The sequence below is a fragment of the Puma concolor genome, chromosome D2 (genome assembly GCF_028749965.1).
Source record: "Puma concolor isolate L17-30 chromosome D2, mPumCon1.1.hap2, whole genome shotgun sequence".
Lineage (NCBI taxonomy): Eukaryota > Metazoa > Chordata > Mammalia > Carnivora > Felidae > Puma > Puma concolor.
Window position 1 is genome coordinate 78050965 of NC_141677.1, and position 143802 is coordinate 78194766.

Below are 143802 nucleotides of genomic sequence, written 5' to 3' on the forward strand. Positions count from 1 at the left end.
AAAGCAAGATAGTTCTGAACAAACACTTTTGGTACAGGTCTGAGTGCTGTGAGCCCCCTTGGTTTTCTGCTGTCATCTCCGCCTCTTGATTCAGCCTGTCCACACTCAAGCTTCATTACAGGGTAGATTTGAATTAGAAGTCGTTCATCTGCCCTGGGCAGAAACACAAGTATAACACTCAGAGATTCAAAGTTCACAGAAGAAAACTGGCATTTATTTTTAATTGCAACAATTAGTAGATTCTGTGAAAGACCAGACGACATCAAAAAGTCCTTAAACCTGTCAGAGCATCTCACACTCCACTTCCGCCAAAGTTCAAGCTCGTTAAGAGAAGAAATCAATAGAATCATTTTTCCCCCCAGAAATCATGGTCATATACCAGATACAATCTTGTTAGGTTAATCTAGTTTATGAAATGCTGTTCTATGACCACATTGTTAAAGGCACTGTTTACTTGGACTAATAAAATTGATGAAGAAATCAAATAAGAAAGCCCTCTCTAGTTTATTCTTCCTTTCAAAAAACAGCCAATAACTGGATGAACACACACTGACAGAACCCAAGCGGCCTCGGAATGAGATATGCTGGCAGGTCAATTACGGAGACCAGCTGGAAAGAGATAAAAGGCCAGAATGGGCCACTGAGAGGCAAAGGGCGACAAGGGTCCTCATCCTTAATAGCCAGGACAGCCATTATTGCATTGGAGAATCTTACATGCAGTATTTTTATGCCCTAAAATCACCCACAGTCACAGGGCTCAGGGTGGCAGGGCCAGACCAGAGCTCTCGCCTGCCTGACTGTCTAACTGTAAAGCACTCCTGATCTGAGCATCCAACCACCCCTCCTGTGCTGACCGTGTAAGAGAAGCACATCCCTCACATGACCTACCTGAAAGAAATCCATTTCATCAGGACTGCGCTTCTCAGAAACATCCTTTAGTCAGGTAAGCCTCAAATACACTGTCAGCGTGGAGCCCGGCGTGGGGCTTGAACTCAGGAACCATGAGATCATGACCTGAGCTGAAACCAAGAGTCAGAAGCTTAACCAACTGAGCCACCCAAGCTCCCCATACCTGTAGTATGTATACATGAAAGGAGATCAGTGAAGACAGTAGCCAAATAATCAGATTGATGATCCTTCTCAACAAAGTAAGGGGTGGGCAGAAGGTGTTTAAGGAAAAATCCGAGGAAAGTTGAATAGATACCAAGTCTAGGCTATCAGCCCGGAATTCCCTCCCATTTGGCCAGTCACCCACTCCCCTTCTGACTTTGCCCACATAACTGGGTGCCTTTCTTTTCAAATGTTTTGACTGTGCTAAGTGTGCACTCCCAGGCCTCATTCCATCCCCTGGAGAACTTCACAACCATCCCTACATTTGATGTGGAGCAGCTCTGTATCCTGGAAGATGCCAGGGTTTGGAGTGAGAAGACCTGGTGGAGGTTCCCCTATGCCACTGGCCGGAAGTGTGATCTTGGGTAAGTCACTGATCCTGTTTGAGGCCAAGTTCCTTCATCTAGAACATGGGGTTGGTGATACCCACCACTAACAAAACAGGTTTAGTTTGGAATTCAAGTGCTTTTGTTTAAATAATAGAAATGATCAAGTTAGAATATCAATGTTCTAGGGGCACCTGGGTGGCTCTGTTGGTTAAGCATCCAACTTTGGCTCAGGTAATGATCCCATGGTTCATGAGTTTGAGCCCCACATCGAGCTTCGTGTTGACAGTGTGGAACCTGCTTGGAATTCTCTCTCTCTCTCTCTCTCTCTCTCTCTCTCTCTCTCGCTTTCTCTCTCACTCTTGCTCTCTGCCCCTCCCCCAACTCTCTGTCTCTCAAAATAAATACACTTCAAAATACCAATGTTATAAGGAAAATAACAAGTGCAGTAAAAGTCATGGCACATATTGGTGCCATAGTTGGTGGGGGGCTGAGCAACCAATGTCCAGAGAAGGTTTTGAGTGAGGACACAGCCTGAGAACGGCACTCAAGGGATCTAGGCCTGGAAGAGACACTAGGTAACATCATTCTGAAAGGCATTCAGGCTGTAGACCCCCCTCATTTAGAAGCCAATCCCTGGTGGGGCGGGGGGCTGGGTGGTTCAGTGGGCTAAGTGTCTGACTCTTGATTTTGGCTCAGGTCATGATCTCACAGTTCATGGATCCAAGTCCTGCATCAGGCTCTGCACTGACAGCTCAGAGCCTGCTTGGGATTCTGTCTCCCTCTCTCTCTGCCCCTTCTCTGCTCTCTCTCTCTCTCTCTCTCTCTCTCTCTCTCTCAAAATAAGTAAATAGATGTTAAGAAAAAATAAATAATAAAGCCAATACCTGTGACCACCAGAGGTGAGACCCAAGCAGCATTTGGTGCAGTAGGCAGGATGTGGTTTACAGGACTGCTGTCCCTACCTATGGCTCCTGGTGGGGAGCACAGGTCGGGGCTTGCCTGACAGCTCCAACAGCCTATGTCTTTGGCTGTGTCAGGACACCCTCACCTTTTAGAAAGTGTTGATTTGGCCCCTTTAGCCAACTTCAGCATGGTCTGTCCAGAGCTGTGATTTCCAAACACTGTCTGATGTATTCACCGTGGGGACCCGGTAAGGCTTTGTTTAAAGCTGGCCACTGTGGTTTTGGTGTCCCGATGACTGACAGCAAATTCAACTCCACTTTCATCCAAATTCTTATTGCTACTTCTCTTGCCAGGTGCACCTTAAAGAGGGAAGAGCTTTCTACAAATGCAAGGTGTTACAGCTTCGATGGGCCAGTGCCGCCAATGAAAACAGGAGGCCTAGATTTATTCCCCAAACTCTGTGAGGTGCTTAGGAATCTAAGTGTTATGTTGGGCTTTTAAAATATGTTGTCTAAGGTAATGCTTTTAATCATCTAAGAACAGTTACTCCTCTCCCTGTAAATAACAGAAGAAGAAAAAAGGAGTTTAATGAGGTCAAGTAATCTGTCCAGGGTCACAACAAAGGCCCTTCTATTACTGATGATAACTGTCCATGACTCTCCCAGGAGAGGAGGGCCAGGAGAAGAAAATCCAGCATGAGAATTAAAGAATGGAAAAGGCTTAGCCAACGTGGAAAGTCCTTAGCTCACTATCTAACACATGGTTCAAACCTCAACAAATGGGACCCAGTATTAGTAATAGAAAGGCATTGGGGCGCCTGGGTGGCTCAGTCGGTTGAGCGGCCGACTTCGGCTCAGGTCACGATCTCGCGGTCTGTGAGTTCGAGCCCCGCGTCGGGCTCTGTGCTGACAGCTCAGAGCCTGGAGCCCGTTTCAGATTCTGTGTCTCCCTCTCTCTCTGACCCTCCCCCATTCATGCTCTGTCTCTCTCTGTCCCAAAAATAAATAAACGTTAAAAAAAAAATTAAAAGTAATAGAAAGGCATTAAAAAAGATCTGCAAAGGATTACATACAGGGCATGGTTTCCACAGACTTGTGCACACAGAAGTGCTAGAAGACATTTGGTCAAGTGTGAAGGTCAGGAATTGAGCAGGACTGCCAACAGTGTTCCTGAAGTTGTCCATTATCCTGCCATTTTGAGTGGAATAAGTAAAAACAAAAACACAAGTTAAAGCTGCACAAATGGTGAAATATAAAAGGGGAAAAAAAAGGAAATAAAAAACGATCCACAAATTTTCCCTTCAGTTAATTTCATTATTCCTGGAAGTGTATCGTGTTCTTATACACATTGTTTTAGCACCGGAATCATGTTCCTTTCCCTTTCCACAATTACGCCAGAACCAGGCCACCACTATCTTTCTTAGTTTTGGAAATAAGATCTTGGCGACAGTCCTTAAACTTATTGGCAATATTTGCTCAACCAAGTGGCTCAGAGTCTATGTTGTCACCTACAGAACAGGAGAATTTTTTTCAAGTCTAATAAGAGACTGTGTCTAGTGTGTATAAGAACTTTTATAACTCAGTAGTAAAAAGACAAATAACCAAATTTAAAACTGAGCAAAGGATAGGAATAGACATTTCTCCAAAGACCATGCATAAACAGCCAATAAGCACATAAAAAGATGCTCAACAGCATTAACCATTAGGGAAATACAAATCAAAACCACTTCACATCTACTAGAATGACTATAATAATTTAAAAAAAAAAGACAGAGATAACTAATGTTGGTAAAGATGATGAGAAATTGGAATTTTTATACTGCTGATGAGAATGTTTCCTCTTTGGGAAACAGTCATTCAGTTCCTCAAGAAGTTAAACATAGAGTTACGACATGAGTCAGCAACTCCACTCCTCAGTATACACACGAGAGAAATGAAGACACGTTCACACAAAAAAGCATACAGGAATGTTCCTAGCAGCTGGAAAGTGGAAACAACGCAACTGGTCACAACAGATGGATGGATAAATAAAAAGTGGTACATTGGAACTATGAAATGTTTTTCGACAACGCAAAGGACTAAAGTACTGACACGTGCTTCAACCCAAACAAATCCTGGAGACATGATGCCAAGAGGAAGAAGTCAGGTGCAAATGGCCACATGGTATATGAGCCCATTTATATGAAATGTCCAGAAGAGACATGTTTATGGAGACAGGTGGTGGCCTAGGGATGGGAAGGGGGGCAGGCAGGTTGGGGAAATATGGGGAGTGACTGTTAGCGGGTACAAGTTTCCTTTATGAGGCGATGAAAACATCCTGAAACTAATTGTGGTGATGGTTGCAAAGGTCTGGGAACATCGGCAAATTGTGCAAGTTAAAGAAATGAATTGTAGGGTATATGCATTCTATCTGTATAAATCTGTGTTGTTGTTGCTTAATCCGGTGCTTCCCAAGCAGCTAGAATTCGTTGCACCTGGGCTGTGGAGTGGGTTGTGGCATGGGGTGGGAGGGCAGCATGGTACCACCAGTAGTCAGAAGCATGAGTTTTGGAATCAGACTCACCTGGGCTCCAATGCTGGCTCTGCTTTCTGTTGGCCGTGTAACTTCAAATAACTCTGTGAGTCTTAATTTTGTCATCCATAGGACGCTGGTGATCATAATCTTGTGACTTTGAGATGATTAAGTGAGATGATACAGGTAAAAGGTAGATCATCGTATCTGACACGTTATGAGTGTCAGCAGTAAGGTATTGGCTTCAACTTCATCGTCAACATCTCCATCCGTGCTCAGATCTATTTACCCAGTGCTCTTTCTTTTTCTTTTTCTTTTTTTCAAAAAAGTTACTTTAAAAGTTTATTTATTTATTTTGAAAGGGGGGCAGAGGGAGGAGAGAGAGCGAGAATCCCAAGCAGGCCCCTCACTGTTAGCGCGGAGCCCGATGCGGGGCTTGAACTCGCGAACCGTGAGATCACGACCTGAGCCGAAGTCACAAGTTGGATGCTTACCTGACTGAGGCACCCAGGTGCCACCGCAGTGCTCTTTCTGATGTGACTTTGGCAAGTTTATGAGGTAAGTGTTCAGTTATCTATGATTTCCATCTTCATCACTTTTCTCTGCTTCCCCCGACCTGAGCGGAATAGCTATCAGAGATATCAGCAATATACACTTGACCCTTGAACAATGAGGGGCTTGGGGGCCAACCCCCTATGCAGCTGAAAAGCTGCATATAAGTTTTGGATCCCCCAGACTTCATTGCTAATTGCGCACTGTTGACCAGAAGCCTTACCAATAACATAAACAGTTGATTAATACAAATGTGTGTATTTGTATGAATTCTATACTGTATTCTTACAATAAAGTAAGCCAGAGAAAAGAAAATAATTTAAAAAATAATAGTTTATTATTATTATTATTATTATTATTATTATTATTATTTTGAGAGCAAGAGAGCATGAGCAGGGGAGAGGGGCAGAGGGAGAGAGAGGGAGACAATCTTTTTTTTATTTTTTTTTTTGACATTTCATGTATTTTTGAGAGAGAGTGAGAGAGACACAGAGCACAAGTGGGGGAGGGGAAGAAAAAGAGGGAGACACAGAATCGGAAGCAGGCTCCAGGCTCTGAGCGGTCAGCACAGAGCCCGATGCAGGGCTCGAACCCATGAACCATGAGATCATGACCTGAGCCAAAGTCAGTTGCTTAACCGACTGAGCCACTTAGGTGCCCTGAGAGAGACAATCCTAAGCAGGCTCCATGCTCAGCCTGGAGCCTGACATGGGGCTCGATCCCAGGACCCTCGGATCGTGACCTGAGCTGAAATCAAGAGTAGGACACTCAACTGACTGAACCACTCAGGCGCCCCAAGAAAAGAAAATATTAAGAAAATCATGAGGAAGAGAAAATACATTTATAGTACTATATCTGCTGGAAAAAAAAAATCTGCATCAAACTTGTGTTGTTCAAGGGTCATCTGTACTCTTATCTCCACCAGCTTTAAAAGAAAGAGAAAAATTGTTCTAGTTCAGGGATGCAGATGATATAGCAGTGGAAGGATGCTCTGGGCCCTATCACCACGCTTTGGAGCTGATGTCTTTTGGCAGGAGGTGAAATAATAGTTTTTCAGGCATGGGAGAGGAGCACAGGTTCTGTCCTATTGAAGAGATCAATAGTCCAGTGTGTCCAATATTCTGTCGCCACACTGGCCAAGACAGATGCTTCAGAGAAGGCCATAGAAACCCATTAACATATTTAATTCACACTTTGTACCATGGGAGACGTATTGCTATCCCAGCCCCGGCTGGTCATCCACCCTTGCCCTGAGTATTCAACATTCATGTCCTCAAGGTAGCTTACAGATTTAAACTAGTGAATCCCTCTTCCTCCAAGAGGGTCACTTGCTGCACCTCTCTGTCTGTGAGTGCCGTCACTGACCCCTCATTGTCACCTGAAACCTGATTGGCCTTATGCTTATGGCCATTTAAAGCTCCTGCTCCCTTAGTCATTTATTGAGGACCAACTGCATGCCTGAGAAGTGTTTGGCACTGGAGAGAAAGAAAGATTGGAATTTGGTCCCTTTCTCAAAAGGAGTTCTAAGTCTACGAGGACGAATTTATTCCCCTGTATTACAGTTGCCTAAAAACGTGTTACTTTCCCTGCTAGACAGAAGTGTACAGGGATAAAAATCACGTGGAGTATATATATTGAAATAACACAGAAGAGTGGTTTCTCAGAGGTCACTACACAATACGTCGACTTACATCACATTGGCCAGAATTTAGCCTCATGGCTGGATCCAGTTGTCAGGGAAGCTGGGATATATATTCATTGAATGGAGTGAAAATGTGCTCAGATGCAAATTGTGGTTCTGTTTCTATGAAAGAACAGGAGAATGAATTTTGGGAGCCAAGTAGCAATCTCTGTCATAGGAAACATCAAAGATGTGCAATAAGGGGGTGATAAATGTAGACCTATGGGTATTGGCACCTCTGGATGCCCCCAAAAGCATCAGTAGGGAAGGATGTGGGGCGGGAAGGGAAGCAGCAACACTTGCCAGAGAGCAACTAGAAGGAAAAAGGAGTTCATTGGCTTTAACAGCTGAGATTGTATTGGAGGTGATCTTTGAGAACATTGTTTTCTAAGAGCGATAAGATGGACACAAAAATTACCAATGGTTTTGTACCTTGTGTTGAATGCATTGGGGAAAAAAGAGACATCTACAAAAATTATTCCTGGAAAGAAATCATGTCGAATCTTACAGGAAAGGGCATGGCAAAGACTCAAAATAAAGTCAGGGCTGTTAAGAGAGTCGCTCTGAACAGAGTGGAAAAGGTCATGGAATGGAAGTGGGAAGACCTGGGCACCTCTCCTGTTTGAATCCTCAGAATACCAGGAACTTTTGACTTTTGTCAGTCGCAACTTCACCACCTCCGGGAATACATCCTTCTATTTTGAGCCAAAATAAAAAGAATGCAACACTTGTTAGCTACATAGCCGATCGTGTATCAGATGATCAGCGTAAACTCTGCCAGCACCAAGTTTAATTCTTTCAAAACAAGCTATGGAACCTTGCTGTTTTCCCCTTTATAAGAGTGCACTCCGGCTCCCTGGCAATTTAGAGCATATTTTTGATTTGAGTGGATCCTATGTCCATGGATTACAATCCCTAAAACTCCAAATAAATGCTTTAGTTGCTTTACAAACCTCTTCTTGCTGATCAACAGTGCAGATGATGTGCTGAGCACAGAGGAGAGAGAGAGAGATGGAGTTTGATTTAAAGGAGAGCTGCAGAGGAAAAACTGCACAATGAAAGCCACCCCAACAAGCCCGCAAATTGACAGGTGGCCTCAGGGGTAATGGACTGTTTCAAATATTTTCAAGACCAGACACGCAGTGTTCTCCATATTTAGAAATTGTGTATATTGGAGCCATTCATCTCATCCATGCTTTTTTTATTTTTATTAAAAAAAAAATTTTTTTTAACGTTTATTCATTTTCGAGAGACAGAGGGAGACAGAGCATGACTAGGGAAGGGGCAGAGAGAGAAGGAGACACAGAATCCGAAGCAGGCTCCAGGCTCTGTCAGCACAGAGCCGGACGCGGGGCTCGAACTCACAAACCGCGAGATCATGACCTGAGCCGACTGAGCCACCTAGGCGCCCCTCATCTCATCCATTCTGTCCATTTTATATTCCTATATCCCAGTCCTATTCCTATGTTTGTCCTATAAACTTCTTGAGAGCGGGGACGTTTCTTCTTGGCTACACTGCAGATGCCTAGGACAGGGCTTGGCATTTGGTAGCTGTCCTAAATCAACAGATCAAAGTCAGAAAGGCTAAGTGGGGCTTTCAGCCCTTGCTTTTCACGATTTCCAGCAGGGCACAGAGGCCAATGCTGCCCCCACGGCAAAGCAAACAGACGTCACGGAAAGCAGCCCCGCCCCCACAGGGATAGGCAGCCCGGACCTGGGCGGCCGGACCCTGAAGGAGGCTGAACCGCGGAATCCAAGGTGGTGGGACCTTGCATCCGACGGAACCAAACGGCGGCGCTAAAGGAGCCACCCGGACTCTGCCTGGAACGGAAGCGCAGCGGCCGCCGCTTCCGGGTTGCCGGTGGGCGCCGAGGGCCGGGGTTTCGCCGAGGCGATGTTGCCCTTCACGGTGAACTTCAAGGTGTCTGCGCGCACCCTCACCGGGGCCCTCAATGCTCACAACAAGGCGGCGGTGGACTGGTGAGGGCGCCGCGCTCCGAGGCGGCCGGGCTCGGCCAGGAGTGTGTAGGGGAAGGGGAAAGAACGAGAGATTTCACCCCCCTGGTTAATTTTGGCCTCGCCAAGCCGGGGGGGCTGCCTTCACGCTAGAGACTTCTTTTCATGCTGGGTTTTTGTTGTTCCTATAAAAGGAGTAAATGCCCCACGGGCGAACCCTCCCTGTGCAAACAGAGTTGCCCCGTTTCTCCCAAATTCTTGCTTTTTGCTCTTTCGCCCCGCACCTTCGCCCCCATCCCCTTCTCGTTTCTTTCCCTCGCCGCTGACCTCCAGCTTGTCTCCCTCCGCCATCAGTTCCCCTGCCCACTTTCTCTTCCCCAATTTGTGCCTTCCTTCTGTGTCTTATACCTGTTTCTTACCTGTAGCTATTCAACAGCTTTGCCAGACGAGGCGCCTGTTTCCTTACCTGTCATCTCACCTTTACCTTTTCACTGTAAACCAGCACCGCAACTCCGACCGTGAACCCTGAGGCATAAAGCAAAATTCTGTACGGCACGTTAGCCAGAGAACTGAAACCTCCTGTCTGTCCAGTGTTGCCTTATACGTGCTTACGGCTGTATACGCATGTCTCTTAGAAACTTTTTTTTTATCCAACTGAAAAACAAATGTCAACATTCTCAAGCTAGCTAGACGTTTTATTTAAATGAGATAAGGTAAAATACTGACCTTTATGCTTAAATATTAATTTTGTTAATGGTAGCATATATTAGATTTGCGATTTATTTTAGCATGTCTCTTGGCAAGAGAGAACTTAAGTCTTTGTTTTGTACTTAAGTTTTCATGTCACTGTTTTGTTAGGGGCTGGCAAGGTTTAATTGCTTATGGATGTCACTCGCTTGTAGTAGTGATCGATTCCAATACTGCGCAAACTCTTCAAGTTTTAGAAAAACATAAAGCTGATGTGGTCAAGGTAAGTCAAATTCCGCTTTCACCCTATAACGTATTGTCTATTCAGAAGTTTTATACCACTGGATTCTCATCAAGCCATATGTATAAATGTTGAATGGTTTTTAGATATGATAATTTATCGGGGTATTCTGGTGTAGGCTAGGGTATGTATGATTTAATGGCAATCCAAGATGAGCTTTTAGATACTAGCTCTTAGGTGATTTTGAAGCTAATAGTCAACACCAATTCTACCATTTACCAGAATACTTAGTATATGCCAAGATTTGAGCACTTAGCATATGCTAAGCATTTACAGATGAAAGCCCTCAAGCAATTCATTGTCTAATGAGGAACAATGAAAACACAAATACAGTTTGATAAGTGAACTCTGTGGAAAGACAAAGGAGCTACCTATCACCTAGTTTTGGGATTTGGGGAGAGTCACAGAAGTCTTTCCAGTTTAGGGACTGGTCAGCCGTGGTTAGCAAGTGAGGAATTGGGGAAGAGGCACCCCAGGAAAAAGGAAGGATAGGCACAAAGGTAAGTAGGGTGTAAAGATGGCTAAAAGTAGGGATATGCTTAAAGGGGTGATCGAAGAGGAGGCAGCCAGAGAAATTCATCCTTTCTGCAAGTGTTTCAAGGTTCTCAAAGAATTAGGATTTTTAAGTAGGCAGTTGATAAGGTCCTATTGGCATCTTGGGAAAACTTACTCTGGCAGCAGTGCGGGATTTCTTGGAGAAAAGGCAAGATGGGGCAGGGAGATCGTTTAGGAGAGTTTTGCCGTAATTTTAGCAGGAAATTCGAAGGGCCTAAAATTAAGCCAAGGCATGAAGGAGTCCTATTCAGGAGCTGCTTAAGAAGTAAACTTGATAGGGGTGCCTGGGTGGCTCAGTCGGTTTAAGTGTCTGACTCTTGATTTCAGCTCAGGTTATGATCTCAGGGTCGTGGGATTGAGCCCCGCGTGGGACTCTGCATGAACGTGGAGCCTGCTTGGGATTTTCTTTCTCAAAAAAAAAAAAAAAAAAAAACAAACAAAAAAAAAAACAACAACTTGATAGCCTTTATAGTAGTCAGTTTAAGGAGAGTCGAAGCTATAGAATGATTCCAAGTTCTCTCTGAATAAATGAATGATGTTGCTATGACAAGGTGAGTAGGTATGAAATCAGTGAGTTAAATTTTCAACATGCAAAGTCTCAGATGGCTGGTGCACTTGACTTTTGAATTCTAGTGACCTGAAATTTTGGGGGAGAGGATTAGAGCTAGAGGTTTGGGGTTTTGGTTTGTTTGTTTTTGGTAATAGCTTTATTGAGATACTCCTACCATAAAATTCACCCACTTATGGTGTACAATATCCATGGTCTTTAATATGTTCATAGAATTGTGTAGCCATCGCTGCAGTTTCATCACTGAATAGAAGCCCAGTACCTATTAGTAGCTGCCTCTAATCTTTCGTTTCCTCATCCCTAGGCATCCAGTAAAATAGTTTCTGTAGATTTGCCTATTCTAGACATTTCATATAAATGAAGTAATAACAATATGTGGACTTTTGTGCCTAGCTTCTTTCACCTCTCACTCAAGGTTCATCCATGTTTTAGCACGTTTCAGTACTCCGTTCCTTTTTATTGCTAAAGAATATTCCACTCTGAGTATACCACATGTATTGATGGACATATGGGTATTTCCCACTTTTTAGGTATTAGGAATAATGCTGCTATGAACATGTATGTACAAGTTTTCATGCAAACATGTGTTTTCATTTCTCTTGGGTGCATACTGGGGAGTGGAATTGCTGACTCATATGGTAGCTCTGTGTTTAACTTGTTTAGGAACTTCCAGACTATTTCCAAAGAGGCTGCACCATTTTACATTCCTATTAGCAGTATATGAGGATTCCAGTTTCTCTACATCCTCAGCGATGTTGGTTTTTCTCTGTCCTTTTGATTGTAGCCATCCTCCTGGGTATGAAGTGGTTCTCATTGTGGTTTTGGCGTGCATTTCCCTAGTGACTAATGATGTTGGACAACTTTTCATCTTTTTGTGTGTTAATTGGCCATTTGTATATCTTCTTTGAGAAGTGTCTATTTTAGTCCTTTGCCCATTTTAAAATTGTATTATCTTCTTATGGAGTTGTTAGAATTGTTTATATATTCTAGAGGTGTGTTCATCAACTGATGTCTCTTAGGAGACATATGGTTAGTAAATATTTTCTCTCGTTCTGTAAGTTGTCTTTCACTCTCTTGATGGTGTCCCATAAAACATGAAAGTTTTTTTTTATTATTATTATTTTAACGTTTATTCATTTTTGGAGATAGAGAATGAGCAGGGAAGGGGCAGAGAGAGAGAGACACGGAATCTGAAGCAGGCTCCAGGCTCTAAGCTGTCAGCACAGAGCCCAGTGCAGGGCTTGAACTCACGAACAAACTGGATCATGACCTGAACCGAAGTTGGACACTCAACCGATTGAGCCACCCAGGTGCCCCAAACATGAAAGTTTTTAATTTTGATGTCCAATATGTCCATTTTTTCTTGTTTTTTCTGTTATTAAAATTTACACCTTTGTTTTCCTCTAAGAAATTCTAAAGTTTTAGCTCTTAGATTTAGATTCATAATCCATTTTGAATTAATTTTTATATATAATGTGAAGTAGGGAAAATTCAGATGCCTTGTATCCTGCGATCTTGTTATTAAACTCATTAGACCTAGTAGCTCTGGGGACACTTTTTACATAGTCATGTTATCTGCAGATAACAGTTTAGTTTTTTCATTGATAATCTATTATGTCTTCTATTTTTTTTCTCGTCATATTCATATTGCATTGGCTAGGACCTCTACTATAATGAATAGGAATGGTGAGAAAATACTCGTGTTCCTGAGCCCAGGGGGAGGGCATTCAGTCTTTCACTGTTAAGTCTGAGGTTAGGTACAGGGTTTTATTTTGAGAAAAATAGGTTCTCTCTCTCACCTACTCCCCAATCTTTTTGGCATTTCTGGAGTTTTCACCTCTTTGTGTGGATCCGTGTTTCAGTCTGGTATTATACTCCCTTTGCTTGAAGAAATTCCTTCAAGTTCTTGAGGTATATGTCTAATATAGGATGATTCTCTTGGCTTTTATTTGGCTATAAAGGTATTTCATCAGTTTTTTTCTCTTATAATGCTTTAAAGATATTCCACTGTATGTGCAAACTCAAACACACAGCATTGCATAACTTCTGAGAGAAATTCTTATCTTTATTTCTCTACATGCAGTGTATGTTTTCTCATTTGGCTGCCTTCAAGATTTTCTCCTTATCCTTAGTTTTAGCAGTTAGATTAGGATATATCTAGGTGATTTTAAACACACACACACACACACACACACACACTGCTTGGCATTTACATAAATGGAATTCAAGCACTTAAATACATGCATACGGTCAGTTCTTATCTATGATAGTTTTATTCTGTAAAGTTGATGCAAACGCTGAAATTGGTGAATACTGAAATGTTGATTACTTCTAGAGGAAATACAGGTTAGGTTCCTGTGAGCCTCCTGTCATAACATTTTCATCAACTGATCAGTATATAACCTTGTTTCACATGTGGTTTTGTTGATTCATTAACATTGAGCTCACAGCCAGCAGCACTAAAGCTCATGCCTGAACAGAGCTTATCTCGTGTTTTTTCCAGAAGGCACATCACAGCTTCTTGGGCTTGGGACCACTGGATAGCACTTGGGCACTGTGCTTGGGGACCATTTTGAATTTGAACAATGAAATCCTCAAGAAAAAGCACAAAACGTAAAAGACTCTTAACTATAGAGAACAAACAGAGGGTTGAAGGAGGGGTGGTGGGTGGGAGGGGGGATGGGCTAAATGGATAAGGCGCATTAGGGAAGACACTTGTTGGGATGAGCACTGGGTGTTAAACAGAGGGGATGAATCCCTGGAATCTACTCCTGAAATCATTATATCACATATGCTAACTAACTTGGATGTAAATTAAAAAGTAAATAAATTAAAAAAACAAAAACAAAAACGCTTGTTTGCGTTATGAGAGCTGAAACAAGCACATTTTGTTTTATGTGGGAATTTTCACCCCTGTGCATGTGTCTGTGAATGACAGTGAAAGCCCTGCAAATACTGATTTTTTTTAAATAAAAGCATCAATTTCAGTGAGGAGGCAAACTCACAAAGCATCTGCAAATAATGAGTCCTGACTGTATACACACAAAAATATACACATAAATGCACATTCAAACATGTATGCTCGTACACATTTATACACATATGTTTTATTAAAAAGATTCTGGCCTGAGGAAAAGATGTATTACGATAGAATTTTAAGCCTTCTCAACACTAAAGTTCAGGAAATGTTTTATTGCTATCTTTTTTGTGAATGCTGTAGGAATTGGTTTCATACTTCCCTGCCTTAGCATTAGGCATAAACGTGTGTTTACGTATATATACGCACAAGTATCTATATGCATATGTTTATGTATGTATATATTGGAAGATTTTGTGGCATTTGGGTTCATTTATTAAACACATACTTGCTGAGCACTAGCTTTGGCACTGTGTTAAGGTCTGGGGATAGCAATATGACTGAGCCCTGTGTGATCCTGCCCGTGGAGCTTACAATTCATGGGTTGGTGATATAGGTCAGAACAGGGTAAATAAAGCAATTACCAATTGTTGTTTGGAAAATCCTTTGAAGAAAACAAGCTGGATGCTGAGCTAGGACAGTGGGGAGATCGTGGCCTTGGAAGGCCAAGGCTTCGGGCAAAATGAAGACCATATGTTTTATTCCTGTCTCTAACCATCGGTATTTAATGCTCAGGATTAACCTGATTTGTGCCAGAATTCTTGTGGTTTTTATTTTAAAAATTCCTCTCTTAAGATGTTGCTTGAGGTATGAAGCATTCCTTTTTTTTTTTTTTCAGAGAGGAAAAATTAACATTTTTTCCCCCAATTTTAGGAAAAGGACAGTTAGAGGTTTTTTGCTTGCTTTTATTTTTTCCTATTTTTTCCTCTGCAAGGCTTTGGTCTTTCTAAGTTTTCTCCTTTTAATTAGGAGAGGAGAATATGGAAAACCATTCTGCTTAGCAGTTTAGGATTTTAGATGTCTTGTCATGATTAGATCTTATGATTGCAATGCAACTTAAAAAACATCACAAATAATAAGTCTGATTTTTGAGACAGAAACCAGTTTCCTGTTTATTCTTTCTAAATATTTTTGTAACATAAGTGCAGACTGTATTTGGGGTTCTGGTTGATGTTCTATGAAAATTGTGTTTAGTTTCATCCAGTACAAGTATTTACTTGATTTGATTTCTTCTTGATACTAGGTTAAATGGGCCAGGGAAAATTATCACCATAACATTGGCTCACCATATTCCTTGCGCTTAGCTTCTGCTGATGTCAATGGAAAGATCATCGTTTGGGATGTAGCAGCGGGAGTAGCTCAGTGTGAGATCCAAGAGCATGCCAAACCTATTCAGGGTGAGGAAAGTCTGTGCTCTGCTAAGTGTTTGTGTTAATACACTTAACTCTTAGAATGGTTTTTCCCCCTTTAATTTCATCACTTCCCAGTTAACGCTTGATTGTGTTTAGCGTTCTGTCCTATTGACCTGAATCTAGCTTTCTTTTCCTTATCAGTGTATTTCTGTACGTTTCCTCAAATCTCAGCTGATCTGTGCTTCTGTAAATTGTGCTGATTTTAACATTGACTTCAGTCAAGCATGATGAGAAAAATGAAGCTGCTATAAACAATATTGTAATTTAAGCTATAACAGACGTAAACTTGGCTGAACTGCTATTTTGAATTAGCCCTCAGTGCTTACTTTCTGTTAATAGAGATGATCCACATTTTATTTTCATTTGCCTATAGATCATTTATTTGTTTATGTTACTGACTTAAAACCAATATGGTATTCTTTAGATTCCAGGCTTTGACTGAGTGGCTTTCCTGACTGAATGAATTTTTTAAAAATTCATTTAAAAATGTTTTGTCGAGTGTTTTGTACTAGGTGCTGAACTAGATGTTTATTGTTTATTATTGTGAGAATAAACCTGAAACTCTGCAAAGTTCTATTAAGTAATTCCACAAAAATGTTAGGAGAATATGACCTTGATCATGGCCAGCACAGTCTAAGGCACAAAGTTTTAAGTAATGACTAATGAAAACTGTCTTGTATTTTCTTTGAAGTAATTTGAAAATGTTGACCTTGAGGTTCTACTGTCCAGACAGCTCATTTTTATATAAAATTGTACTTTTTCTGTTCATTCTTCACATAAATACCCGTATATGCAACATAGGGAGAAGGGAAGTTGGGATTTTAAGGATTATGAAAAACAAAACAAAACAAAGTAAATGTCAAGAATACATTAGCCAAGAGTTCTGAAGTGATTTCTGAATTTTGCCTTTATCCGGTCTTTACAGATGTTCAGTGGTTGTGGAATCAAGATGCTTCCCGAGATTTACTACTTGCTATCCATCCACCAAATTATATTGTGCTTTGGAACGCAGATACCGGCACCAAACTGTGGAAGAAGAGCTACGCAGATAACATTCTTTCTTTTTCTTTTGACCCTTTTGATCCCTCACATTTAACTTGTGAGTAATAGTCTCTGGTGGAAAATGAGTTCTTCATAATATAGTTAATACTATATACATAAAATATGCACAACCCACATCGTACATCTATAAAGTGAAAACAACTGAGCAAAGCAGAGAAGTCCATATATCTGCAGCTCCTAATACAGACACTAAATCATAATCCCGTATCATTTGCAAGTATTTTGATGGTTAGAAATTTAAATCAGCAAGCTGTACCTTCACTGTGTTGAATTCGTAAATAGAATTAGATTAGCCAGGGAGAGGGAGTTGCTGGGCTATGCTAATTCAGGCTTAATTAAATTTGTTTTTCTAGGAACATTTAAAGAACCTGAGTCAAGAGTTTCATTTAGTATGTGGCCAAATTCAGTTCCTCTTTTAAAAAAACCGTTTAAATTCATGCCATGTGTCTTGAGTGCCATAAACAGACGCATGTGAGGAACAGAATAAGCCCAAGGGGATTTTTTTCTTGCAGAGGTTGTTTTTGCCAGTGCGCTTTTGATAATTCACTAAGCTGCTGATCTAAAAACTAGAGTTGTTGTCAGACATGTATTTTTGTAACTAAATGATTTAGGAGAGATTCCTTATTCAGTATGTGACAGGTATTTCTTGAGCTATCACTACATGCCAGGCATAAAGGAAATGAAGGGGAAGGGGGGGTGGGATGGGCAGGTTGTCAGATTAGACAAAGTGGTCAGAATAGACTTCATTTTGATATTTGATCAAAAACTGGAGAGGTAAGGGAATTAGCTGCGGTAAAGAATGTTTTCCCTGAATTTGAATGACTCGGAGTTCTGACTTTTATCTACCGGCGTGTGTTCTTACTGAGTGTATTATTTGTGTGTTGGAGAAGGAAGAGAAGGGTGTACAAACAGAAACTAAAATGGGCAGTGTGGCCATGGAGCTCCAGTAGTGTGTGGTTAGGCTTTGCGTGTTTCTATCTGTGTATACGATCATGTGCCTACATGAACTCTCTGCCTAGTTTGTGTGGTGCCGTGGGGACGCAGGGGAGGGCTGCGTTAGCTGGTCGACTCAGGGAGGGAGGGCATCATAAAAATGGGGAATGAATGAGACCTTGGAAAGTGAGTTCTGTCATCTGAAAAGGAGATAAGGCCTCAGGCTAACTTACTGCATCTCTGTAATTTGGTTGATAAAAGCACTGTATATTTCAAAGCTTCAGTTCACCCAACATCTTTGATTTACTCCTATTGAATGTGCTAAGGCTGTCATAACTCTTGAATACTTCTTTGCTCTCTGTGCTTAAGGCAGCCTCACTGTCTGCAGGAAGCCAGGGTAGACAAGATTTCTCTGTTCAGATATCCTTGTAACGGCCCCAGTTTTGGAGGGAGATTATTTTTCAGTCATAAAAAGGCATAATTTGTGTTGGTACATGTGGTGCTGCCTTCTTGAATACTTCTGTTTCCTGTACATTTCATTTAGTAAGCCATTGTTGGCACTCTATTTTTACTCTAGATATGAAGAGAAAAAGAATACTCTTTCATATTTCCTGAGGTTCAGTCCGATGCTCCAGAAGAAAAAGGAAATATATTTAGATTGAATAGCTCATGATAATCATAAAAAATTAATAACATCAAATATTTGAACTTAGCTACGTGTGATATGTAGAGTCTCTTACATATGGGATTTTTTTTTTTTCGTCTGTGAATTTTATATTCTGAAAAGTCTTTGGATTTTGAAGTTAACGGATATAATGAAGAAAGGTTTTTAATGAAAGTCCGTGCACTGAATTTATTTGGAAGAACAAACATTTGTTCTTTCTGCCGGCAACCGTCTGGTATCGTTTTAATATAAAACATTAATTTAAAACACTGAGCTTGGAGGCCTCCGATGAATTGTAATGGACCACCTGTTTGACTTCAACTTGGATAACATTCCAGTTATGTTATGACTACATTACACTGCCAGTTCTATATTACTAAAATTATCATTACCTTGCTTTCAGGCTTGTATTGGAATAAAACTCTGCGCTAAACTTGATTAAACTTTAATCAGAGTTTTGCTTCTCTCAATATAGTACTCACCAGCGAGGGTATTGTATTCATCTCAGACTTCTCTCCAGCCAAGCCTCCCTCGGGCCCTGGGAAAAAAGTTTACATATCCAGCCCACACTCCAGTCCAGCTCATAACAAGCTGGCTGCAGCCACAGGGGCCAAGAAGGCTCTTAATAAAGTAAAAATCTTAATTACTCAAGAGAAACCTAGGTAAGTTACAAGTGTAAAACTAATAACCTTCATCTATTCACCGTTTATCTGCCATCCATTCATGCAGCATCATTTTTGAAGATGTACTTATACTGGTTTTCTTCTTTACCTCCCCCTTTCTTATTTCTGGTTTTGAATTTACAGGAGGAGAATGTTCTGTCTCTTCCCCAAAGAGGAGATTCTGCATTAAACACAGTTCCTTCATTTCTATTCATTGTGCTAACCTCTCCCCCACTAATTTTTACAGATCACAGTTTTTGACTTCAGTTTTTTTTTTATCTCTGAAAGTATAAGATGAAGATTTTAAAGTTGGCTGTCGAGTACATTAAAAATTTGGGGGAAAAAGCTGGATTTTCATTTTAAATATATTTTCCTGACTTAAATGCCGTGCAGTCTCATTAGCTGCTAAAATATGTGTGTTTCTCTTACACATGTGAAGATGTTTCCTATACTGGTAAAGGGCCAGGATTCTAGGGAACAGTATAGCTGTGTGACTCAGAAAATTCTTTAATGTTGCTCAGATTTCAGTCTCCCAATCTCTAAAACAGTGTTCTAAAGGATTTTAGATGGTCGTTGTAAGGATTAATAGATACAGTAACTTAAGTACTTAATGTAGTGGCTGATACTTAGCAAGCATTTATTTGGTAAATGCTACCTGTTGTTTATCTCAGAAATTGGAACGGAATAAAATTTTATTTTAAGTAGCTAATTTTATGCATTAGAAATAGATTTTAGTCCTTTTTTTCCCTAGAGAGCTATGATTGTTGTTATATTTTTATTGCTTTGGCAGTTTTTTGGCATTCATTTTAAAAAGGCTCTTATTTTTAATGTGCTAAAATTATTCTCTCTAGATTTTATGGTTAATTACCTGAAAAATATATGCTAAAATACAAATAGCTCTACAAATATATTCTGAATTTATATATAAGTATCATTTTTATGTATTCAGCCATAGGCTGATTGCATTCACTAATTTATCCCCCACCCTGTGCCAAAATAATTTAAGATTGTTCCTTAAATGCCTTAAGAGAATTTTCTATTTTTTTTTTTTGTTTGTTTGATTCTGTGTTATAAATACATCTTTTGAAGTCTGAATTGTTTTATGTTATGATTTGGGGAAATGAATTCCTAGTCCCTTCGAATAGAACCACTCCAGGTGCATTCACATCCATCATTACATATCCAACTACAGTTCTGGGCAGCATTACGGTGCCTATTTTATAAGTGAGGAAATTGAGTTCCACATTGTTTGAAATATGTTCCTCAAGCTTGCCCAACTAGGAAATGGCAGAGCCAGGATTTTAATGCAAGCTGTGTCCCTCTTCTAGTCCTCTAGTCTAACTTTATTTTAATTTGAAACGTTTTAATCATTATAGAAAAGGAAAATAGCACATAATTATATGTTTATTCCTATTTAAATATGTTTAATATGAAAAGTTGTGATTAAATATATGCAAGTCACAAACGACTAAAATGATCCTTGAGTCTCTTGAACAGTCTTCTGCAATCGTTATATAGTTTTATTAATTTTATTTACACAGAAGAAAATGCTGTGATAAGTGAATATGATGCCCTACTTTGTTTCAAAAAAGATTTAAGACCACTTAAAAGTGAATGAAGGCAGAGGGGAAGTGACTTGCCCAAGGCCATACAGATAGTTCATTGACTCCTGATCCAGGGGCCCTAATTGGCCGAATTATTTTTGTTTTGATGCTGAGTCTTGATTTCAGCAGTCTGTCTGGTACCTTTTTTTTTTTTTTTTTTTTTTTTTTTTTTAATATTTGAGAGAGAGCACACGAGTTGGGGAGAGAGGAGAGAATCCCAAGCGGGCTTCACTCTCAGCACGGGGCCCGATGTGGGGCCCTAGCCCACGGACCGTGAGATCATGACCTGAGCCAAAGTCAAGAGTCGGATGCTTAACTGACTGAGCCACCCAGGTGCCCCTGTTTGGTGCTTCTAATTGCAAAATAAAAATAAAACTACTGGGGCGGCTGGGTGGCTCAGTCGGTTGAGCATCTGACTCGGTTTCGGCTCAGGTTATGATCCCAGAGTCGTGGGATCGAGCCCTGTGTGGTGCTCCGCACTGAGCATGGAGCCTGCTTGGGATTCTCTTCCCCTTCTCTGCCCCTCTCCCCTCACTCATGCTCTCTTTCTCTCTAAAGCAAACAAAATTTAAAACTTAAATAAGTGAATAAAACTCTCTTGTGAATGCCAGTACAGTTTTGTCACCTACCGTCTTACAGACTTCGTACTTTAAATTTCTCAGAAATTTAGAAATGTCTCTAATCTATGCAATATTGTTGTCATAAATTTGGATTTTGGCACGTAGTAGAGAAATAATTTTAGATGCTAGTCCCTGTTGGTCATTTCAGGAAACAATTGTACATTCACATTGACAGTTATGTGGAAAGGACAAAATTCAGTATTTTATTAGCTTTTTCTGATATGAATAAAGTCTTTGACTCATTTCTTGATGCCTAAAATACATTTACTTTTTTCAGTGCTGAATTTATAACTCTCAATGACTGCCTTCAGTTGGCATATCTGCCTTCCAAAAGAAATCACATGTTGTTACTCTATCCTCGAGAGATTTTAATCCTTGACCTTGAGGTGAATCAAACAGTGGGTGTGATTGCAATAGAACGAACGGGAGTTCCATTTCTGCAGGTATCTATGATTTATAAATTACATCCCCAAAAGTTGATTATGAATGTTATAGAAAGAAAAAACATAATCGTAGAAATGTCCTTAGTTCCACCTTCTCTTTTCTGTTTATTTAGAAATTAACAATGTTGTCGTATATTCCGATTTTTCTACACTTTCAATTGGTTTGATTTACCCTAGAAATTCTTTTGACTGGTCTGGAGATAAGTATTGAACTATTTAAGTTACCTAGACGAAGACAAATTTTTTATGTATATAAGTGGAGTTTTTGAATGTTCATTTAGTTTAAAGCTTGGAGATTATGTGTGTATTTTTGTTTTCCTTTTATTTTTCTTTTGCCCATATTCTCTAAATATGAGTTCTGAGCTTCCCAGTATATACTCTTTAATCTATTGTGTTTTTAAAAATGATTATATTATCTTTTTAAAGGTAATACCCTGCTTTCAACGAGATGGTTTATTTTGCCTACATGAAAATGGTTGCATAACTTTACGTGTTCGAAGATCTTATAACAGCATTTTTACCACTTCAAATGAGGAGCCAGGTGAGTTTATATCTCAGAATAATATTAATGTATTTTTCTTTAGAATTTCATAAACCTTCATGTGGCAGATACCAGCCAAAGCATAGAGTTAATGGTAATCCTGGCCTTGAGAAGGTAGTATATGGTTGTGCCCTGGATCGGGCTCCACACTGACAACACAGAACCTGCTTGGGATTCTCTGTCTGTCTCTGTCTCTGTCTCTCTGTCTCTCTCTCTCTCTTTCTCTCTCTCTGTGCCCCTCTCCCATTCATGCTGTCTCTGTCTCGAAATAAATAAACTTAAAAAAAAAAAAAGTAGGGGCGCCTGGGTGGCGCAGTCGGTTGAGTGTCCGACTTCAGCCAGGTCACGATCTCGCGGTCCGTGAGTTCGAGCCCCGCGTCAGGCTCTGGGCTGATGGCTCGGAGCCTGGAGCCTGTTTCCGATTCTGTGCCTCCCTCTCTCTCTGCCCCTTCCCCATTCATGCTCTGTCTCTCTCTGTCCCAAAAATAAATAAAAACATTGGAAAAAAAATTAAAAAAAAAAAAAAAAAAAGTAGAATATGGTCATAATATGGGGCATAAAAAAGCACAAGCCCAAGATTCATCTCTTGGTGTTACAATAGTGTTCGTCCTACACAGCAAAGAAAGTAATGATTTGTAATTCCTTCTCAGTTGTATCCATGAGCCAAGTAGGTATTATCTTTGTGAATTTTTCTTCACAAGTAGACCCAGTAAAATACCTTTGTTATTACCCTCCCTGACTTCACCTCTGCTTTAGGCATTTCCATTGTAAAATGACATGGGTTAATAAGTCACCAGGGTACTCGGTTGTCATTTTCAGTCTTCTCCTAGAGAATGAAAGCAGTGTTTTGTAAAGTGATGTACTACATAAAGGCAAAGGTGACTTTCACATCTTTTGTAGAGAGCTATTATTTTCGGGCTCATTATATAGACCACTGTAAATTATGATGCTCTATAGTGTACTGTACATTACTTAATCATATCACTGTTGATCCTTTTTCAAAGTTATTTTCTTTTTTAAAAATATTAAAAAACAAGCCATATTGATTATAGTTTTTATTTTGGAAATTAAACTTGGCATAGACCGTCGTTAGATGAATTATATTTGTATTCTGAAATTAGTAGTAATTGTAAAGAGAGAAGGCATGTGTGACAGACTCTGCACTAGTGAAGGAATGATGTTCTTTTTAGTTGAGGTTTGATTTGAACTAAATAGTAGTGATACTGCTGCGGTTGTTTTCTGCCATTTAAAAGAAAACAATACTGTGTTAAGATCCAGATCCTGTCCAGGAACTTACCTATGATTTACGAAGCCAATGCGATGCCATCAGGGTGACAAAAACCGTGCGTCCCTTCAGTATGGTGTGTTGTCCTATCAATGAGAATGCAGCTGCCCTCGTTGTGAGTGACGGCAGGGTCATGATATGGGAGCTGAAGTCTGCTGTTTGTAACCGAAGCTCACGGAACAGGTAAATGAATCAACGGGATCATTTTCTGGTTTGTTTCCTCTTTTTAAAAGATTACCAGAATCATATGAAAATAGCAGGGACTTTTATTCCTACAGAAAATATTTTTAAAGTGAGAATTCAGACTTTAGATTATCAGGGAATTGTGTAAATCTGCCAGGGAAATTTGCCTATGGGTAAGATTAGTAAGTACCGTAAAAGTGGGTAGAATGCCATGATCCGAAAATGGTAATTTGAGTTACTGAAATGTGACGTCGGTTTTAAATATGTGAAATCATGTAATTGTTATGTCTTTGCAGTAGTTCTGGTGTGTCACCTTTATATTCACCAGTGTCTTTCTGTGGAATTCCTGTAGGAGTGCTACAGAATAAACTCCCAGACCTCTCCTTAGACAACATGATTGGTAAGCTATTTTCTTTCCTCTAACGTTTAGGTTAGGTATTCTTCTTGAAGGGCAAAATTAATAGTCTCTGCTTTGCAATTATTATAAAGTCAAAGTTAATACTTGAGAAAACTAAAATGTGGAATCATTCTTCCCTCAATAAATCCGAGAGTATGAAATATTTAAGCATAAAAGCCTAGATGAGCATTACAGTTATTAGAATTAGAAAATGTTCATTCGTGAGAGATTCTGATTTAAATGAAGGGGATGACATTAGGCCTCCGAATGCCAGATGTAGTCTGTGCTGAGTCCTGCCCTACCTCCCCAGGGCCTTCATGCTGGCTGGTCCCTTCACTCTGAACACATACTTTCTTTCTCTCCCTTTCTGCTACTCCTAATTCAAGATTCAGCTCAAGTGTTGCTTTCTTTAGTCTCCCTAGCCTGACCTAAATGGTCTTCATTTGTGGTCCCTAACAGTGGTCTGTTGATTGTAGTGATTTTGTTTCCTCCAGTAAATTATAAACCCTGTAAGTTTGGGTCAGTGTTTGATTCCACTTTGTATCCTGAGCACTCAGCAAAGAGCCTTGTACATTCAAGATGTGCAGTATACATTTGTTGAAGGAACAAAGTGAGCAGTTTTAGTAAAAGGTTATTTTAAACATTTTGATGTACATTTTAAAATTTTCATGTTGGGGATTCTTTCAACAAATATTTAATTACAGATAAAATATTGTTTCAGAGTTATTTAAGTATTATAGGGTCAGTATATACTAGAGGAAGAATGAGGATTTATGATTTCAAATATTGTACAACTAGAAATTATAACTATGCCAGGGAGTTTTGATGTCTAATTCTTTGAAAATTGTGGCTCTGGCTCATAAAGGATTTTCTGTACCGTTATTTGTAAAATTGATATTATTTAGTAGGTTTTTTTTTTTTTAATGCTGATGATGATTATACTAGAAAGAACATTACCATATTGATCTTTAAAAAAAAATTTTTTTAACATTTATTTATTTTTGAGAGAGAGAGAGAGAGAGAGGGACAGAGCGCGAGCAGGGGAACCCACGGACCATCAGATCATGACCTGAGCTGGGTGTCAGATGCTTAACCAACTGAGCTACCCAGGCACTCCTCCTTTATTAATCTTTTTAATCAGAGATGACATTTGGGGCACCTGAGTGGCTCAGTTGGTTAAGCATCTGACACCCAGCTCAGGTCATGATCTCACGGTCTGTGGGTTCAAGCCCCACGTTGGGATCTGTGCTGACAGCTGGGAGCCTGGAGCCTGCTTCGGATTTTGTGTCTCACTCTCTCTCTGCCCCTCCCCCACTTGTGCTCTGTCTCTCAAAAATGAATAAAAGTTTAAAAAAAAAATTTTTTTTTTAAATCAGAGATGACATTTATTGGTGCTGTGCTAAATGCCCTGCATGTTACCGTAATAACCCTGCAAGGTGGGTAATACTATTCTTATTTCTATTTTATGTAAGTGGGAACTGAGACCCAGAGAGATTTAAAAAACTTGTCCCAAACCACACAGCCAGTAAGTGGAAGAGCCCCCATGTGAGCCCAGTCACCCGGTCTGGAATCTGCTCCTTGGCCATGACCTCCAGTCCTGGCTACTCTACTGTGATCTTAGGCAAAACCTGACTTCTCCAGGCCTTGCTTTTCTCACGATTCTTCCCACTTGCAAAATCCTTTTGCTCAATGACACTAACTTGTATATTTAAAATTCTTTCTCCTCATCTTCCAAACATAATCCATATGAGGAAGTTTAGACACGTACTTGTTTTGCAGAATTCATTTTGTCAGTAACAGTTTGCTGAGTTAATTGACCTTGTCTTCACTTAGCATAAAATATTAAAGTGAAAAGAATTATAAACACTCATGCATAGAACTAATCAGTAATATGAAGCCCACAGGAGGCTGAAATTTCACGCTGTTTAGGTATCTAACTGATATAAATTACATTTTTTTAAGAGACAAAAGGATATGGATTGTATACAATTCCTGACAATGTAGTTGATTTAAAAGCATTAAATAAATAAAGCTTTGTTACTTGAAAACATTTTAATTAAAACTTTTAATTAAACTTTTAATTTGAAATTCACTATGTCCTTAGTGATAATTGAAAGCAATTCATTTAAATACAGAGGCCTGATTTATATTCATTGGGTAAAGCCTGCTGCTTTTTAAGACCTAATCTGCCCTACCTTGTGAATTGCCTCTATGGGAGAAGTTTGAAGAAAAATATGGCCATTCTCAGAAGTCAACTCCAAGCTACAGAGGGTTGGTAAACATGGTACCTATATGTTGAACTTCACATTCCTTTAGACTCTGTTTTTTGTTACCAAAGGCTGATATCAATTGTATCACTGATCTTAAGGGATCATTTTATTTGGATTAAATTGATGGCCATTTTTCCTGTACATCTTATGAATTTTAAAGTGTCGTTTTATTAAAACGACTTTATAGCTTCAGAAAGTTATAGTCAACATTGAGTCCCATCATCCACTTACAGTAATTATTTACATTTTCCCCTTTCACAGTGTATGTGTGGTGTGTGCATACATATGTATATGTATGTGTCTACACACACCCACACTCATGTATCCTTTATTATGTGTTCTTGACGACTATGTCCCGGTATTCAGTAGTGGTTTATAGGAAGAAAATTTGTATATTATACTCTTTTTAGTGAGTGGTCTTGATTTTGTTGTACTCTTCATATTCACGTTTTGTTAAAATGGTTTTACCGAATCTATTTAGTTTGAGACTTAATAATCTAAGTATAAATGCTATCTCTGAAAATAATGCCCATCTAACTGTCAACCATGACAGTTTACACATTATTTATACCATATATTAACATATATTCTCATGTTTGTATGTAACATATATAACTTATTTATATGTTATTTTATATGTTTATATATGAAGTATTTAATTATAAGGCTTAAATTTTATAATTACATTGACACACTAAGATTTCCCATTAGAAATCTAGATGGGTTCTTTGAACCTGCAGTTGGCGATTACTATTTTATGTATACTTGAGCAAGTGCATCAGTTTGAAAAGCAACCCTTTAAAAAGGCAGGAGGTAAGGTGGGAATGTACTGCAATATCCCACTCCGTAGAAGCTGCTCTCGAACCCAGGTCCCCTCATTGGCTTTGTTTGGTGTCCTCGTACCCGGAACTCAGGCTGAAATCATGCTTCTTAGATGACAGGTCCCTGAAGTCCGGACAGCAGTACTCCGGAGTGGTCTGTCCTCTGAGATGGTAGACGGTGTGGTTTAAGTCCCATAGCCAAGTACAGAACCACTGTTCAGCTGTAGCCCCTCGGGTGCTGCGTGATACCCTGTAGGTCTGAAGAGTATTTCCACTGAAAAGTTTCTTTACCTTTCAGCATACGTTATAGTGAATATGTTTGTATTTTTGATTGCCGATCAGGACAAAGCGCCATCGCCGGGGAGGAGCATCCTAAAAGCCCCGTTCTGCAGGAAGTGCACCTCAGGTTCCTGCTGACGGGACTGCTTTCAGGGCTGCCCTCACCTCAGTTCGCCATCCGCATGTGCCCGCCGCTGACCACAAAAAACATCAAGGTGTATCAGCCACTGCTTGCTGTTGGTGCGTATTGGACCTGTTCTTTTTTTAGTCCTTCATGCCTCCTTTCGTTTATAAAACATTTAAGTTTGCTGGTTACTGGAAAATCCTTTCTTTGAGGATAAGGACGAAGAGGCCCAGTGAAATCACGTATATATACATCTTAAAGTATTTTGCTTCTTGGGGCGCCTGGGTGGCTTGGTCACTTAAGAGTCCAACTCTTGACTTTGACTCAGGTCATGATCTCTCACTGTGTGAGTCTGAGCCCCGCATCAGGCTCTGCTGACAGCGTGGGGTCTGCTTGGGATTCTGTTTCCCTCTCTCTGTGCCCCTTCCCTGCTTGCTCTCTATCTCTTCTCAAAATAAAAATAAACTTACATTTTTTTTCTTTTTTCTGTCCTTTTAAGCCACCCTTTTTAGTCATTTAATTTAATTTAAAAAATTTTTAAGTTTATTTATTTTGAGAGAGAGAGTGTGAGCACAAGGTAGGGGCAGAGAGAGAATCCCGAGAAGGCCCTGCGCTGTTAGTGTGGAGCCCAATGTAGGGCTAGAACTCATGAATTGTGAGATCATGACCTGAGCCCAAACCAAGAACCTACCAAGCCATCCAGGCGCCCCTATTCATTCATTTTGATCGCAGTGTTCACTCCTCCACCTGACCCTGGGTGATAGAGCCCCTGACACAATGGGTATCTTTCTGAAATGTTAAGAGGATAATCCCTGTGTGATGCTGAATCCAGATTCCTTGTCTTCTTTTGGACTACCCAAGGCTTATTCTGTGCATGTCGTTTTGTTTTGGGTTTTTGTTAATGAATAACACAATCACAGCTAGTATTTTAATGATAGCAGTGCTCTTCATCTGGTATGAATTGTGTATGAAATGTTGTTTAAAGTGACTGTGGTCTCTCTAAAATAAGATTTGCCTTTTGGGTTGAAATTGCAAAGTTTTGTAGTATAGATAGAAAATTGGTCTGGGTTTCAACTTGCTGTCACATTAACTTATAGTAATGTGAGTAACCTAACTTCCTTTATAGAGGAAAGCAAATTTTAATTTGCTATTAAGTATGTAAGGTTAAAGTCCATTTCTCTATAATTTCAAAAAGTATATTCATTTGAAATTGTCAACATTTTTTCTTAAGAGGCTGTTGGTTGGCTTCTGGCTTTCATTCTGGGCCTGTAACACGATTTGTGATTTTTTTTTTTTTTTTTTTTATCCTAAAATGAAAACCTGACCCACAGTTATTTTGTTGCTAGGATGTCACAGCGTCTCAGCTAACAGTTGACTTGTGAGTACTGAAGGCTCACTGGAGTAATTCTATTTGTCAGTGTTCTGATTTTCCCATTTTTCCTATCACTGTCTTCCAAAAGTGGTTTGCGTTTTAAGGTTTGGTAGTCTGTGTGTAACATGTGTCCACATTTATGTAAATCAAATATTTAGTTTTTGCTTCAGAAACTGTTAAGCCTCTTATAGAAATTTTAATTGGAATTTGTCAGTGTACATTATATGGACATGCATGTACAGTGTCAGTATACCTAATTTGTGAAATAGGATTTGGTCAATTTCTTGGAGAAAATTACTTCTTGGCACAGCTAAATAATAAGAGCTGAGTCGGGATCTGAGATTTCTCTCTTTTTAAAATTTTTTTTTTTACAACTTCTTTTAAGTTTATTTTTATTTATTTTGGGAGAGCGAGTGAGCAAGGGGGTGGGGGGGAGAGGGCGAGGGCAGAGAGAGGGAGACAGAATCTCAAGCAGACACTACACTGTCACCACAGAGCCTGATGTGGGGCTCAAACTCACAAACCCGTGAGATCATGACCTGGGCTGAAATCAAGATTTGGATGCTTAGCCTACTGAGACACCCAGGCGCCCCAGGATCTGAGATTTCTATTGTAGAAGAAGCTCTATTGTAGTGGTATGTCGTGACAGTCAAGTCATTTATTGAGTTTAATACAATCACAAAGTAAAAGGAAAAAACCTAAAGAAGTGCCTAAGCTTTTGTAGAGTCACTAGGGGAAAAGAGGCAGAGTTCCACTGTGGAATTCTTCCTCCTATAGCACTCCTAGAAGATTAGATCATAGGTTCAGCATCATCAAAACTTGCAGAATATAGAAATCATTTGATTATTATGAAGATCTGTTAATTGAAAGATTTTAGTAATTTTTTGGATATTGTCTCAGCGCTAGAAGTGACTAATTATTGTGGAATAGATGATAAATGCACCCAAGTATGATAGTGTATTTTCCTGAAATAGTTTTATAAAATATTTAATGAAGCTTTATTCAGCAGGTGAGCTAAAATTGGAGCTTACCTAGCATTTTTACTTCTTTTATTATTATTATTCTGTTATTTCTACATTCGATTACTTTGCATGAATCCATTCATTTTTTTAAGTCATGTGCAGTGAGAAAGTGATTGGCCAACAAGTTATACTGTTGACTTTTCTGGCTTCATTTATAAAAACATTTTAAGGACTGAAACTTTACTTTTTTAAGTATGGCCATGTCCCTTCAAATTAAATTTTAGACACACACACTACCTGAGACCATGAAAAGCATTAGGCATAATAATAACTATAAACCAAAATTACACTGATAACAGAAATAGTACTTAGTTTGTGCTAGGTACTATACTAAGTGTTTAAAATATGTCTTCTAATTTACTCTCCAGCACATAGATTTTTCTATGGGAATAAGAACACAGATTAGTATAGGTAGGTGATTTGTAAGACTGTAAGACAGAGCCAGAGCTTGACCTCAGGCTTGTAATCCACAGTGAACCGCCATACTTGACCATCTCTATGATTTATGTAATGTAAAAGACAAAACAAAAAAATCTTTGTAAAGAAGAATGCAAAAGTCCTGCTTAATGAGTTCTGCTAGGTCGCCTTTTTGAGGACCAGCTATATAGTAAACACTCCAAATCTCAGAAAGTATGAGTTCTCGTGTATAAAAAAGCTCAGCAAAATGCTTCTTCAAATCCTGTGTGTATTGAGTTAGAGTTTTGAAGTCCTTCTGTAAAAACCTATCCCTGGATTTAGGTAAGATTCAGACCACGTAAGATTTTTTAAGAAGAGAGAAGACAGAAAAATTAACTCTTTCTTCACTCATCGCTTGGGTTCCTTTTAGAAAAGGTAAATTTATAAAATGATGAAAATCTTGAGAAAAGTCTTGTTGGAAAGATCTGGAACTCCCATTAGATTAATACCCTTCTTTTACATCATTTCGATAGGTACAGGTAATGGTTCTGTCCTGGTGTACCATCTCACCAGTGGGCTGCTGCACAAAGAGTTAAGCGTCCACTCATGTGAAGTCAAGTGAGTATGTCGTTGTGACATTGACATCACAAATAATAAGAATACTGGAAAAAAGTTCTGGTAGAATTTTCTACATTGAATCCTCTGCAGAGGTGATTATTTGCCTGGAAACTTTGAACAGTGATTATTCAGGTTTAGAGTAATGGTTATGTTAATCAAGGCTGAGCACTAATTGTTTGCTTTGTGAAAGGGTATTATGCAGTGGGAAATTTTCTTTCTACCTTTTATGGCTGCATCTTATTTCTACAGTCTAGGATATCTTCTCACTAGATATCACTGCGTTTCCTTGTTCATATTTCTATTATTTGTTTTTCATGTCTGTAGAGATCCATCAGTAAGACTATTCCTGAAAAATTTGAATCAAGTTTTTTTAACTATTAACAAATCTGATTTGTTTTTTGTTTCAACACCATGAGGAAAGGACCAAACTGTATGGCATTTCTTCTTTCATTTTGAGAGGTGATGTGTTTTATGAGTTCTGTGCATTCAGAGATGTCTGAGGGAAGAAGGTTGCTTCCTGTTTTAATGTGTGCGCATTATCTGCTCCGTAGCTTTTTTTTTTAATTTTTTTGGAAATGTTTATTTCTGAGACAGAGACAGACAGAGCATGAGTGGGGGAGGGGCAGAGAGAGAGGAAGACACAGAATCTGAAGCAGGCTTCAGGCTCTGAGCTGTCAGCACAGACCCCGATGCAGGGCTCGAACTCACGAACCGTGAGATTGTCACTCAACCGACTGAGCCACCCAGGCGCCCAGATAGCTTCTTTTGTTGATGGCATGACTGCTTTTCTTTGCCCCAGCAAAGATGGATTGTGAAGTTATGCATGTATAATATAAATTTATCACATTTCTACCATTTTTGATCTTTTAACAAACATAAGAAAGGCTATTTTCTGTCCTTTATACTTTATATAATTATAGGTCTCATGCATATGTTAAAATTCATATGATCCCTTAGTGAACACGTTATTCTGACTAATTGTGTTTTCTGAATGGGGAAGGGTTAACCCTTTAAGTATCACAACTTCTGATTGTGATGGAAGTTCCAGAAAAGCTTACATTGCCTTCAAGTGTTGTTTGTGGTGCAGCCCAAATGACTGTTGGTTGCCACCTTATGCTGTGCCCTCCAGCAGCCCCTTAAATACCTTTCCGTGGAGTCGTAATGTCTTTAGAAATCACTAGGGTGTCGGGTGCAGTGACACAGGTTTGAGTTTGGCCCATTTCAGGCTCTTGTTCGTCTTTTCTTCTGGTAGACCTTTCTGCCTCTGCTAATACCTGCTCTCGCCCTTTCTTGTCTGCATTTCTTCTCTTGACATTCCCTTTCACCCTTGCCTTTGTGTAGTGTTTCCTTCTGTGGGTGACACCAGCCAGTCAGACTCTCCATTTAATCACAACATGTTCTGAGGATTGTGTTAAGTGCTAATATTTTGCATGACCATTTCATTGTATCCCCACTACAACTTTATGTGGTAGGCACTATTTTTATTCCCATTTTACAGAAAAAACTCAGTATTGTAATGTGTGAAACAGTAGATGGAATTTAACCTGGGCGTTTCAGGCTTCAGAACTGACCTTTATTTATAGTACATGGGCTACATCTCCAGCTAAATAAATGCATGTAGCACACATTTTGGCAACAAGATAAAAATGTTGACTGATCTGGGATTCATATACCTGCTTCTGGAAAATCAGGTCATTTTCATTTTTTTCTGAACACCGAAATCTTTAATAAAGATTCAATAGCTAGTTTATCAGCAAGCTATTAGTTTTTTTTTTTTTTTTATAAAGCCATGGCAAACTAATTTTATCTCATTTTATTTATTTATTTATTTATTTATTTATTTTAATATTTATTTATTTTCTTTTTTTTAATATGAAATTTATTGTCAAATTGGTTTCCATACAACACCCAGTGCTCATCCCAACAGGTGCCCTCCTCAATACCCATCACCCACCCTCCCCTCCCTCCCACCCCCCATCAACCCTCAGTTCATTCTCAGTTTTTAAGAGTCTCTTATGGTTTGGCTCCCTCCCTCTCTAACATTATTTTCCCTTCCCCGCCCCCATGGTCTTCTGTTAAGTTTCTCAGGATCCACATAAGAGTGAAAGCATATGGTATCATCTTTCTCTGTATGACTTATTTCACTGAGCATAACACTCTTCAGGTCCATCCGCGTTGCTACAAAAGGCCATATTTCATTCTTTCTCATTGCCACGTAGTATTCCATTGTGTATATAAACCACAATTTCTTTATCCATTCATCAGTTGATGGACATTTAGGCTCTTTTCATAATTTGGCTATTGTTGAGAGTGCTGCTATAAACATTGGAGTACAAGTGCCCCTATGCATCAGCACTCCTGTATCCCTTGGGTAAATTCCTAGCAGTGCTACTGCTGGGTCATAGAGCAGGTCTATTTTTAATTTTTTGAGGAACCTCCACACTGTTTTCCAGAGTGGCCACGCCAGTTTGCATTCCCACCAACAGTGCAAGAGGGTTCCCGTTTCTCCACATCCTTCCAGCATCTATAGTCTCCTGATTTGTTCATTTTAGCCAGTCTGACTGGCGTGAGGTGGTATTGCAGTCTGGTTTTGATTTGTATTTCCCTGATGAGGAGCGATGTTGAGCATCTTTTCATGTGCCTGTTGGCCATCCAGATGTCTTCTTTAGAGAAGTGTCTATTCATGTTTTCTGCCCGTTTCTTCACTGGATTATTTGTTTTTCAGGTGTGGAGTTTGGTGGGCTCTTTGTAGATTTTGGATACTAGCCCTTTGTCCTATAACTCATTTGCAAATATCTTTTCCCATTCCACTGGCTGCCTTTTAGTTTTGTTGATTGTTTCCTTTGCTGTGCAGAAGCTTTTTATCTTCATGAGGTCCCAATAGTTCATTTTTGCTTTTAATTCCCTTGCTTTTGGGGATGTGTCAAGTAAGAAATTGCTGTGGCTGAGGTCAGAGAGGTTTTTTCCTGCTTTCTCCTCTAGGGTTTTGATGGTTTCCTGTCTCACATTCAGGTCCTTTATCCATTTTGAGTTTGTTTTGTGAATGGTGTAAGAAAGTGGTCTCGTTTCATCCTTCTGCATGTTGCTGTCCATTTCTCCCAGCACGATTTGTTAAAGAGACTATCTTTTTTCCATTGGATATTCTTTCCTGCTTTGTCAAAGATTAGTTGGCCATACTTTTGTGGGTCTAGTTCTGGGGTTTCTATTCTATTCCATTGGTCTATGTGTCTGTTTTTTGTGCTAATACCGTGCTGTCTTGATGATTACAGCTTTGTAGTAGAGGCTAAAGTCTGGGATTGTGATGCCTCCTGCTTTGGTCTTCTTCAAAATTACTTTGGCTATTTGGGGCCTTTTGTGGTTCCATACAAATTTTAGGATTGCTTGTTCTAGCTTGGAGAAAAATGCTGGTGTAAGTTTGATTGGGATTGCATTGAATGTGTAGATAGCTTTGGGTAGTATTGACATTTTAGCAATATTTATTCTTCCAATCCATGAGCACGGAATGTTTTTCCATTTCTTTATATCTTCTTCAATTTCCTTCATGAGCTTTCTATAGCTTTCAGCATACAGATCTTTTACATCTTTGGTTAGGTTTATTCCTAGGTATTTTATGCTTCTTGGTGCAATTGTGAATGGGATCAGTTTCTTTATTTGTCTTTCTGTTGCTTCATTATTAGTGTATGAGAATGCAACTGATTTCTTTACATTGATTTTGTATCCTGCGACTTTGCTGAATTCATGTATCAGTTCTAGCAGACTTTTGGTGGAGTCTGTCGGATTTTCCATGTATGATATCATGTCATCTGCAAAAAGTGACAGCTTAACTTCATCTTTGCCAATTTTGATGCCTTTGATTTCCTTTTGTTGTCTGATTGCTGATGTTAGAACTTCCAACACTATGTTAAACAACAGCAGTGAGAGTGGACATCCCTGTCGTGTTCCTGATCTCAGGGAGAAAGCTCTGTTTTTCCCTATTGAGGATGATATTAGCTGTGGGCTTTTCTTAAATGACTTTTATGATGTTTAAGTATGTTCCTTCTACCCCGACTTTCTCGAGGGTTTTTATTAAGAAAGGATGCTGAATTTTGTCAAATGCTTTTTTCTGCATCGATTGACAGGATCATATGGTTCTTATCTTTTCTTTTATTAATGTGATGTATCGCACTGATTGATTTGCGAATGTTGAACCAGCCCTGCAGCGCAGGAATGAATCCCACTTGATCATGGTGAATAATTCTTTCTATATGCTGTTGAATTCGATTTGCTAGTATCTTGAGAATTTTTGCATCCATATTCATCAGGGATATTGGCCTGTAGTTCTCTTTTTTTGCTGGGTCTCTGTCTGGTTTAGGAATTAGAGTAATACTGGCTTCATAGAATGAGTCTGGAAGTTTTCCTTCCCTTTCTATTTTTTGGAACAGCTTGAGAAGGATAGGTATTATCTCTGCTTTAAATGTCTGGTAGAATTCCCCTGGGAAGCCATCTGGTCCTGGACTCGTACTTGTTGGGAGATTTTTGATAACTGATTCAATTTCTTCGCTGGTTATGGGTCTGTTTAAGCTTTCTATTTCGTCCTGTGTGAGTTTTGGAAGTGTGTGGGTGTTTAGGAATTTGTCCATTTCTTCCAGGTTGTCTAGTTTGTTGGCATATAGTTTTTCATAGTATTCCCAGATAATTGCTTGTATTTCTGAGGGATTGGTTGTAATAATTCCATTTTCATTCATGATTTTATCTTTTTGGGTCATCTCCCTTTTCTTTTTGAGAAGCCTGGCTAGAGGTTTATCAATTTTATTTTTTCAAAAAACCAACTCTTGGTTTCATTGATGTGTTCTACAGTTTTTTTAGATTCTATATTGTTTATTTCTGCTCTGATCTTTATTATTTCTCTTCTTCTGCTGGGTTTGGGGTGTCTCTGCTGTTCTGCTTCTATTTCCTTTAGGTGTGCTGTTAGATTTTGTATTTGGGATTTTTCTTGTTTCTTGAGATAGGCCTGGATTGCAATGTATTTTCCTCCCAGGATTGCCTTTGCTGCCTCCCAAAGTGTTTGGATTGTTGTATTTTCATTTTCATTTGTTTCCATATATTTTTTAATTTCTTCCCTAATTGCCTGGTTGACCCATTCATTCTTTAGTAGGGTGTTCTTTAACCTCCATGCTTTTGGAGGTTTTCCAGACTTTTTCCTGTGGTTGATTTCAAGCTTAATAGCATTGTGGTCTGAAAGTATGCATGGTATGATCTCAATTCTTGTATACTTATGAAGGGCTGTTTTGTGACCCAGTATGTGATGTATCTTGGAGAATGTTCCGTGTGCACTCGAGAATAAAGTATATTCTGTTGCTTTGGGATGCAGAGTTCTAAATAATCTGTCAAGTGCATCTGATCCAATGTATCATTCAGGGCCCTTGTTTCTTTATTGATCCTGTGTCTAGATGATCTATTCATTGTTGTAAGTGGAGTATTAAAGTCTCCTGCAATTACCACATTCTTATCAATAAGGTTGCTTATGTTTGTGATTAACTGTTTTATATATTTGGGGGCTCCCGTATTCGGCGCATAGACATTTGTAATTGTTAGCTCTTCCTGATGGATAGACCCTGTAATTATTATATAATGCCCTTCTTCATCTCTTGTTACAGCCTTTAATTGAAAGTCTAGTTTGTCTGATATAAGTATCTGATATAAGCTACTCCAGCTTTCTTTTGACTTCCAGTAGCATGATAGATAGTTCTCCATCCCCTCACTTTCAATCTTAAGGTGCCCTCAGGTCTAAAATGAGTCTCTTGTAGACAGCAAATAGATGGGTCTTGTTTTTTTATCCATTCTGATACCCTATGTCTTTTGGTTGGAGCATTTAGTCCGTTTACATTCAGTGTCATTATAGAAAGATACGGATTTAGAGTCATTGTGATGTCTGTAGGTTTCATGCTTGTAGTGATGTCTCTGGTACTTTGTCTCACAGGATCCCCCTTAGGATCTCTTATAGGGCTAGTTTAGTGGTGATGAATTCCTTCAGTTTTTATTTGTTTGGGAAGACCTTTATCTCTCCTTCTATTCTAAATGACAGACTTGCTGGATAAAGGATTCTTGGCTGCATATTTTTTCTGTTCATCACATTGAAGATCTCCTGCCATTCCTTTCTGGCCTGCCAAGTTTCAGTAGATAGATCCATCACTAGTCTCATTGGTCTCCCTTTATATGTTAGAGCCTGTTTATCCCTAGCTGCTTTCAGAATTTTCTCTTTATCCTTGTATTTTGCCATTTTCACTATGATATGTCGTGCAGAAGATCGATTCAAGCCACGTCTGAAGGGAGTTCTCTGTGCCTCTTGAATTTCAGTGCCGTTTTCCTTCCCAGATTAGGGAAGTTCTCAGCTATGATTTCTTCAAGTACACCTTCAGCACCTTTCTCTCTCTCTTCCTCCTCTGGAATCCCAATTATGTGTATAGTATTGCATTTTATCACATCATTTAGTTCTCTAATTCTCCCCTCATACTCCTGGATTTTTTTATCTCTCTTTTTCTCACCTTCGTCTTTTTCCATAATTTTATCTTCTAATTCACCTATTCTCTCCTCTGCCTCTTCAATCCGAGCTGTGGTCACCTCCATTTTATTTTACAGCTCATTTATAGCATTTTTAGCTCCTCCTTTCTGTTTCTTAGTCCCTTGATCTCTGTAGCAATAGATTCTCTGCTGTCCTCTATACTTTTTTCAAGCCCAGCGATTAATTTTATGACTGTTATTTTAAATTCATTTTCTGTTACATTGCTTAAATCGTTTTTGATCAGTTCGTTAGCTGTCGCTACTTCCTGGAGTTTCTTTTGAGGAGAATTCTTCTGTTTCGTCATTTTGGATAGTCCCTGGAGTGGCGCAGAACTGCAGGGCTCTTCCTCTATGCTGTCTGGAGTTACTTGCATTGGTGGGCGGGGCCACAATCAGACCTGATGTCTGTCCCCAGCCCACTGCTGGGGCCACAGTCTGACTGGTGTGTACCTTAGCTTCCCCTCTCCCAGAGACAGGACTCAATGTGGAGTGGTGTGGCCCCTGTCTGGGCTACTTGCACACTGCCAGGCTTGTGGTGCTGCTTGGATGGGATCTGGCGTATTAGCCGGGGTGGATCTGCAAGGTGCACAGGGGCAGGAGGGGCAGGCTCAGCTCACTTTGCCTATGGTGGTCCGCTGCGGGAGGGGCCCTGCGGCACCAGGAGGGAGGCAGACCCGTCGGAGGGATCAAGCTATTAGTTTTAAATGAGATTTGTTATCCTGGATTAGTCATGTGGTATATGTCACTAAGTACATGACTTACACATGCTGTGATAATGTTTGTTATTGAGTGATGCTGAATTATAAAGTGTTACTTGGAATACCAAATAATGGATGTGTTACTCAGGCTGATTTGTGAATGATCACACAAATGTGCTCCATTTTTTTTAAGTTTATTTATTTTGAGAGAGAGAGCTCGAGCATGGGAGGGGCAGAGAGAGAGGGAGAGAGAAAATCCCGAGTAGGCTCCATGCTGTCAGTGCAGAGCCCCCATGTGGGGCTCAGTCCCACAAACCGTAAGATCATAATCTCAGCCGAAATCAAGAGTCAGTCGCTTAACTGACTGAGCCACCCAGACACCCCTCCATTTTTTAATATGAATTTTCCTTTTTAATTGCCATTTTGAAAATAACTCACATTTTATATCCGGAGATCACGTGCAGGAGGATGCTAAAATCCTTCCATCTTTGTGTTTCTGTTAATGCAATTATAGTATTACAGTTAAAAACCATTATGAAAATTTCACATATGTGTTATAAAAATTGCTGAACTTATTAGCAATAAACCTAATAATTCTAGATATTCATATGCACATTTAGGCCAACTTTTAGAAAGTTGTTTTTACTTTGTACTAAATGTGTTTTAAAAACCACTTGCTCTTACAAAATTTGAATCTTATGCACACACACGGGCAGGGAGGGACTGCCAAACTGCAGGTAGTTGTTTGTGTGCTGTTTTAAAGCCATGATGTTTGGGGCGCCTGGGTGGCTCAGTCGGTTAAGCATCCAACTTCAGCTCAGGTCATGATCTCACGGTTCGTGAGTTCAAACCCCGCATCAGGCTCTGTGTCGACAGCTTGAAGCCTGGAGCCTGCTTCAGATTCTGTGTCCCCCTCTCTCTCTGCCCCACCCCTGCTTGTGTTCTCTCTCTGCCTTTCAAAAATGAATAAACATAAAAAAAAAATTAAAGCCATGATGTTTTAGCCAGTTATGCTTTACTGATAGGTACTGAGCATCTTCTGTATTCCTGTAAACAAAACCTTGATGCTTATGTCCAGGGGAGGAAACCTAGGAGTAAATAAGTAGTACATGCAGGTTTTTTTAGATTACTGGTTTGTGCCTTTGTCCTACATTTATAATAATAACATTTATAATAATAAAGCACAATACCATTTTCAGTGTCAAAACTTATTACAACAGCGGTTTATATGACTTTCAGAACGTTGACTGACTATTACTTTGAGCAAATTGAGTGATTTTTGGAAAGTAAAATAATAATCTCTGTTTTGTCTGTAATTTTGCACAAGTTAGTTTCTTGGCATTGTGGAAGTTCAAGGCCTTCCCGAGGTGGGTGTCCCCCACCCCCCGTGACTGCCAGTCACCTAAGTGTCAAGAAGTAGCCTCTGCAGCAGGCCCGGGAGAACCCCAGATACCTGGTGACAGAGTCTACGGTTACAGTTGTTCGCTGGTTAATCCTAGCAGAACCATCCTAGATTGAGTCAGAAAGTGAACTGCTCTTCTTAGGCGTTTTTAATAGAGCTCAGTGTGTAATTAAACCCAGACAGCAACTTTCTAATCCTGAGAGCAGTGTGGTGCTCGCTATTGTTTGACAAGAGTTTTCATTCTTTTCTGTTGAGAAATAATCCCGCCCTTATCTAGTTTTCTTTGAAGTCCAACTTGATTTTTATTTTCTTCAGTTGATCAGTAGGAATCAGATAGAAAAGCTGCTGCTGGACTCTGCTCAAAGGCAACAAGCTCACAGTGCTTGATTACGAGTAAGCAGCCACTCCGTGTTCTCTTCTACGCTCAGCACTGGGATGTCTTGTAAACAGTGGGGAAAACAGGCCGAATGCGTGTGGTACAGTCATAAGGAGGAACGCTGGCTTTCCTCGGATATCCTTCATTTAATCCGACAGAACGGACTGAGTGCCTGTCACATGGAGAGGCATGGTGTGGTGCCTCCCTTCAAAGAGTACAACCCAGGGCAGTGTCTCTCAGCCAGTGGCACCATTTCCTCAAGTTGTTTAGACTTTTAGGCAGCACCCTGTTTGCCCTCTGGGTCTCGGCAGGCCCCAGAGACCAGATTCTGTGTGATTCTTACAAGCTTCTGTGGAACTCCGTCCCACTGTCTTTTGTAATAAGGAATCGAGAACACACTTATGTAATGTCTTTTTTTCCGCTAGATCATAAGCTCCAGAAGGCCCGACTCATGTCACAGCGGTACTCTCAGCACCTAGCACAGTCATGGGTACACACTGGGTACTTCATAGGTACCTCTGTAAAAATAATGAATGAAGAAGGGGGACCGGGATTCTTGGTATTCAGAGGTCGTGGCATCACTGCGGGAGCATAGGTGTTCAGATAGCCAGCAACGAGCCTTGGAGAGTGTGTCTTAGGTTTGTCGGTGAACAGATCTGCTCAAAGCTGCCAGACTTACAAAGCACCGTAAGTCCAAGATGATTTCTCACTTCTTTTGTTCACTCTAAGTAGAAACTTAATGAGTACTGTGACATGTTAGAGAAGGGAAAGAGAAGCATGAGACAATGAGGCTTTTCAGTGAATGATTAACCAAATTTATATTGTATTCGGTATAGGTGTGGTTTGAGTTTAGTAAATGAGGAGGATTCACGAAGAAAATAGGGCTTGACTTAGATCTGGAAATAAGAATAGTAATGATAATAATGGTAATTGCTAATACATGCAGCGCTTACTGTGTGCCAGGCATTCTTTATGTACACAGTGTTATTATTCCTGCAGTAATAACAGGTAAGGTGTAGAGAGAGCACAGAGCTGGAAGTGCTGAAGCCAGGATTTGAACTCAAGTAGTATTTGAAGAGGGAAGGAGAGAGGTCTTTCAGGCCAAGCATGAACATTTTTTTAATTTTAATTTTAATTTTTTTTAACATTTACTTCTTTTTGAGAGACAGAAATAAGAGAGAGACAGAGCATGAATGGGGGAGGGTCAGAGAGAGGAAGACACAGAATCCAAAGCAGTCTCCAGTCTCCGAGCTGTCAGCACAGAGCCCGTTGTAGGGCTCGAATTCACGAACTGTGAGATCATGACCTGAGCCGAAATCGGACGCTTAACCGACTGAGCCACCCAGGTGCCCCATTTTTTTTTTTTTTTAATGTTTATTTTTGAGAGAGAGGGAGAAGCGTGTGCATGAGAGGGGGAGGAGCAGAGAGAGAAGGGGACAGAGGATCCAAAGCAGACTTTGTGCTGACAGCCTGACTGGGGCTCGAACTCAGAAATCATTGAAATCATGACCTGAGCCGAAGTTGGACTTTTAACTGACTGAGCCACCCAGGCGCCCTCAAGGCACGGAAGTTCTTAAGGGCACTCAGTTTTAAGCGCCTGATTTGAGTGTTTCAGCACAATTGTACACTTAAAGAGTTATAATCTTTGATAACTATGGCAGTTCCTTGGTTTAACAAATATTATTTTCAGCTCCTTTGGGACCATCTTTGTCCCTCTGAGGAGGGCAAATCGGTGGATACACAGGGGTCAGTGAGGAAAGTCACTGTAGTTAAAGTAGCAGACAAGATTCAGAGGATTGAGAGATAAATTTGGTGGGATGAGCAAATGGCTGGATGGCCTTGGAAATTACATAGGAGTTTGGATATGATGCAGGAAGCCATCATATCTTCATGCGCAAATGAGAGACCTGTTCGAAACAGCATGTAATGCTAAATCTAACAATAGCTTTCGAATTGGAGTAGATATGGATAAACTTGATCGGGGTTAGTATGCATTTTTTCTAAAGGACCAGATAGTAAATATTTTAGGCTTTGCAGGCCATAAAATTTCTATCACAGCTAGTCAATTCTGTCATATCAGGAAAGCAGTCATAGATGATATGTTGTTAAACAATTGTCCCATAAATGCTGATGAGCAGTTGCATATAGGACAAAGGTTAGACGTCCCTCCCAGCCAGCCTCTATGACCTTGTAACCAAGGTAGGGCAGTAGTGCAAAATTTCTCCTTCTCCTTCTTATGATTCTGACCGTGCGCTTGTCCTGTGGCTCCCCACCTGCCCCCACCTCCATTCTCTATAAGCCATGGTGGTAGCACTCTGCAGATGATGTCAGTGGGAGAAACTGTGGATTCACCTCCTGTCAGTCCCCATAAAGGAGACTTCCAGGCCTCTGGTTGACAGGTTGCTGTCTTCTCGTTTCTTTGAGATTTTTCTTTTGTGCTTTTCTCTAATTAATAAACCATTTGGAACTGCAAGCCGCTTCCAAATCTAACAGCTAAGTTCAAATTGTTTGCTTCAGGAATTTCTGCCTCCTAGCCAACTAGGAAATTTGATGAAATTCTTCAGTGTACTCAACTTTAAAAGCAGTCTGGCTCAGAATATTTGTTTTTTTTACAATTTTTTACAATTTTTTAAAATTTAAATCCAAGTTAGTTGACATATAGTGTAGTAATGATTGTAGGAATAGAATTTAGTGATTCATCACTTACATATAACACCCAGTGCTTGTCCCAACAAGTGTCCTCCTTAATGCCCCCTGCCCATTTAGCCCATCCCCCCACCCATCACCCCGCCAGCAACCTTCAGTTCTCTGTATTTAAGAGTGTCTTATGGTTTGTCTCCCTCTCTGTTTTTATATTATTTTTGCTTCCCTTTCCTTATGTTCATCTGTTTTGTATCTTAAACTCCACTTATGAGTGAAATCATAACGATCTTTTTATATCTTATCTTATCTTATCTTATCTTATCTTATCTTATCTTATCTTATTGTCTTATTTTATTTAGCATAATACACGCTGTTCCATCCACATAGTTGCAAATGGCAAGGTTTCATTCTCTTTGATCGCCGAGTAATATTCCATTGTTATATATACCACATCTTCTTTATCCATTCATCAGTTGATGGACATTTGGGCTCTTTCCATACTTTGGCTATTGTCGATAGTGCTGCTATAAACATGGGGGTGCATGTGCCCATTTGAATCAGCACACCTGTATCCTTTGGATAAATACCTAGTAGTGCAATTGCTGGGTCTTAGGGTAGTTCTATTTTTAATTTTTTAAGGAACCTCCATACTGTTTTCTAGAGTGGCTGCACCAGTTTGCATTCCCACCAGTAGTGCAAAAGGGTTCCTTTTTCTCTGCATCCTTGCCAACACCTGTTTTTTCCTGAATTGTTAATTTTAGCCATTCTGACGGGTGTGAGGTGGTATCTCATTGTGGTTTTGATTTGTATTTCCCTGATGGTGAGTGATGTTGAGCATTTTTTCATGTGTCTGTTAGCCATCTGGATGTCTTCTTTGGAAAACTGTCTATTCATGTGTTTTGCCCATTTCTTCACTGGATTATTTGTTTTTTAGGTATTGAGTTTGATAAGTTCTTTATAGATTTTTAGATACTAACCAATTTGCAAATATATTCTCCCCTTCTGTCAATTGCCTCTTAGCTTCGCTGATTGTTTCCTTTGCTGTGCAGAAGCTTTTTATCTTGGGGTCCCAGTAGTTCATTTTTGCTTTTATTTCTCTTACCTCTGGAGACATGCCAAGTAAGAAATTGCTGCAGCCGAGGTCAGAGAGGTTGTTGCCTGTTTTCTCCTCTAGGATGTTGATGGCTTCCTGTCTTATGTTTAGGTCTTTCATCCATTTTGAGTTTATTTTTGTGTATGGTGTAAAAAAGTGGTCCAGTTTCATTCTTCTGCATGTCACTGTCCAGTTTTCGCAACACCATTTACGGAAGACGCTGTCCTTTTTTCCAGTGGATATTCTTCCCTGCTTTGTCAGAGATTAGTTGGCCATATGTTTGTGGATCCATTTCTGGGTTCTCTGTTCTGTTCCACTGATCTATGTGTCTGTTTTTGTACCAGTACCATGCTGTCTTGATGATTACAGTGTTGTAATACAGCTTGAAGTCCGAAGTTGTGATGCCTTAGGCTTTGGTTTTCTTTTTCAGGATTGCTTTGGCTATTTGGGGTCTTTCTGATTCCATACAAATTTTAGGATTGTTTGTTCTAGCCCTGTGAAAGAATGCTGGTGTTAACTTTGATAGAGATTGCTCAGAATATTTCCGTACCACTCTTTCTTAAGCAGTGGAATTCTTGCAAATTACTGTGATAAGTGACTCTCTCCTTTGCCACATTTTAATAGTCATTTTAATGCTGCTATGAATCCTGGTAACTGAACTATCTTATCATTTCATTTGGAGATAAAGTTTTAATTGGAAATAATTTCACATATATTGGAAATGTATGGTAATTAGGCTCAAATGAAAGGTCATGTTAATATTATTCCTTTTTATTTTTTAACGTTTATTTATTTTTGAGAGAGAGAGCGAAAGCAGGGCAGGGGGCTGGGGGAACAGGCAGAGAGAGAGGGAGACACAAAATCCGAAGCAGGCTCCAGGCTCTGAGCTGTTAGCACAGACAGAGCCTGACCTGGGGCTCAGGCTCACAAACCGTGAGGTGAACCAACTGACCTGAGATGAACCAAGTGACCCACCCAGGCGCCCCTAATATTACTATTTTTTAATTAACTTGAAAATTTAGGTCTTAGGAACAAAAAAGGTTATTTCACTAAACTTTATTTAATTTCTCACTTTAGGGGTATCGAATGGACAAGTTTGACTGGTTTTCTTTCCTTTGCTACGTCAACACCGAACAATATGGGATTAGTGAGAAATGAACTTCAGCTGGTTGATCTTCCAACAGGTTTGTGTATTTAGTCTATTGAAAGATTGAAAATGGTTTTTCATACTGATCAAAGATGTTGCTATTTATAAAACATGTTCCAAAAAAGTTTGTTTCAACTTGGAGTTTTTTTCTTGTATTCTGTATTTGTATATTCATTTTGTTGTTGTTTTCTCTGTAGTAATTGCCCTAGAAAGACTTGTTTGTATGCAAATTATGTTAACATAAATGCATGGTAAATGGCATACCATTAGCCTGAACAGACAAATTCATAATTAAATACGGTATCAGTTATACTTTTAAGTACATTGTTATAGATAACCAGAAATACAGTTTTATTTTTTTTAATTTTTTTAATGTTTTATTTATTTTTGAAGGAGAGACAGAGTATGAGTGGGGGAGGGGCAGAGAGAGAGACAGAGAGACAGAGACAGAGATAGACAGACAGACAGAATCTGAAGCAGGCTCCAGGCTCTGAGCTGTCAGCACAGAGCCCGACGTGGGGCTTGAACTCACAGACTGCAAGATCGTGACCTGAGCCAAAGTCGGACGCTCAACCGACTGAGCCACCCACGTGCCCCCAGAAGTACAGTTTTAAAATAAATCTTTGTATTAGGCTTTATTAGATTCTCTTTTATAACTTTTGGCCTTCGTAGGAAAACCTTTATAAATTTGTAGGTAAGGATTGTTGTTAAGTGCTCATATTTAAAACTTTTGGTAGTCTCTGGCTGACTGAATAGGGAAATTTGGGAGTTTAAAGACTACAATAGGAAACATTCCAGTAAAGTAACTTGTTCAGAATTGTTTAAAAACCTACAACCCAGTGAATCTCAAAATGAAGAACTTGAAGAAAGAATAAGGTGAGAGTTTCAAATTATGTTATGGCACATGCATGATTTCAAATAGAATTCTTAACAAAATAGTCCTGAGTTTCTTTAAAATGGTGTGGCAATGAGAATATATATGTAGATAGTTTAACCCTAAGATACGTATGTGTGTACATGTGTGTGCGGTAAATCAAGTATATGGTTGTTTCCTTGTATTCTCCATATGTATCTCCAGGGTATGGTTGTTCTTACTTATCAGAGTATGTTACTAAACCCCGCTGGAATTAGCCCCGCTGGAATCAGTTCAGTGTTCTGGTCTCATTGGAAGTGGCCTGCCTAGTAAACCCTGCCCCCAGATTGGGGTTTCTCTAATTACATGGTAGCCTGGGGGTGAAATGCTGTTTTCTAGTGTCATTCATTTTTTTCCCATTTTTCCCCCCCGGTCAGCTCAAGTTCAAGACTGTTAGTTAACTTAAAATCTTTCTTTCACGTATTTATTTTTCACGAACAAATTTCTAAGTCATAGTTACTGACTTGCTTAAGTGGGATATTTGACTTCATAGATGATTGACTTTTTTAGTCTTGTCTTCTAAAGGAGGGCAGCAGACCAGCAGAGTCAGGAAAGGATGTGGGGTGTTTGGCAAATAAGAAGAGGGAGATCTCATTTGATGGCACTGGGGAGGAGGGAGGCATGCAGGCGTTCACTTGTCTTTGATTACTTTCTCTCTTTTGTTTAATGTAAATACAAATGTGAGAAAGTTATTAAAATATATTTGTTCCAACATAAAGTAGAATTTGCATTTTTTAATTACAGAAAACCACTTAGCTTCTTTGGGAGTTAACTAATTCTTATCATTCCCCAATTTCAGTGCGTAGAGAGCTTTTGACAGGAACATGTCAAAGTCTTTCAGTTGAGCTTTGTTCATGGGACAAGGAATCTTAAGTACCAATTTAGAGAGTGTTTTCCCCACTAGTTAGTTTTGTGAGCATGAAAATATTTATATTACTTTAAATATATCAGTAGTTTTTATAGTAGACAATTCCTTTACCATAAATGCGTTGAAACTTTAGAAATTGATTTCTTAATTTCTAAAATATAACTGTAAGAAACCACTGAAAGTATTCAAAAAACTCTACAACAAAGGAAAATATATTTGTATAAAATAGATATTTGAATACAAGTAATATATTAATTTGTCTTTAACTTGTAATACTTCTAAGAATATGTTTTAAATTTAGAGTAATTGAAACAACTTAGAAGCAAGTGGAAGAATGAATGGGAGAGTAGAGGCAGCCCAGATCAGATTCCATTGGTGTGGATAAGTTCTTGTGTCTTACATGTTTTATCTGGTTTTTTACATTTTCTTTAATATTTGCAATCAAGGTAGGAGCATTGCTTTTCGCGGTGAACGAGGCAATGATGAGTCACCCATCGAAATGATTAAAGTATCTCATTTGAAGTAAGTATGAACCAAAAAAAATCTAGTGTTATCACAATGGAATCTTAAAAATTTCTTTTAATCTTGAAGAAAGTGTACGTATTGAATTTCTTAATGATAATAAATGGTGCTATGCAGCTCTATCCAAGAAAATATTTTGATCACAAAATTAAATTGCTATTTCTTTTAATTTCTTTTTTTTTTTTAATGTTTACTTATTTATTTTGAGAGACTGATAGAGAATCCTAAGCAGGCTCTGTGCTGTCAATGTAGAGCCCGACGCGTGTCTCTATCCCATGAACTGTGAGATCATGACCTGTGCTGAAATCAAGAGTTGGACACTCAACCAACTGAGCCACTCAGGCACCCCTATTGCTTTTAATTTCTACTTAAAAAGATGAGATAACATTTCATTAGATCAGTAAAACCAGTAATCTGTTTTTTCTGCTATAGCTCTATTGTAAATACCTATCACCCACTAAGAAAATGTTATTTGTTACCTAATGAAATTCTTATGCATTTCTATCTCAGCATGGGTTTGTTGAGTGAAAGAACTGATTTTCTTTCCTTATAATTTTAATTTTAGTAAGTTTTGAGTTTTTCATTCCAAGAGAAAATACATGTTAAGCAAGATTATTAAACATAGAGACTGAATGAAAACCAATCAGAAGAACAAAAAAAGAAAGAGTAAGCTGTCCACAATAGTTTTCAAAATTGCTTTAGCTTGGGGCGCCTGGGTGGCTCAGCTGGTTGGGCATCCGACTTCAGCTCAGGTCATGATCTCGCGGTCCATGAGTTCGAGCCCCGCGTCGGGCTCTGGGCTGATGGCTCAGAGCCTGGAGCCTGCTTCTGATTCTGTGTCTCCCTCTCTCTCTGCCCCTCCCCCGTTCATGCTCTGTCTCTCTCTGTCTCAAAAATAAATAAACGTTAAAAAAAAAATTTAAAAAAAAAAAAAACACAAATTGCTTTAGCTTTATGAGGATCTTTGCATTTCCATATAAATTTTAGAATTAGCTTATCAATTTTACCCAAAAAAGCTTCCTGGGATTTTGATTGGGATTGCATTGAATCCATAGATCAATGTGGGGAAGAATCGACATCTTAACAGGTTTTGGGATTCATGAACATGGTGTCTCTCTCCACTTATTTACAGCTTTAATATCTTTCAGTAATATTTCTAGTAGCATTTTTGTTGATTCCGTACTATTTTCTATATAGACATACTTCACTGTCGTTTGCCAGTAAGGACACTTCTATATCTCTATTTTCTGGAGTATGGGCCTTTTTCCCCCCCTTGCTTTGCTGTACTGAGTAGGACCTCCAGTACAATGTTGAATAGAAATGATGAGAACTGACATCTTTGTTCTGTTTCTGGATTTTACAGAGAAAGTGTTCAGTCTTTCAACATTAAGTAAAATGTTAGTTGTAGATGTTTTGTAGGTGCCCTTTATTAGATTGAGGAAGTTTTCTATTCCCAGTCTGCTGAAACTTTGTATTGAGTAGGTGATGGATTTTGTCAGATGCTTTTTCTGCATTTATGGACATCACCATGATGGTGGTTTTTGTTTTAGGTCAGCTAATGTGGTGAATTACATGGACCTCTATTTCATGTTAAACCAACTTTACATCCCTAGGATAAATTTTTCTTGGTCATGATATATTATTGCATTTGATTTGCTAATATTCTGGTATATTCCTGGGTTTGATTTGCTAATGTTTTATTAAGGATTTTTTGCATCTGTGCTCATGAAAGATACTGACCTAGTTTTCATGTAATATCCTTGTCTGGTTTTAGAATCAGGGTGATGTTGACCTTGTAAAACAAGTTGTGAAATATTTCTTCCTCTTCTTTTTTTCTGGATGAATTTGTGTAGAATTGGTATTATTCCTTACTTAAATAGGAAGATTTCACCAGGGAACCCACCTGGGCCTAGAACTTTCTTTGTGGAAAAGCTTTTAAATACATATTCAGTTCTTTCATCAATATATAACTATTTAGGGTTTGTTTTTTTGTTTTTCCCCAATGAACTCTGGTAGTGGCTTTCAAGAAATCTGTCCATTTCAATGAAATTGTTGAATTTATTGATTAAAACTTGTTCATGATATTCTTTTAATGTCTGTTTCACCTGAATGATGGCTCTTTCATTTCTGATATTAGTGAATTACAGTGATCAGTTTTGTTGATATTTTCAAAAAAACTCGTTTAGTTTCTTTAATTTTTCTCTATGGTTTTCTAGTTTTTGTTTCATCGAATGCCATAGGTATCTTTTTTTTGCCTGCTTACTTTGGGCTTAATATGTTCTTTCTCTAGTTTCTTAAGATAGAACTGTATACTCTGGTTTCTCTTCAGATCGTATAAATCTTTCGCCCTTTTAAGATAGAACTGTAGATGATTGAATTAAGGTTTTTCTTTAAAATTTAATATAAGCATTTAATGTTACATAAGCACTACTTTTTCCGTACCTTACACTTTTTGATGTGATGAGTTTTCTTTTAATTCACTGTGTAATAATTTTTTTAATGTCTATTTTTGAGAGACAGATTGAGCGGGGGGAGGGGCAGAGAGAGAAGGAGACACAGAATCTGAAGCAGGCCCTGAGCTGTCATGTCAGCACAGAGCCCGATGCAGGGCTGCAACTCACAAACTGCGAGATCATGACCTGAGCCGAAGTTGGACGCTTAACCGACTGAGCCACCCAGGCGCCCTTATACTTTAACATTTCTGTGGGTATTTAGAGATACATTGTTTAATTTCAACATATTTAGGGGTTTGCCATATATCTTTCTGTTAATTTCTGATTTTGATTAGAGTCAGCATATTTTATATTATTTTAGTCCTTATAAATTTAATGTGATTATTATGTGGCCCAGAATGTGGTCTTAGTGAATGTTCCATATGCACTTGAAAAGATTGGTTTGTAGTTATTCAAGTCTCACATTCATACAGATTTTCTGCCAGCTTTTCTATTACTGAGAGATGAGTGTTGAAATGAACTTTGTTCTGGATGTATTCTTCTTTTGAAGAACTTGAGTTTTTGCTTTAGATATTTTAAAGCTCTGCTCTTGGGTACATGCATATTTGGTATTGCTATTATGTCCTTTTGATTAATTGACTTCTTTATCATTATGAAATATCCTCTTTATTTTGGTCCTATTCTTTATTCAGAATCGGATTTGTCTGATTAATATAGCCACTCCTGCTTTCTTTTGACTAAAGTTTGCATGGTGTATTTTTTTCTTCCTTTTACTTGTGTGTTACCTATGTCTTTACATTTAAAGTTGATTTCTTCTAGAAAGCATGTAGTCCGGGCTTGTTTTTCTATTTGGTAATTTGTGTTTCAAATGACAGTGTTTAAATTATTCCTATTTAATGTAATCATCAATGTGACTTATGTTGAAATCTACCACCTTGCTATTTTCTATTTTTTTACTTTAAAATGAGTTAATAAGGATAGTTTTTAATTTCTTAGATTTCATTTCTAATATGCAAAATGTCAATTGTTATAAACCACATAAAAGTTCTTTGTGGGAGGTCCTCAATAACTTTTAAAGATGTAAAGGAGTCCTGAGACTGAAAGTTTTCAGAATTGTTCAGTTAAACTATTTAGACTCCAGTCTCTCCTGTTTCCAGCCAGTCTTGACTCTATGTACACCTGCTAAGTTAATACACCTAAAACAACTGATCACTTTATCCCTCCTATCCTAAAGCTTTCAGTGATCAGCTATTCTCTGCAAGATAAATCTCTTTATAACCTAGTCTGACATATTCAAGTGTTTTAAGTCTTTTGTAATGTGATCCAAAATTCACACTTTAGTCTTTCTCACCATGATTGCTGTCGCACGTTCTGCATCTCAGGTAGCATGTTCCCCCGCTCTGTGTCCTTTCTTGTCTAGGCCATTTGTCACATTTGTAACTGCCTGGAATGCCATTTCCTGATTGTCAAAGTAAATCTCTTCTTTCGTAGTGAATCTTTATAGCATTCACCAGATTTTGTCTTATATTAGTTATTTACATACAAGCCATTAGATGCCTTTATGTTAGACATTGTAAAAAGTGTAACATATTTCATTTGTATAGTCCATCATGGTTTATAAAATTAATTCGTGTGCGCTCTCCCCTCCCCTTCCCCTTTTTATTCTTAGAGCATTCAGTGAGGGAGGTAAGACAGGTGTTATTAACACCATTACAAAGATAAGTAGACTAAAACTCCAAAAGATTACATGGTTTGTCTGAGGCCACATAATTATCAAGTGGCAAACTTTGTCCTGAGCAAGAGAACATAAGTCTTTGGATGCACTGAATGTAGGGATCTTTCTACTCTCACATTTCCTCAGTGTCAGCATGATAGAAACTTTATGAAAACTTTTACTTTTTCATTTAATTTTTACCATAATCCTCATACCAATTCATTGGGTTAGGTAGGGGTATTCTCATGTCACGTGCCAGAAAAGTAAATCTTGGGAGGGTTACCATATTACTATAAACTGTTTCACCAGGATATGAACTTGTGCCTTTTTTTATTCTGTCTTCTGAGCTGGGCTCCTTACGTAAGTTTGGCTGTATGACTCTCAAAGGTCATCTTAGGGTTTTACCTTCTTATGACTATTAACCATGAGAACTAAATGTTAATTTATATTGTCTGTATTTAGAATGTGTCATGTGAGTTTTCTGATTTACTCAACTTTTTGTGTGTATTATGGTGAAAACCTTGCAATAAGGGGCTTATTTAGTAATTTTGTTTATTTTAGGCAGTATTTGGCAGTTGTATTCAAAGATAAACCCCTGGAGTTATGGGATGTTAGGACTTGTACCATTCTGAGAGAGATGTCCAAAAACTTCCCTGCAGTGACTGCTTTGGTAAGTTCCAGCTGAAGAACTAAATGTTCTTCATGCGTGAAGGACATAGGCGTGTGTGTGTGTGGTGGGTATTTTTCTTTAGCTCGAATTGAAGTCATTACTGCCATGTATTTTCTTGTTAAAAATGTGTGTTCAAGAGAAGATGATCTAAATACCTGGAGATAACTCTTATTTTCTTGGTTCGGTTAAGATAATATTACGTTGGTGGAATTCGAATTACAATTTTACTTAAATGTTTTGAGGAACATGATAAACATACTCCAAAAGATTTATGAAAGGATAAAAATCCTAACAGCTAACTCAGCCTTGAAAAAAGTGGAGGACAGTATTGGGAAAGTGGTCTCACTTTATGGAGAAAAATACTGGATCTCTACCTAATACTCTATTCAGAAGTGGGGTCTCCAGGATTAAAGACCTAAATGTAAAAATGTAAAGCTGTAAGATTAATATAGTCAAACAAAGAAGAATATTTTTGTGTCCTGGAAGCAGGAAAGGACAATAGAAGCTCAAACCAAAAGGCAAAAAAAGAAAAATTCATGCATTTAATTATGTCAAGGTTGATGCTTTCTATTCAATGAAGGACACTAATGTCAAAGTTAAATATAGAAGACCAGTTGGAAAAAGAAATTTACCGGTGTCTGCAACCAACAAAGGACCAACTAATCCCTGTAGGGGGTTGGGATCGTGGGAAGTCTTGCACTTATACAGTGACAGGACAGGAACCCCCGTGGAAAGATGGCCACAGGACAGGAGCGGTTGGTGGAGAAACCTAAAAGGCCAAGAAGCATAGGAAGAAAGATTCAAACTCATCTGTTTTTAAAGATGGGCAAAATAAAATAACCATGGTATAACTCTTAGACTAGCAAAAACTGGGAAACCAGATGCGGGTGTGGTATGGGACACAGGAATCCTTATGCAACTATTGGTGGGAAAGCAGATCAGTGAGGCGCTCTGCAGAGCAGACCGATTGCGCCTGGGCAGACAGACATCCCCTGTGTGCCAGCTTTTCAGCCCCTGATCACAAAGGAGCTTCTGTGAGGGTACTGACTGCAGTGTTATTTGTCGTGAGAGTTTGGAGGCAGTCTGGGTATCCTTTGCTGAGAGAACAGAGAGACTAAAAATCGGCAGATGCACTCGTGGAGTATTGTATAGCATGCAGAAGACACAGAGGTGGGACTTAGATTGTGCTAAATGAGAAGAGTTAGGAACAGGGCAGGATAGGACGCGGTCCTATTTATCTAAGGTACAAATACATGCATGGAAAATGACTACCATGAAGAATCTGTGCACATGAGAGGATATTAGATTGAATGCATTAGAATAGGTGGGAATGCAAAAGAATAAGTAAATAAAATCAGAGATTTGAGGTGGATCTGTGGATGACAGTGGGCCATGATTGGAGGAACACGAATCTCACCCTGTGCACCTGCAGGGGAGAGGTAGGGTAGAAGTAGGGAAGAGGAAATCCCATAATTATATTTATTATTTTCATTTTGTAAGAAAAAGAAAGCACCAAAAAGTTAGACCTTTCGGAAGTTTGCCATTAAACTCTTCAACCTTAAGCTCTCATTAAAGATTAGAGGTAGAAGGAGGTAAGAGGCAGACTATTAAAATCTGCCTTAAGCACTAATTAAAATGCATTCATTCAACCTTTGTGTAAACAGATAAAACCTCAGAACAAATTGTGAATTCATGTGCAGTAATAAGAAGTGATGCCAGGCAGTGGCGAGCATGCCCAGCTGTTCTGGAAGGATTCTTTGACTGAAGTAAACTGAGCATTTCTAGGTGTGCCTGTCTTTGCTTCCCAGGAGTGGTCACCATCTCACAACTTGAAGAGCCTGAGAAAGAAACAGTTGGCCACCCGAGAGGCCATGGCCCGCCAGACTGTGGTCTCAGATACAGAGCTGAGTGTCGTCGAATCATCCGTGATCAGGTGCGGTGTGCTGTTTCCTACCTTGGTCATTTGGGATACCAGTGTCATGCTCGGGAACTTGACAAGTGTCACCCAAAGGCATCTCTAGCAGCAAGGTGCAGTCTGCTTTTGAACATACTTTGTTGTGCTTCAGTGCATACCTGGAAGACTGAGTGAATTCTATTATTTCATTTCTTAGTGCGGTCAATAACGTAGCCAGTAATATCCACGTGTCAGCATCCATTAGCGAATGTGTTCCATAAACTTCAGCTGCTGAAATTCAAATGAGTGTAGCATGAACATCTAGATACATCATATTTTCATTTTATGTACACCAAAGAAAATACAGAGAGAATTCTAGATTTATGGACTGTCCCCATCCCCATTCCCATCAATTTTACAAATAAAAAACTTCAGAAAGAATGATGGGTCGAGGTAAGGCCTCTCTTCTGCTGAGGAGTGTTCTGCAGCAGAAATGGTGAAGAAGTTCCTTGTGTGAGGTCTGGATGACCGCATGCCTCTGGGGGGGGAGGTAAGTGTTCTCTCATAGTGTGACCAGTTGGGAGTCATTTGTGTTTTGTTGTTGTTCTGGGTTTTGTTTTTTTTTTTTTCTTTTTTTTTTTAAGAGAGAGTAAGCCTGTGAGTGTGGGGGAGGGGCAGAGGGAGAGGGAGAGAGAGAATCTTAAGCAGAGATCCCAAAGCAGGGCTCAGTCCCACAACCCTGGGATCATGACCTGAGCTGAAATCAGGAGCTACCCAGGCGCCCCTAATTTGTGTTTTCTATATTATTAGCTGGGCAAAGATCCGTTTCAGCCTTTTGTTTTGTTTGTTTCTTGTGGTTTGTTGGTTTGTTTGTTTCTTTGAAATCATTTTGGACCTCTTGTTAATGCATCTATATTTTGGGCAAGTTAATTAACTGTCACTCTAGGGAAAAGAAATACCTTTCTCTTACTTCTCTCTATTCCAAAGCTTGTTGCAGGAGGCAGAAAGTAAATCTGAACTCAGCCAGAACATCTCTGCCCGAGAACATTTTGTGTTTACTGATAATGACGGCCAAGTTTATCATCTCACGGTTGAAGGAAACTCCGTGAAAGATAGTGCTCGGATTCCACCGGATGTGAGTCCAACTCCTGGTTAAATCTTCATTGAGAGTTCTGATCAAAGATTCTGTTGATTCCATATCCAGGGAAGCCATAGTTAAGTTGTGAAACTATTTCAGAAAAGTTTAATGTAAATAATAAACTTCACTATTTAAGGAGATAGTATCATTGATAATAAACTTGTCCCATACTGCTAGAGAGTAACATTGTAACTACTTAGCATAAATACTTACTACGTGTTACTTACTCTTTATCCCTTTAATAATCCATGAGGAATTATTTCCATTTTATCTGTGACAAAACTGAGGGAGAATAAGTAACTTTCCCAACATTACCCAGCTTAGCGACATGGCACTTCTAAACTCAGGTCTGCCGTCTGACTCCGGTGTCTCTCCTCTTTCCGTTTCAGGCATTACCCTGAAGGATTTGACTTACAGTCTAGCATTATTTTGGGGTAATAGTAATCAGGTTGTAAGTGCAATAGTATTATTAATATTTACTAATTTATGTATATCCTTCTATGACCTTGTGAGACCCTCAGAGCTTCTGTAGTTCACAGTTTATGTCCGCATGCATCTCATAGGTTGTTCTTAATGAATAGATTAAGAAAATGTTTTTGTTAACTAATACTATTATAATGGTTAAGCGGAGGGATGAGATGATGGCATAAAATACATCTATTCATTTAAAGTAATTGTCTAAAAATGTAATGTTTTAGTTGAATGCCAACCCTCATGTTTTGCAGGTGACTCAGAGTGTCATGGGTTGTAGTCAGGATGGCGGCCAGGGTGGAAGGTCCATTTCCAGATGGCTAACTCACAGGGCCATTGCAAAATAATGCAGGCTGTTGACGAGTGGCCTCCGTTCTTCCTCACATGGACCTCTCCATAGGGTTGAGTGCCTTCCTCCAGAGCGAGTGATTCAAGAGAGAACACAGAGAAAGCTGCAGTGTTTAGGACCTTGGGCAATCCCACTCCGTCATTTCCTCAGTGTGCTGTTGGTTCACGGGTCAGTCCTGTTCATCGTGGGAGGTGACTGCCAAGGGACATGAGTCCTCAAGGCAGGGTTAGTGGGACCTCTCAGAGGCTGCTGCCACATCTTGCTTGTAAACAACAGAAGAGTTGAGGCCAAACAACCTTCTCTCCTAGAAATGGAAACTAACATGTGAAAGTACTTTTCAAACCAGTTTCATTTTTACTGTTATATAGAACAGGTCATACCTGAGACTTAGTAATGCCTATTTTGAACTTTTTCCAATTGTCACTAGTTTGAAAGGATGGAAGTGGTAATGAGAGTGTGAAAGATTGATATTTGGTAGTCATAACAGAAAGGTAACTTGCTTTAAGCGTATAGGATGAAAGACCACTAAGGAGTGCAGATGGAAGACTTGCAGTGTCATGTAGCTGTCCTGTGGAATCTGTTTGCTGTCTTAGAAAATAGGAGGTTCCTCCTCCAGAAGCTCAGAGAAGGCCCCATCTCAGCGCTTCTAGTGCCACTCGCAGGCAGTTCCGTCTGCTGCTAATCTGCTCCACGCTTGCGATGAGGATCTAGAAACGATCCAGTAATTGAGATGCCAGTTCCTCCTTACCCCAGAAAAAGTTTAAAACTTTTGGACATTAGACCCAAGTTTCCCTCTTAGAAGTATTCCTTTCAGGATGATAATTGTGCCTCAGGACTTGTAAGATTCTGTCTCCTCTTGTGGAGGTCTAAAGTAAGGGAATAGCAAGTCTCCATCTGCCTGCCAGAGCCTTCCATTCCATGGCTGGAAGCCACTTTCTCACGGAATGACCAGCCTCCGGTGAAATGAGTATGCAGTTCGGAGCAGTTAGGGAAAGGGACTTGAGCGTCTTCTCAGTAATACACGAGGAATTGGCTCATCGTTTTTATTCTCTGGAATTTAAACACTTTCTAGGGACTAATATAGAATTTAGGCAGGGTTTTGTTTGCTTGTCTTAATCCAATATTTATCACCTTCCTCCTAAATGTGAAGTATTAAACGTTTGCTTTGAGTTGGCCCCAGAACTATAGTGTATATACAGACGGTAAAAAGAAAAGGGAAGTTTGGCGTATTTTAAATTCTGGAGCGTCTGTAGTTGATTGCCTTTATTCACAAAACTGGAACAGTGGGAGAGAATGAGTGTCCCTGCTTTGTGGCCAGCCTGACTTCTGATGTTTGGAACATCGTATTTTATATACAGGAACATAACAGTGTCAGCTAATAATACTCTATTGAGTTTTAATCTCACATTTAGTTCTCTCAGGATTATTTGGAGCCACAAAGCAGCTTTATGCCACATCCTCTGAAAGCACCTTGGTATTCCATATGGCTCGTATCCCACCAACAAACTCTTAGGTAGAAAGATCTGGATTGTTTAATTATATGGTTGTATTAATATCTTCACTTATAATTCTAATTTGATTTCTGAGCTTAAATTTTAAACTTTTACGTTTTAATTTTTAGAGTTTAGGAAGTAAAGTTATAAAATGTGAAAGTTTTTAAAACTAAATAGTAAAGGCAAATTCTTTTTTTGTTTTCAAAGTTAGTTATTTTTGAGAGACAGCATGGGGGAGAGGCAGAGAGAGAGAGAGAGAGAGAGAGAGAGAGAGAGAGAGAATCCCAAGCAGGCTCTACACTGCTAGCGTGGAGCCCAATGTGGTGTTCAAATTCATGAACCGTGAGATCACGACCTCAGCTGAAATCAGGAGTTAGACACTTAATCAACTAAGACACCCAGGTGCCCCTAAAGGCAAATTCTTAATTAAAAATTGTTTAATAAGACCTTGCAGTGTTGCTTCATACTATATAGAATTCTGTTTATTTAACATAACTTTCTAAGTTTTTTATTATTGAATTCTTTGAAATACTTTTTTTTTTTTTTTTTAAAGTACACTCCATGCCCAGTATGGAGCCTAATGCAGGGCTTGAACTCACGACCCTGAGATCAAGACCTGAGCTGAGATCAAGAGCTGGATGCCTAACCGACTGATTCACCCAGGCGCCCCTAAAATAATTCATTTTTAATCCAGTCTTTTTCTTTTATTTCTTGACTACCACTAGGATTTATGCAGTATTTGACGTGTGGGCCAGTCTATTAATAGTCAATTTGGCAAACCTTGAGCTTTCTACTCCCTACTATGGATAGCATGAGAACTAAGCATGTGGATTTTTATTTTTATTTTGTTTTATAGCTGTAAAAGCAGATTTAATAAGTGGAGAAATAAATAAGCAATAATATGGTTTAATAGTAGCATGTATTGACTGCTGTGTAGCAGGCATTGTTTTGAGCCCTTTCCTGTAGAAATTCATTAATAGTAACAGGAACTCCTCAAGTTTCATGAGCTTAACCTCCTTGATCCATAATAAATTCAAGAGGCAGGAAGATTAAGTGAATGCGCCCCAAAGCACACAACAGATTTGAGTGATAAAGCTCAGATCCAAGCCCAGGCAGCTGACTCCAGAGCCTGGACTCCTAGGGTCTCTGTCACACTGCCTCTGTGCGTCTGTTAGAGCAGTAGGCTCCTTTCTCAAACCCCGCCTGGGAGTTACTACAATAGTGTTACCTTCTTATATTTGAGTTTCCATGTGTACCTTCTTTGCAAAGCTTTCTGTGAATTCAGATTGTGCAGACGCCTTTAATCTACAGTATCTTTTTACCTTCATGATTCCTGAAGGTATCCGTGAAGCTCTGGGTCCCCTTTTCAGTAGAAAAACTGCACAATCCGTTATGAAACAGCTTTGAGTAGTTTCCTCTGGAATAGAGTGGTTTATCCTTTTGCAGTGAATGATAAGTTGGAGACAAGAGCTCTCTGGAAAAGGTTTTCTTCTTTCTCTTTATTTCTTTTAATTTGCTTTCTATGAGGAATTTCTTCCTTAAAAGTTCTCTTTTCTCTATAAATTTAGTTCGGATAACTTAATGTCTGTCAAATTGAAATTTCCTGTTTCTTCATAGTTGAAATTGATGAACTAGGTGGGTGGCACTTTTAGTGTCCGAAGTCTGTTAGTATTTGATGGCATTCATACTAAAGCAAAACCGTTTATAGTGAAGTTTTAATTCAAATACCTGTATTATTTTATCACATTAGGTAAAAACATTTCTCTGTTTTGATGGCTCTTAAGTAGTGAAAGCCATGTGTATTTGTTGCTGTTGTTTTCTAGGGAAGTATGGGTAGTATTACCTGCATCGCTTGGAAAGGTGACACATTAGTTCTTGGAGATATGGATGGAAATTTAAATTTTTGGGACTTGAAAGGCAGAGTATCCAGGTATGACTCAAGAATGCAATATTATTTGATTAAAAAAAAAAGTAGCTTCTTGTTACGTTTCCTTTGGAGGCTTGTGACATGGTAAGTAGGATCATTAAACATGACCCAGTGTCGCTTACACCCTTGGGTCTCTTGTCACTGAACTTGGGAGGAAGGGCCTTGAGCCAAGCTCTGGGTCATTCATTGGAGACATTTAGTATGCAGGCAGAAGTGCTTGCTGAGACATTATTCGAGTTGTTGTGAAAAGGCAGACCCTTTCCGTCGGATGGGACCCCTGTCCCAGAAAGCAAAGTGGTTCTCGTGTCACCAGACCTTGTCAAAAACAGACCTAGAAAGAGTCATTGGACATAGTTTCTGGTGACGAGATCTTACCCTGCTTCATACTGGCATTTTGTTTTTGTGTGTCCTCAGAGGAATACCTACACACCGCAGCTGGGTGAGGAAGATTCGTTTTGCCCCTGGTAAAGGAAACCAAAAACTAATAGCAATGTACAGCGACGGTGCGGAAGTGTGGGACACGAAAGAGGTGGGCTCAGCCCCGGGAGGGGCCCTCCAACCAAGCTGCTGGCCACAGGAGCTGTATTCTTCTCCCTCCTTCTGATGTAGAAATGAAGCCTGTGTAATGGGTTTAGCAAGCTTCTCAAAACCATTTTCTCGCTTTTAATGGTATCACTGTCTTTGGAATCTTTAAAATGCAACCTGCATGTGGAAAGGAGATTGCCAAAGACTGTTCGGTTTTAACTCACGCTGGTCTTTGCCACAGGCACCGTCTGTGATAAACATCTTCCTTTTCTTTCTGAAAATGACAACCAAATTCACTCTTGTAGGTTCAGATGGTGAGCAGTTTAAGAAGCGGAAGAAACGTGACCTTTCGGATATTGGATGTGGACTGGTGTACTTCAGATAAAGTGATCTTGGCATCAGATGATGGGTGTATCCGAGTCCTGGAGATGTCTATGAAGTCCACGTGTTTCAGAATGGATGAACAAGAGCTAACCGGTATGGAACGCCTTTATTTCGCCCAGGCTGCTCTCTTCCAAAGACAGAGCTGCCTGTGTTTCTTTTCGGTCTTGCTTTCTAACCATCTGAGTTTAAGGAAATATATTAACTTCAAGCTTGAGTGCGCTGGACTCTGTAACTGCAGATGCCAGTCATTCTCCGCCTCTGGTTTGACAAGTGCCCCTTCTTTGACCCTTTGCAGAGTGCTTTGTCAAAAGATCAAAGATGTTTACATAAAAATGATACACTTAGAATTCAGGAGAACTCATCAGAGGAAGTGAATCTAGTGGTAAGGTGCTGCTGGCTTTTTCCTAATGAGCTTGATGTCTTTTGCAAGCATGTATCACTGGGGGCGCCTGGCTGGCTCGGTAGGTAGAACATGTGACTCTTAATCTCACAAGTTGGAGCCCATGTTGGGCAGAGAGAGACAGAGAGAGGGAGGGAAGGAGGGAGGGAGGGAGAGGGAGGGAGGGGGGGAGAGAGAGAGAGGGAGAGAGAGAGAAAGGAAGGAAGGAAGAGAAAGAAAGAAAGAAAGAGAGAGAGAGAGAGAGAGAGAAAGAAAGAAAGAAAGAAAGAGAAAGAAAGAAAACGAAAGGAAGGAGGGAAGGGAGAAAGAAGGAAGGAAGAAAGGAAGGGAGAAAACAAACCATGTTAGAAAAGAAAGGGGCGAGCATGTATCATAGAAAAGGTACTTTGGTAAGGACAGACAGTGTTCTGTCATGAATTTTGATACCTATCTTAAGATAGGTTAAATGGCCAGTCAAAATAAAATTAGATGATTGCTCTATCATACCTATTTTTAGATTGTTTTTATCAGAATGAAGAATATTTTAGTAACTATAACCTCTGTGACTTTGAAAAAAGAATGGGATTGTCGGTTTGAAAGGCAGCTTGTGTCCAATGAAATACAGCGTTCATCCTTGGAATGTGCTTTTGGAGGGAGACAGACCTTCTGATCCTAATTGGAGCAAAGCAGGAAACTTCCTGCATTAAGTATTCTCCAGGCATCCCTGCGGTGTGCACTCCAGGCTGCTGATCTGTAGAGCATTTCCTAAGAGACTTGTTTGGTCACTTGCTGAGTTTCAGCCTAGAACTGGCAGCTCTGGGAACTGTCTGTACCTCTGGAAGGTCGGTCTTTGGCACATTCAGAGACAGTGTTTTGAAACCTGCCCTTGGACCTTGTGTTCCTGCTTGAGGTGCTCCCAGCGTGCTGCGGATGCTGGCCGGGCTCCCTCGAAGTTCTGTTAGGTGTGCTTTGTTTTTGTCGCTTCCCCACCCCTGCCAGTGGATTCGGTACCGCCACTTCCTCCTGTGTGACTGTGATGGCCACCTGCTGAAGCCAGGGGTTGAGGACTGCATGCCCGCATCTGTCCTTGAGACGTTTGCCAGCTCCGCAGAGGGGCGACCATCCCCTACTTCCTTCCGTAACACACCTCAAGTTCTTGCGGAAATCGAGGGAACTTCGAGATGGTTTTCTTTCTAACTGAGTTACTAGTTGTAGGTTAAAGAGGTGCGCCAGTATAATCCAAACGTTTGAAAACTTTTCAGTCACAATTAATTTAAAATTCGAGTCTACCAAAGCCAAGGTAGCTCTTTCTTAAATTAAAGTGACTACAGAATCGGAGCCCATCATTAAATCATTCCTATCCAATCTCTAGTGATGTACCCTCAGCCAGAAAGGGAAAGTCTTTAAAATAGTAATGGGGAAAGGTCAATATTGACCTTTAAACAACATTCGATACACATTAAAGAATCAAAACTGGTGGCAGCCTAAATACGGAGTTAGCAAGAAGAGGTCTCTGTGTTTACCTCCAGATACATGCTGATATGGTCTGGGAAAATTATGTTTAATATATTCTTATTCTGGGGAATTAGACAGTTTGGGCTTCTTAATATGGGATGAAAAATCATTTTAGGTCATATGCAGTGATATATTTAATAAATTTTCTTTAATTCTCCTTAATAACAAGTAGAGAATATCCTACTGGTTCAGGTTTGTCGGTTTTCTTAGAACAGCTTAGAAAGTCCTCTCCCCCGTCCCCCTGTTTACATTTGTCTCAGCCCTCCCCACCTCAATAAGCGAGAAGGTCTGACAAACATAGAAGATGGGGGGCCCTGTTTTTGAGTTGGAGAACCTTTGCTGCCTTATTTATCAGGGTCATAAAATGGCATTTAAAAAAAAAAATTGTAAGACTTTTTTTTAGCGGCGTCAAGAAGGAATCCAAGAGTGTGGGACTTGTTTAATGACATTCCAGTTGGATGCAGTTTCCACACACCCTGAAAGGTGTCGGCGTGGTGTTAGAGACTGCAATCCGGTTCCTCCCGGCTGCTCGGGCCACTGCTGGACGACACGCTTTTCCCCGAGGGAGCACACATAGAAGGAGGCTTTCTGCAGTCAGATTTATGCCCAAACCCTGCCTCTTCGTCTGCCTCTGCTTTCCAGTCAATTCCAGTGGTTTTCCTTTGGGGTATTTGGCAATGTGTCATGACTTGCGGGGGCAGGGGGGAGGTCTGGGGTTACTGAACAGCATGCAGTGCATGGAACAGTCTGGACGATGAAGAATGGTCCCGCCCAAAATGTCAGTAGTGTTTCTTGTGTCCCTTCTTCCCCCCCTCATTGCGTCATAGTGAAAAAGTCACCAGGGCAGGGTCCTCTCCTTCCCAGACCGCCTGCGCGCCTTGCCATTTGCCACCTCCGCTTGGCGGGGGAGCGATCTTCCTCCTGCTTTTCTTCTCAGCTCTTCAGTGTTTTCTGCACTGCTGTCACACAGGCAGCCAACAGTCTGGGCGTGCTTCTGTTTGACACCCCAATAGCTGTAGCCCAGACCAAGCAGAACGTGTGAGGGAGAGTATCCATGCCGCGAGCCGCCTTTTCATTCTACGCTGTCATTTCTAGACGTGAACGAGCTCTTGTAGCTGACTTTCTCCAGCTGCGAGATGGTCACCTGTTGTGTTCTCATGGCTGATCTTTGCCCTTGAGAAGAAAGGTAGGAGGGAGTGGAGTTCACTTGCAATTTGTTCACCCCCATTGGGATGCCATCAGCAATGTTTCATTTCGGAGAAATGACACATTTGTTTTTAAAAATCAGACGTTTCCCTCCGTTTGCCCTGGCTTGGTAAAGGTTGTCTTGCTCACGTTACGTAAAAACTGTGGAGTGCTGCTTTTTAAGAATATTCTCTTGTGTCTTTTCATTGTCCATTGATTAAGAAACTACCACTTAACCTGGAAACTTCCTCTGTTTCCAAGCTTAATTTGTACCGTTAAGTCTTTGTGTCCTCACATGGACTGTTTCCAAACATTTTGTAACCTAATGCCAGCAGCCACTACCGTCTGAAGGTGACAGGGGCCGACTTGAGAGCTGGAGGATTACGTGGTTGTCTAGTAAGGATGAGTAGAGACAGAGTGTGCTAATAAGTAGACCCACGCTCGTCTCTTCCGGTGCTGGTTTTAATGGTTCTGTAGGTATGTAGGTGAGTCTCACTCTTACCAGGTACATTCCTCCCTTAATAACCTGGGTGTACAAGATAAATTTTACCAAATGGAAAAATGTTTAAAACTTCATAGCAACAGAAACTCTCAGCAAAGCAAAATGCAAATTATAACCTGGGAGAAGGTATTTCTAGAAGTTATTTCCACGTCCTTAATAGACTGTCCACAGAGAAGAAAAAATATATATACCAATGGCCCTTAAATATATGAAAAGATGCTCAACTTTATTCCTAATACGAAACATACAAATTAAAATTACACTAAGAATCTGCTTCTCAACTGTCAGATCAATAAAAATTGAGAGCTTGAAAACATGCTCTTGCAGATCTGAGGAAACCAGTAACTCGTGCAGTACTCACAGAGCACTCCCTGGAGGAGGGGATTGGGCAGTAGTTCACAAACGTGCACGTATATTTACCTTTTTACTCAGCAGTTCCACTACTAATGATTTACCTGGACGTGTCCATCCATACCTGTGACCATAGCAAAATTCTGGAGAGAATAAATTTGGGAATACGTGCACAATGGGATAGTCTAGCAGTAAACTAGAATGAGGGCTGTCTCTCTGAACGGATGTGGAGTGATAGGGGATGGGTAGGTGAACAATGCCAGGGTAAAGGTGTGTGCGGTCTGCTTCTGCACTTGCTTATTTTACAGAAACAACAGCCACGCAGAATAATCCAAGATCTAAAGAACATGATTAGTAAAAGGAGTCATAGGAGGTAGATGGAAAGATGGAGAGAAGCGGGATGGGTGAGACTTCAGTGAATATACTAATATTATATAGTTTCAAGTTCGGAATCACGTAAATGTTGTGCGTCCTCAGAAAATACAAGTGACCCTTGAACAGCATGGGGCTTAGTGCTGTCGGCCCCTCATGCAGTTGAAAATCCAAGTATAATTTTTCACTCCCCAGAAACTTTCCTGATAGCCTGCTGTTGCCAGAATCCTTACCAATGACCTAAATAGTCGATTAACACATGCTTTGTATGTTATATGTATTATATGTGTATTCTTACAATAAAGTAAGCTAAAGAAAGGAAATTAATGTTATTAAGAAAATCATAGGAGATTTTCGTGAAATCATAATTTTGTCAACTCATGAGAGGAAATACATTTGCAGTATGGTGCTGTATTTATTGAAAAAAATTCACCTGTAAGTGGACCCGTGTGGTTCAAACCCATGCTGTTCAAAGGTCAACCACAAAATGAAAACAAGGGTGAAAGAAAAAGCAAACTCTAGAACACAAACCATTCAACCAAACCATATGACAAATTGGTAAGAATAGTTCAAATAACTGAAAGCCAGAACTCTCCTGGTGCACCTTAGTGGTTCATGCTGGGGACAAAGAGCCGCAAAGGAATTTGCCCTGGGTGGTGGCACCAGTCCACTCGTTGACAGTGGCACTAGTCATTCTGAAACTGTTTTGTGCATATTATCAGCTGGAACAGGCCAGTAAATGCAATTTAGGGGAACCAGGGTTCCTATTGAGGGAAAAGGGAGATACAGACACGGAATGAGGGGTGCGGAGGAAGAACCCTCCAGGAGTGGATCTGCATTGGAGATACCAGTATAAATTCGTGACTTTTTTCCTTTTTTAATGTGATTTCCTTAATTTTAATGTTATTTCCTTATTTCCTCATATCCTGGTTCTGTATACTGATCTCACACCTAGAAGCAATGACATTTAGATGGCAGTGAGCGTTCCTGGCACCCAGATTTGGTTTATAAATTCCATTTCCCAACTAAAAAGAACCAGGGCTCCTTGGACAGTTTATTCCAGGACAGAGGCAAGAAAGTTACAAGATGAGTCTGGGACATTGTGTGTTGCCAGAAACTAAGGAAGGAATTGAAAGACGAATGAGAACCTGTCATAAAGATATAAAAACTAGCATTTAGGGGCTTCCACTACCAAATCTGGGGCCGTCTGAACATTGCAAAGAATAACAGCTATATTGATTTTTTTTTTTAATCCGTTGTTTCCTAGTAATATTCAAAGAGAAAGAGGAACGGGTGTGGGCAAGACGAGAAGGCTTCTATTTGTAGAAGAATGCTGGTTGATAAATGTAAACAGAATGATGGAACTAGAAAATCACCAATTCCCCTTCCTAATGTATAGTCGGTTCAAGCCAGGGTCATCAGTGGGTGTCAGACCACCGGGTGGAAGGGAATGGGAAATTCGGTCTCACAGTATCTCCCCATGCTGCACCCCACCCGCCATGTTACCTACTAACTGTAAAGAAGAAACTGTGCCTTGACTACGGCAGAGCCCATGAGTTCCCCTTAACCAGATGATCAGATTCATTGTTAACAGGAGGCCAGCCGACATGCTCCCTCCAATGGAATGTGGTGGGAAGTATACAACATCCCTTGTATCCCGTTCTTGCCGAAAATGTTTGACCAGAGTTTGAGGCTCAGAAAACACACAAATCACAATGGAGACCAGTTCCTAAGACAATGAATGGGCCAGGGCTTTTCCAAAATGAAAACATTGTGTAAGACCAAAAACAAAAAGGTGAGAAGACTGTTCTAGATTAGGGGAGACTCAGGAGACATGAGAAGCCAGTGCAGGCAGGAGCCTTGGATGGATGCTGGGCTTCCGACAAGGAATATACCTGTCAGGATAAGGAAGTAACAGAGGTCCTCTGAATATGGACTGCAGTTTAAGTGATTTTAATGAGTCAATATTAAAACTCTTGGGTTTGAAAAAAAGTAGTATTACAAATATTTCTGACCAGAGGCTCCTGGGTGGCTCAGTTGGTTAAGTGTCCGACTCTTGACTTCGGCTCAGGTCGTGATCTCACAGTTGTGAATCTGAGCCCCGCATGGGGCTCTACGCAAACAGCATGGAGCCTGCTTGGGATTCTGTCTCCCTCTCCCGTTTGCTCTTTATCTCTCTCTCAAAATAAATAAAAATAAACTTAAAAAAATTTTTATAAAGAAATATTTCTGACCATGTTCTGACTTTGAAAAGTCCACACAAGATATTTTATCTTTGATTTAATTCTTAGCTAACAACATAGAATGAAGTTTTCTAAAGCAGTACTAGTAGAAATGTAATGTGAGCCACATGTTAGTTTACATTTTCTGGTACCCACTTTAACGAAAGTGAAAAGAAACAGATAAAATTAATTTTAATAAAAATTTTATTTAACCTAGCATATCCAAAATTTTTTCAGCATATAGTCCGTATTAAAAATTACTGATGAGGGGCGCCTGGGTGGCTCGGTCGGTTAAGCGTCCGACTTCGGCTCAGGTCATGATCTCGCGGTCCTTGAGTTCTAGCCCCGCGTCGGGCTCTGTGCTGACCGCTCAGAGCCTGGAGCCTGTTTCAGATTCTGTGTCTCCCTCTCTCTCTGCCCCTCCCCTGTTCATGCTCTGTCTCTCTCTGTCTCAAAAATAAATAAATGTTAAAAAAAAAAAAAAAAAATTTAGAGGCGCCTGGGTGCCGCAGTCGGTTAAGCGTCCGACTTCAGCCAGGTCACGATCTCGCAGTCCGTGAGTTCGAGCCCCGCATCAGGCTCTGGGCTGATGGCTCAGAGCCTGGAGCCTGTTTCCGATTCTGTGTCTCCCTCTCTCTCTGCCCCTCCCCCGTTCATGCTCTGTCTCTCTCTGTCCCAAAAATAAATAAACGTTGAAGAAAATTCTGTTTAAAAAAAAAAAAAAATTAAAAAAAAATTACTGATGAGATATTTCACATTTTTGAGTGCTCAGTTTTCAAAATCCAGTATTTTACATTAGAACTTATCTTAATTCAGAGGACAAATTTTCAGCAGAAATACTTAAGCTGTTTTTAGATTCTATAAAATTTACAACTGAAAAAGTGGCCACGAAGCTATTCATCTTCTTCCTAATAGATTTAAAAGTTATCCGATGACCGAATCAAGTATTAGTTTTTAAATTTAAGTTAGTTGAAATTAATTAAGGTTAATTCATTAAAGTTGAAATGAAGTCCCGAAGAACTGTATTCGCTCGAGTGTCCGACCCAGCAGGCTGTGTAAGTTAGCTGCCGCACAGCTGCGTAGACACCGGGCCCTGGGGCTTCTGCTTCTTTAGGCTAGAACGTGCTGAACAACAGGCAAATCTCTGTTGTGTGCTAAGTAAGCCAGCTGTTGCCCGTAGGGGATGCTAGGGCCCGTGGTCTAGGAAGATGATCCTTCTGTTCAAGGGCTGCTCTTACAAGTGAGACCTGAAAATGCCTTTGATCCGAGGTGGCTTTTAGTGACAGGCTCAAGGTTGATGGGCCATGTTGTCTAATAGTCTCAGAAGAGCAAAGATGGCAAATGGTATCTAGATGACACAGGTAAGTACTGTTTTTAGTATTTCAAAATAATGAGGTTTCTTAATGTCGGTTGAGTTTTGTTACATTGAATCTTTTATTCACTTAAGATCAGTGTTTTCATACCATACAAGGACAGTTACATTTTAAAAGGGGGAAAAAGAGATATTAATCATTTGAATGAAGAGAATCTCCCCACTCCTAGCCTGCTTGTCTTTAAGCAGTGATTACACTGAGTACCCTCTCTCAGCTGCCACCACGTTTCTACTTTGTTCTCTGTTGACTTCTCTGTAAACTTCTGTAGCTGAAGCTTCGTAGCAGAACTACAAAATTTTATTGAAAGAAATTTTATTATTTTATTTATTATTATTTATTTTTAATTTTAATTTTTTTTTTTTTTTTTTTTTTTTTTTTTTTTTTTTTTGTCTAGAGCCTGTGTGGTGCCCCTATCTCCTTATTCCCAGGGCCTCTCTTGCCTTGAAAGCTTTCTTATTACACCAGCCGTGGAACGGACAGTATTCTCTGGACATTTCTCATGTGTAAGTTTTTACCACGTGCTGTTTTCCTTTCTTAATTTCCTTGGGGTTGAAGGGCACCCTGAAAATCAGTACAGCGGGAGCCTGTAAAGACAAGCTGAGGCAGACACATTGGAACAATCCCTGATGTGCCTCTCGTCCCCACCCTCCGGGGGCGTGGGGGGGGCTGGCTACACGAGCAGCTCTCTGGTTGTGGTCCAAATGTGGAGTGTGGGATGTATGATGAGTGTGAAGATGGCCAATTAGGCCAAGAGGAATTTGAAGCCAGGCTTCAAATCCACTCTAAAAGCAGCAAGAATGGGCTTACTGCAGAGGTATTGTATGTTTTATGAATGTCCCCACCTGCTTCACTCCAAAAACATACGGTAACTAGTAGTATGGTTATTAGTTAAATCTGCGAGTGTTATTGGACTTCTGCCATGTCGAGTGCACAGGTAGGCAGGGGTTAGGGGAATAAAAAAAAAAGAAAATAATGTGATGGGTATCTATTCTCCAAGAAGTATCTCCTTGGAGAAATGAATGTCCATTTTGCAGAGCAGAAAGAACAAATTCCTTTAGTCATTGCTAGGTTCCTTATTAACATGAATCTAAAATGATTGTTTTTAGAGCCAACTGATAAATTTTCTGCTTTCTTGAAAGCCAATGAGACTTTCTTTACTCATTTTTGTTTGTTTGTTTGTTCTGTTTTAACTAAAACTAAAAGCAGTCACGAAAGGTGGCTGATAGGTTCTTGAGTAGTTGCTGTTTGGTCTGAAACCAGCTTTTTAAACCAGCTACTGCAAAGGGTATTTATTGGCACAACTTTTTTTCTGGTGAAGAAATACATGGTTGTATTACATGTGTAACTGCATGAGCTGACTCACAATCTTTTCTGTACAGTGATTATCCAGAAAATGAAGAAATAAAGAATCTCCTTCAAGAACAGCTGAATTCATTGTCAAAGTAAGCACTCCGGCTACGTTTTATGAAAAGATAAGACTAGGAGAAGGAAAATATTATAATTTAGGCTTTTTGAAGTTAAAGTAAGTTGTGTTTAGAAAATAGTAGCCCCAAGGCGAGACCGTTCTGTTCACAGAGGTTTATCTCCCTTGAGGATCTTTGTTTTGCAGAAACATAGTTAGTCAGTAGTTACAGGGACAACATCTACCTTCGCCAAGTCTATAAGCATCAGGTTGCTGTGGTCTCAGGTCAGGGCAGGGTGGAGGCTGCGGCTTGAGCACCTCTGTGGCTCCGCCCACCTCCACCTGCAGTGCCCTGCGAAGCCTCGTGCTAGAGGCCACGCACAGGGTGGTTCTTGTGTGGCAGCTGCCTTTTCTAAAATAAGTTCTCTGTGTCCAGTGCTGCGCGTGTACAACTCTGAGAAACTAATGTGCTCCCTGGAGGGAGGGCATTTAGAAGTACCCTGTAATTGGCATTGGGAATAACATTGCAAAGGAAGTGGAAAAGTATGGGTCCGCCAGGAGTTCTTGGTAAAACATGATACATTTTTGCAGTCTTAGAATCTGTCACATGTAATAAATTTACCATGTTTTATTGACGCCAGATTCAAAGTAATTACTGTTTTCTGCATCCAAAAGTTAACATTTGTGTTTCAGTGGAAAAGAAAAGATTTAAAGAACCTCTTTTCCTCCCCTGATTTATGAATATTCTATGTATGGCTATTTTAGAAAAACCAACTTACAAAAACCTGGCTTTTTTTCCTTATGTATTTTTTGGGAACAGTTTCTGAATGTATCTTTCCTAAAGTGTATCCTGTTTCTGATGATTAGCAAACCATTTTATCAACAGTGACCTCGTTCCTATTGTTAGACCTCTGTTCTTGTTTTCAAAACCATGAGTTGACCTGTTGCCAGGGTGTAAGCCAGAGTCAGAGATCACGCCCTTGTGGTTGACAGGTTCTAGTTCTCTAAGCCCAGACACGCTCTGTGCCTTCTAAAGCATCTGTAACTTCAGTGTCCTGGCAAAGCAACTTCCTTCTAGGCATACTACCTAGTTCAAAAAGAACAAAAAATTTAAGGAATAACAAAACTTTAAGTAGATTAACAGTACTGAGTGTATTTCCCCTTTCAAGAGTATAGCGATTTATCTCCTTTATTGTTTGATTCAAAAATTTTATCTTGCCTTTGTCTGGATTTTTGTTTGCAGTGACATAAAGAAACTCTTGCTCGATCCGGAATTCACTCTATTGCAGAGATGCCTGCTTGTTTCAAGGTAACACTGAAACACTCTGTGTAAGAGACAAGAGTATTTCAGATTAACTCATTTCTCTTATTAATGGTTTTTATTTCAGACCAAACCTTTTCAGACTATAAAACGGCATATCAGTTCATCCTTTAGATTTGATTTACAATTAACTTTGAAACAAGTAATACAAATAGGAAAAACAATTACATTTTTAACATGAGATCTTTTAACATGAAAAGATTGCCTCCTATGGACAGCTTTTTAAAATACATGTTTTAGGGGCGCCTGGGTGGCTCGCTCGGTTAAGCGTCCGGCTTTGGCTCAGGTCATGATCTTGTGGTTCACGAGTTCGAGCCCCGTGTCTGAGCTGTCAGCACAGAGCCTGGAGCCTGCTTTCAGATTCTGTGTCTCCCTCTCTCTCTGCCCCTCCCCTGCTCGCGTGCTGTCTCTCTTTCTCAAAAATAAATAAAAAACATGAAAAAATTTTTAAAAAATACATGTTTTAAAGTATCAGGCACAAAGGGTATGTCCTCAAATACGCTGATAAATTGTATTTAGAAGCAGTAACCTGTAACTTCCTCACTGTACGACAGAGTTGTCACTTGCACAAAAATACCCTTCCGTCCATTCCCCAGAGAATAAATTGCAACTATTTCCATACCTTATTTAGCCAGTTTTCCCAGAGGAAGTTCTTTAATTTCTTTAATGTGAAGCTCTGGTCCAGATTAAAACGTGTGCTAATGGCAAACCGGGTGAACCATTGCCCAGGCTTCGGAACCATGGCGCTGATCTGCCCGCGGCACAGCGGGAGGTTGGGGCACGGAGGGGCCGTGTGCGCAGGCACCTGCCTTGTGGGAGGCCCAGTGACAGGGCTGGACACGGCACCGCTCCCCCTTTCTCCCCGCCCGGCCCAGGCCGGTGTCCCAGATGGTTTTCCACGTGACGGCGCCAGGCTCCTGGCTTGCCAGGCTACTGGGGGAGCCCCTGGCCACACCCACGTCTGCCGTGTGGGCTCAGCGAGGCTTCGGTGTCCCCCTTCTCAGGCTGTACGGCGACGAGTCGGAGCTGCACTTCTGGACCGTCGCCGCACACTACCTGCACAGCTCGTCCCCGCGCAGCCCAGCCGTTGGAGAGGCCTCCCCTCGGGACAAAGTGAACAACCCGCTGGATATATGTTATGACATACTCTGTGAAAATGCCTATTTCCAGGTATTCTGTTTCGTGTGTTAAACTCTGTGACGCTCTCATCTTGATCGCTTATGTCTTTGCGAGTATCTTGAACTCGAGAAACGTGCCAGCTAAGTTGAAATCGTGTAACAGAAATGTGTCCGTTGGCACCCCTGCCTAAAAAAGGCCTGTCTCCGGCCTGGAAAAGCTCATAAATGCTTACTGAGTCTTTAAATACACATTAGAATTTTATTATTAAGCCTTTGTTTTCTTAAAATTGCTCACTTAGAAGACTCTTTTTAATTTCTCTCATTTTATTTTCTATAAATAACAAATATTTCTTTCGCTTGACTTGAATTTGCCGTGTTGTGTATAAAAAGGTGGTTTCATGATGTTTTCACTGCAGTGAGTACTTCAGTACTCAGTACTTCAGAGGGCTTTCACTCAGCTCCACCCGACGCCCGGTTTCTGTAAATGGGCAAACTTGCATACAAATGAGAATTCATGTCAACAATTTTCCTAATCAAATTCTTATTAAATGGTTGGATTTCTATGAGGTTGATTATCTAATAACGTCAGAAGTCAAAATAGGGTTTATAAAATGATTTTTTTAAGTATGGTAAAATTTAATTCAAGTCTTATAATCCAGGCTCAATTTTCTTTCTTTTTTTTTTCTACTCTAGAAATTTCAGCTGGAAAGGGTTAATCTCCAGGAAGTAAAGCGGTCAACTTATGATCATACAAGGAAATGTACAGACCAGCTACTTCTCTTGGGTCAGGTACGTCAACTTTTATAACTCGTTCGTGTTTCAAGGAGCTGCTCTTTGATTAGTATTTCAGAGTATTACGTTAGATCACACGCACACACACAAATGGGTAGATAGATCAGAGTATTTCTCTGAAAGTATACATGTAAATTTAGGCTGTCTTTCAAAATAAGACCAACAAAACCTGTGAGAAAGCAAAAATCTGTAGTTGACCAGCTTGGAATGTTGACTTCTATAAATGTCCGATGAGACCTAACTGTTTGGGTGTGGTCTGGTTTTGTGTCTCAGAATTGACAGATGTAAAGCTAAAGTAAGCAGTTTCTTGAGCGTTTGCATAAGCCAGACTGTGGTTTTGCCTTTATTTCAAAGAAGCAGTGGGAGACTTTGTTGTTTTTGTGCATAAACACAGCATTGACCAGCCAGTTTTGAAAATAAAAGTCTTGGGGCGCCTGGGTGGCGCAGTCGGTTAAGCGTCCGACTTCAGCCAGGTCACGATCTCGTGGTCTGTGAGTTCGAGCCCCGCGTCGGGCTCTGGGCTGATGGCTCAGAGCCTGGAGCCTGTTTCCGATTCTGTGTCTCCCTCTCTCTCTGCCCCTCCCCCGTTCATGCTCTGTCTCTCTCTGTCTCAAAAATAAATAAACGTTGAAAAAAAAATTTAAAAAAAAAAAAAAAAAAAAAGAAAATAAAAGTCTTCTTTAAGCTGTAAACTTTAGTGTTCCAGATTATAAATTCGGTAAGATGATGTTGGAAGAAAACAGTCTCATAGTTACAAGAACGGTTTCTCTCATTAGACAGACAGAGCTGTGCAGTTGCTATTGGAGACAAGTGCGGATAACCAGCACTATTACTGTGACTCACTGAAAGCCTGTTTGGTCACAACTGTCACCTCGTCAGGCCCCTCCCAGAGCACCATTAAGCTGGTGGCGACCAACATGATTGCCAACGGCAAGTTGGCAGGTAAGGCACACCGTGGGGGTGTGGTGGTCAGTTCCCGAAAATCCAGCCTGTTCCCAGCAGAGCATTGGATTCTGAAGGCAGTTCTTGCTTTTTGATATATGCTGGAGAAAAATAGGCAGTGATTGCTAGCTCTTTATACGATGACCGTGTCTCATAATCATCTGAACCGGAACACGTCGTAGGTGGGAAAGGGGCACCGCTAACGCTCCCCGGGACAGCGGTCCGGCCGCCACAGGGGAGGCGAGGGCGGGAGCCCCGCGCTCTCCCCGTTTGCTTCCTGCACTGTGTTGGCACTGGCCGCCCCCCCCCATCCTCGCGTGGTAACGTTGTAAAACTCCCCGTTAGCATTTTGCATTGAAATGTGAGTGAAGAACGTCTGCAGTGGTATAAAATGCGTGAGACCAGATGAGGTCCAGTGGTGGCTTGTCGGGGATGGGCCGCCGGCTCACTGGGGCGGCTGCCGTTCTGTCTTCCAGAGGGCGTGCAGCTGCTCTGCCTGATCGACAAGGCCGCGGACGCCTGCCGCTACCTGCAGACATACGGCGAGTGGAACCGGGCCGCCTGGCTTGCAAAAGTAGGTCACCCCAGGAGGTGCATTGAGCGTTTGGGATAGAAAGTTCGGCCTTGTCATTTAGAAGCGGTTTTTGGCTGCAGAGCTGCTGTGCGAATGTTTTCTTGCAACTCCCGTGCTCCTATTTAGGAGTATGAATTCCGTGGCTTCTTAATGAAAAATGGATCGCTGTGGTAGCAGTTAAGCGAAAGCAGCTGGCCCCTTTCCCCGCTGGGGTGCGAGCCCAGCCCCCGGCCCCGGGGCCTTGCCGGGCCCTCTGCTCCTCAGGCTGGGCTTCCCACCGCTGTCGATGGCGAGCGGCAGCGTCAGGGCAGCGTGCTGGCAGAGCCGGGCCTCGAGTTTGCTTCCTAGGAACAGAGCCCCTTTTGATCACGTGACAGTTTTTTCTACGTAGCGCAGGATGTCTTTGTTTTTCACGTGGGCCTCTTTCTCAGGTCCGTTTAAATTCCGAAGAGTGTGCTGATGTTTTAAAGAGGTGGGTGGACCACCTTTGCTCTCCACAAGTCAACCAGAAGTCAAAGGCCCTCCTGGTCCTCCTCTCCCTGGGCTGCTTCTACAGCGTGGCCGAGACCCTTCACAGGTACACCCAGAGTGCTTTGTGGCAAGTCGGGGTGACTGATTGCTTCGTGCTCTTTTGAGGCTCTGCGGTGTGGGTGGAGCACTCGCCGTGCGGGGTGAAAGGAGAAGCTTACAGGTTAGGTTTATGAACCCCTGCAGGAATGGAACAGTCCATGCTTACCCGTCTTCACTGGGCCTGGGAGCTCTGGGCTACCGCCAGTATAGTAGCCAGACCTAACAGGTACCATGTAGTTAAAAACAATATAAAAGGGGCGCCTGGGTGGCTCAGTCCGTTAAGCGTCCAACTCCTGATTTCAGCTCAGGTCATGATCTCACGATTCGTGGGTTCGAGTCCCAAGTCGGGCTTTGTGCTGACAGAGCGGAGCCTGCTTGGGATTCAGTCTCTCCTTTCTCTCTGCCGCCACCCACTCATGCATGCGCTTTCTCTCTCAAAATAAATAAATAAACCGAAAAAAAAAAAAAGTAGAACAATATAAAAGAAGTCTTCAGAGAATTCAGCTTTGAATAGTGTAACTAAAATGAAGGCTAGAGAGCAGCAGGAAGGGTGTCAGCGTTGTGGGTGGGAGATGTCCCAAAATAATATGTATCCCTTCCAGGACATTTAAAATTAAGGGAGGCTGAGGCAAATATGGCCAAAAATTCCTTGTTAAATCTGGTCAGTGGATACGTGGATGCTTGTCTTATCTCTGTAGATTCGTGTGTATTTCAACTATTTCACAGTTTTTGTAAACGTTAATTAAAAAGAGCCTGGGGGTGGGGACACGAGTATTGTCCCCTGCTTTCCTCTATGAGCCAGAGATTGGAAGGTGCTAGTATAACCTACTGGCACTTAGGTTTCCAGGGAGAACGGGCACAACAAGTCTTTGTACGGAAATACACCCTTGGGTGGGTCTGCCCCCAACTGCCCTAAATCCCAAAGCTTGAACTCACTTTGTTCTCTTGAGCAGCATGAGATACTTTGATAGAGCTGCCCTGTTTGTGGAAGCCTGTCTCAAGTATGGTGTGATCCAAGTCACCGAGGACACGGATATCCTTCACTGGGTGGATTATGCTGAGGGGAGGCAAGTGGCTGAGTGGGCTTCTCGAAGGTCCGTACTCAGATCCACCGAAGTCAGGAAGGAGGGAGGATGGGAGGGAAGGGTCAGGAAGAAGGTGGTTGCGTCGCTGGCATCAGCTGTCAGATGGACGGGGAGGCAGGAAGGACTGGAAAGGGACAGGACTCCACATTCTGTGAAGGCTTGTTTGAACTGAAAGGAAATACTTGAGGACAGGTCCAGGAGCCGTGGTGCTACTTTAAAGTAGTGCTGTTGAAAAGAATGCACTCCGTGGAATAAAACGTGTATATTTACCTGGGAATATATATTCTGGAATAGGTAAAAAAGATATTGTTACCCAAGGCGACAGTCTAATGGGAAACCATGATGGCACTTCAGAGATGTGCGTCATGCAGGCAAGTCACGGTGGCCCACGTATTAGCAGGAACTTTTACTTCTGACCTCACATGAGTCACTTGTTTCTCTTTGAAGAGATTGGGCTTGAGCTCGTGTTGGCTGAGCCCTGCTTGCTCTCATCACACCTCCTCTTGAGTTACTACATTGTGGCCTCATTTCTGCCAGATACTTGGTCTTCTGTGTATATATATGTATATGTTTTTTTTTTTACAGACAATGAAACTGAACTTGAACTTATTCACTATCCTATCTCCAGGCACTGGTGAACTTGGCTCTAGTTGGAAGGGGCCATTTGGAATGTCAGAGCGCAATGAAACAGGGCTGTCTGAACGCCCCCCCCTCCTCCCGCCCACCCCCCGCCCCAGGTAGCCAGAGCTCCTGCCTCAGGGCGGGCTTTATCATCAGAACCTCTCTCCTAAGCTGGATCTGCCCCCAAACCACCCACCTCTGGGCCTTTCAGATGCCACAGGGTGTACACTTACATCTTACCTTTCTTCTTCTAGTCTTTGGCTGCGTTAGGCTTTGAGGGAGTCTAGGAGGATTTAGTTGGATCTTCCTTAGAAGGAATAGCTTTGTACTCAGACTTCGCCTCCCCCAGGCAGGTGTCTGCACTTGCGCCCTCCTGAGGGCACCCTCGTCCCTTCCGAGCAGCCCCCCATGGAGCTGGTCTTTCTTTCCTGCCCATGGGAGCTTGGTGGAATATAATCACAGCCTTTTCTGCCCTTCTTTTCCTTAACTGTGGTTTACAGAAACTCATCTCTGCTATATATGCAGATTATGCCCGAAGTTTGAAGAACCTCGGTTTCAAACAGGGAGCGGTTCTTTTTGCTTCAAAAGCTGGAGCAGCTGGCAGCGATTTACTGAAGGAGCTGGAATCCCCCAAGCTAGAACGGACTGAAGAGTGACAAGTCCATCTGTGCTGGGGAACCTGACCTCGTAAGCAGGGCGGGGCAGGAGGTTGGTCTGGCCGTGCTCACGGTCACGATCCAGACTGCGGAGGACCCCGTCCCTGCCAGGGTCCCCGGGAGCTGCTCACGTGCACAGCAGCAAATGAGCATGTGTGTTGTTAGGGGCCACTTCCACGTCCCGTGTTGATCTCAGAAAAAGATGTGAACGCTTCAGATTTTGAAAGGGTATATAACATTTTATACTTTTGGAGACAGCCTTAAGAGTCCCTGGAAATACTTTTAATTTTTTTAAACTTAAAATTCAAGTGACTGAATTGCTTTTCTCATTGACTAAATGTAAAGATGTCTGGAAAATCTAACAGTGAGAGAAGTTTGTGAGACTTAATTCTCAAATATGTGCTGTGCCTGTGTTTATACACAGTCATTCAAACGACAGAGCGGAAATATTTAAACAGTAAAGATGACTTTACCAAAGCATTCCTTGTTTCTTACCTTGAGAACATAGAACGGTTGATTCTCTGCTTTAGGCAGTTGCTAAATTTTGTAATTTTAGGCTAATAGGCTCACAGGGAAATTTTAAGCTTTATGTTTTATTCTAGGATGTGGAATCTTGGGTATTTTGAATTTTAACTCCTTCTCTGATGCATGACACTAACCTCCTTTTTGAAGTATCTGTGCTTGAATTTTCTGTCTTTGTGTTTGTCCAATAACTGACATACGTGAGATGTGACAATTATAAATTATTGCTGTCTGTGACTTACAGAAATGATAAATAAAAAAGAGATTGCAGCCAGGCGTTTCCCCGAGCTGCGGTGCACGAGGCCAGGGGCTGTGCTGGGTTCTCGGGCGTCAGTCCAGGTGCTTACCCTGCAGAGTCCAGGCTGCGGGCCGAGTCCAGAGAAACTGGAGTAGGAAATCTGGGAGTGTGGTGCAGGGTTGGACCAAGCCCTTGCCCCCTGGGCAGATCTGCTCTGATTTCCGGAGGGAGCAGGGCTCGGCGTGCAGCTCTCGGTGAGGTGAGGAGAGGGGGTGGCATTCCTGTCATCCCTCCTGGATGTCCACATATGGTTTTTAGATAGAATCATGGCCTCTGCCCTCAGAGGTCCATCTGAGCCCCTCCGACAAGGAACTGGAATCCATGGGGAGGACGGGCCTGTCAAAAGGAATGCTTGTTCCGAGACTGGCAGTTTGGCTGAAGGTTCTAGAGGAAATACAGGATCCATCCATTTGTCCTGTAGGCAGGTTACATCTGAATACCTAAAGGCCATGGGCAAACACCACTCTCTGTATATTATTAGTTAAATGATTGCCCCCATATATTGTGTTTATTTGGCCATCAGCTAGCTAAAGGGAAAAAGAATGCTGGCCTTACTAAGCCAAGAGGAAAAATAAGAAATCGTACTCCAGAGTGGGGCATTTTGAAAATTAAAAATGCTTTGGATTCGAGGCCAGTGACTAAGTAATGGGGCGCTGCCGGCCTGTGGGGATGGAGGAGAGGACGGCCAGGCACAGCAGCGCGGGGAGAACCCGTTAATCAGGGACGGCCGAGGGCCCGAGGTCTGTCACAGTCCAGCTGGGTAGAATGGCAGTCGTTACTCCTCACAAGACGGAGACCAGGTCTGTCAAGATCCACCTGAAAGTCCCATTCCAGACAGAACCTGGGCTCCCCTTTCCCTGGTGACCCTGGGGGCTGGAAGCTGGCCCTTAGCTACACTCACCTCTGCTGTGCGTTCAGGGTCAAGAGCTGATGAGGAGGAATCACCTTCATCGTCAGCCTGCACTTCCGCTTATCTTTTCACGAAGGATCTTCAGGAGCATGGTGTCACTGGGGCCTTACGAGGGAGGCTTCCCAGGATGAAACCCGCAGCCGGAATTGGGACGAGAGCGACAGTGGCTTCGGGGCTGCAGGCGCCTCCCTTTCCCGGGCCCACAGGAGCACTGTCTGGGCCTTGGCCCTCCCCTCGGCCGCCAGGCCAGCGGAGGCGGGAGGAAGGCCCCTGGGTGACCCCTTCCTCCCGGCTGGCCCCTGCAGGGCCCTTGCCTGCCGCTCACCCTTCCCTTCTTCCTGCTCCGTGGCTGATGTTCTGCCGACCGTGGCATGCTGTAGGCCTCCCCGTAGCCTTGCTGCAGGTACGTCCATTGCTTTGCAAGTGGTAGCAGGACATTTCGCTCTTCTGAAATCGACACCAGAGTGGCGTCTGTACGAGCCTCCCGTCCCTCACTGCCGTTCCTGGTCAGAAATCCACAGAATAGACGCTGGTATGAAACCAGTTCCCCTCCCGGCTGGTTACTGCCCGGAAACGCCACCTCTCGTGAGGACAGTGTCCTGTTTCGGGGACTCCTGGGCTCTGTGGTCATCCATGATAGCTCGTTCTTCTCAGTGGCGATACGTGACCCACGTCAGGCTGAGGTGCGAACTTGTCACCGTGCAGCAGAAGGGGTCCTGCAGGGCAGAGGCACGGCCGGGAGAGGCCTCCAGCCAGCAGGGCTCTGGGTCACATTCTTGTAACGGATTTGATGGACTCCAGACGTTTTGTGAGTGAAAGAACTCTCCAGTAAAATGAAACGGCACTTGAGATTGAGGACCCTTGAAGGTGTTACTGTTTGTTTTAATGTTTACTTTTGAGAGAGAGACAGAGACAGAACGTGAGCGGAGGAGAGGCAGAGAGAGAGAGGGGGAGACACAGAATCTGAACAAAGCAGGCTCCAGGCTCTGACCTGTCAACACAGAGCCTGACGCGGGGCTCAAACTCACGAGCCGTGAGATCATGACCTGAGCTGAAGTCGGCCACTTAACCGACTGAGCCACCCGGACGCCCCGAGGTGTTGCTGTTTTAAAAGAAGGGGAGCGAAGAAGCTGAGTCTTGGGAACGCGCTTCTGGGAGCTGCTGGCAGCTAAGTAGCCAGGCAGGTCTGGAGGACACGTTGGGAAGCAGATTGTCCGCTGTCCTTCCTGTCCTTAGAGGGTCCTTCAGTTTGCTTGCTTTTCAGCCATGCAGGACCCACTGAAAATAACCCCATGAAAGCCTCACTTTTGTCTCACTCAGGATTTCCAGTGGTTCTGAAGCTCTCACAGGAGTCCCTTCTGGCACTTTGAAGTATTTACCTTCAGCATTTGGCTCTCTCGCCTGAAAAGGCCAAATAAACACCATCGCAGCCCCCTTCTTTTTTTTAAGGGGTATTGAGAAATAAAGACCTAGTCAGACAGGTAAGATAACAGTTCTAAATGTCAGGGAAGGAAAGACATTCTGCATTTTTCAGGTAATTTGGGTTGATTTTTAGCTTTCCCGGCTTCCATATTTATATTTAGCACAGCCAAGTGCAGTTAGGGAAGAGGGCTCTTCAAAACCCTGTGATGTACTGCTTCAGAAAGATGGGCTTCAACTGATAGTGGAGAATTAAGATCGGACAAAAAGACCTTCCTCAGTCACTACCTTCAAAATGTAGCTCAGGTCAGTTTTCTCTTTGCAGTTAACGGTATTCTTAACCCTGCAGGAAAGTGGGCTGATGGTGGAGGCTGGGGGAGGAGGCAGGGTCATCCAGAAGGGGCCTCTCCCTGGAACTGTTCCTCTAGGTTAGGGGTCTGCAGACCAGCCTGCTCACTGCCTGCTTTGTAAATAAAGTTTTATCGGAACACAGTCCTGCCCATCTGTTGTCTGTGGCTGTTTTCATTCAGTGGAGTTGAGTAGATGCTACAGAGACCATATGGCCTGAAAAGCCTAAAATATTTAAATATCTGGCACTTCATGGGCAAAAGTTTGCCCATGCCTACTCAAGGACCCAAGTGCTTCCTTGTGATGAAATTTCAGGTGTCCCACTGCCTTGTTGGGCACGGATCAGTATGAAGCCCTTTGCGATTTTTCTGTGACCGGGTGCACGAGAACCAACCTCTTTACAGAAAGCTGTTTGGGCTCCCTCCCATCTGGCTCCTCTACGGGCCCAGATCTCCATGGTGGTGGATCTGGGAAACTACATACGACATGTACCACCTGGGGTGACCTTAGTTTTACTCCTGACAATTCTGAGACTAGAGGCATCCGTAGATATAAAAGTTTAAATCCAAGAGCCATCTCCTATCAGCATTTTATTTTTTTTTTTATTTTTTTAATTTTTTTTAACATCTATTTATTTTTGAGACAGAGACAGAGCATGAATGGGGGAGGGTCAGAGAGAAGGAGACACAGAATCTGAAACAGGCTCCAGGCTCCGAGCTATCAGCACAGAGCCCAATGCAGGACTCGAACTCATGGACGGCGAGATCATGACCTGAGCCGAAGTAAGCCGCTTAACTGACTGAGCCACCCAGGTGCCCTGACCTATCAGCATTTCAAAGCAAATCGCAGTTTTACTCCAGATACCTCCCAATGTGTCCTTCCCTAGGAAGACCCTCACTTCACTCTAGTCTTTTGACATTCACCATCATTTTTTAGCCAGAATACTTGAGGCAGGGTAGAAGATGAAAAATACTTCTGTCCTAAGCCAGTGGTAGGTACTGCTGTTGCTGATGTGAATTCGTAGGGTGCACACATTTATGAAGATCGTCCTGGGGAGAGAGTCCTGGGTCAGGGGAGTTGCAGTGACTGATGGCTAGGGCTTGCCATCCACGTGGATGAACCGGGAAGTGGGACAGTAACCAGAGTGGAAAATGGACGAGTCTGCAATATAATCAAGTGGAAAGCTCAGGAGGGAATCGGCAAATCGGAATTTGCACAGACACGTTATGGAAGGGAGGGAGGCCCAAGAAATGAGATTTCTCAGGCTGATTTGTGGGGAATGACGGAGAGTTTTCTTGGTAACTACCTGTCCAACAACAACATTCAGTTCTACAGACCGTTTGCTTCCTAGCGGTCTTCCAGCATGCATGTCAGTGGGGAATTTAATCGAACAACAGGCCCTTTCTCGTCTTAAGTGGCCGGTCTTTGCCAAGAGCAGGCCAAGGACAATGGACTGTGTCCTGTCAAGCAGCTAGGAAGCCATCCCGGAGGGTAATGTTCTAGCAAGACTCCAAAGTAGGTTAGTTCAGGTGATGGTAAGAATCTAAGTTTGTGCTTTGAGAAATGCCGACACGTTTCAGAGGGCCTGCTGGAGCCACACTCTGGCCGGCAGAGGAACTCTGCCGAACCTCTTTACCTCTGAACCCACTCGGTGATCGTGCCCAGCACCTGAACGTGGGGGCAAAGGGGACAGTGGAGCTTGGGACAGCGTGTTCTGCCGTGTAGCTGCCTGACCTCGCTGAGGATGGATGGCGTGGCTCGCTTTCCCTCACCGTCCGGAGCCCCGCTGCCTGGGCGGAGCTGGGATTCAGACGGAAAGAAGGAAGGCTGGATTCCTGACTTAGCTCTGCCTTTACCCACTCTGGCGTTGTGGAAAACTCGTGGAAAGAACTTCGTGTGGCGCCCGCTGGGTTGCCTTCTGTCTCTTGAGGCATCTCTAGAAACCTCTGCCAGCTTCTAGCAGTTGTGAAAATCCACATGCAACAGGTCTGCCTGAGACTCCAAAGCCTCTTCCTACGTCCCCATCCTCTGTTGCTGCCCCTGCCCTGTCCCTCCCTGTGGGAACCGCCACCCTCTGAGTACTGGCACAGCCACCACCGGATACTTCTGGAAAACTAGGTAGGCTGGGCTGGAGGGGGCAGAGAGGTGAAGGGCAGCACTGGGCAGCAGGGCAAGTTCACCCTCACCAGGGAGGGGCTGGACAGAATCCACGGGGAGCGACCATGAAAGGGCACGATGCCGCAACGGAAGACAGAGCAGGGGCGGTGCGCTGCGGGTGCAGAGGGCCCAGGGGTGACGGGGAGCAGGCCGACTCCCTGGAAGCTCCCATGAGGTGGTATCCGCACGGCCCTGAACGGTGGGCAGAATTAGGACCAGCAAGCACGAGCCGGGAGTGCCCAGGCACATAGAACAGCACAGGAAAAGGTGTGGTCGTGAAAATGGCCCTGGAACCAACACAAGCGGCTGGTTCCATTTTTCAGGAGTGCTGGAACGGGTCCCCCAGGCTGGTGGGCGGAGTCGGGGCCCAGGGAACGCTGCGGGCATCACTAGCCAGGGACAGAGGGAAAGACGGGCCAGGAGGAAGGGGCAGGACCTCCTGAACCTGCTGGGGTCCTCAGACTGCGGTAGTGGGACCCAGCCAACTGCACGTGAGAAGGAAGTTCAGGTGTGGAGGTGGGGGACTCAGCAGCCTTGACGGCTCCCTGCTTCACCGGTAGCCCCGCTTTCTGTTCACAAAGCAGCTAGTGACCCTCTGGACACGTATTCTCAGCATATGCGGCCCTGGCCACATCTCTCCAGGGGCTTCCGCTACCCTTGGGTGAAATCCAAAGTCCTCACCAGGGCCTGACTCTAAAAGGCCTGATCTAGCCCCTGGCTTCCTACCTCTCTGTCCACATCTCTGACCTTGACCGTGCCAATCGGGAATCATGGCCCCGCCTCATCACTTTTGTGCCTTTGTGGTTGCTGTGCCCTTGGCCCAGAGCTGTCTTCCCCAGGCATTTGCATGGCTCTCTGTCTCCTCCTTCCTCTCTCTACTCAAATCACCTCATTATGAGAAAGGCCGACCCTGAGCCAGGTCCTGTAACTAGCACCCCATCTCTCTCTATTCCCTGACGTGCTTCATTTATCTCCAGAAACCCCAGCGTTGTGTGCGTTTGACCCGGCTTGCTCACTGGATTGCAGGCTCAATGAGGGCAAGGCTGGGTTACTCTTGTTCTTTCCTGAGATCTTCTCAGATCCCAGAAGAGGGTCTAGCACACAGAGAACCATCGATAAATAAATGTTGAATGAATGGATGCATAGTACAGGGAGCCTGGCAGGGAGGTAGAGGAAAAGGAGGTGCTCCTTCGTCCCAGCAGGAGCTGACAGCGCGTGTCTTCTCCTCCCTGTCTAAGGTGCTCTTTGGGTGCCTGCCCTGTGTCCCCTACTCAGGATCCTGTGCTTAGTGGCACCGCATGCCGGGGTCGTAGGGCCTCAGACCAGGAGGGGGCCATGTGAGGTCCGCGATCTGCCTCCGCCCATCTGAGTGGGAGCCCTGCCCCCCTTCCTGGGCACGAGGCACTCAGGACCGGGACTGGCCTGCCCTGTCCTGCTCCAGACGAAACCAGGCAGAGGAGCAGGGCCCAGGAGGAGGGGAACCTGACTGCCACCCCTTGTCGGGATTCTGCCCCTTCTCCAAGCGCTCACTCCGACACTCTCTCTCAGGTGAGTGAGCCTTTAATGAGCATGACAGTATGCTGGGGCCCCACATCCGTCATCCCAGAGAGGACAGATGCAGAGGCTTCCTGGCCCAAGTGCCCTGCGAGCCCGCAAGGGGGACAGGAAGTTCCGAACGCCTGAGGGGATGAGCCCAGGAGCTGCTCTTCCATCACGGCAGCAACAGGGAGTTGATCTGGAGGGCTCATTTCCAGCAGTCCCTGACTCGGGGCAGGGCCAAGCCGTGGGCTGCTGACAGATGTCACTCCATATCACTCTCACGTGCTGCTGGGCACCGCAGGCCCACTCACCCTGCCTTTGTCTAGTGACCGCAGGCCCACGTCACCCTGCCTGTGACGTCATCCAGCTGCCCTGGGAGAAGACACATGAAACAGAGATTTTTCTCAGAAATGCCACAGCCTGTGCAATCGGCCCTGACCCCATGACCTCACGAATCTAAAATTAGGAAATCCACTGTATGCTCCATGTGACTGGCTTTTTGGGAAAAGCCAGAGAGGGGACTGCATTGAAGTCCAAGCTGGTGCCAGGCGGAGACAGCCCATGTGATGGGGGGACAGACACACACTTAGGTCCCCAAGGAAGGTTCTGGCCCAGGGAGGACGCAGCCCTACCCGGCTATGGAGCTCAGGGCAGCCTTCCAGAGCCTCCCCACCTGACCGTGTCCTCGGGCAGCCCCCTAGACTCTGCAGAGTGTTCGAGAAGGGTTACCGGCAGGTGTGGAGTAATCACATTCCGGAACTTTCCATGTTTCCCGGCACATGCAGCAGGGCTCCTTTTTCTCATCACATTTCATGTCCTTTAGCAAATGCACATGGTGTTTTAATTCAATGCAATTCCCTGAAAACTGACTAACTGGAGGGTTTAGTCTGACGACATCCTCTGGTCAATGAATACAAAACAGAAGCGCTTTCGAGAAAGGAAAATGATGTGTCATTGTTTTGTATTTTCTGAAATCTGTAGGTACCAAGAGGCCACCTCTGTCCTGAAAAGCCAATATTTCAGTTTCTACGGGAATGAGGGGACGGCCTGAACTCTCACCCGCCACCTGGGTCTGCCCTGCCCCCTCTCGGCAGCACCCGCCCTACTCGCCCCCAAGCCCACCCCAGCTCTGCCGTTAGCCAGTCGTGTGACCCCTAAACATGTTAATCTAGCCTTCCTGTGCCTCAGTTTCGTCATCAGCGCAGTGAGCACCGTGACAGCACTTCCCTTGTTGGCACAGAGCTCGGCACGGCGAATGTTGGGTCTCGTTATTGGGTCACATGGGTCGGGGATGGTAAATGTCTGGGCAGCCCTGATGGGTCTGCTTTGGAGAATGAGCGCCTTCCCAGGAGCCCCTGCCTCTCAGCTTCCGGAAGCCAAGTTCCCACCTGCACGCGCGAGCCGAGCCATGCTCCGTCCGAGTCTACGGCTTCACGGTAGACAGTCTCGTCCCATTTCACCGAAGGGCAAACTATGAATCAGAGATGTTGAGGACAACTGGGGTGGCCCTCTGTCTTGGACTGTTCCCCAGTGGGGAATTTTCTGAGACACTGGATTTTGGATGCTAAAGCCAGCATGGTGCAGAATGGGACAGTTTGGTGACCCGACTAGTGAGTGACAGAGCTGGGATGTAAGACACAGGCCTATCTGCTGCCTCAGGCTGCACTGCGTGCACTGGGCCAGCCGAGTGAATGAGGGGATCTTAGAGGGTTCCATCCACAGCTGAGCTGGAATCCTGTACGCTCTCCTCATCCGGGGTCAGGCTGGGTTCAGTTAGCAAACCCGGCAGAGACAGTGCGAGCCAGGGAGGGGCAGAGAGAGAGAGGGAGGGAGAGAGAATCCCAAGCAGTCCCCACACCGTTAGCACAGAGCCCCACACGGGACTTGATCACACGATCTGTAAGATACGACCTGAGCTGAAACCAAGAGTCAGACGCTTAACCGCGCCCCCCAGGCGCCCCTGTGCTAACTCGATTGTAATACAGTGGTTGGGATGGAGGGAAATGGAGGGGCCACGTTTGGGAGGTGAGCAGCCCGTGGCTCTTTGCAAAGTAGTTGCCATGCCTGGAGCATGGGCAGCCGGCCCCTGGACTCCCGGACCTTCAGACTGTGATTGAACCCAATGGATCCCAGCAGAGAGAGAGCCTGCGGCCATCCTCCCGCGCCCGAGCCACACACCAGCCTGCTGGTGGGACCGCCAGCCCTCCTGCAGAGGCTCAATGGTGTCTCCCAAAATTCATGCCTACCTGGAACCTCAGAATGTATCCTTTTTTGGGAACAGGGTCTTTGTAGTCCTTGGTGATTAGATCATCACTCCATGACTGGTGTCTCTGGGAGGGGAGGGGAGGGGAGGGGAGGAGAGGACACAGAAACACAGAGACAGAGACGATGGCCCTGGGAAGAGACTGGACAGACGCAGCTGCCAGTGGAGGGACACCAAGGAGTGCCGGAAGCCACCAGAAGCCAGGGAGCCTCCAGAACTGTGAGAAAACACAATTCTGCTTTCAGCCACCAAGCGTGTGGTGACTTGTTACAGTGGCCCTAGGACATGACTACACTGCCTTCGACCAAGACCGAGGACCCAGAATTCCTCAGGGACTTCACGTCACAGGGCCGGCACACCCTCCTCCCTAGAAAAGTAGGAATTCTGACTCGAGTCTCCTGGCGGAGGGCCTGAAGCTTGCGTGTTTCTCTCGGCGTCTGCTTTCTAAAAAGAAAAGCAATGGCTTTCAGTTGCACCTCTGGACCTAGAAATTTTGTTTTCAGCCAGATCTGCACGGCCAGGCTCTCTGCCTTCTACGTCCACCCCCTTGTTTGCAGCAGCTCCCGCCACATGTTGCTGGCTTTTTCTGCTGCCCGCTGCTGATCACAAGGATATGGGCACCAGCGATTCCAAAACCCACAGCCCAGGAAAGTCTGCTTGGCAGTCAAAGCCATCCAGACCCGCGATTATGGCTTGGGGAAGATTCCAGAGGTAGGAATCTCTGTGGTTTTAGCTTTCCAGGCTTCTGGAGTCAAGATTTTTTTTTTTTTTTTTTGTCAATGTATCCCAGTCTGTGTTTTTTTGGAACTGTAATGTCCTGCAAAATATTAATAAACATTTTTAAAAGCATCAGAATGAAGTAAGTTTGGGAAATGCCAAAATGAATATGGTTAAATAAGTTCTTTTTACTGCAGACCTTCTCAGGATCTTCAATATGCCAGCTACAAGTTGTGCTCGTCTAGGCAAAGGATCTGAACTTTGGGATTCCGAATCCTATTTGATCACAGGTTCTTTCCGTGTTCTGCCTGCTGCTAGCTGATTGTGCTCTCCTGCATTTCAGCAGTGAGGACATCCCTCCCTTCCTTCTTTCCTGCCAGGGCTTTCTCTTCCAATTTAAAAAAAAAAAAAAACACTCTGCCCCTCTTGTCTTCCCCTTAAATCAGTGTTCTATGCTGATTTCCAGCCCAGAACCCTTCACCAGGTCTCTCTCCACAGACTGGTCACTTTCAGATGACATGAAAGGCCCTCCCTAACCCAGGGCCAGGCCACCTCTCCTCTCCAGGGCAGGACCACTCGGCACCTGCCACCTGCACCCGATGACACATTCAACCAGCCTGACGTACTGGTGGCTTCTGACCGTGCAATGCCATCATGGCGTTGCTCTTGCTGTCTCACACGCCTTTCCTGCCTCGCCCGTCTACCTGTCCTGACAGCCAAGGAGGGCCCCCTGCCCCATCTCACACCTCTGAGCTCACCACAAGGCCTGCCACTCTCCCCCGTAACACCCCATTCCTCAGTCTGTCTCCTCCACTGGGCCGTAGGCCCTGGGAAGGCAGGACGGGTCTCCCCCACTCCAGCATCTCCGGCATTTTCTTCAGCGCCAGGCATGTCCAGGTTTCCATACGCCTGCTTCTTCATGATGAATCAGGGTCTGGGACAGGCACAAACCACGTTTCACTAGAGGGTGAGGTTACCGCCATGACAGGCTGTCGGGTGCATAGCCACTGGGTCTTTGCTCGCCGCTTCTTGCCTCACGGTCCTCCGGGCTTGCTGTTGGCACATCTACGTTGTTTTTCCTTCCCTGGGCCTGTACTGTTTGATGTTTAGCCTTCTGTGCCTCTACATACACCAGGCATCCCTTCTGAGTACCATGGAGTTGGGTTTTGTTTTCTTTTTTTAAATGTTTATTTATTCTTGAGAGAGAGAATGAGAGAGAGAGAGAGCGTACGTGTGCACATGAGCGGAGGAGGGGCAGAGAGAGAGGGAGACACAGAATCTGAAGCAGGCTCCAGGCTCTGAGCTGTCAGCACAGAGCCCGACGCGGGGCTCGAACTCACGAACTGCGAGATCATGACCTGAGCCGAAGTCAATGCTTAACTAACGGAGCCACCCAGGTGCCCTGGGCTTTGGTTTTTATTTATTCCTTCAGTTGGAGTGTTAGACCACTTACATATCACCCGTTCCTTAATGCAATGCAGTTTAAATCTGTTATCTTGACTCTTTGTTTCCTCCTTTCCCCTACTTGTTTTATATCCTTTCCCCCTCCTCCCTGCTCTTTCAGATTAGTATTTTTTTAATATTCCATTTCCCCACTTGTTACTTATATATTCTCTTCTTCTCATTTCATTATTATCCGGGGGATTACAGCATTCATCGTGACTCATTATTAAAGTCTAACATAAATGAATGCTTTTACCACCTTCCGGACAGTGAAAAGGACCTTAGAACATTCTAATTCCATTTATCCCTCTTCCGGCTTGTGAGCTATTGTTATCATGTAGTTTAATTCTATGTATATTTCAAACCTCCTCACGACATAATTATTATTTTATGTGGTCAATATCCATTCAGACTTGCCCACATCGTTATTGCTCCTTCTGAATTGCCAGCTGCCATCTGGGATCCTTTTCGCTCTGCCTGAAGAACACTTTCCACTCTTTTCTTTAGTATGTGTCTAATGGTAAGGCAGTCTCTCAGCTTTTGTTTATCTTCATTGTCTTTCATTTTGCTTCCATTTCTTTTCTGGAGAATGTCAAGCCTCCAGAAGTAGAGAAAACAATGAAATAAACCTCTGTGTACCCATAACCCAGCTTAAACAATCATTGCTCAGCTCCATCATTTTAAGGATATTTTTGCCGCAGAGTCTAGCCTGGCAATGATTTTCTGTCAACACTTTGAACATACTCTATCGTCTTCCGGCATCCACTATTTCTAGTGGACGACGAGGAACCAGTCGTCAGTCTTACTGATGCTCCTTTGAATATACCTGATCATTTTTGGATAGTTTTTTCTTAAAGGTTATTTACTTATTTTGAGAGAGAGAGAGAGAGAGAGCAGGGGAGGGTCAGAGAGAGAGAGAGAGAGAGAGAGAGAATCCCAACCAGGCTCTGCGATGACAGCGCAGAGCCTGACGCAGGGCTCAAACTCACGAACCGTGAGATCATGACGTGAGCCAAAATCAAGAGTTGGACGCTTAACCCACTGAGCCATCCAGGCGCCCCTGCCTGATAATTTTTGATTGTCAGACATTGTATATAAAAAAACTTCGGTATAACTTGGAGCTGTGGATGGGGCTGTCTTCCTCCGGGGGTTGGTTACTTTTTGCTTTTTTGCAGGCAGTCAGGTGAGACGCGCCAGCCAGATTACCTGAACTTAATCCAGTTGGGAAATGAGGTGACCCCAAATTGGGCTTTGAACCTTGGGAGGGCAAGTCTCCTTCTGGTTGACTCTTATTTTTAGAGTGTAGTGAGCCTTTCAGGACCCCCAGCCTGTCCACTGAAACCTCCACTTGGGTTCACAGCCTCTCTGTCGCCCCTTTTAAACACAGAAAAAAATTCATTTTGGCCACTTCTTGGAAAAGACGGTAAGACTCCAGTGGCCCTGGTGCCTCCATGGACTGGGCTGCAGGCCACCACGAGCTTGGGCGTAACTGCCAGATAAGGCGCCTTCCTCCTCATTCAGCAAAGAAGCCACGTCCTGGTCAGATCTCCCCTCCGTTCCGTCAATGCTCACCTTCCGCTCCTGAGCAAAGGGACAGGTACGGTGTCTAACGGGGCGCTCGGAAATGACCAATAGTGTTGCGATCCACAACTTTTTCCCTAGAGTTGCTTGTGGTTATCGTATTTGCAAGATGAAAACGTATAGCGTCGCTGACTCAGGGGCTAGAATCAGATGCACAAAGAGCCCCTGAACAACTTGATTTATGTTGCTTGATTTTAATACGGAGGAAGTCCAGAGGCACCAAAACATTTTTATTTTACGGGTGACGGGGACCCACAGGCTCTAGAACAAGTCAGAAAGTCAAACGCTGCCCAGGCGGGGCGGTCATGAGTGCGAGGGAGACAGACGGGGTGCAGCGCTCGAGCCCACCCTGTGTGCGGGGGGTGCCGGGGCCGCAGGCTCCGGAAAGAAAATCAGTAGCAGCCACTGACGCCAGCTGACTGTTGGTGCAGAAGAACCCCAGCCCTGAGCGTCAGATCTGATCTTTCAGAAGAAGCTGAAAGGCCAAACACTTCATAGAATATCCAGATTTTTAAGTGTTGGCTTGATTTAAAAAAAAAAAAAAAAAAAATCCAAGCCAGACAAAATACGACCCCGGGCCAAAATCAACTCTTGTGCGGACACTTTTTGACTTTTGTAATTATAAAACTGAGAAAGGACCAGCACCGTGCTTTATTTTGTAGTTTCGCTATGTTCGTAAGCAAAGACGCTCAACTCTTGGGACCACCTTGGTCTCACTGCACGACCTGTGGCCCCACCTGGGCACACGTGGGCCGCCAGCATGCGCCCCAGGTGTTTCTGCCTCATTCCTGGTCGCCTGAAGTGTACGAGCAAATTGAAAACTAGGCACCAACACACAGCGTCGTGCAGCTGGAGGACCGAGGGGGCGCCTGAGCACGTGAGCTGTGCCCAGAGCCCCCAGCCATTTCCCTGTGTGGTCGGGATCGAGCTTACTTTCCTTATCCGTCTCCTATCCCTCCGTTGGAGTGACGGTGGCTGAGAGCCGATGCGCCTGTGATGGCCCCTCTGTACCCCAGCGGCCCTGATGGCCAAGAACGGGCCATCTTGCCACCGTAGGGGTGCATCCGTCCCTCCACGGCCTTCTCGGCCCGTTCTCCAGACCCATCCCAGGGACAGGGCAAGAGCATGAGATGTGGCATCAGGCGCCCCGAGCGGTGTCCTTCTTGCCCCGCGTTGCCCAGATCCTGCAATTTGCCCCGAGATCTGCATCTCCCCGCGTTCACCAGGCCGGGGAGGCAGCTGCTGGCGACATGCGAATTTCCACAAGCAGCTGGTAGGCCGCGGAGTGAGGTGCACACCCCCAGGCGGGCTTTCTGAGTTTCCTCCTGCCCCCAGGCCTTTCTGTATGTCCTTGCTCTGGCTCCCCAGCAAATGCTCCCACGCGGCTTCCGACAGGCCCTTCCTCGCTCCTGCCCTGCTGTCACCAGAGCCTTGGGGGGAGGCCGTGTCTGGGCCAGGGCACAGGGCTGGCACGTGGCTTCACTGATGATGCGCACAGCCTGCAGAAAGGAGGTTTTGGTCCTTATTACCAATGACGCCTTAAATGCCCCTCACGGAGGCGACTGGGCCTTGAACGCCGAAACCACCTCTCGGCTCCCCTCCCAGGCTCCAGGCAGCTCTGGTTCTCCCAGTGTGACCCCATCTCCCTGTCCCTCCTCGCCTGGTCTCTGCCCTCCTAGGTCCCAAGTCTGCACTCTCCTGGCCCTCGGGGCATCGTTATCTCTGAAAGTTACCTCTGAAAGTTAAGGATCACGTTCACACAAAAGCTCCAGAACAGGGCCACCGTCTTCTTAAAGTGACTTTTCAGTAAGAAAAGTCCCTTCAGTTCAGGGTATGCTTGGGAGCCGTGGGAGGACGACCTGACAGGTGTCACAGTGAAATGAGCCTTGGAGGCACCTTGCCTGGCCACGTGCTACAGCGTGGTAGTCACAGGTGGACAGAGGGCAGAAAGGAAGAACTCCAGGCCACACTGGCCATTTGAAAAGCGAATTACTGGGGCGCCTGGGTGGCTCAGCTGGTTACGCGTCCGACTTCGGCCCAGGTCGTGATCTCACGGTTCGTGGGGTTCGAGCCCCAAGTTGGGCTCTAAGCTAACAGTGTGGAACCTGCTTGGGGTTTTCTCTCTCTCCCTCTCTCTCTCTCTGCCCCTCCCCCCTCACACTTTCCTCCTCCCTCAAAAAATTAAAAAAAAAAAAAAGTGAAGTACCAAACAATATATAGCATGATGGCTAGTATAATTAATATAATGCAGTGTAACGTCACATATGTTTACATAAAGTCAAGCTGGGGCACATGGGTGGCTCAGTGGGTTAAGCATCCGACTTTGGCTCAGGTCACGATTCCAGTTTGTGGGATCGAGCCCCGCAATGGGCTCTGCACTGACAGTGTGGAGCCTGCTTAGGATTCTCTTGTCTTTCTGGCCCTCCTCCACTGGCTCGCTCTCTCTCTCTCTCTCTCAAAAAAAATAAATAAACTTAAAAAAAAAGCCTCTACAACAAATTCTTATCAGTGGTTATGTCTGCATGATGGGATCATTGGTGGTTTAAAATGTTCTTCTCAGGGTGCCTGGGTGGCTCAGTCTGTTGAGCGACCGACTTTGGCTCAGGTCATGATCTCACGGTCCATGAGTTTGGGCCCCGCGTCGGGCTCTGTGCTGACAGCTCGGAGCCTGGAGCCTGCTTCAGATTCTGTGTCTCCCCCTCTCTGACCCTCCCCCGTTCATGCTCTGTCTCTGTCTCAAAAACAAACATTGAAAAAAAATAAATAAAATGTTCACCTTCTCTGTATGATCCACATTTTCTAAAGTTTTTAAACAATACAAATTGTCCCATAATGACTAATTAATTCTGATGGGGTAGAAAGATTCAGGCCACCAACCCCCAGCCTCTGCGACGTCTTTTCTCGGGGCACCCCCTGCAGCCCACAGAGGGAAAGGTGGAGGCTGAGGTGTCCTGGGTTCCCTCATAGCGCTGGGGCCACCTCCCTCTGAAAATGTGACATCCCACTGCCTTATAATTCTCCCTGTCACTAGGCGGCGCCCTCGGACTGTCTCCATCACAGTGCTTCGTATAGCTGTGACCAATTAATTCCAGCGACTTCATTCTTCTGTGCTAGTTCTGGTCTTCCCCATGGGACTGCGTCAACAAGGGCAGGAATCAATGCCACACGGCTGGCTCGGTCTTTAGAATCCATGGTTAGTGCTCAATAAACAGTCACTAAACGAGGGAATGAATGCATTCAAATCAGGACTGTCTCTGAAAGTCCATATCCCTGTCGCTGATGATGTCGGGCATCAGATGGGTCTTGCTGAGACCCAGAAATCCTGCTGGACAGCAGAGGCTCTCTGTCACTCACTGCAGTGGCACATGCATCACCCAGATTAGAGAAAACTTCCTACATGCTTGTCCCCCAGGAGTCTCATTCTCTGCAAAAGCTCAGACTGAGCCCGCCTGTGTGATGTGGGGATCCTAATGTTCTCACAGCACTGAACTACCCAAATACAAAATAAAAACAAACTAGTCAAACTACATTTTCATGTCTCATTTTAATTTTGAAGATGCACGATATGAGTACAAAATACATGTAAATATAAATAAATTCATATATACATATACACCCATTCTCCTTTGGGCTTCTGTTTCCAAAGAGAAGCGAAGCTTCTCCTTTAGCGTGTGCATCAGAATCACCTGGAGGAATTTACCAGAATGCTGAGTGCTGAGTCCCGTCCACAGTTTCTGATACACAGGGTCTCGGGGGACACCTGAAAAGCGTTTCTAGCCAGTTCCCAGGTGGTGCTGCAGCCACTGCTGGTCCCGGCACCACCTGCGAAGCCTCCGTGAGCCAGAGGACTCTGCCCGGCTGATGGGGAGGCAGCAGCCCTGGAGGACACCGCTGTCCCTTCCAAGAACCCCTTGGAATGTGGCTCCGGGCTGCCTTGTCAGCATGTCCTAGCCAGCACTGGACAGCAGAGGGCGGCAGAGATCCGGAAATGGCGTTATTTGGGCGGCTCATCCCCTCCACAGAACTCTGAAGTGCCTTCTGTTTGATCAGATCTGTCTGGCCCCTCAGCCCTCCAAAAGCCATTGGCCAAAGAAACCAAAAATGTCCCAATCTATGTGTGCTCTCTTTCATGACTAGGACCGGTAAATTGATGGCTTACTTGGCAGTTTATTTATTCAAGTCAGATGATATCAAACTGCCTTTATAGTCCTGCACGCAGGGAAACTGAGGCCTGGAGAGGGAGAAAGGGCCACACATTGTGGCAGGCTCAGGATAACGCACAGGCCTATCACTCCATCCCATTGTGAGTTTTACATTCCCTCCTAGAAAAGAATCAGTCCAGGTGGCCTGAGGGCCGGCTTCCTGTCACGGGTCTCTGGGGGGTCCCCAAACATCCGAGACAGCAGATGATCCCAGTCTGGGATCAGACCCCTCCGGCTGGTCTTCAGAGAGCCCCACGCTCCTTTTCCAAGTGTGCATCTGCCGGTGTGGGCCCATGAGGGGCGGTGGCTCTCCCATCCCCGGAGACTTTGAGTCACCAGACCCCATTCATTCATCAGGTCTGGGCGTGTGGGGGGGGGGGGTGGGGGGCCGGGGGGCAGGTGGCCCTGGAATCTGCATGTTAAACAGGCCCCCACGAGACTCAGGCTGGTCTTCCCCAGCCACACCGGGAGAATCGCTGCGGTGAAACCGGGGTGCAGAGAAGAAAAGAGGCCTGACCAACACTGGCAGTTTCCTGTCTCTGTTCTCAGAATCACCCAGCCTCCATGAGGAGCATTCCTTGGTTCTGGCAACTTCCTCCAACTGTCTCTGAGCTCCCTGACGTTTGAGATGCCCAGGACAAGAGCAAAAGTGGAGGCCCCGTGCCCTGTGCCTATTACTGACAGGTTATTAAAATAAGCTGTTAGATAAGACATGTGTTATTCTTCTACCTTGATAAATGAATCTTCCTCCTCATCTGGAAGGCCAGGTTTGACTTTAGGAATCTAAAGGCCCCCCATGTGGCTCAGTCGGTTAAGCTTCCAACTTCGGCTCAGGTCATGGTCTCGTGGTTCATGAGTTCGAGCCCCACGTCGGGCTCTGTGCTGACAGCTCGGAGCCTGGAGCCTGCTTCGGATTCTCCCTCTCTCTGCCCCTCCCCTGCTCATGCTCTGTGTCTCTCTGTCAAAAATAAATAAATGTGAAAAAAAAATTTTTTTAAAGAATAAACATTAAAAAAATAAAAAAAAAAAAAGAAATCTCAAGAGTTGCCTATCAGAACATGCAGGGCAGAGAGCTGGGCTTCAGCCCAGCCCCAGCTCTTTGTCTCGTGTGTGAGATGCACGTCCCACATGTCCAAGCCCTGTCCGTGCCCACATCCCCACCACCCACACATCCTGGCTCTGTTACCCACGGGAGAACAAACCCAGGGAGAGAGGGCCACACAGACCGGGGTTGGCTCAGGGCGCCAGGTACCCAAGATGAACTCTGGAAGGTCAGGACGAAGGTCCCATCTTGGCCCTGGGGCTCCTTGTCCAGTAGACAGGGGCCTGGCTCCAGAGCTGGTCCCAGCCGCAACCCCCCCCCCCCCCCCCCCCCGCCCCCGCCCTGGGGCCTCAGGCCAAGATAGCCTCAGGGGTGGCAATGCGGGCTCCTCCTCTCTGGACGACCCAGTGCTCGGCGCTGATCACCACACCCCACTCCTCAAAGGCCCGGCCTCTCTCCTGCACTCCCAAGGGCCCCCCAGCGTGGCCGTGTCCTCATCAGGCCCTGGGCTCCCATGTGCTACCGAAGCTCATTCCCACAGGTGGGATCCTCAGCTCTTTCTGAGAAAAAAATTGATGTGGGGCCCAGGAGGCTCTGGGGACCCTCTGGGGGATTTAGGGCGTCTCTAGGAGGGGTGACAGTTGGGCAGGACAATTGAGTGGCCATCCAGCTCTGCCCCCCACCCTAGGAGGCTTTCAGAGGCCCCTTAAAGAGGCCAGATCTGCTATGAGCCTTGGGTGTGCTCAGGGGTCTTGGCCTCGCTAACAGTGGGACACGGGCCTCACCCCGGGCCGGGCCTGGGTGCCGTAGGCAGGGTGGGAGGTGAAGGCCCTGGGTTATCAAAAGCTCCCGGGACAGGCCTGCTGAAGCTACACTGGTTGGTTTGGGGCACCCACAGCCGTGCAAGGGCTTTCTCGAATCTCAGGGAGTCTGACGGGACAGAGATGGCAGCAATCCAGGGCTGAGCAGGGGAGGGGGCCGAGGAGGGACTGCAGCTCAGGCTGAAGGCGTGGGCTGTGCCATGGCCACCGGCTGGGCGGGGAGCAGAGCCTCTGGGCAGGCCGGGACCTGCGGCAGCCCTCATCCATCTCCCCGGCCGGGGTGCACAGGAGGGGAGGGCCGTTGAGGTGCAGCTTCCTGGGCCCCACACCACCGTTTCTGAATCGGTGGGGCTGGAAATCTGAATTTTAACAAGTCTTCCAGAAGATTCAAATGTACGCTAAAAGTGTGAGAAGCACAACTTGGAAATATTTTTTCATTCATCCAACTGTCAGGTATTGATTGACAAAGCGTAAATAGGAGACTCTTGTCTCCTGTGGCTGAAAAACAACCAGCTCTCCCCAGGCAGATTCCCTCCCTCCTGGAGCCTCCACTGCAATTTCACCTCCTCATGGGTGCCCTTCCCAAAATGGCTGCCACCTCCAAGCCCTCTCCACCGCATCCCGTCATTTAGCTCCTTCTTGGCCTTTACCACAGGCAGCAATTAGCTCACTTGTGTATTTTGCTCATTGCTGTATCTCCCTCTCAGGAATATAAGACCCCCACCCCCAAGGCGAGGGCCTGATGTATCAAGATCACCCCTCTCTCCCCAGTGATGCTGGCATTTAACGGGTTCGATGAATATTTGTGGAATGATGAATGAGGCCACCACGACTCGGTGATTCATTGTCGCTTCCCGTAATGAGACAATGGGACGGGTGCCCGCTGGAGAAAGACGGCATTTGAAACGAGGAGAGGTGGAGATGGCAGAAGCCTCGCGTCCTCAAGACCCAGCATGGCTGGCTGCCAGAGCCGCTCTCTGGGGACACGCGGTCATGAAAGGCAGAGAGGAAGAGAGACCGAGAGAGCTCACAAACAGGGCGTCCCCCCTCGCGAGGAAGGATTCAGGGCTCAACACGCTTCCTGGGGTCGGGTCTGTACAGGTAGGAGGAAGAGGCCCCAGTCGGCTCCCAGGCTGGGCCAGCCCAAGGCCTGGCAGGAACCTTCCCTTCAGAGCCTGCCTGTATGTACTTGCTCCTCTGGCACGCCTTGAATTATTTTTTGGCTGCCTTGTTAGAAGATTAAGCTTTCTTTTAAAAAGGCGGAAAACAAGAGAGAGAGAGAGAGAGAGAAGAAAAAACCTCCAGCAAAGGCTTGACTAGAGCTGACCCCTGAGGAGGGGGCGGCAGTAACTGATGGGCGCTACATTTGTCTAATTAATCTTCTTGTCAACAAAGTTGTTCTTTGCTGGTGCCAGCCCCTGACATCACCCCGCAAGCCTGCCACACTGGTTCGTAACCAACTACAAAGGCCGCCTCTGACCTGGCCCCAAGCTCACCAACCACTCCCCAAGACACCGTCTGGCCTGGACCCTGAGGATGAGAACAGAGGTTCCGTACCCGCGAGCTGAGGGGGTTTAAGAATCACAAACCCGGAAGGCTCGGGGGACCTCCAGGCCTTAAGGAGCCTGGTTCCCAAATACAACTCAGATCCTGAGCTTTTTCTTCAAGGTTCAGTTCTGAGGGGTTCAATTCCACAGGGCAGATCACTGTTGTCTCACGGCTGGGTTGCCCCGGGGGGCAAGGTTGCAAAATCAAGTGCCTTCAGGGCCCAGGCTGGGGTGCGAGTATGACCAGGCTTTAGGAACTGGGGGGCGGGGGTGCAGTGCACTGTGGGCAAAGGTTGGAGACCAGTCCTGCAGGCAAGAGTCAAGTTTGCGGACTGTGTGGGTTATGGGTTAAAGTGCGCCCCCTGGTGGCCATCTCCTGCCTCTGTAAGAGCCTCTTCACAGATGTCTTCTCATCTGGGCCTTCCGGGACCATTGCATGTGACATGCACCTACTCCCCCCACCTCAATTTTGTGGCCAGAATCCCCCTCTTGATCTCCTGCAAAGCATTCAGCACCATCCACACCCTGTTTATTTACCTATTATCTGCTCACCCGCCAGCTTCTTAACCAAGCCGCACATGGGTAAAATCCAGGGGCTCCGGGAACTCGGATGAGGAAGCATTTACATCTTTGTTTTCAACTTAACATTTCTTCAATTATGAATACAAGCAATACGTCCCAGCGTATTAGCAGTGCTGGTGACTTTGTCACTAACGGTAATCACAGCTATTTTCCCATCACGTTACAGTTGGTGCAATTGACTTGAAATGTCACTTGTGCTCCTCACTATATGAAATGACAGCCGTTAGCACTCTGGTCTGTAGACCTTGTTACATCATATATTAACAAAGAACACGACTATTTCACAATTAAAAAAAAATACTTTGGTGACTGTGTTTTAGGATAATTGGTTGCTTTGTGATTCTGTGTATCTTTCCTTATGTGTTCTCAAATGTTTTGAGAAGGAGCCCAGGGGCCTCCGCTGGCCGGTAAAGGGCCTGCCACATTCTAAGCCAACCCTGGGGTCCTCTTTTGTACCATCGGCATGCACCTTGGGTCCTGGCACATGGGAAGTGCTCACTACATTTTTGCTGGCTGACTTAATGAACCGTAAAATGAAGGAATGAATAGTGGTGTGGGCCTTAATATGACCTTGCCCGTTTCGAAAAGCCACATATCCTTGAAAGAGCAGAAGGTTCTCAGGAGCCGTTGCTATCCATGCTCCTTTTTTCAGGAGGAAGAAATCCATTGCCCCACTAGGAGAGGTGGGGGTGACTTGCTCCCCCCACTGAAGGCTTTGGGACCGACCACAGCGTCTCCGCTGAGCAAGACCCCACGGGGCCGTTCCCCCTGCTGTTACAGCCACACAAGCCGCCAGAGCCCACAGCTGCAGACTAGGGGAGGTTCCCAAAAGGATGAAGTGGTCCTTCCCCATCCTGAATCGCCGGACTAACTCATCCTGGTCCTGGAGGTTTGAGCGGGAGGTTCTAGCTGCGCTACCCACTCTGGCCACGCGATGGCGCTGTGCGCCCGGCCGCGGAACATCCGTGCTTCAAGGTCCCGGAGCGTGCTTGCTGCGGACTCCGGACCAAGGATTCCAGGGTAGGGCTTCACGGTTAGGTGTCCGCCTCCGAGCAGCCAAGCCCGTAGACCTCCGGGTCTGGAAAGGGTGCTCGCGAAACCCCTGCTGAGGTTAATCAGCAGCCGGTCAGTTATGCATCAGTTACCCATCAGTTGCTCATCAGATCAGTTACCATCAGTTCCGTGGGGCTGGAGGTCATCCCCAGGGTAGGAGGCGTGGGAACTCAGGGCAGCACGCACTGGCCTGGCAGGAGGGGCGAGAGGGGCCTGGTTCTCACTGCCCTCGGGGGTGAAGCCCCAGGAGCTGGGCTTAGAGAGCCTCTAAGTTGCTGTGCACACCCCGGGTCCTCAGAGAGGACCGTCTCGTAGAGGCCTTGGCCCGGTCGTGGGAGCCAGGTGGACTTGAGTTCCAGTTCAGTCCCCCCTCCCCTTTGTCTCCCCTTTCTCTTTTGCAAAGTGAGGGTAATAAGGTCCCCACCAGTTGGTAGGATGTGGGAGGCAATGCTAGGAAAGGCTTACTGGGCAGAGTGCCCTGTGCTGGAGTACAAGGGGGACTGATACCATCATCCCTTTGTGGCCTCGGTGTCATCATTCCAAAGAGGTAGAGCCTCCCTGGGTTGTCGAACTGAGTGAAATGCGTGCGGAGAGCTCGCACAGTGTAATAGGACAGTTAACCCTTACGTTGTTCAAGAAAGAGTACCGTGCGTGGATACGCGGACGTCAAGGAGGCCAAGATGCCTCCTCTGATGAGACAGTCCCCAGGGGCTTAGAAGTCTATGCCAGGGGGATGGGTCCCAGACTGCACCAGGCTCCCCGACTTCTAGCGAGTGCGGGGGCAGTGAGAAAGGAAAACTCAAGAGGGTGGTGACCGTTCATTCCCCAGATCTTTATCAACAGGGAGATTTGTTCTTGGAAAACTGGTTTCTAGCGAGAGGCTCAGCGCAAACCCGAGGTGTTTCAGGAAAGTAGTGAGACAGCCTTGCCCCTGTGGCCGGGACCGGTCCTGAGGCCCGTTTCCCGGGGCCGTGTCCCCGGCACACAAGTCCTCTGGGTCTGTCCCTGTGTGTGTAGTCACTGGGGCGTGCAGGCTTGAGCCCGGCCCTCTCTGAGTCAGCCGGGGCCCAGGGTGTCCATAATTAAGAGACACACGTCAAGAATGTAAATTCCTGTGGTTCCCAGCCTTGAAAGGGTTCATTTGGTGCCTCAGGACAATTACAGGCTGAGAGGGTCTGAAAGAGCCAGTGTTACTGTTTAAAGTGTTATCAGTTTAATGAACTGCTTATGAAGTGTTAATGCACGCAAGCGTAAACACAGCATCTGGGCTTGTATTTTATTTGTAGACTTCAAACCTGGTGCTTGGTGTTTTGAAAATGCCAATTAATGGTGTAGAATCGGAATTTCTAACAGGGAGGAAGGAGATTCTTTTGTGATATCTCCCGAAACGATCTCAAAATCTATGTCACACACAACACACACTCAGCCACTCACACCCAAGCAGTACGGACCCAAAGAACAAAAAAGTTCCTTTTTTTGTGTAACTGAAGAAGCGGGCATTTGCCACTCTGTCGCACGTTGTCGCAGGATTTGGTGTAGTCTTGCTGGAGGAAAGAGCGAAGCATTTTAAAATCAGAAGTACCAGCGGGGCGCCTGGGTGGCTTAGGTGGTGAAGCGTCGACTTCAGCTCAGGTCACGATCTCACAGTCTGCGAGCTCGAGCCCTGCGTTAGGCTCTGTGCCGACAGCTCGGAGCCTGTTTCGGGTTCTGTGTCTCCCTCCCTCTCTGGCCCTCCCCCGTTCGCGTCTCTCTCTTGTCTCAAAAAAATAAATAAACGTTAAAAAAAAGTTTTTTAAATCTGAAGTACCATCAACACAAATTTCCCAGAAGTTGTTCTAGGAAATCTGTCATTTCTACCCCTTTCTTCCGGGCCAGAAAATAGGACAGTCTGCAGTAATATTTACTGCACTTTCATGAGAAGAATTTCCAAACTACCCCTTGAAGCAATGAAGCTGGATTCGGAGCAAATGGAAACATTTTGAAATTGCTTATTTTCTTCCAAAATTTGTATTTTGCTTCCTTATTTCCTGTGAAATCAGTGCCACTCATTAGCCACCATATTTTTACATTCTGCACCGAGCAGAATTTTCTCTCCATGACTGTATTCCAAATTAAACTTGTACGTTTCCAGGAAAAGTGTAACAAATGTTTGAGTCGGTCAGAAGTTACCCTAATGAGAGCGAGAGGGAGAAAACATACGCGCAACTTTCTTCTTCTCTGGCATAGCTGTTGCTTTTTATCTGCTTCCTGCTTTGGGGGCGCTTTTACTCCTTGGGTCTTGAAAGGGCCCGTTCACAAAGTCAGAAGGCTCAGGAAAAATGTGAAGATGTCCGAACTCAGAGCTTGCGGAACGTTCTGACGGATGCGGGCTTCAGGGAAACAAAGGCGGCGAGGTTTGGATGCAGTCGCCTCCAACCGGTTGCACCGCGTTAGAGCTGGAAGGGAGTCCAGTTTGGAACCCTCGTGTTACAGATGGTGTGGCCGAATTCCAGAGCGTGGCAGCGGCGTGCCCAAGATAATTTAGTGACAGAGATGCAGGTGGAACCCGTGCTTCAAAGTATTATATTGTTGAGGGGAAAGAAGAGAACCAAAGATATTCTAAAGCTTCAATGGCCAAATCAAACCATCGGCAGATGGATGGGGATAACAGAGCGTCTCACACGCAGACCCGAATAGAGACACTTGTAGATAAAAAAATCAGCACATGGTTAAGATCCGTGGGGAAAGGGAGGCTCGCCACAAATGATGTTCGGACCAACCATGTGGAAAAAATGAGAGATGATCCCTAGCTCTCCCCATATTTCATTAAAGTAATCTTTTCGTGTTTGTTTTTGAGAGACAGAGAGACAGCATGAGCAGGGAGGGGCAGAGAGAGAGGGAGACACAGAATGAGAAGCAGGCTCTGGGCTCCCAGTTTTCAGCATGGAGCCTGATGCGGGGCTCGAACCCACGAACCGTGAGATCATGACCTGAGCCGAAGTCGGATGCCCAACCGACTGAGCCACTCAGGCGCCCCTCTCCCTATATTTCAAAATAAAGTCCACATGCCTTCAAGAGTTATATGCAAGGACAACGTAAGCCTGGAAGACATAGGTACACTTTGGATCTTGAGGGAGGGACTTTGGAGATACAAAAGCTGAGATGGAAGTTAAAAGTAGGAGATGATTGTGTTTGACCACAGAAACACGAACTCGTGTGGCTCTAAGTAACCCAGTGCAGAGGTGTGTGCTAAATGTCACACCGGATTGTACTTTTACGTGAAAGGCTATTGCAAAACATGACCCAAGCGTTAAGAGGAAAAAGAACACCCGTAAACGGCAAAAATACACACGGTCGACAATCATGCCAAGTGTCTCCAAGCGGTCATCAAAAATGGAAATGAAGCCAATAATGCAAATTCATGCAAACAATGCCACGTGTTCAGCGGGGAGAGTGGGGGACCGGGCACCATGTTAATGTTCTCCTTTCGTGTGTTTTTTTCCCCCATAATACAAGAGATTAATTTAAGATCGAAAACAAGTTGTTGAAAATAGCAAGACCTTCCCTGTCTGACCCCCTCACTCTGGTGTTGGCTGGGGGGGGGGGGTGGGTATTTTCCCAGGTAGGGGTGGGGGGCCGTGTTCTCACAAAGCAGGCCCAGCCCCCTCACAGCTTGTTCCTCGCTAGCCACATCCTTCAGGGTGGATTTTCCCAGCCCCCTTAGGAGGGCAGGGCCTTCAAAACCCCAAACAGCGGGTGGCCTAACCCCCCACAGCCATCTGCATATCTACCCTGGGATCTGATCGTCACCACATTCTTCTGTCTCAGGGGAAAGATACTGTCACATTAGGGGTCCATTTGGGCTGCTCAGAGGTTTCCGTTCTGTTTGTCCACCGTGAACCCAGAGGCTCTGATTCTCTATCTTGGCCAGAGGCAAGTGCAGACAAAGCTCCACGAATGTCAGTCTTCCTGGTTCTGGCTCCCATCCCATAAACGGGAAGGAACTTTAAACACCTTTGGGGCGTCTGTGTGGCTCAGTCCGTTAAGCGTCTGACTCTTGATTTCCGCTCGGGTCATGATCTCACGGTGTGTGGGTTCGAGCCCTGTGTCCGGCTTTGCACTGAAAACATGGAGCCTGCTTGGGATTCTCTCTCTCTCTCTCTCTCTCTCTCTCTCTTCCTTTCTCTCTGCCCCTCTCTCACTTGCACTCTCTCTCGAAATAAATACACTTTGAAAAAATTTTAAAAATCAATAAAAATGAAACCCATTCAGCAGCACCTATTGGCCCTGCAGAGCTGACCTGATTCAGGGTTTGCTCCAGCTCTATGGTCAGCACGCCCACGGTGGGCATCTCTTTTCAACTCTGTATTCACCACTTTGGTAGCTTAAGGTTGGCCATTCTGGGACTATTGACACCACAGAAATGGTCGAGCGCTTACATGGCGATTCCGGGCTCCCACGAGGGTGTTCGACTCAACGTGGCAGAGCCGAAGTGCCTTCTATGGCCTCACGCTGACGTCAGAGAGTATCACGTCTCTGCATTCTGTTGGTTACAAGTGAGTCAAAAACTCATCTGGTTTTTAGGTGGACGGAGAGTAGACTCCACCTCCTGGTGGGTGAGTAAATCTCTTGAAAGTTATACAGAATGAGAAATGGGATGAGAGATATTGCTTTTGGGAAAATGTAACTCGCCATAGAGTTTTAAAACATTAATTTTTTAATGTTTATTTATTTTTGAGAGGGAGAGAGCGTGAGAGCGAGCAAGCATGAGCAGGGGAGGGGCAGAGAGAGAGGGAGACACAGAATCCAAAGCAGGCTCCGGGCTCTGAGCTGTCGGCACAGAGCCCGACGTGGGACTCGAACTCATGAACTGTGAGATCGTGACCTGAGCCGAAGTCAGATGCTTAACTGACTGAGCCACCCAGGCGCCCCTGCCATGGAGTTTTAAAATGTGACTAGGGATTTGCCTGCAGAGGCTACAGCACATTTTTCTAGATATTCTATTGGCACGGTTACCCTTCCTCTGTTGAGCCACATATTTGATTTCTGAGGATACACAAAAGGTATTGAAAGCCGACTCTAATAAACTACCTAGTAGATAAGTCTGCTGGATAACAATAGTACCAGAAAAGGAGACGTTACAGTGGTAATGGGGTCAGCTTTCATATGCGTCCTTCCCCGGGGCCTGAAGACAGTTCCGAAAGAGGACACCATGACCTGCTCTCAGTTGTAGGCGTGCAAACTTCTAAAAGGACTCATGTGAAGGGCGAGTTCTTCTGGGCTATTTGTACACATTACAAAAGTGGCATTTTTACTACAAAACCCGTCTTATTGCCTTGTAGCACACCCTACTTTCCTTTTGCAACCATCAAAATATTAGTAGGCATTGTACCAGACCCATGGTAGGGTCAAAGTAAATATCTGGTTGATTCGTGATCCAGAGCCAAAACAAGCCCGCCCCTGGTTCAGCTAGGGCCTCAGGTACCAGCTGTAGTGAGCCAACCATAAAAAAGAGAAGCTGACCATTCCTCTTCAGACCTCTAAATATCATTTAATGTATTTGGGGCGCCTAGGTGGCTCAGTCAGTGAAGCATCTGACTTTGGCTCATGTCATGACCTCCTGATTCATGGGTTCGAGCCCCGCGTCGGGTTCTGTGCTGAAAGCTCAGAGCCTGGAACCTGCTTTGGATTCTGTGTCTCCCTCTCTGCCCCTCCCCTGCTCATGCTCTGTCTCTCTCTCAAAAATAAATAAAACTTAAAAAAAAATCTAATGTGTTTAGTCCTGGAGAACTCAGGATATAAATAATAACGTACGTTTCTCTTGCTCCATATTCTTGATTTATCTCTTTCCGAAGTCCATAAATCTGTGTCTGTATTTCTTCCCATCCTTACTGGAGGACCATAGTGGGTAGAAGAGTGGGTGAGCACCACAGGTGGTGCTCCAGGTTTCCTCATGGCCTGTAAGACAGAGCCAGATGGACCAATTGACTTATCTCTCCTCAGGCCACGAAGTATCCTGTTTTAATTCTCAGGCACCACTTGTCAATTGCTCTTTAACCATCAGATATTAAAATCCTGACGTATTCTGTCACTAAGGCAGAGAAGCCCATGGAAGTCCTTACGCATCTGCGCTTTCTCATTATTTGGAGCTTAGCATGTTTCACCTGTGCCCACCAAAGACTAAGGAAAGAACTCAGAATATGTTTTTAGTAGGACTCAGGATTGTAGACATGTTGATGCTTACATGGGATGGCAGAGACCTTTCCAGCGCCTCATGTATCTATCGTGTTCCCTCCTCCAGCCCCGTTGTACAGAGGTCAGGTCACGTGACTAGTTCTGCCCAATGGGCTGTGAGAGGAAGTGGCCTGTTACTTCTGGGTTGGAGCATGAAACTGAGGGGGCCGGATTTCCAAGTGGTCTCTTCCCCTTCCATGGTAATCGTGGAGGTCAGATGTTCCAGAGAGTATAGCTGTAGGATACAGGGGGCCACCATTAGCCTGGGTCTTTACATGACTGTGTGGAGTACTACCACCCTTGAATATTTCCTGGTCTCTCGCCACCCCACACTGGGAACAGACTAAACCTTTGTTACATTAAGGCGCTCAACTTTTAGGGTTAATTAATTGTCGTAGTATAGCCTAACCTAACGAATAGGACTGGGAGCTAGCCACGTTCTCATGAAAGGTTAGCTGAGTGGTCCTTTCTAAGCAGAGGACCACATGGCGTGGGGACAGGGGTACAAGACTGCTCTGCTGGTGGGAAGAATGCCACCTAACTTTTGATTTAGGGAAAATCAGCATGGGACTGCCAGTGGCCTCTAAAGGATGTTTCCTTTGGACACAATAGAAGTACAGCAAATATAGTTTATACTCGACCAGGATATATTTCTGGGCTCAGGATCATGATAAGTGTGTAGAGAGTCTAAAAGCCAATGTCTGATGAGCTGGCTTTTCGCCCTGCAATGGGTATGTATCCTCAGTAGTGCTTGCATGTGCGTGTGTGTGTGTGTGTGTGTGCACGTGTGCCTATACACCTGTAAGTTCACCGGAGAGTTGAGAATATAATCATTAGAGGTATCATTTCTTCATGTTGTAGCTGGCAACCCAGTGGCTCTACTCCAGAAGCTAGTATCAAACAGTAACAGATATTTGTAAACAGTAAATGAAGGAAGTCGGAAAACCAACCCCAAAAGGAAGAAGGCCAGTCATTGATTGAACTATTGGGGAGCCAAGTAGAGTTGCTAAAGCACCAGATTTGAACTCTGACTGCCTGGGCTCGGATTTTCATTTCCTCCCTCATCCAGCATATGGCCTGGGGTTAGTTATATAATCTCTATCTGCCTCAACTGAAAAATGGTGATGTCGTACTGTTGTCATAAGGATTACAAGTAATGGCTCTTAGATGTCTGTATTAGGATTGTGTTGAACTGTAACAGAAAATGGTGGCTTAAAACAAAAGAAAGATCGTTATTTCCTTCTATAGGGGCTGCCACAGGGGGCGGCACGGGCACCCTGGGAAGCGAGGCAGACCAGGCTGGCGTATTGCCCAGTGTCAGGGACACAGGTCCTTCTAACTTGTCGCTCTACCTTCTTCAAAAAGTGGCTTCCACTCCACAACCCGAGATGGTCCACTGGTGCTTCAGAGCCTCACTGCAGCTAGCAGGAAGGAGGAAGAGAGGCAAAGGGCACACTCTGTGCATCTCATGAACCAAAACTTAGTCCTGTGGCCACCCCCAGATGCAAGGGAGGCTTGCAGATGTTGTCTCTAAACTGGGAAGCCTTGTGCCTCACTTAAAACCATGGCTTCTAGAATTAAAGGAAAGGGGAAGAGCAGTGTCAAGATGTACAGCCTGCGGTCTCGAGTGTCTCCAGGGCTCCAACCAGTTCCATGGTGCTTCGTGAGCGGACGGGAAATGCAGACTAATACTCTTACCAGAGTGCCGCCATATTGGAAGAAGCTGGTCATGCTTCAAGCACGTGATAGATCGCACCTTCGTGCTCGGAACCCTTTTGTGCTCAGGTTCAGTATAGGGACTATTCTGTTTTCACAGAGGAGTGACAACAGTTTAAAAGGGAGAAAAGCAAAAGCAAGCACGGGAAAAGACCGAATCTCGTGTTCCTTGTGAGAGGAAATAGCTGCACCCAAAGGGTGTCGAAGGCGCTGGCACAGTGGGTGGTGTGGGTGCCCTGGGAAGTGATTTGAGGTGCAGGCTCCAGGAAAGTGATTCCTCCAGCTAACAGAAGGGTCTCAGACAGACACGTCTGTGGGAAATGCAAATGAGAACTGCCCCGGTCCTTCCCAATGCCACCCAGGGTGACACCGCACCTCACTTCTCTTCCCGCAGCTCCTGGAGAGGGTAGAGGAAGGAGAGGGAGTGGGAAGGAAGACAGAGGAGGCTTGTGGAAGGCGGGGGCCATGGGAGGAGGAACTGCCATCTCTGAAGCCACCCCTCCTTCTCCCATGGCTTTGGCTGCTGGACTGTAAGTAAGCAGCTGGTCGTCTCCCAGCTTTGCAGGATGGAAAGGGGATGGGTTGTCCTAACCTTTTCCGTGTCTGAGACTCTGGTTATCTTTCTGGAAGCGGGGGCAAAGGGGTCCTCTTTGCTCCAGGTCAGTCAGTCCTCTCCTAGAGGCTTCACCCTGCGACTATTATCATATATATGCCCTTGTGTTTCTAAACCAGCAGTTCTCAAAGTGTGGCCTGGGAACCCCTGGGGTTCCCCAAGAAACATTCCGAGGATCCACTATGTCAAAACTATTTTCATAGTAATGCTAAGATGTTATTTGTCTTTTTCGCCCTCATGGTGGAGTTTTCCAGAGGCTATGTGTAATATTGCAGTGGAGTGAACACAGAAGCAATGATGAGACTCTACCTGTCTTCTCTTAACCCAGATTTTAAAGAGATTTGCCAATACGTAAAAACTCTGCCACTCTTCTCAGCAGACATTTTTGTTTTGAAAAACATAGTTGTTTGTTCATAAAAATGTTAAGCATGTTAATATGTAATGGGGTTATGGTATTATTGTAAGTGAGTTAATGAATTTTTTTAATGTTTCATAGGTTTACTTTCTTTTTTTTTTTTTAATTTTTTTTTCAACGTTTATTTATTTTTGGGACAGAGAGAGACAGAGCATGAACGGGGGAGGGGCAGAGAGAGAGGGAGACACAGAATCGGAAACAGGCTCCAGGCTCTGAGCCATCAGCCCAGAGCCCGACGTGGGGCTCGAACTCACGGACTGCGAGATCGTGACCTGGCTGAAGTCGGACGCTTAACCGACTGCGCCACCCAGGCGCCCCAAGTTTCAAATATGGCAAATATTAACACATACAACCCACATTCATCCAAACTTCTTTTAGGTCTTCAGTGATTTTCAACATTAAAAAGGGTTCTGAGGCCAAGTAATTGGAGAGCAAATCAACCAAAGAGTTTTTGCACCACTGGTGACTGGGTACACACACATATAGACTTCCAAGTACGTTGTGACCAAATATCCTTTCCTACCTGCAGGCCAGAAGTTGGGAAACTTTCCTGTAAGGGCCAGAGAGTAAATATTTTAGCAACTACTCCACTCCGCCGTAATATACCAGAATCTGCCATAGATGATGGGTAACAAATGGGCGTGGCTACGTTCCAATAAAATTATTTATGGACACTGAAATTTGAACTCTGTATAATCTTCATGTGTCACAAAATATTATTCTTCTGCAAATGTTTTTCTTCTTCCACATAAATAGATTTATAAATCAGAAAACATCCTCGTTTCCCACTCTTTCTTTGGGAAAATATGATTATCCGTGCTACATCACCACTTTTTTCAAGGCCATTGGTGGCCTTCAAATTTAATGAGTGGTGAAAGATCAGGGGTGAGATCTGGAGTTTGCTTTTTTGTGAGGGATGCTTGTGCCTCAGAGAAGTGCCTGTTAAGAACCAGCTAAAGGCAGGACAGGGAGAGAGACTGGTTAAAAAAAGAAGAAATAGAAAATACAGTGTCCTGGGGCACCTGGATGACTCAGTTAAGCGTCCAACTTCGGCTTCGGTCATGATCTCACAGTTTGTGAGTTCGAGCCCTACATCAAGCTCTGTGCTGACAGCTCAGAGCCTGGAGCCTGCTTCGGACTCTGTGTCGCCCTCTCTCTGCCCCTACCCTACTCACACTCTGTCCCTCTATCTCTCAAAAATAAATACATGTTAAAAGAGAAGAAAGAATAAAGAAAGAAAGAAAGAAAAAAGAAAGAAAGAAGAAAGAAAGAAAGAAAGAAAGAAAGAAAGAAAGAAAGAAAGAAAGAAAGAAAGAAAGAAAATACAGTATCCTGACCTGGGGTCCAAATTGTATAACAGCCTCTGACTTTTTTCCCACTCATTCAACACGCACTGTCTTTAGAGAGTGCTTGCAATGTACGAGGGGTATTGCAAGTTAAAAGATAAAAAACAATTGAATTGTATTTTCTGTAGAGACTTTCTGGAACAATTCTTGTGAAGTCGCAAACATGGAATCCATGAATAGTGAGGATGGACGCGTGTCGATGTATTGGTGACGCCTGAAAAGATGTTAGGAAGAAAACTGGTGTCTCATTCTGGAGGGGAGGCCCACGTGTCCCTAAAATCTTTAACTCTGAGAGTTCATCTTCTGGGAATTATCTAGAGAAAATCATCAGGCAGGTGGGGGAAGGATGCAAGGATGCTTATCGGAGAGCTGTTATGGTGTAACAGAATACCCTGCAGATGTGAAGAATAATGAATTAGGCGACTACTGTTACTATGAAAAGAAGTTCATGAAATGCCGTAAAGTGAAAACACAGTCAAACAACACATAGGCCACGGCCCCACTTGTGTGAATAGATATATCCCATTTATGATGTGTGAGATCGACATAACCAGTTTATATTATAGACATACTGAGTTTATGGGTAGAAAAAATTCTGGAAGGATATAGATATATATCCACCAGGTGCCATGTCTGAGAGTTTGGGTTATAGATGCATTTAATTATGTTCTTTGTTCTCGGCGTTTTACAAATTTGTTTATTTGCTAATTCAGAGCTACCCTTATAACCAGAAAGGTATTATTTTTATAATGACTATTTTGGGGGTGCTTACTCTATGCCAGGCACCGGGCTGAGTTCCTCAACTCTTAAATTTTTATTAAAATTTTATGAAGAAAGCAGTTGTTTGTATTTTATGATTTGTAATAAAAATAGAAAAAAAGTCTCAAGATTCCCTAGCTTCGTTCCACACGTTTGGAAGGCTCTGGAGGCCCGGCTCCCGCTGATAGGCCTTGCTGCCACTCTGGGAACCAGAATCATGGGAGGAGACTCTGGGCCAAGTCCCCACCGCTCGGAAAAGTGCTGAGGCCTAAGTCTTCCCAGCCAGGGCAGAATTCCTGGGGCTTGGCCGCAGGGGCAGGGTGAACGGATTCAAGCAGGAATTTTGCCTGTCTCCCTCTTTGTTTTTAAAAGAAATGGCCACGGCCTAAACTGGGTTGAGCCCAGTATTATCTGGTTTTCTTCAAAGGCTGAGCACGGACGAGTTGCTGCTAGTTAGTTATGTGGGACTGTCTGGGGAACGAGGTTTCTGGGAGAGGGTGTGCTCAGCCCAGACCCAAGTCCATTGTCAGCTGGGCCCATCGACCCACGGGGATGTGCTTAACAGATGCAAGCTCGTGGGCGTGAGCATTTCTGCTTGTAATTTATCCTTTGGAGCGAGGCTACGTCCCCAACCTGGATTTTTCTAACAGTCAACAAATCAAGAAATGACCAAAGGTGATAATGCGAACCGAGTTCGGGCTCCAGTTTTGTGCGTGGCACCCCTGCTCAGTACCGGCCTCTGGAATAGGACGCTTGACGAGTCCTCAGCTTTTTTTTCTTTTTCCTCCATTTCTTATGAACTGCAGCGTCTGTTAGATCCGAAGCCAGACTTGGATGCAAGTCCTACTCTGCCACATTCTGCCTATGTGACCTACAGTGAAGTCCCCGGTTCTTTCTGGCCCTCAGTTTGCCCACTTGAAAAATTAGATCTAAATATTAGGTCATGTTTTGGTCTGTTGACTGTTTTAAAAAAGTATAGGTTGGGGATATAGCGATGAGGTCCCGTCTTCCCTTCCTACTGAGGTACAGCCTCCAATAAGGCAAGCACAATGTTTGGAATTTTTTTTTTTTTTTTTGGCCATGTTGAAAGCACCAGAATTAAAGAGCTACGCGATTTTCAGCACCAGTGCATTTAGCTGGGGTATTTCCGCAGGCAGGAGCAAGGGAGGGGGGCTTCCGAAATCATATGACACAGGGGTCCCCCGACCTACATAAAACAAGTCAGTACCCCCTGGGGCCAGCCAATTGGAGCTCCTCAGATCACGTGGCAGAATTAGGCACGGTTTATGGTTCTTTTCAGGGAGCAGATTCTCCAAGAACGGTGTAAATGTCAGTTTCGTGAAAATCCATTCTAAAAGCCCCGATGAACTTCTCAATCATCTGCTCTCCATCCCCCCGCCCCCCTCCCCAGCTCTCCCAGAGCGCCCGAGGCGCTTCTGAGATCAGAGAGCATAATTACAAATGCACTGGGGCTCTGGGGATGGTTTACAGCTTAATTAGCTCCCGTCCCTGCACCGTCTCTGATTCTCGGCCTCACGCTTGGTGCAGGAGTCCCGACTGCCAAAGAATTCAGAGCAGGAGCCTCCTGGCTGGTTAACACGCTCTCCCCGGTCCCTCCTGACGCTCACATCCAGGTTGCAATTAGGCCCAGCCTAGAGGAGAGGGAGAGGCCTCTGTCTGGGCATCCGGAGCTGAGGGTGGGGGGAGCAGCTTGTCTGAGCCAGCCCGGAGGTGAGGCACCGTGGAATGTGGAGTGGCGCAGGCTGCAGGAACATGCACCTGCCCGGCCCAGCCCAGGTCAGGAGGCTGCAGGCTGCAGGTGTGTTTCCTGGGGCGCCTGGCAGGGGCCGGGCATTGAAGACACCTGGGGTTAGAGGGGCTCCTACCCTTGGGGCGAGGTGGGGGAGGGGCGGCCCCTGAGCGTGAGCACCCTGGACAGCACAGGCCTCTGGAAAGGGCTTCTGGCTTTGCGACACCAAGAAGCCTCTGTACCATCACCTCCGGAGAGCCCCTCTCAAAGCAAAGTGCACACCGTAAGTTGAATTTCTTGGTCCTCATGGCTTCCCGGTGGCCGTCACCGAATTCCTGGCTTCAACTACATTACTCTACCTTAAAGAGACCTTCTCTTCCCTCCCGGAGAGGAGGGAGCTTGGAGGAAGAATCCAGCTTGGAGGCAGAAAAGACATTAGCTGGGCCCTGATGCTTGTCCAAGACGACAGAAGAAAATAGTGTTGCCTCCCTGCCCACCCCCTCCCCCCCCCCCCCCCCGGGCCCCTCAGCCGGGCGTGTCTGCAGAGGCTCTCTTGGCATGGGGCTTACTTAGGACCCAGACCCTCTGAAAGGGTTTAAGCCACACCCCTCCTTCAAAGAGAGGGAGTGAAATACAAAACTGAAATGAATACATCTTGAATTTAATGCCTACGAAGCATCCTGTCACGTCTAGAATTCACCATCCCTCTACTTCGGTGTTTATGTACATACATGTTCAAGTATCGGCAGAGATGTGTTTAACCTGTTTGATATTACAGGTGAGGGTCTGACCTCGCCTCTGGGGATACACCTCATGGTCAAGGGATCCTCTGAGCTCACAGGTGTCTGCACACCTGCCAGGTATGCCGGGCCTGTGCCGCAGACTTGGGACTTTCTCTTTGAGGAAAAGGGGACTTAGGGAGAGTGTTGGGGTGACCGAAAGAGCTCTATACCCATTTCCTCTCCTCTCAGGGCAGTGAATTCTCCGCCCTGCTTGCTCCCCTGGACTGAGAATGCCCTTTGTGTGTCCTCCAGTGCCGAGCCGGGCTGCACTTCCCTATCTGGTGAGGGAAAGAGGTCTCCGCACAGCCGGAAGCCAGAGTGACTAGATGCTCGCACTATTTATAAACAGGCATTGACTGCCTGCCGGCCATATGCCTGGCGGGTGCTACTTCTGAGGTGCTCAGAGGCTGGCAGGGGAGACAGCTGCAGCACCCCAAGGAAAGCTCCAGAGCGGGCGGGCGTACGAAGTGTCCCAGAGCCTGGAGAACGATTCCGGCCGAAAGTGGGGAGACCACACAGGGGAGGTGACTGCCGCTGGGGCTCGAGGATGACGGCGTGTCCCTGGGCTCAGGCCTGAGTGAGAGTGGACTGTGGGCCAGGGGCTGAGGCCGGAGAGGTGGACTGTGACCTCAGGGCGGCGGGGGGGGGGGCCTGCATGTCGCTCCAGCAACTGGGAGGGGATCGTTTGTGCACAGGAGCTACAGACGGAGCCAACAAGGGAACGGTGTTTAGTGACCAGGCTGCAGAGTGGAGGCTGGAAGGGAGGGGAGGGTAAAGGGAGGGTCACCTCCACTGACCACTTGGCAGCAACATCATGGAGACCTGTCGGCCACAGCTATGAGTGGTCACACCGCTGTGCATCCTTCCACCGAGCCCTTGGGCTCCCTTTCTTTGTACCTTTCTGCCTATAAAATAGAGATCTTCCCACAGAAGCTCTAGCTGGGTTTGGACCTAGACCCAGAGCCAGCTGGAACCCAGCCCCCCTGAACTTGTTACCCAAGGCGTGGTCCAGGAGTCAGCAGTATCAGCATCCCCAGAGAGCTTGTTAGAAACACAGAACCTCGGGCCTGCCCCACACCCACTGCATCGGATTTCTCTGGCTCACCTGAGCCATGTGACTTCCCGAGGGGTTTCTGGGCCAACAGTGGCCACTGCCTGGGGGCAATGTGACCTCGAGGACAGACCCTCCCACTCCCAAGCTCAGGCCACGCAGGGCAGGGGCCAAACCCCTCATTCTCTCCACGTGCAAAGCAAGGCTGCAGCTTAGGTTTTCCAATACTCCAGGCAGGAGGCCAGCCGGAAAAAGGGGGCTCGGTCACTCCCAGGCACACGGCGTCAGGCGCCCAGTCAAGACACACAACACCCTGGGAATGCAGGTGAGCTCATGCCGCCGTAGAGCAGCAGGACTTCGTGCTGTAACAAGTTATGTGCGTTTCACTGGGGAGGCGGCCTGTACAGGTGGAGTCATGCGCCCGTACCTGTCAGCGCTCACATTATCCACGATTATCTGGATTTTCTTTCCATTTGGCCCCAGAGGAGGAGCCGCCACACAACGAGTTTAGCAGAGTGAAGTCACTGACTTCGCACTGGATAGAACAGTATCCGCGGATGCAAAGAATAAGCAGTCGAGTGTGTATGTGCACGGGGGCTTGTGCGTGTGTGCAAGGGGGCGGGGCTGCCGACACAGGACGCACCTTGTTGCAGAGGAACGCTGCTTTTCTGCAGGTCACAGCACGAGAGAAGCTTCTCACCACTTTTAGGGCCTTGGGCACTTGAAAATAAGAAAAAGGAAAAGTTTTGAATTAAAATTTATGGTTGAGCCTGCCCGTCTGGGAGGAGCAGGCTGCAGAGGCTGGGAGAAATTGGAGCCCAGCGTCCCTGTGAATGAGAGAGACGACTCTCCCGCAGACCGTGAGGTGGCCCCTCTTGGCCAGCCGCTCCCAGCTCTAGCTGCGGATTGGATGCTCCTGGGGGAGTGTTTCAAAAATGCTGATGGCAGGGACACACCACAGACCAAGCTCCGAGTTACAGCTTCGCCAGGCGATTTTCATGTGGCAACAGGGTTGAGAACCACTGGCTGAGGCCAAGGTCCCCAGAGCGGGAGGAGAGGGGACAGGCTCCTTGTTTTTGACCCGTGACCTTCCCCTCTGCCAGGGGCGATGGCACATGCCTCCGTGGGAACAGGAGGGGAGATTTTGAACACCTAGGTCTTTGAGAGTTTTATCCACCCATAGAGGGACCCAAATAGGTCGGGTGGGTGGGTCTGACAGATTCCCCTGCAGGGATGTGATATCAAGTCGGCCGCCGTCCACACCCCTCCTGACCTCTGAGCACTTCCGATTTCCATCTAGAGAGCATTTCCCAAAGGACTTGGACATCCATGATCTTTTAACCCGTGTATTAGTTTTCTATTCATGATGCAGCAAATCACCACAAATGTCGTGGCCTGACCCAACACCAACCCATCTTACAGTTCTGTGGGTGAGAAGTCCAACACGGCCATCTTGGGCTAAACTCAAGGTGTTGCAGGGTGGCGCTTCTTCTGGAAGCTCCAGGGGAGAACGCTTGGAGGCCTCAGTTCTTCCTTCCGCCCGCCACACCCCTGAAGGAGAGGGCTGTTTTGTTATGAATGGAGCCCTCACCCAGGGCTCAGAAAATTCTACCTTCCCGTCACTTCCCAGGAGAACGTAGGTCCCTCCCTCCGTCTTCATCCGTAGGTCCGAAGATGCCCAATTTAATCGTTAGGCTATCCTAGCAAAACGAAAACAAGCAATTACTCTCTTTCCTGCTTTTGCTCGTGTATTTTTGGATTTTAAGATCAAATAATAGCGTGCCAAGCCAAATCTTTGGATGTGTGTTGGAATGGTCTGAGCCCTGTTGGCTGCTACTACGGGCCAACTGGAGCCAACGGACAGGAAGAAGCCCACACATGGAGGGGTTCCGGCTCTTCCGGAGGCCGTCACCACCATCACTGGTGTTGGGGGGAGGTTTTCTGGCTGGTCTCTGTTTACCTCTGAGGCGGTGGGTAGGGGTAGGATCGCCATAATCTGCAGAGAGTTTGAAATACAGGAACAAGACTTGCTTCTTTCCTCAGAACCTTGGAAGTTTATTTACAAAGCCCTCCAGTTCCTAGGTCAAAGGCACTCACTGCAAGACCTAAGGTGTCCTCAAAACGATCCAGGCCCCAGTCAACATTTATAACCCGGGGCTTTGGCGCAAGTGGCTTCACGAGTCTGCTTGAGCTCCACTTAACTTCTGGATGTTGATCATCCGCAGGAGACCTTTTGCCCGCTGGCCCCTCTCTATTATACTGCGCAATGGGGAATACACTTGAGTTTCAAAGGCTCAACTTGTGCCATTCAAAGGAAAAATGCCCACCTCATTTTTAAGCCCTATCTTGTTCCTCGTCAGTCTGAATAAACATTACTCAACAGCCCAAGTTACTTAAGCATCAATCATTTCCACTTCAAGGAGAAGGTAAAGGGAACAAAGATGTGACAGCACAAAAAAGATTGAAATTTAACCACCGCTGGGTGCTTTCCAAGCTTGTTCAGATTAGTTCTTCAAAAAGAAGGCCCAGAGAACGGGCTACCTCAAGTTCACTAAAATTCTCTTTCAAGGTTTACGCGTGGGTTCACATCCTGGAAACCCCAGGCAGGTAGCAAACTCGACCAGGGTGTATTTGTGCTCTCTCTCCTCCGGAGAAATTGCCACACACCTTTGACATCCCTTTGCCCTTTGCCGTGCCCTCCCTTGGATGCATCTCTGACATGCCTTCCACTGCCTCTCCCTCCAACACGTGACCCAGTCCATGAGCTTCTATGTCTCTTTCTCCTTCCCCTCTACCCATCCACTCGCTCAGACGTCGTTGACTAATGCCCACGTTTAGCTCTGGGACGCAGAAGTCCGACCAGTAGTGCCCAATGGTAGCAGGATTGCTGACGTCACAACCTTTACACAATCCAGGAAGTGGGTCCGGGAATCCATATGCTTTAACAAGCTCTCCATGTGATCCTTCCAACCGATGAAGCTGGGGATCCTCTTTGACTGAGGGGGAGTGTGGCTGTGAAGTCAGAAAAACCCAGGCTGGCTTCTGTGCTCTGCCCTTGACCGGTGGCATGATTTTTTTTTTAACAGCTTTCTTGAGATGTAATATGCATATCATGCAATTAATTTGCCCGTATACTTTGTACCTACAATTCATTGGATTTCAGTATATTCACAGAGTTGTGCAGTCACCATAACAATCAATCTGAGAACGTTTTTCTTACCCCAAGTAAAAAAAAAAAACCTGTGTCCATTGGCAGTCATTCTCCATTTCCTGACCCTTAACCCCCGACCCCTAACAGCCGCTAATCTGCCTTCTGTCTCTATGGATTTGTCTGTGCTAGGTATTTCCTATTGGAGGGCCATTCATGTCTGGGTTCTTTCACTTAGCATAACATTTTCAAGGTTTATCTGTGCTGTAGTGTGTCGGGACCTCATTGTTTTTCATGGCCGAGTAATATTCCATCGTGTGGACATACTATCTTTTATTTATCCATTTATTTGTTGATGGGCATTTGGGTGGTTTCCAGTTTTTTGGCTGTTATGAATAAGGGTGCTGAAGACATTTGTGCACCACGTTTTTGCATGGACGTGTGCTTACGTATCTCTTGGCTACGAACCTGGGAGTAGACTCGCTGGGTCGTGTGGTAACTCTCCACATACACCATTCGGAGAAACTGCCAGATTGTGGCAGCCCCCCCCGTTCACATTCCCAGCAATCGTGCAGTTTCTCTACATCTCTCCCAGTACACGTTTTGTCCACCTTTTTTTTTTTTTTTAATTGTTATTGAAACCATCCTACTTGGTGTGAAGAGTCCTCTCACTGGCTTCGATTTGCCTGTCTCTAAAGGACAATGACACTGAGCATCTTCTCAGGCACTTGTTGGCCATTTGTGTGTCTTCTTTGCAATAGCTGCGTGATCTGGAAAGGCAGGTAATCCCGAGGTCTGGTTTCCTTGCCGGCAAAACAGACACAGTCACAAGGTGACTAAATGAGGTCACGGAGATGGGGTCCATGACATACATATTAACCTAGCTAGGCTGAACCGTGCTTCCCAGAATTCCCTTCCCTGTACAGCCCTAGGTTCAGACTGACCGCAGGAGACCTCTGTGGGAAATCTGGAAGGCATAAGCGGTGCGTGGCCATTTTATCCTCTTCAAGGTCGGTATGGGGCACTTTGTTGGCCTGGGACAGCTTCTTCAGTGCCCCCTGGATCTCCTCCTTCGCTGTCTCCGTGTCCCGGCCTAGGTGCCTGTGACTTCTGTGGCTCAGGGCACAGTTCCTGTGGTAGGTCACTCATGCTGTCAAAGTTGCATGGGGGACAGGTTTGGGGACCCCTGCTGTCCCGCACTTCACATCAGCTTTCCTTCCTCACTGCCGGCCTGGTGTTCTAATCAGTGTCAGACTCAACACTAGAGGCAACAGCCTTCCAGCGAATTTTCCACCAGCTTCCAGGATTGTGTAAGGCCCATTTCCTATAATGAATCCCCAATTCTCTATCCTTCAGAGGACATCTATTTTCTGAGCGAATCCTGTGAGCTACAATCACCAAGAGCACTTATGGTGCCCCTACGCCCCCTAGGAAGCAGGGGCCAGGACTCATGAAATGCGGTCTTCCCAGAGAGACTAAATGTGTCACCTGGAGTGTTTCCAGCACTGGTTACCTCAGGTCTCCCCAGCACTGGTTACCTCAGGTCCTCCCCAGAGAGGAACACCACCTGTCTTTCCTGTGTTGGTTTGTTATTACTGCTATAAGAACTTACTACAAACTAAATGGCTTAAATCAACACAAATTTATTATCTTACAGTTCTAGAGGTCAGAAGTCCAGAGTGGGTCTCATCGGGTTAAAATTATGGAGTCCTCAGGGCCACGTTCTTTCTAGAGGCTCTCGGGGAGAATCTGTTTCCTTGCCTTTTTTAGCTTCTAGAGGCCACCCACATTCTATGTTTCATGGTGTTCTTCTCCATCTAAAAAGCAGTAGCATCTTCAAACTCTCACAATGACCTTCTTGCCTCCCCCTTGTAAGGACTTTTGTGATTATATTACGCCAACCTGTATAATCCAGGATAATCTGCCCATCTCAAGATCCTTGACCACATCTGCAATGTATTCATAGGTTCTGAGGATTAGGACCAGCAGATATTTGGGGGCTATTATCCTGCTGACCACACCCCCAGATTTACACTCCTCACTTCCGCTAAGCTGTTCAGTGCCCCGGGGGAGACTGACCCATAGGGATCGCATCTAGTCACTCCCTTGTCCTCTCGCTTCTGGTGGGATCAATGAATGGAGGCATCAGCAAAGATCAGAAAACAGAGATCCCCCAGTTTTTCCCCGTGGTGCGCTGGCACCTGCTAGTCAGTCCCTTCCCCCCTCCACACAGCTGCAAACTCCACTCAGCCTGTTCCTCTCTCTCTCTTCTGCCCCCAGGCTTAGGAATGGTTACAGCACCCCTGCCTGCCTCGCCCCAAAGTCCTGCACCATTTCTTGTTGGTGTCCTTTAACTCTGCACACACCTCTTGAAAAAGTTCCTGTCAGTCATAAATACAACTGCTAAAATTATAAAACTCTTAGAACATAACATAAGGGTAAGTCTTCATGACCTCGGATGTATCAATAGATTCTTAGATATGATCCCCCCCCCCAAAAAAGTACAATCAACAAAAGAAAAGAATTGATAAATTGGATTTCATTAAAATTAAAAACTTTGGTCCATATCAACACTCGCAGGAAAGTGAAAAGACAACTCAGGGAGCCGGAGACAGCGTGTGCAAATCAGATATCTGATAAGAGCCTAAAATCCAGAATATACCAAGAGCTGTTACGATGCAATAATAAAAAGACAAAGGACCCAATTAATAAATGGGCAAAAGATCTGAGTAGGCGTATCTCCAAAGAAACTACCCAAATGGCCAGCAGGCACGTGAAACGATGCTTCACATCTTGACCGCCTCCTTTGATGTGAATCAAAACACGGTGTGATACCACATCACACACACTAGGATGGCTGTCACAGAAACAAAAGAAAAATGCCAAGTATGGGTGAGGATGGAGAGAGAGTGGAGCCCTCATCCCTTGCTGGTGGGGATGTCAAATGGAAGAGCCACTGTGCAGAACGCTTTAGTGGGTCCTGAAAAAATTAAACACAGATTTGCCATATGACCCAGCAATTCTATTCCTAGGTCTATGCCGAGAAGAATGAAAAACATGCAAATAAAACTTGTATGAATGTTCACCGGTAGCATTATCCACAGTAACCAAAAGGTAGAAGCAACTCAAATGTCCCCCCATGGATAAATGGATGGATACAATGAAGTATATCTATACAAGGGATATTATTCGGCACTAAAAAGGCATGAAGTCTGGATACATGCTGTAGCATAGATGAATCCCTGGAAAAGGACACTAAGTAGAAGAAGCCAGACAGAAGCCACCATATGTTATCGTATGACTCCACCTAAATAAATGTCCAGAATAGGCAAATCCGTAAGACAGAAAACAGATCAGTGGTTTTCAGGGGCTGGGGCAGAGATGAAAATGAGAATGATTGCTTAATGGATACATGGTTCCCTTTTGGGGGGATGAAAATGTTCTGGAACTAGATAGTGGTGATGGTTGCACAACTCTGTGAACGTACTAAGTACCAATGAATCATAGCTTTAAAATCGTTTAAATGGTAGTTTTATGGTATGTGTGCAAAAATTCCTTTTAAAATGACTTTAAATGCACCATCGATTCCTGCCAGGACTAAGTCCCCCGACTCCGGAGACCCCACCAAGGTGACATCACTTCTACGGCTGGACCTTATACCTCAGCGGGTCCTACCCGTTATGGGAGCGACTGCTGTTTACTTCTGGGAGATCCTTCCTGTAAAAGCACATCTTCTGCTGGAAATGTAAATAAATCCCCTGCAGAGGAGGGTCAGTTCATCTCGGCAGCCTCTGCTGATCAGAGCATGGCATGGAGACCGGAACAGCTGGTTTGAGCACAGATTGCAGAAACTTCTTAACGTTGGGAACATATTTGAGGCCACCCTGGGCACTTCTGACACGTCCACTGGGGAGTTGAGGACAGCCTGTTCTGTATTCTCTTTTGGGGTCAGGGGTGAGTAACCAAATGATCTCACACTCTTCCAGATAATCTGCCCGGAGGAAAGACTGTTTTGCTAGAGACGTGGCCTGGGAAGAAAGTTAGAGGGCCGCCACCGGCCCAGAGGCCAGCTTAATGGAAGCTCTTGTCTTCTACGTCATGTGGGATTCCTTAGCCAGTCAGCCTTCCCTTCCCTCCTTCTCTACCCCTCAAGGACACCAGGCTCTTTCTGCCTGGTTATTCAGGTGGGGGCTCTAGCCTGGCATGGCTCCTTGGGCAACGTCTTCTCAGTCACCTCTCTCTCCTGATTCATATACTCAGAATCTCCAGAAATATGCTCTCTCCTCCAAGGCTCAAGTTAGGCCAATCTTTCTCAGTTCGTAACATCGCCCCCTGCCCTTCACCCCATCCTGGCCCCCATTTTTCTCCCTCACTGTCATTGCTGACCTTAGTCAACTGTATCTCTATTTCCTTGTGTCCTGGGTAGGAGGCCAACCCCTCTGTTCATTACCCATGGATCCTTTCAACCAGTTCCACCATGGGAGCAGAAAACACCTGCTTTTAGATGCTCTCACAGTCGATAATGCCGGTATATTGCAAAAGAGCTGAGGCACAGAGCCTAGGGAGTGGGCGGCGGGGAGCTGTTCATTGTCGGGGACTGTTTATCACAATGTGACACACAGTTCAAGGTTTCTGCCAGCCGGGCTACTTCCCAGTGTGCTGGAGGGAGGCACACTTCACCGACTACAGAGACCTCCAATTTGTGGGGGGTTAAGATCAAAACAACATCAGAGAGAAACTGGCTGACCCACTGTGAATCGAAACTGATCTCAGCTAAAATAGAGAAGAGGGGGTCACAGAAAAGGGAGTAGTGTCTGATGTTCCATCCCCCCAAAATAGGCAGCCTCCTGGGCTCTGATCTTGGCTTTCTCTCTGCATTATCTCTCTTGGAGCTTACCATGCAGACGTGTCTACGCTAAATTTCTACCTGAGGCCTGCAAATCCTCTATTCAGGCGCATAACACGTTTCAAATGTAGCATATCCTTGATTGAATTCACTCATCCATCCATCCATCCATCCATCCATTGTGCTTTGTTCATCTCCATCATTTCCAGACTTCTCTGCATCCTGACCTCCCCATCCTTTCCATTTCCTACCTCCAGCAGACCACACTCCCCAGCTGCCAGCCAATGCCAGCGCATCTCTGCGTCCTGGTTCCCCCAGCTCCAGTCTACCTTACACCCGAAGGCCACGGCCTTTCCACGGCCTTTCCAAAGTCCACACCCTTTCCCTGCCATAAGCCTTCATTCAGTTCATTACCATGAGAAGTCCATTTCATTCATTCTGCATCTGGTATTTCTTAAATATCGATTACACGTTGGGCATCGTGTTAGGAGCTAGGATTAGAACAGTGAACGGGACTCTGGGAGCTCATGATCCAGGAGGGGAGACAGATATGAAGCTGTGCTACAGGGTGAAGAGTATTAGGGAGGGAGGGAGAGGCTATGCTGGGGCCACAAATAAGGACACTGACCCCAGACTCCGCGGGTCAGGATAGACCCCAGTACTTGCAGGACTTAGTCCAGTTTCCTCGGTGAGCATGCAAGGTTGTCCACACCTGACCTGGGTTCCCTTTCCTAACCTCTAGACTCCTCATGTGTTCCATGAAGCATCCGCAAAGAACTTCTGCCTCTTTCCAAGCAGGCCAAGCTTCCTATTTCCAAACATTTTTGTTGTTGTTCATTTTTCTTTCTCCCTGGATTATCCTTACTCCTCACCTCTACATATCAAGTCCCTACCGAGTCTTCCAGAGCCATAGAAACACCACCTGCTCCCTGAAGCCTTCCCTGGTTTCTGGATTCACATTCTCTCTCTTTCCTGCCCTTACCAATTTCTTTGTGGTATAGTGGAGTGCTCTGTATACTCCTTTGTGCCATTGAACTCAGGCCAGGACCATATTTTGTTCACTTTTGAGAGCCCCAAAGGACCTACCTACCATCATCCCCCGTGCTAAGGTGAAGGTCAAGACAAATTAAGGAAGCAGCCCAATAGGATTTCTGTCCCAGCTGCACTGAAATACGGACGGGCCACACATGATCGATCTGTACTGTTCTGTGTGCTCTGCTTGCTTGGGTAGAAACCCTCTGCCAAATCATCTGCTCCAGCACTGGTCCGGGAAAAAGCCAGGGGCAACATGCATCCGTGTGTCCGGGGGCCTCTGCCTGCACTTTGCAGGCCCACAGTAAACCTTTCCTGACTGGGACTAACAGCAGATACTTCTAAGTCTGTCTCTTGACCATCCGCGATCTCCAATGTGCTCGCACTGAGACAGAAAGCTCTAGTAAACATAAGCCCACCTATCTCTCTCACACTTTTGGTGAAGGAGGGCTTGCTTTTATTCTGGGCTCAATGCTCTCTGTCATCCTTTTTAACCGGTCCTTCTCTGCTTCTCGATGCACTGGCAAACCTTCCCTCCTAACCCAGTTGGAACAGAACTAGCCAACTGCCCAGTCCCCGGGACGTTCCTTCCCTCTTGCACGTGGGCCCCCCACCTTGGCTTTGCTTAGGAGAAATTTGAAAAGGCTACTTTCCTCCATCCCCTTTAATTATATTTGCTGATTTTGATCAGCACTTTTATTTTGCATTAAGCATTCTGCCTTGAATTCAGACTTTTTGGGGGAGGGGAGTGAGCTGGAATGAGGACTGTTGGTGATGGCCATATTTCACCATGCGTCACGGCCATGGGTTAAACATGCAGTTCATCAAGCTGGGACTGGGGGAGGGAGCGGGGGGGGGGGGGGAGGGGGAGAAGGACATGAAATACCGTAAAGTCACAGTGCAAAATATTTTTCAAGGACACATCAAAGCCTTTTTCCATGGTGCCTTGCCTTGACCCCATTTCACACTGGCAAAACACAAACTCAAGTTAAAATAAAAATACCAGGCCGGCTCCATTTAGCCAGTTGGGCTGTTGGGCTAAGTGACCGATTTTATTAAAGTCACCAAATGCAAACATTCCAAGATTTATTTTCCTTGCTTATAATTTTTCTGCCTTTCCACCGGTGGGCTGTTTATTTCTAATAATTTGGCGGGGAAAAAAAAACATGCGCTCATACCATTGGAGGTCTCATATGCCAAGCTGCAAACCAGAGCACATTTTATTATGGAATAAAACCCTTGGAAAACAGGCTCCAGGGGGGCCTGCTGACGGCAAGTTTACAAGCATAGTACAATCGATGCCATTATAATTAGTTCCCCCCAAAAGTCTTATTTTTTAGGGCAGAGTTCTGAATCTTTCTCTTTGCACATGAATACTCCGGACTAGAGCAAAAACATTAAAGAGAGTGAGTCATAGACCAGCTTTGGGCTTTAAAGACTAACGCAGATCCTATAAATCTAACCCACATTCTTTTACTGGGAATGACTGACTTTTATGAAAACCGAGGATTGTAAATCAGAAACCTAAATAGCTTACTTTGCAGCAGATAAACACAGATTTATGTAGTGGCTGAGTCCGAGCTTAACCCTTTCGTGGCGCCACAGCTGACCTGGGGTACACGGGTAGGGGCAGTTGCTTACGCCTCGCACTGGTATTTCCTCCTAAAAGCTGGAGTATGGGGACGGGATGTCTCATCCGTCTGTCTCCAAAAGCTGCAGGTGGGTACCACAAAGGGCACGTCTTTCTGGGGCCAGGTGTGGTTTTGCCTCACCCATGTCAGCTGGGTGTGCCCAGAGGCACCAGGAGTTGGTCTCTGGTTATCCCAAAGGACGGTCCCCAACTCGATGTGGCCCATGCACCCAGAAGCTAACCTAGAAGCGTATCTGTGTGGGTGCTTGTTTGCCAGACTGTCCCGGCCTGGGCTTCGGATCGCTTCACATGTGACCTCTGGCAAGGCACCAACCCTCCCTGAACCTCAACTCTGGCATCCACAAAATGGTGTAGCTGGCCTGTTGCAAAGATTAAGCAGAATAATTACACAAAGCGCTTCGATGGAGGCTGACTCATGACAAGCACTCAATGCCCGTTACCCGGTTTTGTTGCCATTATAACCAGAACCACCGGTTACGTAGGTGGACAAGGCTTCGCAGACTGTAGTGGGCACCGGAGTCAATTGGCAATCTAATTGAAGCCCAGATTCCGATTCAGCGCGCCGGAGATGCCGCATTTCTCAGGAGCACGCGGGTGTGGCCAGTGCTTCTAAGGCCTGGACCCCGCTCTGGGTGGTGTAAGGGCAGAATTCGGAATTCACCAGCCGTGCCTACACGTTTCTCATTCAATTCTCATTACAGCGCGTTGCCATGTGGGCAGAGCAAGCTTTGTTCCAGCGGTTGAGGTTACCATTACCGCCCACAACAACGTGATCCTTGGCGGAGAGGCAGGTCCCGCCCTGAGCTGGCGCAGCGCAGGTGGGGGGGCGCTGGTGGCTCGCCCGGTTCCCGCGTCCGCCCCGCCCCTCCAGGCCGGGTCCCCGCAGCCACCAGCCACCGTGCGCGTTGGTCCCCCCCCCCCCCCGCCCCCCTCCCTCCCCCGCGCTTCCGTGTTTAAGCTGGACTCGCCCGACTCAAACTTTAAAGGGAAAGAGGGCCTGCCGATCCGGGGAGGGAGGAAGAGAGCATCTATCATTTTTATGTGGCGTTTCAAAGGAGGAGGCTCCTGGGCGGCCTAGGGACAAAGGCTGGCGGCGGGGTTAATGGAGAACCCCGGATTTAATCATTAACGCTTAATACTAAAGCAGCCCCAGGAGGGCGACCCAAGTCGGGGCGGAGGGTGCCCGGGATGCCCTGGCTCAGCGTTTGGGCGGGGGAGGGGGTGGCTTCCGCGGCTCCCACGGTGTGGATGGGGCGTCCTGCTGACGCCAAGGGCACCTGCGGCCTATTGAGGTTTCAATCGTTTGCGAATCTAAGGCGAGTGGGGGGCACCTAGGTGGCCCTTCCACCGGCCCGCGCAGCCCTGGGAAGGTGGAGGCATTAGCCCACTTTTTAGGCCACACTTGAGATGCGGTGTGTAAGCAGCCCAAAACCACAGACGCTGGCAGCTCTGAAAGGCCAGGGGCAGCAGGGAGGCCCGAACCTTGGGCAGCCCCGCCCCGCCCCGCCCCGCCCCGCTATGCCCCGCCCCGCCCCGCTCTTTCCAGCCCCTCCCCCCACCCCGCTGGCCCTCAGCACAGGGCTTCAGCTCTGCTTTCTGCTGCCCCCGCACACCCCCATCCTCCCACCCACCCCCTGTCCACCTGCCTCCTGCTGCGCACCCTCAGTGGCTCCTGCTCTGCACCCTGACCCACCGCATTGCAGCCTTTTACCTGGAGCTGGGGGTGGGCTGCCTCCTTCTGTGTTTTCCCCAAGTGCCCGTGAGAAGGCCCCGTCCTTTCTAGTTCTCCTGCAAACCTTCGGAGCAAACCAAAGGAGCAGCCTTTGACGCCTCTTGGGCCCTTCCTATGCCCTCTTCCTACCACGGGGCGCGGCCCTCGGGCTCAGGGCCCTTGCACCCACATGGCTGATGCCTAGAAGTTAATACGCACCCTCGCTGGTTCACTGTGTTTCCACTTCTTGTAACCTTTTTTTTTTTTTTTTTCTTTTTAACGTTTAAGTTCAGCACCCTAAGTGGTGTGCAACTGGGCAACTGGGCGAATTATCTGTCGCAAACTGAGCAACCTGTGAATCCAGCAGTCAGATAATGCTGAATTCACAAAACAGAATTTTCTGGGCTCCTGGGAGCCCCTCCCCTCCCTTGCCAGTCACTATCTCCCTCCCCAAAGGGCGACCACCCACTCTCCTCTTAACAGCATAGGTTAGATCTGCCTGTTTTTTACATCATTCATACAAATGGAATCCCCCGGGGCCCAGCTTCTTTCCTGAAGCTTTCTGTTTGTGAAATTCATCCGCATTACTGTGTTTATATGTAGGTTGATCATTCTCGTTGCTGACGAGTATTCATCGTATTTATTTTTACGGTGATAAAATATGTACATGTATAAAATATGGTGAGAGAGTATGCATAGTACATGGGTACTGGTACCGGCTTTCCACTGACCTCTGTTGATACTTTAAAAAAAAAAATTACTAACGGGGCGCCTGGGTGGCTCAGTCGGTTGAGCGTCCGACTTCGGCTCAGGTCATGATCTCGCGGTCACGATCTCGCGGTCCGTGAGTTCGAGCCCTGCGTCGCCTCTGGGCTGATGGCTCAGAGCCTGGAGCCTGCTTCCGATTCTGTGTCTCCCCCTCTCTCTCTCTCTGCCCCTCCCCCGTTCATGCTCTGTCTCTCTCTGTCTCAAAAATAAATAAACGTTTAAAAAAACAAGTTAAAAAAATTACTGAGGGATAAAATAATGGACTTAAAAATGGAAACAACAGCACTTGGTGGAACGCAGATGTGGCAAAAATAGTGACTGTGGTGCATGAATTGTGAAGAGCTGGCATTTCTGACCTACTGATTCAGGGTGAGGGAGTTTCTCATCGCGCACCCATGTTCAGGTTTGAGCCCATTTTAAACCTTGTCAAACGAGAGCTTGATAAAACCTGACAATGGGGGGCGCCTGGCTGGCTCAGCCGGTTGAGCGTCTGACTTCAGCTCAGGTCATGATCTCGTGGTTCGTGGGTTGGAGCCCCGTCAGGCTTTGCACCGGCAGTGTGCAGCCTGCTTCAGCGTCTCTGTCTCCCTCTCTCTCTGCCCCCCACCCTCTCAAACATTAAAAAAAAATTCTATAAAAAAATAAAACCTAGCAGTGATTTTCAGCTGTCTTGTAGGCCAGGAACCATGTTAATGCCCCGCACTCAGAGCTCCCTCGTATGTCTTAGAAGGACACAGGGGCCCCCGGAGTACAGGTGTGTAGGCTCTGGGACCTCTGTCATAGCCCCTCTGCAGCAGAAGGGGGCTGAGCCTGCCCCCAAGGCTCCCAGGACACACAGCTGACCTTTCCCACCTCCCTGTGGGAAAGTTCCGCAGGAGGAGATAAGATCAGTGTGGTTAGGGCCTTTCAGAGGGCCTCCTGCCTGGGGAGCAGGATTGAGGGAAACAGTTCAGATCTCGCTTAAGCCAAGTGCCCCCAGGGCGTCTCTCTCCATCTGGAGTTCCCGTCAATCTGTTCTAGTTTCCCTGCTGACGGGGGACCCTACTGAGAATAGCACTGGGCCAGGACCCCCCAGGGGGTTGGAAGCAAGGCCGCCCCAGGAGAAACCTGAGCCCCTGCCTTGGGCTCAATTAGGTATGGATTTCCACCTTTCTCTCCCAAGAGAGGAAAAGTCACTCGCAGACCGACCTGACCTGTAGATCCTAAACGGGAGGTGATACTGACTTGTTTACCTTCAGATAATGCTTTAAGAGTCCTGGTGACTCATTAATCTTGGAGACCCGATCACCCAGTGGTTGATGGCTCAACACTTAGGAGACTGAGAAGAAAGGCCCCCCGTTCTCTCCCTGCAGACCCAAATCGGAATCCCAGCTCTCCTGTCCTTTCTGCTGCGGGACCTTTTGCTAGTCCCTTAACCCCTCCCAACCTTAATTTCCTGGTCTGCAATGTGGATAGTAATACACTCATCACAGGGTGGTGGTGAGAATTACATGCACCAGTGCCAGCCAGGCATTTAGCAGAGAAATCCAGTAAGCCAGTAAGCCGTGTGGGTCTCCATCTGGGGAAAGGGGGATGGGGGAAATGTCTAACTGCAAAGCCTGTGGCTTTTTTTTTTTTTTAATTGAGGTACAACTGACATACAACATTACATTAGTTTCAGGGGTTGAACGTAACGATTCGATATTTCTATATATTGTGAAACGATCACAATAAATCCAGTTAATATCCATCACCACACATAAAGAGTTGTTTTTTTTCTTGAGCTGAAAACGTTCAAGATTTACTCTATTAGCAACTTTCAAATATGCAATGCTGTAATTTTTTTAATGTTTATTTATTTTGAGAGAGAGAGAGGACGGATGGGTGCATGTGAGAATGGGGGAGGGACACAGAGAGATGGAAAGAGAGAATCCCCGCTCCCCGACGTGGGGCTCCGTTTCATGAACCCATGAGACATGACCTGAGCTGAAGTCAAGAGTTGGACGCTGAACCCACTGAGCCACCTAGGTGCCCCAATACTGTATTATTAACTATAGTCGCCATGCTGTATATCACATCCTCATGATTTACTAGTTTTAAAACTGGCCCCTTTCACCCATTTCACCCATTTAACCCTTTTCACCCATTTCCCCAACCCCCAACCCCCACCTCTGGAAATCACCAATCTATTCCCTTTTTCTATGAGCTTATATATTTTTTTAACTTTGGTTTTTAGATTCCACATAAACTGAGATCATTCATATATGTCTTTACCTTATTTCAGGTAGCATAATGCCCCCAGGTTTCATCCATGTCTTTGCAAATGGCAAAATTTTCACTCTTTTTTATGGTTGAATACTATTTGTGTGCGTGTGCGTGTGTGTGCGTGTGCGTGTGTGTGTGTGTGTGTGTGTGTGAGTGTATCACATCTCCTTTATCCATTCACCCATCCATGGACACTTAGATTGTTTCATATATATCTTGGCTCTTGTAAATAATGCTGCGATAAACATAGGAGTGCATATATCTTTTTGAATTAGTGTTTCCATTTTCTTTGGGTCAATACCCAGAAGTGGAATTTCTGGATTCTATGGTAGCCCTCTGTTTAATTTTTTGAGGAACCTTCACTCTATTGTCCATAGTTGTACCAATTTACATTCCCACCGACAGTGCACAAGGGCTCCCTTTTCTCCTCATCCTTGCCAGCACTTGTTATTTCTTGTCTTTTTGATATTAGCCATTCTAACAGGTGTGTGGCAATATCCCATTGTGGTTTTGATTTGCATTTCCCTGATGATGAGTGATGCTGAGCATCTTTTCATGTGTCTGTTGGCCATCTGGATGTCTTCTTTGGAAAAGAAACCAGTTGCTTTATTTTTCACCCCAGTTCTGGGCATTTCTTCACTCAGATTCAGTTTTCCCTTTGAACAGAAGAGAGGAATGAAAGAGGTATAGCTCCGCCTGTCATGCCAAGGGTGACTCTGCTAGGTTTGGGAGCTCAGGCTCTCCCCACAGCAGGATCGTCTATGGGCTTATTTCTTTCCAATGCAGTGTCTCCCAGAGGAGCTGGGGTGCTTCCAAAGGGCTGCCTTAGCATCCTCAGCAAAGGCCCCGAAGCAAGAATCTAGCAAAGGCTTGCTGAAGGATAGAGCCTCTGCTACTGAGGAAACCCTACTCTCTACTCACTAAGGGCCTCCCATTGTACCCTTTGACTTGTGAACAAACATTATGTAACACTTCAAATGTTTTTTTTTTTTTTTTAATTACACCTGTGTTGATGCATGTTGATGGCAGCATTATTCCTAAGAACCAAGAAGTGGAAGGCCTCCCAAGTGTCTACTGACAGATGAAAGGACAAACGACCAGGGGTGTAGCCCTACAATGGGGTATTATCCAGCCTTCAAAAGGAATGTTCTTTCTTTTTAATGTTGATTTATTGTTTTTGACGGAGAGACGGAACGCAAGCAGGGGAGGGGCAGAGAGAGAGGGAGACACAGAATCTGAAGCAGGCTCCAGGCTCCGAGCTGTCAGCACAGAGCCCGATGCGGGACTCGAGCCCATGAACCATGAGATCACGACCTGAGACCAAATCTCATGCTTAACCGACGGGGCCACCCAGGCGCCCCAGGAATGAAGTTCTGACACATGCACATGACACGCTGTTAAAACTTGAAAGCATTATGCTAAGTCACAAAAAGACAAATACTATATAATTCCATTAGTATGGAATAGTAGTCAAATTCAGTAGACAGAAATAGAATGGCGGTTACCAGGGGCAAGGTAGGGGGAGTTGTTTTCGTTTTAAAACTGGAAGTTCACATCCTGGAAACCTCCCCCAGCCCGAGGATTGGTCACCCAGGCAAAATTGCTTTAGCCTATTCTAATCTGGTTATTTCCCGCCTCCCCCTAATTAACAAGTATGTTATTGAGGAGAGGTTGTGCTGAGCACACATTCTACACGATTTCCCTTGATTTCTCCAAACGATCCTAGGAGGTAAGTATTACTATTATGGAAACCAACATACTTTACTGTTCCTGTGCTAATTAATACTGGGGCAAAACATGTTTTCTGGGGGTTGTGCTAAAACTGGACTATGCTAAATTAGCTGCATGTTCCAGAAAATACTTGCTGCTGGCAGCAGGCTACAGACTGATTTTCTGATCCAGACCACAGGCTTGCTCATGGATACTGTCTTCAAGTTTATTTTTGAGAGAGAGAGAGAGAGAGAGAGAGAGAGCAAGTGGGGGAAGGGCAGGGAGAGAGAAAGAGAAGCAGAGAATCCCAAGCAGGCCCCGCACTGCCAGCACAGAGCTTGATGCAAGGCTCGAACTCACAAACTGTGAGATCATGACCTGAGCCGAAGTCGGATGCTTAACTCACTGAACCACCCAGGTGCCTCATGGATACTCACTCCAAGACCCTCACTTCACTGTGCTCCCCAGTCAAGAACTATTATGTCATCAATCCTGCCCAGTCCCAACCAGTCTTTCCAGAACTGCCTTAAAATCACCCTGGACTTCAAACCCTGTCACTCTATTCTCCCGGCTTCCCCTTCCGGAGACGTTACTAGGATTGTCAAGATGGTGTGCTCCGTGATAAAGTCTCCTGATGTTTGTTCTGAGAAATTCGACAGCTGGCATTATTTTTCCTATTGTAGAGATGACGCATCTGACGCTCAGAGAGATGAACTTTCCCTTCTTTTTTTTTTTTCTTAATTTTTTTAACATTTATTTATTTTTGAGAGAGGGAGAGAGAGCGTGAGTGGGGGAGGGACAGAGAGAGAGGGAGACAGAATCGGAAGCAGGCTCCGGGCTCTGAGCTGTCAGCTCAGAGCCCGATGCAGGGCTCAAACTCACGAACTGCGAGTAAAGCCAGTTGGGGATATCTTCAGATATTGCCAGTGGCTCCCTAGTGCACCAGAACATAGCTCTCGTTCCTTCCTTGGGCGTCGGAAGCTGTCCTCGGCCAATCCTCTTTGTAGCAGGATCTCCCTCCCCTTCCCTTCACCTCTAACACCCCCCCTCCCCTCCACTGACACCAGCCACTAGCCCTTCTCCTGGGAGCCAGCCTGCTCCCACCTGAAATGCCCACCAGCCTCCCTCAGCCCGCCTGACTGCAACGCACTTGACCCCTTCCACCACCCAGAACCTTCCTATTTTCCAGGTCCCGTTCATTCCAGCCGGTTGCTCTGCATTCCCCTTTTCATATGCTCAGGGCTGATTTTCCCAAAAAAGCCGAGTTTCCGGAGGCTTCTTCTCTCTGACCACCTTTGTCTCATCCACACCCCAGTGCCCCAGGGGTGGTTCACTGGGGAGCCATGAACCTCGGTCAGTCGGTCAGTCCCTTCTGAGCCTCGGTCTCAACTGTGAGGCGAGGATGATAATATCACCTCACGAATCCGTTGTGAGACTCTGCCAGGTGGTATGTGTGAAAATACTTTAAAAAAATTTTTAATTTTTCATTTCTTTTGAGAGAGAGGGAGAGAGGCCGACAGAATCACAAACAGGCTCCACACTGTTAGCGCAGAGCCCGACACGAGGCTCAATCTCACAAACTGTGAGCTCATGTATGACCTGAGCCAAAATAAAGAGTCAGATGCTTGCCCGAGTGAGCCACCCCGGCCCCCCAAATACTTTCAAGTTTGACAGACGTTTTGATGAGGTTTCTCTCTCACAGCAAAACCCCTCAAGGATGGGACAACCCTACACCTTGTCTACACTCACCAGCTCCTCAGAGAAAACTCTGATCCCTCCAGGTAGGGCTCTCTCTCGAACTCCTGTGTGGCTGGCCCCCGTGTGAGGTAGGGGGGAAGAAGCTAGGTCTATGACATGTCGTCTAAGAGGGGCTGGGAGATCCCGAGCACCTGGCTATCACCTGGGGGCTTGTCGTTATTTTTATTCTGTGTTTTTGATGGCTTGACAGCCTGCGGCCTTGCTGACCCAGGAGGGACACCCTCCCAGGGCTCGCCAATTCCTAGAGATGGCAACAACTGGCCCCCGAGGATGTGTTTCATAGGCAACGCATTTCAAAGTCCACACTCCCAAGCACCTCCTTTATTGAGCTCAACCAGGCCACCTTCCCCCGCCCTCATCACCCAGGCCCCCTACCTTACATCCAGCACAGCCCCTGTAACCCAGAGCCCGCTGAAATGACTCCAACCAGCCAGTCCTAATCTGCTTACCTCTCGTCACCTGTTCATTTGCACGGAAACCACAGGAAAAGCTCAGGCCCCAGAGCCACTCACACCTTTCGTGACACTGCCGGGCTCAGCGGGACTGGACTGAGGCCGAGTGGGGTCTTCAGGGAAGACCTTTCCTTCAAAAGCAAGCACTCCAGGGGCTCTGGAAGCTGGCTTCCTTCCTGCCCAAGTGCACCAAGGCCAAAACTGACGAACACTGTTCAACTCTGCACCCACCTGATGAGCACCGAGCACGGCTTTGGGCCCAGCACCCCTGATTCGGTCCCTCCCTCAGGGGATTGCCAGTCAAAGGGAAGCCTTTTCTTCCTTCTTTCCCTCCCTCCCTCTCCCTTCCCTTCTCTACCTTTCTTCCTCCCTCCCTCCCTCCCTCCCTCCCTCCCTTCCTCCCTTCCTTCCTGCCTGCCTTCTTTCTCTCCTCCTCCCCTCCCTTTCTTTCTTTCTTTCTTTCTTTCTTTCTTTCTTTCTTTCTCTTTTTAGTCATTCTAATAGGTGTATATGGCCTCGTAACTTAAGATTAGGGTGCTGGGGGCACCTGGGTGGCTCAGTCAGTTAAGCATCTGACTCTCGATTTCAGCTCAGGTCATGACTTCACGGTTTCACGAGTTGGAGCCCCGCATTGAGCTCTGTGCTGACATCATGGAGTCTGCTTGGGGTTCTCTCTATCCCTCTCTGTCTGCCCCCCCCCCCTTGCACTCTTTCTATGTCTCTCTCAAAAACGAGTAAACTTTAAAAAAAATATTGGGGTGCTGTATTAGTTCACTGGGGCGGCCATAACAAAATACCACAGGCTGAGTGGTTTAAACACCAGATTTATTTTCTCATAGTCCTGGAGGCTGGGAGTCTGAAATCAGGGCGTCAAGAAGTGTATTTCTTCTTGGCTTGTAAATGGCCACGTTCTCACTGTATCTTCATACAAGGGATTCTCTGCATGTGCACATTTCTGGTATCACTCCAGGTGTCCAAGTCTCTTCTCTTTAGGACACGGTCATGTTGGAGTAAGGCCCACCCTAAATACCTTATTTTAATGCAATCACTTCTTTTCTCCAAATACGTTACATTCTGAAGTACTGAGCGTTAGGGCTTCAACATGGGGATTTGAGGGGGCACAACTCAGCCCATAACAAGCGGCCTAGAGCCATCTCAGCCCAAGCACGCAGGATGGGAACACTGGTGAGCAAGGGGCCTTTATGTGGGACAGGTAGAGAAAGTTCCCTGAGCCCGTGGGGCTCAGAGTGGGATCCACCACTTTGGGACCAAACGCCGGAAGCCTCCTTCCATTGAGAGTGTGGGAAAAAGCACAGGCTATAGAATCAGAACCCAGCTCTGGCCCCAACTCTGCTGTCTCCTGCCCACACTGACCCACTCCTGGCCTTGAGTGGGTCCCCTCCTCTTAGGCCCACTTTCCGCATCTGTAACAGAAGGGAGACGCGGCCTGGTAGCGAGCAGTTAAGAGGATAACTCCCGTGTAGCCGCTGAGCTGCGGGGGAACTACAGTTTCCTTTATTATTATTTTTCTGATTCATTTTTGCTTCTCTTTAGCTGAGCTGTAGGGAAACTTTTGGCATTTTCCCTACCTCCCGGGGTCTGTGCTAAGGTCCAAGCACTTAGGAAATGTCAGCAGTTGGATTTAAAGATTTGGTAAAATTGGCCTACTGGGGACTCACGATGTCCTCGTACATTTGCACATGCTCAGGAAACAGTCAAGTGCTCTAGAAAGTTTAGCTACTGGGGGGCGCCTGGCTGGCTCAGTCAGTTAAGCATCTGACTCTTGATCTCAGCTTAGGTCATGATCTAACGCTGGGATGGAGCCCCGCATCGGGCTCCACACTGAGCATGGAACCTGCTTAAGATTCTCTCTCTCCCTCTCTTCCGCCCCCATTAAATAAATAAACTTTAAGAAAAGAAAAAAAAGAAAGTTAGCCACTGGGATTATTTGCCACACGTCTAAGATGTCTCCACCTCCCTGACTCTTTCCGTGGCCTACTTAAATAAATTCCCTTCTCTGCCCGCGTTTCTCAAGGAAATATGCATATGCTTTGTAAAATGCATGAGATCCACTGGGGGGAGGGAGGGAGGGCGGAGGAGGGGGGAGTTGCGTAGGCCAGGGGAGAGGATGGGCCGAACAATAAGCAGGTGCCGGGATAGAACATGCCGGCCTCTCCCCCGCCTTCTGAGCAGGGACGGGCCACTGCAGAAAGGAGGCCCTTCCTCTGCCCCCCCAGTGTCGCAGCTGCTGTCCAAGCTTGGACGACTGGGCTCCAGCTCCAGGATTCACCAGCACGAACCAGCTGAGGAGACGGCTTCCCCATGATGAGACCGAAGTTTCCGTCTGTTCTCCAAGCCAAATCAGAGCGTGTTTTCTTTTTCAAGGCCTTAAGATCAAGGAACGTGGAATTAAAACCACACTATCGGATTGTCTTTGCTCCCTGACTATGCACAGTCCCTGCCAGGACTGTCTCCTGAGCCCTCAGAGTTATCAGCCCGAAGTGGCATAATTTGCACGTACGATTCTGCACCCAAGAGCCGCCTGGAGCATTTGGGTCCAGATGCTATTTGAAGAAATGAGGGAGACGCCACTTTCCCCAAAGTTCCTGCGACGGTAGCATCCGTGGCCAAGAGGACCAGGATGGGGCCACCCCACTTCTCCAGGGCCACCTGCCACCTGCTCCTGTAGGGACTCTTAGCTCAAAGAAAAACAGACTGTCACCACCCTCAAGCCCGGCCTGCTCCCTCCTTCGTGGCTCTGCTCACCCCTTCCCCTGATGGCAGGGCACAGGCGCTGTGAGAGAGCAGTGCGCAACCCAGCCTAGAGGGGGAGGCAATCAGGGGAGGCCTCCTGTAGGAGGAGAGTTCTGAGCAGAATAGGAGGTTGGGCAAAGAGAGGGAATCGAAGGCATTGTAGGCAGAGGAGGGGATGAGGGAGGGTTTGGCTTTCTCTGCCTCAAGGAGACCATTCTTCCCTGGATCTTCTTACCCCTCTGTGCAACCCAAATCTCTCTTACTATCCACGGCTCTGGGTAGCAATGTGTTCATCTAGTGTGTGTGTGTGTGTGTGTGTGTGTGTGTGTGTCGGAGAAAGATCTGTAGACCCCTTTCCAGCCTCCGTGCCACCTTCATCAAAGCTGGCTAAGCCGTGTCTGCAGCATACCCCTTGAAGCCTCACACCCCAGCCGGACGGGCTCGCCCCCACCTAGCTGTGTTTCTTCAACCGTAACACGGATGATCACGGCCTCTCCCCTCTCAGGGTCACGGCCGGCTGGCCGCTGGCACTGCCTCCCGCTTACCTGCCCGGCATCCCCACAAAACCTGCACGGCCGTCCTCCAAGAGAGGCTGCGGCAGGTGGTCCCCCGGCAGGCCCACGCCCCTGGGACTAGGCAAGCCAAGTCCACACCCCAGCACCGCCCTTCCTGGTCGTGAGACCGCAGGCAAGTCAGTCCTAAAGACCCCGTGGGTAACATCGGGAAAACAGGGATGGCGAGTGTGAGAATCACAGGGTGCTTGTTCGGAGCCGTGTCTGGCCCGTGGCAGGGAGCAATGACCGTTTCCTTAAAAAGGGTGCGTGATCAGACCAAAGCCACCACCCAAGTGCCAGGAGCAAAGAGTACTCAAGACGGGTCGCCTCCTGAATCAGAACTCGTAACTGTCCTTGCAGCTTCGCTTGGGGACCTGGGAAGGTCGCGGACGTGACTAGAGCAGAGGAGATGTGAGCTGGGTCTGCAGAAGGGGAGACACGCTCTTTTACCTGAACGACAAGGCTGGGGGCAAAGCCTGTCCGTGGGAAGCTTGGGAACTCCTGGCCAGAAGCCAGAGTCGTATCGGAGGAGCTGTCGGATGATTCCACGGACCTACTGCGTTCCTGCACTCGGTGTCGCCGGGGAGATGGGACAAAGGTAGGCCCTGCGTTTGTCACCTAGGCAGGGAGTTGAGGACACGAGTGCCGAGGACAGTGTTGGCCACACCCTCTGAGCGCCAGGCAGTGGGGGAGCCCCTAGTCCCCCAGCCCGGGAAACAAGGCTGAGAGAGTGAGGGGAACTGTGGGCTGCCAGCCTGGGAGTCAAGTGGTGTAGACGCAGGTGTGCTCAGACCAGCCTTAGCCCCAAGAGGGCTGCTGTTTTCCCCTTTGCTGGGATTTCTGTGGGTAGAGACCCCGGCCATCTGGACCTGAAGGCCAGAAAAGAGCAAGGAAAGCTTCACCGTGAGGCAGGAGGAAAGGAAGCCTCAGGACTCAGGGCCACGCAGGGTCTCAGGGCTTAACTCCTCGGGGGTCCCACCCACCCAACCCCCGGGGAACCCAGGACTGCAGGGGAACGACAGCTGGCCGGGGCTTCGGGGATCTAACATCCCGAGCCTTGCCGATTTGCTTCTACCACACACAGAGTCCTGAGAGGTGTGAAGTGTTTTGGCGACGAAGAGGCAGAGGCGAGGCCTGGGGAGTTGGGGAGCTTTAGGAAGGAGAGGGTCTTTGCCCTCTCATGCTTGGGGTCGCTGCCGAGACTCCACTCCCTGAGGGCAGGGCTGCCGAGTTATTCTGCGTTGTATCCCCAGACGCGCCACCGGAGGATGAGGAGGACAGCAGGACCTGAAACCTGTGTGGCGCTGGGGAGAGGTGACTTCCACGGACACGGTCACGTTCTGTGACCTTGAACTGGCCGAGAGCAGGGGAAATTTGGAGACAAGCTCTTGGGTCAGTGGGGTCTCTGATGTAGGGCATTCTTGGAGAGTAGGCATGACCAATCAGCGAGACAAAACGTGAGAATCGTCTAGACCATAGGTCCTAACATGGAAGCATGTGCTTGTGGGTGGCGAGGAGGGGTGGAGGGTCAGGTGGGTGGGGGAGGGGCTGCACGGGTTCCTGTTCATTGGCTGGCTAATGCCAGGAGGGCAGGGGGCTGGGTGGACCGCGTGGAGGTCCACAGTCAGGATAAGGAGGCGTGTGCTTTAAGTTCCCATAATTCTTTTTTGTTTTTCCAAAAATTTTTAATGTTTATTCATTTTTTGAGAGACAGAGAGAGACAGAGCACGAGTGGGGGAGGGGCAGAGAGAGAGGGAGACACAGAGTCGGAAGCAGGCTCCAGGCTCTGAGCTGTCAACACAGAGCCCGACGCGGGGCTCAAACCCGTGAACCGTGAGATCATGACCGGAGCTCAAGTCAGACGCTTAGCCAACTGAGCCACCCAGGAGCCCCTATAATTCTTTTTTGTTGTTGTTTAATGTTTATTTATTTATTTTGAGAGAGAAAGAGAGTATGCGCACGTGTGCGAGCAGGGGAGGGGCCAAGAGAGGGAGAGACAGAATCCCAACCAGGCTCCACGCAGTCAGCACAGAGATCATGAGATCATGACCTGAGCCAAAATCAAGAGTCAGATGCCTACCCGACCGAGCCACCCAGGTGCCCTTAAGCTCCTTGAACTTTAGAAAGAATCGGGGACCCAGATTTTCACCAGTGAGTTTCACCCTGTGACTCTGGGGTTCCATTGCTTCCAAATTCACGGGTTTCTCCCAGGCCTTCCTGAAATCCCGAAGCAGGAGGAGAGGTGAGGGACGGCTCACCAAATGCCCTTCTTGGCTTCGGGGGGCCCGGCTAACTTCCCCTCCTGTGGTTCCGCGTTGGCTGTCGGCACAGCCCACGGCTCCCGCGGTCGTGAAGCCACAGAAGTCCCTGCAAACGCCACCCAAAGCTGAAAGTTGTTTAAGAACCAGCGCCTTTAGCAAAATCGGGGTGGCTGAGCCCTCCTGTCCTCCCTGTGCTGGTCCCTGCTGCTGCTGCTGGAGTCAAAGGCCCTGGCCCTGCCCCCAAGGGACTGAGCGTGATGAGAATCCAGGGAAAGGAGGGGAAGGGGAGGAGGGAGACCGGCCGGGGCGTTGCCCCCAGTCACCGAATCCACTCGGAGAGGAGAGCCCACAGTCCTCAGGCCAGCCCCTCTTTGGATTTTTAGCGCAGCTCCCCCCACCGTGAGCAGCAGCCCCTGCCCAGAACCCGATCGGGGTGGAACCACACGTCGCTGCTTAGCCAATGCCACGCTCCGTGCTTCGTAGCCTTGCCCACTTGTTCCTAGTGAAATGCCAAGGAGCTGGGTCTTAAACAAACCCTCCTTGTCCTCCATGGCCCCTGGCACTTCCCAGCCCTGCGTGAGCATCTCGGGCCTGTCTGTGGGCCACCAGCTCTGGATCAGAGGCCTCCCGACGCCTCACCCCTCCCTGTCTCTCCCTCCCATTCCGCTGAAAATGCAAACCTTCTGTGTTTAGCGCAGGCCTGTCAGTCAAAGTGTAACGCCAGACAGAAGAATCATCTCTGTGGGTGGCTTTGGGACTGTGTGGCTGCCAGAGCTGCCTGGGTCGACCCAGACTGTGGACTTTGGCTCGGCGAGGGGCAGGCTGCTGCCTGGGCTCCTGTTCTGGAACAGTGGGTGGGGGAGCAAGGAACATTCACGGAGCGCCTATGCTGCGCCTGTCTTCACGGCAGGCTTTTGAAATGTCACCTATTTCATCCATTCCTCGCCGCAGTCCCGAGGGGTGGGCTTTGCTCCACTTTACAGATGAGCAAACAGAGGCGCAGGGCTTTTCCGACTCCACCCTCCTCACCAGGGCCAGAGCCCGGGGCTCGAACTCGATTCTCACCCCGGGCGTCTCCGCCCTTTCCCCAAGCCTTTGGCGGGGGTGTTTTTTGCCTCACGGGAGGTGCTCCGTCAATGGTACCAGTGACTCACGTCACCACTAGGAAAGGGCACAGGGTTCGAAACCAGGACAGACCCGGAGAATGGCATTGTCAGGATGCCGCCTGCAGGGTCGGTGCCGGTCCTGACACTCCCCTGTGACTGCTGAAGGAACTGGCACCTCCAGGGTGGGGCGGATTTCCACCCGCAGACTCAGGCGGTGTCCGCTCCCTTCTGCCCAGCGGGGACACTGCTATCTGGCCTCTCCGTCACCACCGCGGCTCGGCCATGCCACCATTGCTGCGTAGCTTCGATCCTTCCCCTCCGGGCTCCTAGCTAAGCACACGGGCTTTTCGGTTCTACTTCCTCGACAAGCCAAGTCTCCATCTCGGGCATCTGTCATTGCTGCCAAGAGGCTTCTCAGAGGCTGCAAAGAGCCAGGACAGGTGCTCTGGCCTCAGGAACGTGTTTGCGGCGCTGTCTGCTGAGCCTCCGCAGGTTCGGATTCTGTAAAACGACACCAGAGCCCAGGAATTTGCATGTTAACAGGCTCCCCGGGTGACTGATGCGGGCACTGCCCCTGGAGAAGCTCTGAAGGACACCAGTGCAAGCTTCCCAAACGGCTTAACGCTCGAGAAGAGAAAAACGCTTTGGAAAAAGAGGTGTGTGAACCATTTAGAGATACGTTGGAGGTGGGTGGGCATGTGGAGTGTGCTAGGATCCGACACACTTGCCCCCCCGCCTCCAACTCGGAGCTGGCGGTTTTAGATATGTTGTCACCTTTGGACCCCACAAGAGCCCCGCAAGATCAACCGGGTTGTTAGCGCTTCTCGCAAAGAAGGGACGCTGAGGCTCAGGAAGGTTAAGGACACGCAGGAGTTTTCATAGCTCCCGGTAAAGACCCAGAATCGGACGCCACGTCTGGCTGATTCCGGAAGGCTTATTTACAAATATTGCTGTCAGTGACTGAGGGGGTATCAGGGCCAGGCACAGAGTCGGTGTCAAAAGCGTGCCTGTTCAGTGACGGAAGGGTGCACGAACGCGCGCGTGAACGAATGAATGCGTAAACGAGAGAACAAAACTGCTCTGAGATGAAGGAAACCCGCCCAAAAGGTTCCCTCTATGACTCATGTCCCAACAACCCCTCCCGCCGTTCTTTTAATCTGAAAGGTGACCCGGCTAAGTTTGCCCAGTTGATAAGCCCATGCCACTCACCTGCACCTTTAATCTGCAACCTGAACCCAAACAGGAAGCTGGGGCCAGAGATAAGGCTGAGGAAGGCGATGCCTGGAATCATTACCAGCCCGGAATTAGCCATTTAACTTGACGTCTCCACTCGGAGGTGGTCGGGCACCTCCTAGGTGCCACGTGGTGCCGTAGGCACCAACGATGAAGCAAGAAAGCAGACAGTGCCTGCCCTCCGGAGGCTTGTGGCCTACTGGGAATCTAGGGGTCAGAGAGGTACTCGCGCAGGGCCTGAGTGATCTGGAGGGGGAGGGCCATGGAGGCGCGGGCTTCAGGCTGGGGCCTTAGAGGGGAGAAGCATCCAGGTGGGAGTTAGCAATGCCAAGGATGCAATCCTTCCGAGCCCAACCGTGTAAGGCAAATTGGTGCTCGCTGTGTTTGGTTTTCCTGTTCTCGGTCAAGATGGCCTTCACCAAGCCCTCATCCATCACCACCACTTAGCGCGCACTCTGCACCTGCCCCCCCCCCCCCCAGCTTTGTCTCAGCTTTGTTCCCGGGAGCAGCTGCCCAGCCGGACCTTTTCCCTCGGGCTTCTCCCCTGCCTTCCCACGCCCTCCGGCAGTGTGTGCCGAGGCCCCCTCGTCCTGGACCACTAGCTAGTCCTAGGTTTTCAAGGATCTGGCGCCTGAGTGGCTCCATCGGTTGAGCATCTGACTCTTGGTTTTGGCTCAGGTCATGATCTCACGGTTTCATGGGTTTGAGCCCCGCGTCGGGCTGTACTGTCAATGCAGAGCCTGCTTGGGATTCCCTCTCTCTCCCTCTTTCTCTCCCTCTCTCTCCCTCTCACCTGCTCACACTGTCTCTCCCTCAAAATAAATAAACGAAACCTAAAACCAAATTTTTTCTAAAGGTCACATGAAAAAATTAAGGTATATATAAAATGTATTCTATTCTGTTTTTGTAGTCAAAGGTAAGAAATACTCAAAACTCAGTACTTCCTAGCTATTTTACATCTTCGTCATCTACTATTATATATTTGCTTTTATTATGTATAAACGTATTATTTAATATTATTTACATTTACATCCATTGCATCTGTAGGGTAGAAATACAACGTAATGGCAGGACCGGGTGTCTTCTTCCAACTCTGTGTTCAGCGACGTCACCTTCGTAGTCCGAAATGGCCACGATAGGAGCATTTACACCACAGGAATCAGTGTGAGCTGTTCTTCTGCTTATTGTCTTAAGAACATGATTGAGAAAATGTTAGTGATACAGTTAAACGTAAGTGTGTTGTGTATCGTACTTGCATTGCGAATAGTATAAAAACTCGAGAAAATACTCTTGCAGCATTAGAAAACTGTTGTCTGATTCAGCAGAGAGGTCGGTCCCATGAGTGACCAACGAGTGAAGTGCCAATATACATCTTCATTGTGTCACATCTGTCTTATGAAAATACCAAGCAGCACGTGTTACTTGTACATTCATTCGAAGTAGGCTCATTGTCAACGATATGACCGACTCTGCTGACCCAAATTTTCTTCAAGCATTTATTCATAGTCTGATTTTGTGACACTGTTGACTAGTAAATTATAAAGACTATGGATTTTGCAAGAAATAGAAGGTCACGTTGAAGTTCAAGGTGTAAGGAATTTACAATAAAGATTATTGAATATTGTTTTTTGTAAATTAAAAAAAAATTTTTTTAATGTTTGTTTATTTTTGAGAGAGAGAGACAGAGCACGGGCAGGGGAATGGCAGAGAGAGAGGGAGACACAGAATCCGAAGCAGGTTCCAGGCTCTGAGCTGTCAGCATAGAGCCCGACGCGGGGCTCGAACTCACAGACCATGAGATCATGACCTGAGCTGAAGCCGGACGCTTAACCGACTGAGCCACCCAGGGCAGCCCTGTTTTTTCTAAATTCTATGCTGTAATCCTTTATAACAGTTCGATTTATAATACACTTATGCACATATATATGCACATTTTTTGGAGAGCTGGGTTGCCTCTCTGTGTGTTTGGCAAATTTGGAGAGTTACAAATTCCATTTCTCTTACTCAAACCTATACTTCTCTACCAGGCGGTTCTCAAACCCTTTCCAATCTTTCCCTTCATGGATTCACAAAACGAGTTTTCATGTTAAAGCTAAGCTCCCTCTCCCCTCACTCACAACATTTGAAAGAAAAGAAACAAAAGTATAAATAAAACCTTATGGAGAATCCCCATCACACGAGGCCTTTGGGACAGAGCTGTTGCACCTGAGCAAGCCTCAAGTGCCCTGGACACAGACCTTTCACAGCCGCCCTGTCCCGGACCCTAAGACATGCTGGCCTGTGACCCAGACCCCTTGCCTGGGCCTTCACACACTCCATCTTGTTACAGACTCTCATCAGGAAAGAGGAGGCGGCCATTCTTCTGCCGTGTTTGCGCAACACGCTGTTTACTTCCTCGGGAGTTTCTCGACTGTCTAGAAAAGACGCAGAGGGTTCGCTCTGCTGGGGCTCAGGTACACCATCATGGGGCTGAACTTGAGGGAGGCATCACGCTGGTCACCATTTTT

At 45.5% G+C, this 143802-nt stretch overlaps 1 protein-coding gene across 2 annotated transcripts; it reads left to right on the forward strand.

Annotated features, from left to right (window-relative positions):
* The first annotated feature begins 8908 nt into the window (after positions 1-8908).
* WDR11 (WD repeat domain 11) lies at positions 8909-77770 on the forward strand. 2 transcript variants are annotated; one of them, XM_025918050.2, is made up of 29 exons: positions 8909-9066; positions 9901-10012; positions 15314-15467; positions 16408-16581; positions 18617-18803; positions 21305-21470; positions 21897-22011; positions 23284-23479; positions 23776-23879; positions 27310-27486; positions 30694-30778; positions 44608-44714; positions 46905-46980; positions 51709-51817; positions 53626-53750; positions 54699-54846; positions 58986-59092; positions 59504-59618; positions 59920-60091; positions 68292-68400; positions 69277-69339; positions 70543-70608; positions 71625-71790; positions 72432-72527; positions 73307-73472; positions 73949-74046; positions 74478-74623; positions 75570-75649; positions 76821-77770. In XM_025918050.2, the coding sequence occupies exons 1-29, from the start codon at positions 8981-8983 to the stop codon at positions 76976-76978; spliced, it is 3663 nt and encodes a 1220-aa protein (XP_025773835.1). In that variant the 5' UTR covers positions 8909-8980; the 3' UTR covers positions 76979-77770. The 2 variants fall into 2 exon arrangements, 1 of the variants encoding a protein (XP_025773835.1); XR_015241885.1 differs by lacking the exons at positions 74478-74623; positions 75570-75649; positions 76821-77770 and having other exon boundaries at positions 73311-73472.
* The last annotated feature ends 66032 nt before the right edge of the window (positions 77771-143802 follow it).

What these genes read in the sequence shown, in the direction of transcription:
- WDR11 (XM_025918050.2), top strand. Translation starts at nt 8,981, where the DNA reads ATGTTGCCCTTCACGGTGAACTTCAAGGTGTCTGCGCGCACCCTCACC. An exon ending in AACCGAAGCTCACGGAACAG is followed by an intron (nt 23,480 to 23,775) that starts GTAAATGAATCA and finishes ATGTCTTTGCAG; the next exon opens with TAGTTCTGGTGTGTCACCTT. An exon ending in GGGCCGCCTGGCTTGCAAAA is followed by an intron (nt 74,047 to 74,477) that starts GTAGGTCACCCC and finishes CCTCTTTCTCAG; the next exon opens with GTCCGTTTAAATTCCGAAGA.